The sequence below is a fragment of the Balaenoptera borealis genome (assembly GCF_965194805.1).
Source record: "Balaenoptera borealis genome assembly, chromosome: 8".
Classification (NCBI taxonomy): Eukaryota; Metazoa; Chordata; class Mammalia; order Artiodactyla; family Balaenopteridae; genus Balaenoptera; species Balaenoptera borealis.
In genome coordinates this window covers 97,453,324-97,597,502 of record NC_138865.1, presented here as the reverse complement: position 1 = coordinate 97,597,502, position 144,179 = coordinate 97,453,324, and the positions used below count along the sequence as shown (strand labels likewise).

The following is a 144,179-nucleotide window of genomic DNA, read 5'->3' as shown; positions in this document are numbered from 1 at the left end:
CTAAATCTGTTTTCAGGTATTTTTTTGTATTTCATAGACCAGGGAAATTTTTAAAAGAGGGGAACAATCATAACGTTATTAACTTTTTACTCTTCTAAGTAATACAATTAAAAATAATAAAAAACAAAAATAACAGTGTCCATCAATTTTTATAAACATTTCAAAAAGGATGAGAACTTTAACATTCACTCCCCTCAAAAAAAGAAAGATGTAATCTCATAAAACACCATATTTTCCAGGAAAAGACAGTTAACAATCTAACACCGTTGTTTTAAAGGAAGTTTCTGTGAATCTTAAAATAAAAATAGAATATAAAATTATACTTTATTATTTATGCTGTAGACAGTATTTTTCTTGGTAGTAGTCAATCAAGATAGTATAGATATGCAATATTGTTACAATACAAAGTGAACTTGAGTCTCCAAGTAGTTTTGTAATTTCATTATTAATACTGTCATCAAAAACAAAATCTTGAAGAGATTTATTGATGGAAATGGAAAGTATACACTCTCACTACTTCACTCAATTCACAGTATCCTGGGCAACTCAGAGAAGTGGGTGAGCAACTCAACCTCACCAAACCCCCAGCTTCTTCCTCCTTCCCTCAGAGCTGGGAAAAACACTCATCAAGGTAGCCCAAGGGTCTGGCTGGTGAAGGTGGCAGGAAAAGACCTGCCAGTGTTTTTTTCCGCGCGGCTTCCCTACAGCAAAGATCACTCTGTCTCCCTGGTAGCCCACCATGGAGCAGTTGGGAATTTATCTGAGTGGGATGTCATGGACTTGACTTCAACGTGGGCCAGTACCTTTCCACGCACATTGATTTATGAACCACTAATTTGATCTAACCCTCTCATGTCTCAGATGAGGAAACAGACCCAGAGGCCCGAAGATCAACCTTTCCTGAAACAAAGTAGATTAAGGACACCCCAGCCCAGAATTATGGAAATCAACCCCATGTGTCCCTGGCTGACAGTATAGTTTTTAACTTTTGACCCTAATTCAGATACTTTCTTGTACCTGAGGTCCCATGGCCATGGTGGGACACCATTTCGGTAAGTGAATTACCATCTCTCTCTCTCTCATCTGTTTAATGCCCCAGTGATTTGGGGTCTGAGTTCTTCCTCAGTCTTGAAATGTATCACACACACACACATACACACACATATAAAGGAAAGGCATAATTACAGAAAAAAATCATCCTTTCCTGAAACCCACCCAAAAACTGAAGACCTGACCCTAAAACCAAGTCCAAGGGACCTGGGATCCCACTGACTATTAATAGATGTCTCTGGATTTGCCTGGATACTAACAGTAAGCATCATTTTTCAATAGTAATTTCAGGCTAAGCTCTGTGTCCAGCATTCTACACACATAGTCTCATTCACTGCTCACAAAAACCTACGAGGTTGAATGAGTGGGCCCATTTTATGAGGACACTGAAGCCTAGCCAGCCTCCATGACTCTCCCAGAGTAACACAACTGGTAAGTGGGAGAATGCAAGGGCAAGTCCTTCTGCCAGGTCCCAGCACTTCCTAGGCTAATATTCTGTGTTGTCCAGGACCTGGCATAGGGTAAGCTCACAGGGAGTGTTGTCCAGATGAAGCAATGCATAAGTAACTTCCTCTTCCACCTGAAGATGCTGTCCCCCACCACCACGCCACCTCCCAAGGGATTCATAAAATGTCCCATTAAGTCATCTCTGAGGTAATTCATAAAATGTCCTATTAAATGTGAGCCACAGCTATAATTATAATCTTCACACAGACCATGGATGTGCTAGTTTGTTACACTTTTAACTTAAATACTTGGTAAGTTAGATTGAGGCCTGAGGAAGTCCCTGGATCTCTCCCTCACAGCTGGGGGCCAGGCTGGGCTCCCCTCTCCTATTCTAGCACAATTGACTGTTTGAAGGGAAATGCTGGCCCTCGCACGGACCCCTGCTGCACTTCATCTCACTGGATTTGGCTCATCGTTCCAGCCAACTGAGATCATTTAGAAGTTTGATTTTGTCATCAATCATTTCTTCTATCCCTCCCAGCTGTGTCAGCCACAGATGTGATAAGCGGACTTTATATGTCTTTGTCCAAATCACTGGTACCAAATATTAAACAGGGCTAAGGACAGTTCTCTGGGGCATAACTCTGCCCTGACCCCAGGGCATTTGCATGGGCCTGTACTCCTGCATTTGTCCCATGTTATTATCAATTTTTTAATGCCATATATAAGCGCTTCAAGAGCCAAGCCTTGACATTATAGTGCTTTTAATCCTCATTGGGCACAATGCTGATTGCTAAAGAAAAACTCTAGCACCAACAAGGGCACTAGACAGAGCCATTGATTTGGTGTCAGAAGACTCAGATTCAAGTCACAGGTAACCCCCTTCCAATGGCTGTGTCTAAGCTGTTTATCCTCCCAGGGTCTCAGTTTCTCTATCTGTAAGATGGGGATAATTGTCCCTGCAGACAACCTCATTCAATTGTGGAGCTCCATAAAGTAATGCCTGGTTTTGCTTTTCACTCACTGCTAGTCATGCTTTTACACACACATGTCTTCAAACTGAAATTCATTTCCCCTCTCTTCCCTATCAACACCATCCTTACCCTGCTCTCCTCCTGCTACTTCTCTGGGAATCCTTCATGCCCCCTAAGTAAACATCACGTCCTCCTCTGAGCTCCCACAGTGCTCTGCGGGTCTTTGCCGGGGCACTTAACTCCATGTGTCCCCAATGGTCTGGTTACTTGCCCATCTTCCCCTCCAGACAATGGTCTTGGAGGTCAAGAGCTACCTCTTAAGTATCTGTCCCTGGCACCAGCATAAGGACCTGGGACTCAGAGGACACTAAATGACAGATTTATGGAACAAACGTGGATGATTGCAAGCTGCAGTGTCAGCCCCGTTCTTGGCTTAGTGATGGCCGTAGGGAATGGTGCGGCTACATGGGTCTGTACTTGGGCCACTGGCAGGTGTCACCGTGAGCACAGCAGTACTGGGGCTGGATGTCCTTGGTTTATCCTTGGGGAGAAACAAAGGTGAGTCTAATGGACAAAGCCAGCCCCAAAGCTCTGTGAGAACAGGTATCATGTCTGTTTTGCTTATCACTGTTGCAGGGTGGGTTCCCCAGCAAGGAGACTCTGAGAGGGAAGTTTGCATCCAAGAAGTTTACTGGGGAGGCCATTGGGATGGGAGAGTAGGGGAAACAGGATTGGGCAGACAGAAGTTGAACTGCAATGCAGTGGCCACAAAGGACTCAGCTGGCCCTGTGGAGAACTCTGGAGCTGGGGATGGGCCCTCAGAGTTGTCCCAGATTGAGACAAGTGGGTTGGGCCTCAATGGACACCCTCCCATTGACCTGTCTTGGATGAAGGCTGCCTTGAGGAAGGAGGTGAAACCTTGGGCTCGGTGGTTCTCTTCAGCTGAGGACATTCCCAAAGAGAGAGTCAGTTGAGAGCTGCCAACACTTGGAACTGCTGGAAACATGAGCACCTCGATGCTGGAACGGGAGCGTCTGTTAACATCGCTGTGCCCAGTAACATCTCGCTTGTTGAAGCCCTTCAGTGAACGCTTGTTGAGTGAATGAAGGAATCTATGACCAATCACAAATGGAATCCTGTAGGTTCTCTGTGGACTAAGGTCCATTTAGTCCACGCACCTTTAGATGTGCCACCTCTGGCCAATGCTGTGCAGGTGTTTGGCTCAGGAATGAGTAAGACACGTTCCCTTCTTTCGAGAAGGGAGGCAGACATGTAAGCAGACAGTCCTATCCCCAGGGGAGGACTATAGGTGGAGAAAGCTCAGAGGGCTGTGGTAGCAAAGAAAAGATGAACAGCTTCTTGAATAAGTTGACATTGAAACTGAGGCCTGAAGGACAAGAAACAGGCAAGTTCTAGGCAAACGTGAAGTGTAGACAAACGATGCAATGCTGGTGTGAGAGACCATGGCATGGACCCCGTGGTAGAGGCAGTCCGGGCCGGGTTCTCAGGGCCTTGCGTGCCAGACTACAGAGCCTGGACCAGATCCTAAAAGCAGTGAGGGAACAAGGATGGGTTTTCGAGAGACGGCTAATAGCCCAAGTTTTCCTTCCCGAAAGAACATGGGGTTCAGTTCCTCATGTCATTTTCCATCTCAGCTTCGATAGGAACCACCACCTAAGCGCACACCATACCTGTGGCCTCCACGCAGAGCACGGCATGAACTGACCCTGATGCTGGGTCCTCCGACAGGGTGAGGGAGCTGCTGACCCTCAGGAGGAAGGGCGTGTTCTGGCCTTGACATGCAGGCCAGGACTCCTGAGGGTGTGACCCCAACGAAAGGAAGCCCCGTCAACGTGGAGAAGTCAGGGCGACCCTTCCCATGCCAAACAGGCAGTATCATACAGTGGGAAGAACACTGCCGGAGGAGTCCATTCTCAGACGCTTAACGAATCCGTGGTACAGGCAAGTCAGTAACCCTTATCCATGAAATGAGAAAAAGAATTCAACCACACACCTGATAAGTATGCTCAGATTAACCCAATAATGCGATGTCATTTTATGTGTATCAGACTGACAAAGATTTTTTAAAAGAATGATTAGCGCTGATGAAGGTGGATAACATAGGCTGGCTAATTCACTGTAGGTAAGTGTAGTGAATTGGAATAAACAATTCCAGGGAGCAATTTGACAACTAACATCATCTTTGAAATGCACATATCCTTTGACTGGGAGATTCCACTTTTAGGAATTTATTCTAAGGAAATAATTAGAAATGAAAGGGGAAAATGTACGTTAGAGGGTATTCAGCAAAACATATTCATGAGAGCAAAAATTCCCATCCATGGAAATAACCTAAATGTCCATCAACAACTATCAGCTGATAGTTGTATTAATAAATTCCAGCACACCAGTGTGTTAGAATACTATGCAGCAATGAAAAATTAGGCATGCGAATTTGATTTATCAACGTAGAAAAATGTTTGTAATTTAATGCTAAGAAAAGAAAAAAATTTTTGTTTATATTTTAATCCCAATTTTGTAACCACAACAAAATCTAAAAAGAAATCTCTTGTTGTTGTTATTGTTATAAAATTGGAATTGAAATATATTTTTTGTATTTTTTTTTCACTTAACATTGTATTATAAGCAACTGGTTTACCAACATGTTAACTAATTATCAATCTGGGTACTAGGACAATTCTAATTTTCTACTTCTTTTTTTAAGTATTTTAGGCATTCTATGATTATTATTTCTATAATTTTTTTATAATCAGAAAAACAAAAACATAATTTTAAATACTAATAATGTGTGCTTCTCAGGACTCCTGTAATGACAAATAAGATAATGCACATGAAGGAGCCCTGTAAACAGTAAACTCTGTGTGTGTGTGTGTGTGTGTGAGGATCTATTCCTTTCTGAAACTCTGCATTTCTCTTTACCAAAGCATCTCAGAGTAAGGGGAGTAGCCATCCTGAGGTCCTGGTACCCTGGCAAGGTCTTTGGTAGGCAATAAGTGACTTCTCTGCAGGATAACATCACAGCAATCTGTGAAGGATGCCTCTTAGCTATCTCCCCAATCCTTCCTGTCTCTTCAGTCCCATTGTTCTGTCCTGATTCAGACCCTCATCACCTCCTGCTTACACCACCACATCAGGCCCATTTCTGGTCTTTTTGTGTCCTGAATCCCCATCTCCTTCCCCTACCACGCTGTCGCCATGGCAATTGTTCCACAGAGCACCTCTGACCATGTCTCTCCCATGCTGTTGCCACAGGGGACAGTGTGAGCTTCTTGGTGTGGTGTATGAGGCCATTCGTAATCTCGCCTCCATATAATTCCCCAGGGACTTCTACTTCTCTACCATGTCCAAAAACAACCTTGGTCCTCACAAACTGTATTATGTTAATTCCCCAAACATTCCATTGTTTTTTAATGCCTCCATCTCTCTGGAATGTTCTTTTCCCACTTGTTCATCCTGCAAACTCCTGTTCAGCCTTTCTAGGCTATCTCTGTGAAGTTGCTTTCTCTCCAGTTCCCATCCTATGTCCAAAGATGTGTATTGTGACACAGGCAGTATATCTAATATAAGTAATTCTTTGCATGTCTGTCTTCTCCATGGGACTACAAGCTCCACAGAAGGCATCTTGTTCACCTTTGAAACATTGCCACCTAGCATGTGCCCAATGCAGTCCGGGTATTTGTTAACATGATCTTGAATGAATTTTGTCAGGATGGCACCCCGTGGTAAAAAGCAAATCATACCTACATTTTCCCTGGCTGCTCTGTAATGCTGACTTCACCAAGTCCCCAGCCACCCACGCAATCTCTCACAGTTGTCATCTGGAGGGCAGGGAAGCTTTAGGGGAAAAGCAGAGCCCCTCAATTACCAGTTCTGACAATCCTCATTTTAGTTCAGGTCTCCCCATGAAAACAGACAGTCAACATGTGATCGGAGAAGAAATAGAAGTATGTTTCTATTAAAACCATGTTCCTTAGGTTGTCACTCTGAATTTATATCCCTCTGGCCCTTGCCAAGTTGGCTCTTGGATATACTCTGTCCTGAAATGAGAGCATTCTTCTTATAGCCCCAGGAGATGCCTACAATGCCTGAAGATTGAAAACAGACCTTGCAACATGGATTTGGGAATTTGTAGAGGCCAAAGCACCACTATCCTATATAACCTGCTCCAGATAACCTAGCTTCCCTTCGCACCTCTGATTAGAGCTACGTTGGGTAAAAGAGTTCACTGCCTGGGTGGTGCTTCTGTTACCCAAGAGGATGGGCAAGGAATCTAGTTAGAGTGGAGAGAGTAATCAGCTCTGGGTACAGGAAAATCCCACCCATGGCCTGTGGGTTTTGGCTTTTAGGCAAAAACAATCATGGTGTATATGCACATCTAAGTGTTTAAATCAATAAAAACAAGCAATTATTGGGTACCAACTATTTCCACCCCCCTTCTGGGTCTGGTGAGGGATGAAGTGTTGAGCAAGAGGGTAATTGCCTTTAAACTGCTCATTTCTACTGGAGAGTAAAGGTTTGGCTCTAAATAGCCATGACTTACAGTAGAATAGGATAAAAATAGAATGGAATAGAAGAGAACAGAACAGAACAGAATAGAATAGAATAGAATAGAAAGTGCTATGTGTGTGCCAACAGGTAATGTAGAATGATGGAGAGAGCACAGGTTTAGCAGGCAACCAGATTCAGGCTCAAATGCTAGTTTAGCCAATTACCTTAGACAAAGTACTGCACTTCAGAGAGCCTCAGTTTTTTCAACTATAAGATGGGCTCCAACAGCCACTTCACAGAAAAGGAGTTAAATGGAGATTAAATGAGATGGAGCACATGAGCTCTTGACCTATGGTAGCCCCAGCCTCTCTCCCTTTCACAGCCAGTAAAAGCTGAGATCCAGTGACCCCACGAATAACTGTGAGCAAACACTTGTAGGTCCCAAGAGCGAGTGTCAGGAAGAGAGGCCAGAGGCTGCTGAGGTGAAAGCCTTTGCCCCATTCTTTCAGTTTTCAGAAGAATGTCTTCCTGTTCTGTGACCTTGAGTCTGCACGTCTTTGGACTTAGCAAATGCTCTGTCAGATAAGTTCAATGTTTTCAGTTCATTTAGATTACAATTTCTGTCAGCCTGAGAAACTGAGCTGGGCTTACTCGGACCAGGAACTGAGGAGGCTTGCCACTGTGGTGGCTTCACTGTTGAGGTACCCAGCTCCTTGCCAGACCACAGAGCACATGAGAAGAGGAAAATAAACAACAATCAGAGAAGATGTGGCCTTCTCCACGTAGGGGCTGCTACCCTGGCCTGTGGTCTCGAACGATGCAATCAAGCTCGGGGAGTCTCGCTTGGTTTACGATGTCTGATTGTTGGAATGCTAGACTTCTGACAGAGTGCATGGGACAGTGGGTTCATGTCTCTGAGCCTTGTTCATTTTATATACGAAGGAAAGAAAACATCAAAATCTATCTATAAATAGGGAGGATGGCCCACTTTTCTATTTGTGATTCTTCTTACCCAAAATCCAACTAAGTGGAAATACTGTTTTCCTCATTATAGTCAGGCTTGGAGAGTTTAAATGCAGGATAACCAATGAAAACACTGGATTAGTTAATAGAAGACTAGGGAGTCACTGTTGCCTTAGCTACCCATGGTCTGGAGGACTTTGAAACCACTATTTAAATCTCTCATGATTCAATGTTTTTGTCTTTCAAATGGGCACAATAATATCTATTCCACTTGGTTGGTTTGTGGATTAACTAAGTTAGTATGCAAAGAATCTGGCACATTATTAAATGTGAGTTTGTTTCATAACACCTAACCCATGAGATATTGGGTAAATCCTTTAATCAGTGTTAGAATTTCTCTTTTGCAAAACTAAGCCCATCTACCTCACCCTTTCTGCCTCTCAGAGCTGATTTGAGAGGTTAAGGTGATGGTAGAATGAACGTGCTTTGTAACTGGAAAGCATTAGGCAAAATAGTCTATCAGGATGGCTCTTTCAACCATGTGGGAATCACTCAGAACAGAGTGTGTTCTTTTAAAGGCCCACCTTTTCAGTCACCTCTTACATCTGAGGGACACTTTAGAATAGACCAGACTGATTGATCAATTATTATCAAAGAGCTAGAAAAAAGGTTCAGGCTCCAGTTGCTGTTGAAGTGAAACCACGTTGGCTATAGGGCCAGTGCCCAAACCCTTTGAATGCCATATAGCTTCAAAAAAATGAAGGCTGACTAAGCTAGACGCCAGCTACATGATTAACTGAACAAAACCTATACACTCTAAGCCGTGAGATCAAAGAGAACACTCTTTCCAACAAAGTAAACCCTCTTAGAGAATTGGGACATGATTCATCCTAACAAACTACTTAGAAGTCAGGTAAGCAGACCGTCCCTTGCCTGAGGAATTAGATGCAGACCTGTCCCAGATAGGAGAGAGATAGGGTCATCCCTAAGGACCTTCATATCCAGAAGCAAGATGTCCATAACCTGAAGCTGACCTCCTGAGAAAGTCTCCCCTGGATCTACAAAATGAGATCTTTGGGACAGGGGTGCATGAAATTCAGCTGACATCCCACATAGATTGTGTCCTCACATAGAGTGGGTCCTCAGGAACGTAGTTTTCCATGCTTGTGTCAGAAAAAGTCTTCACTATTTTTTTAAAAATTTTATTTAATTAATTAATTTATTTATTTATTTTATACAACAGGTTCTTATTAGTTATCTGTTTTATATATATTAGTGTATACATGTCAATACCAATCTCCCAATTCATCACACCACCACACCACCACCCCAACCCCCGCTTTCCCTGTTGGTGTCCATACGTTTGTTCTCTACATCTGTGTCTCTATTTCTGCCTTGCAAACCAGTTCATCTGTACCATTTTTCTAGATTCCACATATATGCATTAATATACGATATTTATTTTTCTCTTTCTGACTTACTTCACCCTGTATGACAGTCTCTAGATCCATCCACGTCTCTACAAATGACCCAGTTTTGTTCCTTTTTATGTCTGAGTAATATTCCATTGTATATATGTACCACATCTTCTTTATCCATTCATCTGTCGATGGGCATTTAGGTTGCTTCCGCATCCTGGCTATTGTAAATAGTGCTGCAATGAACGTTGGGGTGCATGTGTCTTTTTGAATTATGGTTTTCTCTGGGTAGATGCCCAGTAGTGAGATTGCTGGGTCATATGGTACTTCTATTTTTAGTTTTTTAAGGAACCTCCATACTGTTCTCCATAGTGGCTGTATCAATTTACATTCCCACCAACAGTGCAAGAGGGTTCCCTTTTCTCCACACCCTCCCCAGCATTTGTTGTTTGTAGATTTTCTGATGATGCCCATTCTGACCTGTGTGAGGTGACACCTCATTGTAGTTTTGATTTGCTTTTCTCTAATAATTAGTGATGTTGAGTAGCTTTTCATGTGCCTCTTGGCCATCTGTATGTCTTCTTTGAAGAAATGTCTATTTAGGTCTTCTGCCCATTTTTGGATTAAGTTGCTTGTTTTTTTGATATCGAGCTGCATGAGCTGTGTATATATTTTGGAGATTAATCCTTTGTCCGTTGATTTGTTTGCAAATATTTTCTCCCATTCTGTGAGTTCTCTTTTCATCTTGTTTATCATTTCCTTTGCTGTGCAAAAGCTTTTAAGTTTCATTAGATCCCATTTGTTTATTTTTCTTTTTATTTCCATTACTCTAGGAGGTGGGTCAAAAAAGATCTTGCTGTGATTTATGTCAAAGAGTGTTCTTCCTATGTTTTCCTCTAAGAGTTTTATAGTGTGTGGTCTTACATTTAGGTCTTTAATCCATTTGAGTTTATTTTTGTGTATGGTGTTAGGGAGTGTTCTAATTTCATTCTTTTACATGTAGCTCTCCAGTTTTCCCAACACCACTTATTGAAGAGACTGTCTTTTCTCCATTGTATATCTTTGCCTCCTTTGTCATAGATTAGTTGACCATAGGTGTGTGGGTTTATCTCTGGGCTTTTTTTCCTGTTCCATTGATCTATATTTCTGTTTTTGTGCCAGTACCATATTGTCTTGATTACTATAGCTCTGTAGTGTAGTCTGAAGTCAAGGAGGCTGATTCCTCCAGCTCCGTTTTTTTCCCCTTAATATTGTTTTGGCTATTCAGGGTCTTTTGTGTCTCCATACAAATTTTAAGATTTTTTGTTCTAGTTTTGTAAAAAATGCCATTGGTAATTTGATAGGGATTGCATTGAATCTGTAGATTGCTTTGGGTAGTATAGTCATTTTCACAATATTGATTCTTCCAATCCAAGAACATGGTGTATCTCTCCATCTGTTTGTGTCATCTTCGATTTCTTTCATCAGTGTCTTATAGTTTTCTGAGTACAGGTCTTTTACCCCCTTAGGTAGGTTTATTCCTAGGTATTTTATTCTTCTTGTTGCAATGGTGAATGGGATTGTGTCCTTAATTTCTCTTTCTGATCTTTCCTTGTTAGTGTATAGGAATGCAAGAGATTTCTGTGCATTAATTTTGTATCCTGCAACTTTACCAAATTCATTGATTAGCTCCAGTAGTTTTCTGGTGACATCTTTAGGATTATCTGTGTATAGTATCATGTCATCTGCAAACAGTGACAGTATTACTTCTTCTTTTCCAATTTGTATTCCTTTTATTTCTTTTTCTTCTCTGATTGCCATGGCTAGGACTTCCAAAACTATGTTGAATAATAGAGGCAAGAGTGGACATCCTTGTCTTGTTCCTGATCTTAGAGGAAATGCTTTCCATTTTTCATCATTGAGAATGATGTTTGCTGTGGGTTTTTCATATATGGCCTTTATTATGTTGAGGTAGTTTCCCTCATGCCCACTTTCTGGAGAGTTTTTATCATAAATGGGTGTTGAATTTTGTTAAAACCTTTTTCTGCATCTGAGATGATCATATGGTTTTTATTCTTCAATTTGTTAATACGGTGTATCACATTGTTTGATTTGTGTATATTGAAGAATCCTTGCATCCCTGGGATAAATCCCACTTAATCATGGTCTATGATCCTTTTAATGTGTTGTTGGATTCTGTTTGCTAGTATTTTGTTGAGGATTTTTGCATCTATATTCATCAGTGATATTGGTCTGTAATTTTCTTTTTTTGTAGTATCTTTGTCTGGTTTTGGTATCAGGGTGATGGTGGCCTCATAGCATGAGTTTGGGAGTGTTCCTTCCTCCGCAATTTTTTGGAAGAGTTTGTGAAGGATGGGTGTTAGCTCTTCTCTAAATGTTTGATAGAATTCACCTGTGAAGCCATCTGGTCCTGGACTTTTGTTTGTTGGAAGATTTGTAATCACAGTTTCAATTTCATTCCTTGTGATTGGTCTGTTCATATTTTCTATTTCTTCCTGATTCAGTCTTGGAAGGTTATACCTTTCTAAGAATTTGTCCCTTTCTTTCAGGTTGTCCATTTTATTGGCATAGAGTTGCTTATAGTAGTCTCTTAGGATGCTTTGTATTTCTGTAGTGTCCATTGTAACTTCTCCTTTTTCATTTCTAATTTTATTGATTTGAGTCCTCTCCCTCTTTCTTGATGAGTCTGGCTAAAGGTTTATCAATTTTGTTTATCTTCTCAAAGAACCAGCTTTTAGTTTTATTGATTTTTGCTATTGTTTTCTTTGTTTCTATTTTACTTATTTCTGCTCTGATCTTTATGATTTCTTTCCTTCTACTAACTTTGGGTCTTGTTTGTTCTTCTTTCTCTAGTTCCTTTAGGTGTAAGTTTAGATTGTTTATGTACAATTTTTCTTGTTTCTTGAGGTAGGATTGTATTGCTATAAACTTCCCTCTTAGAACTTTTTTGCTGCATCCCATACATTTTGGATTGTCGTGTGTTCATTTTCATTTGTCTCTAGGTATTTTTTGATTTCCTCTTTGATTTCTTCAGTGATCTCTTGGTTATTTAGTAATTTACTCTTTAGCCTCCATGTGTTTGTGTTTTTTACGTTTTTTTCCATGCAACTGATTTCTAATCTCACAGTGTTGTGGTTGGAAAAGATGCTTGATATGATTTCAATTTTCTTAAATTTACCAAGGCTTGATTTGTGACCCAAGATGTGATCTATCCTGGAGAATGTTTGGTGTGCACTTGTGAAGAAAGTGTAATCTGCTCTTTTTGGATGGAATGTCCTATAAATGTCAATTAAATCTATCTGGTCTATTTTAAAGCTTGTGATTCCTTATTAATTTTCTGTCTGGATGATCTGTCCATTGGTGTAAATGAGGTGTTAAAGTCCTCCAATATTATAATGTTACTGTTGGTTTCCTCTTTTATAGCTGTTAGCATTTGCCTTATGTATTGAGGTGCTCTTATGTTGTGTACATATATATTTATAAATGTTGTATCTTCTTGGATTGATCCCTTGATCATTATGTAGTGTCCTTCCTTGTCTCTTGTAACATTCTTTATTTTAAAGTCTATTTTATCTGATATGCGTATTGCTACTCCATCTTTCTTTTGATTTTCATTTGCATGGAATATCTTTTTCCGTTCCCTCACTTTCAGTCTGTATGTGTCCCTAGGTCCATAGTGGGTCTCTTGTAGACAGCATATATATGGGTCTTGTTTTTGTATCCATTCAGCAAGCCTGTGTCTTTTGGTTGGAGCATTTAATCCATTCACGTTTAAGGTAATTATCGATATGTATGTTCTTATTACCATTTTCTTAATTGTTTTGGGTTTGTTTTTTGTAGGTCCTTTTCTTCTCTTGTGTTTCCCACTTAGAGATGTTCCTTTAGCATTTGTTATAGAGCTGGCTTGGTGGTGCTGAATTCTCTTAGCTTATGCTTGTCTGTAAAGGTTTTGATTTCTCCATCAAATCCGAATGAGATCCTTGCTGGGTAGAGTAATCTTGGTTGTAGGTTCTTCCCTTTCATCACTTTAGATATATCATTCCACTCTCTTCTGGCTTGTAGAGTTTCAGCTGAGAAATCAGCTGTTAACCTTATGAGAGTTCCCTTGTATGTTATTTGTCATGTTTCCCTTGCTGCTTTTAATAATTTTTCTTTGTCTTTAATTTTTGTCAGTTTGATTACTCTGTGTCTCAGTGTGTTTCTCCTTGAGTTTATCCTGCCTGGGACTCTCTACACTTCCTGGACCTGAGTGGCTATTTCCTTTCCCATGTTAGGGAAGTTTTCGACTATAATCTCTTCAAATATTTTCTCAGGTCGTTTCTCTCTCTCTTCTCCTTCTGGGACCCCTATAATGCGAATATTGGTACATTTAATGTTGTCCCAGAAGCCTCTTAGGCTGTCTTCATTTCTTTTCATTCTTTTCTCTTTATTCTGTTCTGCAGCAGTGAATTCCACCATTCTGTCTTCCAGGTCACTTATCCGTTCTTCTGCCTCAGTTATTCTGCTATTGCTTTCTTCTAGTGTATTTTTCACTTCAGTTATCGTATTGTTCATCTCTGTTTGTTTGTTCTTTAATTCTTCTAGGTGTTTGTTCTTTAATTCTTCTAGGTCTTTGTTAAACATTTCTTGCATCTTCTCGATCTTTGCCTCCATTCTTTTTGTGAGGTCCTGGATCATCTTCACTATCAGTATTCTGAATTCTTTTTCTGGAAGGTTGCCTATCTCCACTTCATTTAGTTGTTTTTCTGGGGTTTTATCTTGTTCCTTCATCTGGTACATAGCCCTCTGCCTTTTCATCTTGTCTATCTTTCTGTGAATGTGGTTTTCATTCCACAGGCTGCAGGATTGTAGTTCTTCTTGCTTCTGCTGTCTGCCCTCTGGTGGATGAGGCTATCTCAAAGTCTTCACTATTAACTCACAGTTTAGCCCAAACTTTCCAACTGAGGCTCCTTTTCCACCACCTTCCCCCATGGATGGAAGGATAGATAAATGAATGTAAACAAATGTGCTTGCAAGCCTCCTCCTGAAATCATCAAAGAGGCTCAAATCAATTGGCACAAGGAGATGGCTGGAATATATGGCACCATTAGTCATCTCTTTTCAGTGGGGAGGTGTTATGGACTGACTTTATCCCCCCAAATTCATATGTTGAAGCCCTAACCCCAGTGTGATGGCGTTTGGAGACGTACCCTGTGGAAAGTAGTTTGGGTCATATGAGATCATGAGGGTGGGGCCCTGGTCTGGGGGGATTAGTGCCATATAAGGAAACATACCAGAGAGCTTGTTCTCACTCTCTCTCTCTGTAAGCACTCACTGAGGAAAGGCCACATAATGAGAAGGTGGCCATCTACAAACAAGGAAGAGCTCTCATCAGAAACCAACCATGCTGCCACCTTGACCTTGGACTTCCAGCTTCCAAAACCAAGAAAATAAATTTCAGTTGCTTAAGCCACGCAGTCCAGGGTATTTTGATATGGCAGCCCAAGCTGACTAAGACAGGAGGGAAAAAGATCTCTACTCTAGCAGTTGACACCATCATCTACCGACTTGTCCCAGCCAGAAACCTGGGAGTCATTCTTGACTTTTCCTACTCCTTTCTCTTTCTCACCTAATCAATCACAATGTCTTTAAAACAAAATTCTCCACTTTCTTTTTTCTGTACCATTGTTTCACCAGGGGACTCACTAGATTCTCTCCAAACCTTGTACTTGTGCACTAGTTCTGACCCCTAACATTTCTCTCTAGGACTGCTGTAGCAGCTCTTTGATGGTCTCCCTGCCTTTGGTCTTTCCCCTCCAATCCAGCCTCCATGTGACCATCAGAGCCACTTTACCTGGTGCTCCCCTGTGGAAATGACCTTCATTGGCTCCTGTTCACCCAGCCTTGGCCTGTTAGCTGGACATGCCCAAGCCTCTGGATAACCTACCCCTGATTATCTCACAGCCTCATCTCTCACCACCACGCATGCCCCTATCCCCTGACCCCACAGGCACTGCAGGCCATGCTGTCTCTTACTTTTGCACCTTCACATTCCCTAGTCTGGTTTCCTGCATTACACTCTCCCACTTCCCCCAGCAAACTCCTCCTTGTTCTCGAAAACACAACTTGTGTTTCTTCCCCAGTGGAGCCATCTCTGCCAGCCTCCCAACCCCTCCTCCAGGGTTGGGGACCTCCCCTGGGCTCTTATCGCAACCCCAGCTCATGATCATCCTGATGTTTATTACAGGGTATTTTAGTTGACTAATTCCTTACTTGTCTGTCTCCCTTTTAGAACCAGTGTATGAGTTTTCTCAGGCTGCCATAACAAAGTACCATAAACTGTGTGGTTTAAACACAGAAATTTATTTTCTCACAGTTCTGGAGGCTGGAAGCCTGAAATCAAAGAGGTGTCAGGGTTGGTTTCTTCTGAAGCCTCCTCCTTGTCGTGTAGATAGCCATCTTCTTCTCCCTGTGTCTTCACATGTACTTCCTTCTGTGTGTATCCGTGACCTAATCTCCTGTTCTAAAAAGACACCAGTCATATTGGATTAGGGCCCACCCTAATGACCTCATTTTAACTTAATTTTTTCTTTAAAGGCTCTATCTCCAAACACAGTCACATTCTGAAGCACTGGGGATTAAGGCTTCAACATACGAATTTGAGGGGGGCACAATTCAGCCCATAACAACCAGCCATGAACTCCTCAAGAGCAGGTGCTCTGTCTCATTCACACTGCATCATCAGGCTTAGCTCAGCTTGTGGGTCATGGCAGATGTCTCAGGAATTATCTGTGGAATGAAGATACTCCATGAAATTCCAAGCCCGGCAGAGAGGCCTACTCTCTCTGCTCTGTGGAGACCAACTCTGGGGAGCCCTCCTCAAGCCTCATTTATAGTTTAAAGCAGAAAAGCCAACCAGATGCCTAAAGGTTGCTGAGACAATGAGAGAGAACATAAAGTAATGGGAAGATTATTGTGCTAGACAACTAGCTTGGACTCCTATTCAGGCTCCATATTAGCTGATTGCCCTCCAGCAACTCAGTTAACCACTCTGAGCTTTGACCTTTTCAAATGAAAAGTGAACAAATGGAAAAGAAACAGTGGTTTTCATTTCTGGCTGTCCATTAGAAACTTCCACAGGAAGGCCTTGGCACTGATATTTTTTAAAGTTCTCCAGATGATTTAATAGAGTTTAGTGCTGCTAAAACAGAGGCAGAAAGGGTAACCTGTATGTATCAGTTGACGTGAGGAACACCCAGTCTTACTAATATTCAGTCAGCTAGTGTAAGGGGCAATATTTGTACCTGTTTAGGCAACAATAGAAGCATTTTAGAAGTTCCCCACCTCTGAGAAGTTTCAAGTACTTAGCAGATGAGTAGAAAGGAAGAAGCAAAAAAAAAGACAGATGTATTAACTCATTCACCGTACCAGGCACTGCCTTAGGTGTGTGATCTCATGGCATCACCGCAACAATCCTGTAAGTGTTCTCCCCATGTTACAAGTGAGGAGATGTGGACTCAGAGAAGGGAAATGACTTGCCTGGCGTTGCAGGCTGGTAAGAAGAGGAACTAGAGTGAAGGCTGGGTTCTGACTGCAGATTCCACACTTGCAGCATTATAAAGTGCAGAGTAATGACCATCTGGGACTGGGCCCAGGACAATGGCACATAGCAGGTGCTCAACAAAGAGTTGCTGAAGGAAGGCCATGAAGCAACACTTATTGAGCACCCATCTGTGCTGGGTGCTGTGTTGTTTGTACATTCTCACCTCAACTGTGTTTGAGAGAATTACCTGATTGTACAGAGTTGAAGAAGTTAATTAACTAGTCTTTTTGGATATATATATGCATCTGGAAAGAAAAAAAAAGGAGAAAAACTCATCTTTTGAATGATTAGTAGAAGGTAGACAGCTCATGGATGACAGATCTGGGATTCCAAACCCAGATTTCTCTGACTCCAAACCTGATGCTCCCCTCCCTACATCCCACCTCTTGACATACATTTAGGACTTTGGCAGGCATCTTCCTGGAGGGCACTGTACCCAAGCTAATCAAAACTTCCTCTTTTTTCATGTGGCTGGGATTCTGTTGGAAAGAGCTGCAGCTGATCTTCGTGCACTGTCCCCACCCTCGGCTGCCTGGAATCCGGGAATCCTGTGTCCAGAGCAGGGGCTTAGGAGAGAAGAGGTGCACGGTTGGATGTAACCTGCACCCTGCAGAGGCTGCCCTCCTAATGATTCTGTAACCACAAACCACGAATTTGGAGCTTGAGAAGTCACCCCTAGCTCAGTGTAATTTGCAAGGCCAGGCAAGACCCAGAGGGGAGAATTCCCTCTACAAGGCAGCTGAACTGAATGTGTTTGAGCACAGGGGGTAGCAGTGATGGTGGCGGTTGGGCTCAGGCTTTAGAACTCCAGAGATCAGGAACTTTCCCTCAGGGAAGCCAGCTAAGAGGACAGCCGTCCTCTGTGCTCCCCTTCCGCCAGCCAGATGCTCACAGGGTGACCAGGGCTTGAAGTGAAGCTGCTGGCACCAGAGGGGTTTCCCCTAGGAAGCCAGAATAACCCAGGCTTGCAAAGTTAAAAATAGAAGAGCCCAGATGCGGAAGGCACAACTCAACCCTCTGAGTGAATGATTCATAGCATGGAGGTAGGGTTGGCTCTGCCCTTTCATTTTCAACTTCCTTCAAGCAGTTCTTGAGGAGATCTGGCTTTTCTGAATTGAAAACAGGAGAAACATATCTAAATTACCTTATCCTGTTGTCCCGTGGTACTTCCTTCAACCCCTACCATAAGACAGAGATCTATTTTATAAGTGGCAACCCCCCTTTGCTCACAGAAGGAGCTGCTTTTTATTTCTAATCATGGCACTTGGGTTCACTGGGAAACACGTGAATGTCGTAGACACAGCACCAACTTTGGAGTTCATGTTTTCTGAATTCAACCGTGTCTCCATGCACTGCACTGTGCAATATCGGGCAAGCTCCTTTACCTCTTAGAGCCTCAGCTTCTTCGCCTGAAGAATGGGGATGATAACAATAGAAGCAAAAATGTACTGAGCGCTCTAACGTCACAAGTCACTTTGAAGGGATTTTAGTTGAGCCATGAGGCCTCATTGCCACACTATCCCTCACACAGTTCTAGTGTGTCAAGGCCGGTATTGACAGCTTAGATGGCTTAGCATTGCTGTATCTGAGATCTCATTTGATTTTCATTAATTACCCAGTGAGACAGACCCAGTAGGAATGATGCTTCCATTTTAAAGTGAAGAAATGATGCTTAGAGGATTTGAGCGGCTTTTCCAAGGTCATCCGGCCTGCAAGGGGAAGAGATGGGTCTGAACCCAGGTCATAACCACAGTGCTGTGTGCAAGCAGGTGCCTTACGAGTTTCTCATTTAATACAGAGCAGTGGTTCTCAACACGGGGTAATTTTGCTTCCTAGGAGACACTTGGTAATGTCTGGAGATGCGGGGGGTTATTGCTTCTAGTACGTAGCAACTAGAAAGCTGTTAAACATCCTACAGTGCACAGGAGAGTCCCCACATAAGGAATTATCTGCCCCCAAATGTCACTAGTGCCAGCGTTGAGATACCCTGAATCAGAGTAAAGCTGTAAAGCAAGATGTTTCCATTGACAGTGGTTTACTAGTTGGCTGAAAGGTGTGTGCTCGAAGAATGCCTGCATGTCTTACAAATTAGAGCTTCATCATTATTTTGAAACTTTGACATAAGTTCAATTGGATTTGAAATCCATTTGCATTATTATAAACAATCCATTATTACCAATAAAAGAGGAAGAGTTGTTAGGTTCTTTAAATACAATGTCAACTGTAGAAAAGTTTTAATTGTTACGCAAATGTCTTATAATTTGAACCACATCTATGTGAAAAGTTTCTGGTCAAGAATTTGAAGAGACAGTTATTAAAATTTCATGGTCAGGGATTGTGCAGTCATTTCAAGCATAAGGGATGAGATTTTTAAAAGTTATGCTAACGAACACAAGCTGAATTACTCACTGAAAAATTTAAAAACATTTATTTGGGAGTTTTATATAAATGTAATATTAAATATATTCTTTAAAACGTTGTTTCATCATAATTTATCATATAAAGAAAAAATTAGTGACTTTTTAAAAATCGAGCTCCATATAGACACCTCCAGTCCCCTTCAACCTTATTATATTCTTATTTCCTCTGTGTGATATGACATTAAACAGTTTGGGAAGCACTGCTCTAGAGCACAGACTGGGCCTGTGCCTTCATTTGCCAGCCATGTTTATGTGCTACCACAGCTAGATTATAAACTTATTCCCCTGGGGTGGGAAGTTGCTATTTAGGCTTATGATGTCTTATGATGCCTCACACAGGGCTTGAACTGAGTGCTTTAAATGCTTGTTTCAGATATTTCTTCTCATATGTAGACCCATGATTTTGAACTTGTAATAACTACAATGGTAACCACCATTTATTGAGTACCTGTTATATCCAGCACCACATCAAGCACCTCATAAACATTATTTATTTTCTCTTAAATAAAACATTTGATGTAGACAAAAGCATATATGTAATGCATCTGTAGTTTTCAAAGCTGATAATAATATAAATAATTATTTATTGTAAATGAAAAATAATCATTATTTGTAATCCTCACCACAAACCCATTGAAAGATGAATATTATTGTCCCTTCTTTACAGATGAAGAAGGTGAGGCATGGAGAGAATAAGTTACCATCTAAGACCAAACAACAAATGATGCCGTTTTCGGCTATTAATACATGACTGAATGGCTTAATGAGCATGTCTCAAAATCTATTGATATAAAACCAGTGTGCGATCAAAGACCTGAAGAATGTCTCCTACTAATAAAAGAGGAAATGCTTATACAGAACTGATAGATATCAGGAAAAACTATATTTAAAATCTGGGAAATAGTTCCCCCCCCATAACTTTTTTTTAGAAGAAGAAAGGGATAGGAGGTAGGAAGAAGAGGAGGAAGAAGAGAGCTCTTAGAGACCTGAGATGAACTCAATGATATACACTGAAATTCTACCCATCATATTTGCATATAGTCATGATTCAACAAAGTCAGATGAAAGTAATAAAGCTAAAGATATCTGATCACATGGGAATTTTTAAAATCTGAAATTATGCATGTATGAGTGAAGCAATCCAAGAACAAGAGCAGGATTTTTAATGACAAAAGACACAGACCACAATGGCCCTACTTCCTTTTGTTTGACAGCACCCTGACCCGCTTTGTGGTCATCAAAGACACACAACTGGCCATTATTTGGGGTGGGGCCTTCACTAGGAAGGAAGAAGAAGATAAAATTTCTCCCCCAAATCCTATTAGTTCCCTTTCCTCAAGTCCTATAGAAAGTAAGCCAGGACTGGGTGTACTCTTTGCCTGGGAGGCCCTCAAGAAAAGATAAGGAGGTGTCTAGAAGAAATAATTCTGGATTGAAACTTTGTGTTAGGGAAGGGCCAAAGAGATGTCAGAAAGTTTCACATGTTGATTTGATCAGTTCACTATGGTGGGAAGGAAGAAGGATTCTAGGTGTCAGACAAAGCTGGGTGTACTCAGTTCAAATACTGGCGTTTACACTGAAACTTCTAGGGAAATTTTAGCACGATCTTGGTGTCACAGAGGGTGGAGTTTGCCTAGCAGTGAGCCAGTAGGTCTAGATACATGACCAATAAGCATAGCATGCTGAAATTAATGGGGTGGTAAGAAGTAATGTCTCTAAATGTCACTAACAACCTAGCTCAGAGTGCAACGTGTAGTGTGTCTGCAAAAAAGTGACTTCCACCTTCCTCTCTCATGGATGAGAAAAATTATTACTTGAAATAGATTTAATAACAAGCAAAACAAAGAAAATGTGATTTAAATATATTCTTCAGTGATACAGAAAAGAAACAATAAACTAGATAGCATCTGGAATGAAAGAAGAAGCAAAATAAATAAGAAATCATTAGTATCAATAAAGTACATGAAAAATGGCACATTAGTCTGGGTTCTCCAGAGAAACAGAACCAACAGGAGATATATATATATATATATATATATATATATATATATGCACAAATATACACATACACACAGAGAGAGGGAGGGAGGGAGAGAGAGAGAGAGATTTATTTTAAGGAATTGGCTCATGTGATAATGGAGTCTTATTAAGTCTAAGATCTGCAGAGCAAGCCATCAGGTTGGAAACCTAGGGAAGAGTTGTAGTTCAAATTCAAAGGCCATCTGCTGGCAGGCTTCATTCTTTCTCAGGGTGGGTTCAGTCTTTGTTCAACTAAGGCCTTCAACTGACTGGATGAAGACCACCTATATTATGGGGGGCAATCTGCTTTACTCAAAGTCCAGCAATTTAAATGTTAATATCATCTAAAAAAACACCTTTACAGAAACATTCAGAATAACATTTGACCCAGTATCAGGACACCATGACCCAGCCAGATCAACACATAAAATGAACCATCACAACTGGTTTATGGAACTAATCTGCTTAGTGCTTTGTAGCTTTCAGTGCACATTTATAGCCATCATTTTCTTTAATCCACTCAATAGGTTTTTTTATGGTAGCAAACTCAGGCTGAAATGCTGAGTGATTCTCCATGCACACACAACCAGTAAGCCTCTGGACCAGGTCCCCTGACTCTCTCCACTGTGCCATCCTCATAGTGGTGCCAACCCAGGCTCTGACTCAGAGCTGTGCCCCTTCCCTGGGGTCAGGCTCCTCCTCGAAAATAATGATCCAAAAATAATAATCCAATGTGAACCTAACAGCAGAAAGAATGTACCGTTATGGGGGCTGAGGAGGAGGATGTATGTGAAGAATATCTTTCATATTCTTCTTTTGTAATATTACCTGTGAGCAATGGTTTTGCTAATGCCCTTACTTTCCTTATTAGAGAAGATCTTATCTGGCCCTGAAACTCTTTTCCTTATAATACAAGTTCTTTTAAAAATCAGATTCATACTTGGATCTTCTATACATTTATTTCAGTGAATATTTGTTCAGTGCCCCTCACGTGTCAAAAAAGAAGGTGAATTCCCAGTAGAAAAGCATTGGAAACCAGACTCAAAAGTGTACATGCTGTACAATTTCATTTATATGAATTTCAAGAACAGGTAAAATTAAGGTCAGAATAGTGATGGCTTTTGGTGGGGAAATATTGACAGGCAAGTGGCACACAGGAGGCTCCCAGGAGCTGGAAATGGTCTATGTCTTGATCAGAGTGGTTGTTACACAGGTGTATATATATATATATATATGCAAAAAATCACTGGACTGTACATCTGAGATTGGTGAGCTTTATTGCAGGTATATTACATCTCATTTTTTTTTAAGTTACAGTGGAAGAAAAAGGGAGGGGGGAAACATCCGGAAGTGTTTGTTTCCAGCATGGGACTGCTATGTGGAAGCATGAGCATAAAAAGAATATTCCTTGTGAGCTTTTGTTGTAGAGAAGAGAATAGTCAAGAAACGTGGGAGGCAAGACCATAGGATGAGGACCTTCTTCTGTTCAGTAAAAGTGTGCCAAGCAAAGCCCAACTCCAGGATGGGATGGAGGGAAGAAAGGAAATTAGGAAATTTTCCTTAACATAAGGAAACCACAAATATACAATTTCCTAAACATCCTGGGGAGGGGGAGGATGCAAAGCCCCCATAATTTCTTGGGAGAGTTACAAGTCAAAGAAGGAAGTGAAACATGACCTAATGTACTTACAAGTTTTAGAAAAGTTAAACCGCTTTTTACCCTAAAGCGTGATTTCCAGAATCTGGAGCATTCTTGTGTGGATAAGGAGATGGGGTCTGCTGCAGGATCCTTAAGGAAATGTTGTCGGGTCCAATGGGTGGGCCAAAGCCGTTACCTAACTTTTTTTTTTTTTTTTAACATCTTTATTACAGTATAATTGCTTTACAATGGTGTGTCAGTTTCTGCTTTATAACACAGTGAATCAGTTATACATATACATATGTGCCCATATCTCCTCCCTCTTGCATCTACCTCCCTCCCACCCTCCCCATCCCACCCCTCTAGGTGGTCACAAAGCACCGAGCTGATCCCCCTGTGCTATGCGGCTGCTTCCCACTAGCTATCTATTTTACGTTTGGTAGTGTATATATGTCCATGCCGTTACCTAACTTTTTGATAGAAAGTTTGGATATGGTGAAACCTCCTGTGTAAACACCCCATGTCCTAGACCTTGGAGCCCTTCCCAGATTAGCGTAGGTTTCTATTCACATCCAGGAATCAAAGAACAAAAGGAAGATGGTACTCTCTTCCTGGCCCCTGGCACCCCCAGAGATGGTTCTGAGACAAAGGAAATGTTGCTGCAGGTGTGGATCTCTGGGTGGTTTTTAAGAATTGTTTGGGATTTGGTGAAAAGAGAATTGTCCCAAATAGAATCATCTTGGAATTTATAATCACATGCTCTAATTGCGGCAGAGACCCAGGGCGCTAACCACTCTGCAGGCTGCATGCTAGGCTTGACTCACTGGAAGCAGAGCGAGCTGGCCAAGGACAGCATGGCCCACGGCCCAGCAGCTGCCCTGGATTTGTCCCTGCTGCTAGACCAAGTGTGGAGGGGCCTGGCCGTGACGCCAGAGGACTCTGAGAGGGAACAACCCTGACTAAGAATGACACGCTCGGTTTCTGGAGAAGCACGCTCTGGGCCATTGGGGCCACCAGCTCGTGGGGCTAACAGGGACCTCACTGCACTTCTTATGAGAAATGCTTATGGGGCTGGGTTTGTCCTGGTCACAGATTCCTGGATGCTAAACTTTCCTGATTTAGGTAAGAAATGTGCCAACCTCCAACCATCCTCCAGCCATCCCCACTCTAGCGACAATGAGCATATCTCCAAAATCCAAGACACATGAGTGTAGGAGGAGTATAGTGACCTGTGCTAGGTTAACCTAGCAATTGTCTTCCAGAATGTTCTCTGTCCCTTCCCATTTTCGTCGCTCCTCTCCTCCAGTCTCTCTCTCTCTGTCTCTCTTTTTCTTATAACACTTATTTCCCTTCCCCTCTAAACTAACTAAATCTGGACATTTTAGCTGAGGTCTTCCTTCTAAATGTGGAAATTAACTTCAAGGAAAAATCCTTGAGACTGTAAAATATTGGAACAGGGGAAATGAACACCCAAGCTTATGTGATGAACTGTGCATCATAACATCATTTCACTTCAGCAGTATCTCCTGCCTCTCTGCCAGGCACCACGTAGGATGCTTCAGAAGAGCAAGGAGGAAGGGAGAGAAATGACAGTGGGTGAAGCACTGATAACAGCCAACATTTATTGAGCATTCTCTTTGTGTCAAGTTAGCTGGAAAGTTTTTTCATATGTATTAGCTCATTTAATCCTCTCAAAAACCTTATGAGGAGGGTCCTGTTGGCCCTATGTTACAGAAGAGAAAACTGAGGCTTCATGGGTTAGGTAGCTTGACAGAGCTGATGAGCTGGATAGTGGGAGAGACTGTCTAATCCCACAGCACTCACTTGTACTGCCAAACCCTGTGTTTATGTGATCTTACTGCATCAACACAACTAACTTGCAAAGTAGGTGGTGTTATCCCTGTTTCAGAGATGATAAAGCCAATTCAGAAACTTTGGGTGACTTATCTAATGTCACACAGCTAATCAACAACAACCAAATAATCAACCCAAGGTTGTCTGTCTCCAGAGTGTATCTTCTTTCCACCAAACCATGTGGTCGCAGTCTTCAAATTTAAGGAGTTCTTAATTTACTAAGAGTGTTAAGACACACAAACAGCTATGGTAAGTGTCTTCAGAGAAACAAGGTGTGGAGGAAGAAAGGCCACCTCTGGTTGAGGAGCAAGGGGAGTCCTCCAGGGGAAGGAAGTGTTGAGCAGGGTTGAGATGGATTGACAACCACGGCCCCCCGATGGCTCCACATCTTGGGGTGACCATAGCCCTAATCTCCTTTAGCCTGACTGGTGTGTAGCCATCTTAGATTTAGTTTTGCTTGGTTCAGCTCTTTCTTCTGGTAGAAATCTTTGGCAGAAGGATATCCAAATAGAAAAAGTAGAAGGAATGAATATGGAACAGGAATTGTTTTCTAAGAATATTAAAATAGTGGTTTTCATACCATAAAAAAGCACAAAAAAAAATTTTTTTTTTGATTAGTAACGTAATAAGATAATAATGACTACTTTGAACTGTGATGGCATTTTTCATCCAAACACATAGTGCTACGTAGAGTCAACCTCATCATCAGTAATGAGACTGCAGCCTCTGTCCTAATTACTATCTTAGAATGGGGAAATGGCTTCCAGGGCAGCCAACGTGGGTTTCCGCAAGTAGGTCACTAAGTCTTTTAGAGAAGATGAGGGAAGGACTCCCAGGATCCTCTCCCCTTTGAGCTTCTTTTCTTGTCCCCCAGAAATAGCAAATCTGTGTTAAGTTCCTGCTTTGGACCAGGAGCTGCGCTGGGGCTGGGAGGTGTGATGCCTCAGTAGAAATGAGGCAGAGGTGCTATTATAACAGAAATAACCTCCAAATCTGTGCTCACAGTGAGGTCCTCCTGCCCATTGCACAATGTGTAGGTTACATAACTCACATTTGAGCAACCTAGAATCTTGCTTCCAATCAAAGGTTTCACAACTGCATAGTTGATTTCCAGCCTCTCGCATTGCACTTGGTCTAATTGTCAGAGACTGGAGAAGAAACCAGGTCAACTCCAAGAATTTGAGAAAACAATAATCACTTCCTGAGAACTCACTAAATGGGCCTGGTCCTGGGACTTGAAGCCAGGCCTGTTGGTGAAGTGGAGAGAGAGTGGGAATCAGGAACGTCTTCACAGAAGGATGCTTGAGCTAGGTTTTAAAGGATGAATAGGGAATGTACAGGCAAGCGGAAGAGGAGTTGTTCCCACAAGCAGAGTAAAACATGTGCAAAGGTACTGGGGTATGAAACTGTATGATGAATTCATGAAACTAAGGTAGTTGGCATAACTAAGCCCTAGTGAGTCCTTTCATATTGTCCTAACACAGAGGAATTCCTGCAAGCCTACCTTTAAAACTCTGGAACATCTGAGATACTCTCCAAGAGCCTATTTGCATGAGCTTTACATGGCCTCTTACAAGACATAGTGAAACCGATTCTTCAGACTGACTCGGGCATCCAGGACTATCAGGATTGAAATGCTACTTTGTGGACATTATGAAGGTTCCCCAAGTGCTTCAGTGGTGGTTCCTCAGGTGAGCCTGGAACTCATCTTGGGTCGTAAGAAGTAAAAGAAATTGGCCTCAGATTAGAATTCTGGTTGACTGCCGGTGAGGGGTGTTTCTAAGATTGATGTACAGTTGTGGTACTTAAATGCTCTCCACCCAATCCCTGATGTGGAGAGGGATCAAGTCAACTGGGGAAGAGACCAGGTAGGAGCCACAGGTTGCTCTTGAGAACTTGGGACAGGCTGTACCCAGGCCATCTCTCTGTGCCGTGGTCTCTGCTGCTGTTATTTGGAAGAAAGTCACAGTCCTTGGATCTGCTCCTAATGAGGTTGGGACTTATTTACAAATCTTTCCAGTAATTGGATGTCATCCTGGAGCCTATGAAATGTGTTAACGTTGCTGCTGCAATTCGTCAGCCCCAAAGACACCACATGGGGGCTGTTGTCATAGCTGGAGTTTAATCATTAATAACAATGAACATAATCAATAATAACTAACATGGGGATATCACTTTGCCATAAGACCAGCCCTTCTCACATATAATATTTCCTTTATCACCTGTAACATCAACCTTAGGTAGGTATCGCTAACAATAGCTCCAGTTTACAAATGAGGAAATTTAGCCTCAAAGAGATGATAGAATCTCTTTGCACAATATCATATAGGTAGTGAAGGACAAAGCAGAGATTTCAGGGCCAGCTCTTTATGACTCCAAAGTGCATTGGATTTTCAATGTATTTACTATTAAAGTATTTTGAAGCTCCATAAGCTAACACCCTTCAGTCCTAGGCCTGGTGCTGCTAAATTCCCTTAGTTCGACTGTCCTTTTACTCAAGTTCAACTGCTCATCTCGGGGTGGGAGAAAAGCACAGTAATATTGTGTACGCAGTGAACAGGCTCCAAGCCACAAGCAGGCCGAGTATCCTGAATCCCTGAATACTCACAGCAACCTCCCAGAAATGCACTTGTCTCTGAGTGGGGCAATTGTGTTTTCTTGTTCATGACTGTATCCCCAGAACAGTACCTGCCACTTGGAAGACATTGGATATGTATTCATTGAATTGAGATGAGCATCTCTATCCCCATTTCTTAAAAAAGGAACCTGAGACTCAGAGGAGCTAGGCAACATGCTTGGGATTACAGAGCCCGTGAGAGACAGAGCAGGAGCTCAGACACAGGCTGCCTGTGGCCACAGATCCCACCCTTTGCCTTTTGCCAAGTGCCAAAGCTGCAGCGTTTCCAGCTACCAACTTTTTCTTTCTCTGACCTAAAGAAAGCTGATGAAATTGCCCTTGCATTGCTCCGCTTAGAAGTCAAAGGTGTGTGCGCATGTGTGTACGTGTCCCCTTAAACACGCTTGCGTGTTTGGGGTGGGGTAGAAAGATTATAAAGGATATAGCAGTCTTTTCTAAACTTCATTTCCTTATAGCCAGGAGAGTTTACATTTCTGGGAATTTATTGCTAGGAACATTTCTAGGAGCCTTGTCATTTTGCCCACATCTAGATAATTCTACTCATCTTTTCATGCTCATTGGGATACTTATCTTAGCGTTAACTAAGACTATCCCCCCTTAAATTTCCAAGAAATGTCCTTTTCCTACAAACTAGACAATAAGCAAAGTTAATATCTTAGTGTATGTAAGACCCAGCTCTCTAGGATTGTCATGTGAAAAACACAGATTTTTACCATGGTGACGAGTCTTTCATCCTTGGGGGTAAGAGTTGGGGGGTGTACCTTCTCCATCCCAGAGGCTGCAGACAACTATGATTAACTACACAAAAGTGCCAGTTTGGTGATAAAAACTGTACTTAGCATAGACTCTTCTGCTGTAGCAAGAGTCTGGGAGGTGCAGCTCTTGAGGAATTTTTTTTTTTTTTAATGGAAGCTTTTGTTAACATCAGATATCTAATTAACTTAGGTTTTAAAACTACTGAGGTGCTATGCCTCAAGAAAGATGGCTATCAAAATAGTTTCAACTAAGATAATTACCCTGAACCTGCAATGGAAGAAAGAATTAAAATTTTCCCTTTTTTTTTTTTTTTAAAGAAAAGCCAATGTATCGAATAACGTGAAAGCATTTTGTTGTGGTATCCCTGTCTATGCAGTTGAGGCTAGATCAACTTACTCACCAATATAATTATCATATCCAGAGTTTATCTCGGGAAATTGCCTTCCAGAATAAGGAAAACACAGCATCTGTGCCCACAAGGCTGCTTTGGCTCCCCCCGAGGATGAAAGCTCCAGCCGCTCTGTACTTATAATCAAACTGGCTCTCCCCCGGCCTCCCCCGGCCCATCCATCACACAGTAATAACAGACTCACTGGCTACTGATCTCCAGAATGGTGTTTAGAATATCAAATGTTTCAACTCTCACCTGTGTGCATGATGACTCCCAAGTGTGTGTCTTCAACCCAGGTCTTCCTCTTCCACTCCCCTAGACTCCAAGTCAAGCTCTTCAGCTGCCTCTTGGGCACCTGGGCTTCCCGCCAGACTCTCCAAGGCAGTAGCTCCAAAACCAAACTCACCATCTTCCCCTCTTTACCTCCCACCATAAATGGACTCCTTTGCTCGGATTCCTTGCCTTCCTAGACTCATTATCCTGACAATCACTCACAACCTTTATTTTAAGGGTTAACATTATTATGTTTTAATAGACTTTATATTGTAGAACAGTTTTAGATTTCCAAAAAAAAAATGAGACGATAGTACAGAGAGTTCCCTTATAACCCATAGTCAGTTTCCATTATTAACATCTTTTATTAGCATGGTATATTTGTTAAAACTAATAAACTAATACTGGCACATAATTATTAACTAAAGTCCATGTTTTATTCAAATTTCCTTAGTTTTTATATAATATCCTTTTTCTGCCCCAGGACCCCAACCGAGATACCGCATCACCTTTAGTCATTATGTCTCCTTAGTTCCTCTTGACTGTGACAATCCCACAGGCTTTCCTTGTTTTTGATGACTTTGATAATTTAGAGGAGTACTGCTCAAGTATATTCTAGAATATCCTTCTTTTGGAATTTACTGATGTCTTCTCATGACTAAACTGGGAGTGTAAGTTATTAGGAGGAAGACTGCAGAAGTTAAATGCTGATATTAAGAAATTTAAGGCATTGTTTGGACATTGGAGAGGGTTGGTCACCACCTTCATCTGATAGAGAAAAGGCTAATACTAGTTCAGATACTGCACTTATTAAACTGAATCATAATTATTAATTTTCCTCTTTTCTCCTAGTCTCTAAACTCTTTGAGAGTAGAGACTGTGCTTGATTGATACCTATATCCCCAGAATCTAGCGCTGGGCATGAAACTGAGTCAGGGCTTGATGATATTTGAAGCTTTGATTTGTTTCCTCATCTGTAAAGTAAGATAATAGAACTTATTTCATAGGAATTTGATGATTAAATTAAAATATTAAGATACTGGGCACAGGGCCTTGCACAGAGAGTATTAAGCACTGAAATATGCACACGGTACTCACATATGTTAGCTACCATTTTGTCACCATTATTAGGACGTACATGTTATACAATATACACTGGGGACCCAAAGAACTGACTTTGATCCACTCTATATCTAAAGTAGTAAACTTAGTGGTTAGATGGAAACAAGAAGGGCCAAGCTCAGCTTTATACTTCAGAGAATTCTCTTCTGTAAAATTCATGTTGCACTTAGTTCACTTTGACAAGATTCCCTAAAAATGGTCCAGATCCAAAGATGCATAAGGCATGGCTCCTACTCTCAGGACCTTATAAATTGATTGTCAGATAGTAATACAGGGTAGCATTCGGCAAGGAGCCAAGCAGAAACCATGTGGGTATGGGAAGTTCTGAGTAGGGGCTCTGTGTATATGGGCTGTATTGTTGCTAAGGTCTAGGATGTGGGCATTAAATGATGGGTCAGGTTTGGATATTTAAAGAGAAAGGCGGCCAAGTCATGAGCAAGGATCTGGAAAGAATGAGTATACAGAAATTCAGTGCCTGAGAGGAGTCCAACCTGCCAGGCACTTGGATTTATGCGCACAAGAGTAGGAGAGGGCATTGGACAGGACATCAGATAGAGCAAGATAACAGGATGGGGACAGCTTGAAATCTGGCTTAAAGGATAATGGAGAGCCACTTATATTTTTGAGCAAGGGAGTTACAAGATAAAGATGGAATTTTCAGGAGACGGGATGCTTGCAGTGGGCCTGACTAGCCAGAAACAGAAAGACTAGTGGTGGAAAGGCTAGCATGCTAGTTTATTCAGTCATTTATCAATTCATTGGTCATATGTGCACTCAAAAAATATTTATGGAATTCCTATCAGACTTGGTATATGAAAGATATAATCCTCGGCCCCTGCCCTCAATGAACTCACGGACTAGAGGGAGAGAGATTAAAGAAGCTTCTGCTATAATCCAGCCTACATCATAGTAAAAATCAGAGAGAAAAGAATGGAATAATATGTGGGAGATGTCAGATAGATAGATAGATAAAGATATACATCTATTTTAAAAACAAATGAAAGAAGTCATGGATCAAGAAGTAGGAGGAGAACCTAATACAAGCAAGGTCTAAAAAGACAATAATCAATAATGTCAAACACTACTGGTACACGGCAGAGAACTTGCCCAGGAATAATAACTAACAACAACAATAACAACAACAGCAATACCACTTTTAAATGGTTACTATGTCCCAGACCTTGAAACAATTCTAAGGTATTAATATATTTTCTCATTTTTCTTTGTGCCTAACGTAGCATAAGGCAAGAGTAGTTCTCAATAAATGACTCATGTTATAGGCCGAACGAGTGCTCTTAGGAATCTGGATGTTTGGATAGTATAGCTGGTGCTGGAATGTTAGAAATGGGGTTTACAGGTTGATAGAGTAGTAGTTTCTTTTCTCAGGTCGCCCTCTCTGTGTTAAATCGTTAGTTTACTCCTAGTCAGTAAAATCCTATATGATAAGATGCCTTCCCTTTGTCCTATATGAGACTGCATTTCTTACTCATGTGGGGTTGGGTGGAGCCCAGAATGTTCTTCAATCCAACCTCTCTGGCAAATAGAACCTCTGGACCTTTGGGAGATTGGTCATTCCTTTCCTAAAGCACTCGTGTTCTAAAGTACATCACGGAGGAGAGGGCGTTTTCTGAGCATGGGCTGGATTCAGACAGGGAAATTTGGGGGTGGGGCGGAGATAGAAGTGGATTGTATTTCCAAGAAAAGTTGCCAGTGGAAATGTACTTGTTCTTACTTCTCTCTATGGCATCTCAGAACTGCTTCATATTCATCCAGAGACTGACCACAATTTAGAAAACCAGGAGACTTCTGCTGAGTGACTTGCAGTTTGGGGAACCAAGTCTCTCTCATATGCAAGGGGAAACATCATATTAGGAAAGATTGTTACCATTGGTGCTCCTTCAGTTCAGGCTAGGACTGCCTAACTTGCTCTGTAACTGCATGCAATGGCTTCCCACATATGTGTGAGTGTGTGAGTTGCCCACCCAACAAATGTCTCTAGAAAGAGTTTTCAGATGTACAATGGGGTATGTTCTAAAGTTTCAGAATACAGCTGAGAAAAACTAACAAACACATTTATTTAAACACAAATTTTTTTAAAGGAAGAGCAGGAATTCTGATGCTAAAATAAACCTTAGCAAACAACTCCTTTAAGCCAGCAAACCTACCTCCTGCTCAAAGCGTCTCCTCTAATAAAAAGACAGGCCTCCAGCCCCCTCTGAGTCACAGACTCAGTTCTAAACTCTTCTCTCTGCCCTAATGTTCATTCCACATCTGGAAAGCATGGAGCATAACACAGGTATTTATTAAAGTGGAAGATTTCATCCATAGTCACTCATGTAAGGGATCCAGGATTCAAACTTGGTTCTTTCTGCTCTCAATTTCTTCCAATCCGTCTGGTGGCCTTCTATAATCCAACATTGACCCCATGATCAATCAAAGGTCACAGGCAAAATCAGGTTCCTTCAGAAAGCATGGACCAGTCTGGAAGAAAGAAGTGAAACAGTGATTGTGGGAATAAAGGAGTAAGTGATGAGAATCAACATTAGTGGTAGCTTGTTTGGGATAAAGGAAAAAGATAAGTTACTTAGAGTTGTTTTCCTTGTCCTTCCAAAGGCCTTTTTGCTCATCACCCTGAGTTCCCTGTAAGTACATCCTCTTGTTCATGGTATTTTAAAATCATATGTCTACCAAGTGTATGATTTAAGTTTTGCTTTTCAAATATGTATCAGGACATGAGTTTATATAGGAAAGCTGGTCAGGGGCCACGTGTGTGGGGGTAGTAAGAGCAAGCTTGGAGGGATGTTCTGCTCCAGGTCTTGGAATATTTCACTCTCACAAGCAATAAAAGATTTCAATACTGACAGGGCAGGGGGCGGGGAGGATGTATGGATGGGCTGCTGTGGAAGAGATGGCATAGGGAAGGGAATGAAACCCGATGTGGTCAAGAAGAAGCCGGACAGCCCTCAAGCAGCTGCCTTCAGGGCACAGGGGCCCCCTAGAATTTAGCCACCTGGCTCCAGGGAGGATGCCTTGGGGTGAGGTAATGTGCCTTGTTCCGCCTGGGGCTGACTTAATTTACTTTTAATTACATAGCTTCACAAAAATATTGGGTGAATGAAATAGAGTCCCATCAGCAGCAGGTCCTTAAAAATGAGAATCCCGGGCTTCCCTGGTGGCGCAGTGGTTGAGAATCTGCCTGCCAATGCAGGGGACACGGGTTCGAGCCCTGGTCTGGGAAGATCCCACATGCCGTGGAGCACCTGGGCCCGTGAGCCACAACTACTGAGCCTGCGCGTCTGGAGCCTGTGCTCTGCAACAAGAGAGGCCGCGACAGTGAGAGGCCCGTGCACCACGGTGAAGACTGGCCCCCACTTGCCACAACTAGAGAAAGCCCTCGCACAGAAACGAAGACCCAACACAGCCAAAAATAAATAAATAAATAAATTTATAAAAAAAAAAAAATGAGAATCCCAAATCCTTTTAACCTGGTTGGTAGTAACTTGCGGATTGCTATAACTCCTCATATCATCACACACATATACATACACGCACATATACATACACACACGTTTTCCTGAACCTCACTCCTCTCTCTAAAATTTATCGTTCCTGAAATCTTAGCAGATTCCTCAGCAATTGACTTGGGATCGATGGGAAGGAAAATAGGGCCACAACACAGTAATTCAATTTGACAAAATTCAGTGTTTATTCAATTGAACTCAAATGTTTATTTAGTACCCTACTGGGCCCTGGGTTAGTGAACCTGACAGCGTTTCTTCCCTCAAAGAGTCACAGCCAGATGGACAGCTTTCCAGGCTTAGATTCACCCTTGGGAGCTTATGAAAATACAGATTCCTCAGCTTCATCCTGGCTTTCTGAATTAGAATATCTAGGGTGGTGGGACCCAGGAATCTATATTTTAAAAAGCCATCACAGGTGAAGGTGACTTTTATGCACTATAAACTTTGAGACCATCTGCCTTAGACTCTTAACTTACCATTTTGATTTCAGACCTCAAGCACAGAGAACACTCTGGTGGCCCACCTGGTGATGGTGAGGGACAGATTTCCTGAGCCTCTAACATGCAGGAAAATGCAGCTGACTTCACCTGGGACACCAGAACTAAAAGACACCCAGCCCAAAGTTCCTCTTGGCCCACATGTCACAGGAACAACCTACAAAGAAAAAGACACAACTGTGACTTGAGGAGCAAGATGGAACGTGTGCCCAGGATCCAAGTTCAGATGTACCCATTGGAGACTGACGCTACCTCTTCTAACCCCTACCTCAGAACTACCTTTTGAAGTGGGTATTTTAACTATCTGTATTTAACAGAATGAGGATGCCAGCTTAGCAATATTGAGTGTCCTGCTGGTGCTACAGGAATTTTAATTCACTTTCCCTAAATCCAATCCGAAGTTGTTAGATGCTTCCAACTTTGGAAGACCTTTTCTAAGAGGTTCATATCCAAGAGTACAATGTTTCAACAGGAACTTGGGCAGAAGTAAATGAAGCCCAGCCACTGGGAAGCAGCTACGATGTTATAGGACATTGATCTAAGCCTTAGATTATAGGCCTGGCTCTGCTGTTTACTAACTAGTGGCCTCAGACATGTTACCACTGTTCATGCAGTTCCCTAAGCCAGACTCCCAGGGGTCATCCACATCCCTCTCACTCACCCTCCACATGTAATCCATTCTTACTGGTTCTGCCTTCTAAGTATCTTCGAATTTGTATACCTATTTCCATCTTCACTGCTATCACTTTAGACCTGAACTATTGCAAGAACTCTTAACTGATCACTCCCCTTCCATTCATCCTCTCCCAATCCATTTTCTCCACAACAGCCTAAGTCATAGCACATCAATCCTTGACTTAAAAACCCTTTAAAAAAAAAACAAAACAAAAAACCCTTCAACCACTTCCATTTATCTTAGGATAAAACTAAATCTCCTATCATGGTCTAGGCCTCTGCAGACTCATCCTGACTCACTTTCTGCCTTGCTTTCTAGGCTCCAGGCACGCTGGTGTTTCTGTCTTTCAAGCACTCCATGCTCCCTTCCTCCCAGAAGCCTCCATGTACTTTGGTCCTTCCCAGGGGAGTACTTTTCACATCCTCATTCACCCACTTAACTCATTCTTCAGATCCCGGTTCATTATCATTGCACTCAGGAACCCTCCTCATTCCTCCTCCCCCCTCCTCCCACCACTAAATCAGTTCCTCATTCACCCACTTAACTCATTCTTCAGATCCCGATTCATTATCATTGCACTCAGGAACCCTCCTCATTCCTCCTCCCCCCTCCTCCCACCACTAAATCAGTTCCTCATTCACCCACTTAACTCATTCTTCAGATCCCGATTCATTATCATTGCACTCAGGAACCCTCCTCATTCCTCCTCCCCCCTCCTCCCACCACTAAATCAGTTCCTCCTGTTATATGTTCTCATGGCTCCCTGCACTCACCACAGTTTGCAATTATACATCCTTTGGTGATTTTCTGTCTCACCCACTAGAGTGTGAGCTACATTAGGGTGGAGACTATGTCTGTTTCTCCACCATCATCTTATTCCCAGCACCTCAGTACAGAGCCTGGAATGTAGTAAAAACAATAATAATGATGCTGATGCTAGTGGCTATATTACTGATGCCTAACATGTGCCGTCTTGCTCCTAAGTATCGATACTTGACTCGAGTTAGTTCTCTTAAACCTTGAAAAACCCTATGAATTTATAGGCACTCCACTGAGATCTTTTTTTTTTTTTTTTGGCTCAACCTTTTAATAGAAAAAATTCACTGATGTACAAGAATGCGAAAGTGTGACAATGACAACATATGGAATTCTGTGATTGAAAGTCCCCTCGAGTGCACGCTGTGGTGCACATACACCCGCCCACACGTACTCTGGCATGGAAACATAAACTTAATGCAAACCAGTGCTACCAAGAAGCGCCAACATGTGTTCTCCATTCCACCAACCACAGATCTATATCTACTCCAAACATTCAGGAACAAAAAGTACAGCATCTTCCAGGAACAGCAAGGCAGTCTTCTTACTCACAATGGACCAGCAAAAAGAGTACTGCACACTTAAATTTAGGATCGTCATTCATGAGGATCGTCACAATCCCAACGTAAGGAACAAATCCCCTCGCTCTCCTCACAACATCGTTCTTCTCTAGCCAGTGTTGTCCTTGTTTATACAGGCCTCGGTCATCAACCACACTGTTATCTCCTTTGGTCAGAAACTTCATACGTCCATTTTGCTTTTCATGAATCTTCAAGACTCGGTGAACTATAGGAACCTCTCTTCCTTCTATCCTAAAAACAACAATTTCTTCCACTCCTACGGGATGATCTTCAACTCGATTTGCTAGAAAGAGAAAATCTCCTCTATGGAATGCACGTTCCATGCTGCCACTGAGCACCGCCACAGCTGGACTTTCACTTCCAGTTCTAACCGTTAACCCCTTCCGGAGCATTAGTGCCGAGGAGACAATCTTTCCAAAATTTAAGACTAGATAATAGAGCTGCTGCTTGTTCATCCACTGCACATCGTCCAAAAAATCGAGAGATACCATGGCGGGGCCGGCGAGGGGACACGGGCAGAAGAGAGGGCGAGATGTGACCCGCGGGAGGAACGGCTGGCACACGGGCCAGGCTCACACTAGACAGGACCCCCTCCGCTGAGATCTTGATGAATGAATACAGTCATTTCTCTGCGCCTCATTTTTCTTATTGACAAAACGGAGAAAGTAGTATGTGAGTGAATCACAACCAAAGTTGCAATACTTTATATTTTCTCTAATTATTTACAAATGAAAGAATTGAGCCTTTAAAAAGTTTTCCATGGGTTTTATTTTTTTTCCCATGGGTTTTAAAAACATACGTGTGTGTAGGCACATTATGCTTATACCCTTCACCTTATACAATGTTTCTAATACAATGTTTCTCAACCTTTAAATTAAATTATTGCCACCACCCCATCCCCTGCAAAGAGAAAACATAACTTAAAATGTAAATTATCCCTAACGAGAGAAATTAATAAGATTTCTTTGGGTAGGGTGGAGCTTTGGAGGGCCACACACCATTGTAATTGCTAAGGGTTTTTTTCATATTCTAAGAATTAATTTTTATCCCCTTGGTAGTAATATCACTGCTCCTTTCTTTGAGAATGAATGTTCTAAAAGGAAGAAAGAAAGGAAGGGAGAGAAGGAAAGAAGGAGGGAAGGAAGAAGAGGGGGGAGAGGAGGAGTGAACTGGGGCAGCTGCAGTGACTTCATGATGGAAGATGGAAGTTCAGAAAGCAGATAAAGCTGAGCCGGCAGCTTTCAGCACTGTGGTCAGACCCCCTGTGCCCCTGCACGCTCCCCTCTGCCCCTCCTTGAGTGAATGCCCCCTTCCTTCCACATTCCTCCCAACTCTCCCTTCTTAATGGCCACTCTGAAACACGCCAGGTGAGGCTCGGTGTCGTGGGGATATGAGTGCAAGCAGCCAGGTGCAGCTGCTGTCCTCAGGGGAATACAACTTGGCGATGACGGCAGCCCATAGAGAGAAGAGTTGGGAAGAGTTAATGCCATTTGGGGGAATCAAGAAAGGCTTTAGAAAGTAAGATAGCCTTTGCGGTTGGGCTGGAAGGAGGGGCAGGATTTTGATAGACAGTGATAGGAGGGGTGAGGGTGAGGAAGAGAAAAATAAAGGCTTCAAGGGCAGAGGATACCGCCTGGGAGAAGACCAGGTGTAAGAAGTGTGGTGTGATGGTGTGGCATGAAGGGAGGGAGCGGGAACTAAGACTAGACCTATTTTGGAGAATCTTGAATGACAGGCTTAGAAGTTTGCTAGGAACCATTGAAGGTGTCAGCAGTGGAATGACATCAGAAGATATATGCTTTAGAAACGTTAAGGTGGCAGCTGCGTGGAAGATGAAGCAGAAGCAGAGAGGAGGAACCCAGTGAACAGGATTTTCCCATGGACCAGGCCAGGGTTTCTCAACCACAACACTTTTGACTTCGGGGGCTCAGTGTTGTAGGGGGCTGTCCTATACATTACAGGATGTTTAGCAGTGTCCCTGGTCTCTACCCACTAGGTGCCAGTTGTGACAAACAAAAGTGTCTCTGGACATTGCCAACTGTTCCCTTGGTGGGGGGGGTGGCAAAATTGCCCATCTGAGAACCACTGATCTAAGCAAGGACCAATAAGGGACTGACCTGGGGAAGCCACAAAGGAAAAGGAGGGTGGCAACTAGGCAGCTGATGTTTCCAACTCTACAAACGTCATAATGAAGGCAAACGTGGAGTCCAAGGGAATTTTCATGTTTCAAGCATGAATGATTGGAAAAAGAGCAGTAAAATTTTCTGAGAAGGAACATTTTAGAAGGGGTGAATAAGGAATTTCATTTTTAAGTGTTTTGTTAGATGTTTCTAGACACACATGGAGGTAGAGATATCCTGTAGGTTATTAATAGGTGCACAGTCAAGTTCTCTTGAACTAATGAATAAGCAAATCAATGGTATGTATCAAAAGAGAGGTTGGAAGCTAGAGATAGGACCATGTGAATGGAGGAAACCACTATAATAAAATTTAGAAAAATATTAGACAAGAACTGAGTTTAGAACTTTACATAATGTTTTCTGCAAGGGGGAGTAGCCAGGTATAAGCAAAGTTTCTTTTCCATGGTGTAACCCTAATGGTATACAGAACCATATAGAACAAACTGATATTCTTAGGAGTGTAGGAACTTGGCTCAAAGCTCCCTCAAAAAGCACCAGATTTCATTGCAGTTTCAGTTCCATCTTTAAAAATTCTTTTGAAAATATGTATTCCAGCCCATATTATGAGCTAGTTTGTTCTACCATGAGAATATTTTAAAATATCTACTTCCTCCCCATAATGTTTAGGTAGTGTGTAGTGTGGATGGTCTAGTAGATTCCCCATGACTGCTAACAGTTTTACATGTGCTCTCATCCAGGGGTACCCATACCCAAGTTTGAGATACAGGAGGACAGAAAGTGATACAAAATTGGGAGTTTGACAAATCCAAATGCAATTTCTTATCCTGCCACTTACTAGCTGTGTGACCTTAAGCAGGTATCTTGACCTCTCTGAGCCTTGGTTTCTCAACAGTAAAATGGGGCTACTGCTCCCAATCTCCATTATAAAGGTCAAATGAGATAAAATATATAAAGTGCATTGTAGATGTTTAATAGATAGCAGCTCATTTATTATTTGGATGAGGAAGAAAGAAAGGGGGTCGTATAGAGGCGGAGAAGTGGTGGTTGAGATACTAGGAATACAACTTTGGTATTTTAATATCCTGAAACCTTAAGTTGGCATTCCCAGAGTGAAATGATTTTGAAACAATTATCAACTGGCTCAAAAAAGGTAAAAGCATGTGAGAAAAATCTTTGCAATTGACATTTGAATTTCTTAATTATGGCCTGAGAAAGTGGTGTGAAGGGGACCTGCTGATGGTGTACTCCAATTAACTAGCAAGTGGAACGTGAACAAGAGGTAGAATAAAACCTAGAACATTCTTCCCACACCTGTGATACATGGTATGGGAGATCCGAGACTGGAAAAAGTCATGAAAGTGAACTTACAACCGACCACCCAAAGCTTGGAAAGATCTCTAAGAAAAGAGCTAATGTCAGTAGAACCTGAATGGAAAATCCATACCTAGGACAGAATATTGGTTGTGGTCATGTGCCTTGCATTTTTTAGAAACATTAGAAAATCCTTCATTACAAATTCCTTGCACTGTTTTACACACACACACACACACACACACACACCCCATGGTCTTTATAAGCATAAGCAAATGCTATGTTTAAACCAAATTGGACAAAACACATGCTATTCGTTTCTCACCTACACTAATGGAACAGCCTCTTAACTAGTCTCGTTGCCTCTTCTTATGCCTCTACTTCCCTCATAATCCATTATCTCTACAATAGACTTTTCTAAATGTGTAAATCAAACCATATCAAAGTTTGGCCAAACAAAATCAGAACTGTTGTAAGTGAAGCAGGGACTTCAAGAATTTATGTAGTCCCATCTCTGCCCTTGCAGTTGACACAAAGGCAGCTTTGGGGAACTTTAGGGCTCCTTGGAAAGAAGACCCAAAATTACTAGGCTGGAAGTTCTGTAAAGGGCTCTTTGACCAAGAGACTCCAAGTGCGAAGGTATGAGTAGCTCTCAGCCTGGTGAGCAACGGGCTATCCACTGGTTAGGAACCTCCTTACATGGTCATGAAGAATATAACATCCCTGGATTATAGGTAGGAATGCTTAGGATCTTCCATAATTACAGTTTGAACCCAATTCCTTCCAGGGTAGGCCATTGGCTGCTTAGGGGCGCACCCATTTGACTGATTTGCCCAGATCCTGGTTGTTTTACCTAAGGCGTGTCTGGGTTACTAAGTTTGGCCACATGCTTAGCTTGCCCCAAGCAGCTGCTCTTCCTCTCCTTCCACGTGTAGCATCAGACACACCTTGCTCACCTGCAGGAGATAGGGGCCACGATGCCCTGCAGTCCCTCTGCATCTCCCGTCTGGACCACTGCAAGTACTTCCTAAATAGTGTCTCTACTAATTTTTCCCCTTCTCCTGTCCACCCTTTGTTTCTTTGTAATATTCTGAATCTCCAAGACAAAAAAATACCCACCACATCCCAAAGTTAGTACATAATGGAATTTTTTCTCCTTAAAATGACTCCTATAACTTGCGTTTCACACACACTTTTTAAAAGTTCTGCCCTAAACAATCCTAACCACAATCCTTTTAACATATTTAATCTATGTGACAGTCCTTCAATGTACTGGAATCCTCCAACATCATAGCTCACATCCTTTCCTAATGTGGCAAAATCAGTGGAGTCCCCAGGCTGGTAAAATATCTCTAAGTCTAAAAACATTTGCGGCTATCTACAAGCATGTTTTATGTAGATAAAAATCACAATATACTGAAGCACAAAAACAACCAAGTCAATGACAGAGAGATTTTGCTATGATCACTGTATCAATAGCAGCTACTATATTTTTAGACATTGTGATCAAGAGTTGAAATAAAGCTAATATCCAGTCTTCCAGGTGCTTAGTAGAAAAAATATATAATTTCTTTAAAACCAGCAAGGGATACTGGGAGCAAATCACCTTCAGCCACTTTTCCTCTAAACTCTCCGATGTTGTCCTCAGATGTTTTACCATGAGGGCAATGGGGATGTAGATAAGGGTCTGTGAAATCCTCAGGTGAAGAGAGGTAAGGGAAGTTTATGAAAAGACAACTGATGAAATATCAGTTGATACTGATATTTGCTTCTCGGATCATTTCCATGCATCAGCTGTAGAGAGAGATAATGGTAATTCCCATGCTTGCGTGTCTAAATACCAAAAGAACTCATCCCCTCTAACCAATTACAGGAATGACAGAATGATAATAATCCACCAAACACGTTAACACATTCTCCTATGACCTCAGCATGTTTTTCAAACCTGTTGTGAAAGAACAGTGACAGACAGGCAGGAGAAAAATGCATTGACCTCACTCTGTGCCTGGGCTGAGGCACAGGCACTACCAAGAAGATAGCAGCCTTTTCCTAACAAGGCCTGAAGCCACAGCAGTGTCTAAGAGGCTCTGTCCCCAGAGCCCTTGCAACATCTGGTTGGAGTCAGAGGGTGGGGTAGCTGAGCCTTTGCTGACCACCCTGGTTGCTGGAGAAATGGCCCCAGACACGCCTTAGGCAAACACGCTTAGCTTGCCCCAAGCAGCTGCTCTTCCTCTCCTTCCACGTGTAGCATCAGACACACCTTGCTCACCTGCAGGAGATAGGGGCCACGATGCCCTGCAGTCCCTCTGCATCTCCCGTCTGGACCACTGCAAGTACTTCCTAAATAGTGTCTCTACTAATTTTTCCCCTTCTCCTGTCCACCCTTTGCATGAAGGATGTGGCATTTGTAAAGCAAGTTTAGAATGTGTAATTCACTGGCTTAAAAGTCTCCACTTGCTCTCATTGGGTGGAAAACTCATTCTCCTTAACCTTCAGTAGAAGAAACCTTGCATCCTGGCCCCCGCATCTCTCTCCAGTTTTACCTCCCATCCCTTCTCTGCTACTTGCAATGTGCCAGCCACACTGAATTTCACAGTTTCTGAGACAAAGAGGCCCTTTCACAACTCAGTGGCTTTGCACAGAGCTATTCTCTTTACCTTTCATGCTCCCACAACTTCTCCCTTGGGGGAATCCCCCTCTTCCTTCAAGATCCAAGCTCATATGTTATTTCCACAGTAAAGCCTTCACTGAATTTCCCTTCCTCCACCAAGGACAAAGGGAATAATTCCCTATGTTCCTATCACTTTCCACACAGCGCTATGAGGGAGGCAGTGTAGCATAGTGACTAACAGCGTGCACTCCATAGTAGATTAACCGGCTCTACACATGCTCATTCTCTGACCTTGGACAAATTACCTAATCTATGCCTCAATTTCTTCAGCTGCAAAACAAAGGGAATAATAGTAAGTACTACATAGGATTGCTGTGAGGAGTAAATGTGTTAAGCTCTTAAAACGTTCAGAAGAGTACCCCAATCACAATAAGTGCTCAGTAAGTATTAGCTATTAATTATTACGTCCACTAAAATTTTAATACTGTCATCATCTGTTTAGGTGTCTCTCTCTCCCTGTCTAGAGAACAGGATGGGGACTATTTCTTATTCATGCTTTTATTCTTCGTGCCTAAGAGTTCTAGGTACTAGCCTCTCAATAAATGTTTATTGAATAAGTTGATTATTTTCTAGGCGGTAAAATATCCTCATGACTCCAGAGATTATAACTCAAGGAACTTACTTTCTTTCTTTCTTTCATTCTATGGAAAGAAAACGTTATGTAAATCCATAAAACACTATCCTGAACAGAGATGCTTGAAGTTAATCTTATGAGTCCCTCTGTGAAGTAGGGGTCTAGAAGCCTGATCAGTCTTTTTTCTACTAGGGCTGTGTGTCTTTGGACAAGTCACCTTCATTCATTTACTCAGTATATTCTTGCTGAATATCAGTCATGTGCCAGGCACTATTCTAGGGGCTGGGGAGAAAGCACTGCACAAGATAGGCAAGGTTTCTATTCTCATAGACCTTGATTAGAGGGAGAAAGTGCATTCAACAATGAATAAGAGAAAGAAAAAAGAAAAGTTGGAGAGTTGTAAGTTCTATGATTGAAACGAAACAAGAAAACATGTTAGAAAGTGTCTGGGAAGGCTACAGTTGAAAAGTAAGTCAAGGAAGGCTTCTCCGAAGGTCAACAATAACATTTAGACTTGAGCTTGAGACTTAGGGGAAGAACATCCCAGGTATAAGGGGCAGCTACTATAAGGGTTCAATGTGAAACTGAGCTTGGAGTGCTCCAGGTATCAGAAGAAAGCCTTTGTGCCTGGAACTTGGGAAGTGAGGATAAGAGTTGTACCACCTGAGGTAATTGAGGAAGGCAGGGACCCTATAGGCCAGAGGAAAGAATGAGGACTTTATACTAAGTGCAGCCGGTGGTTATTGACAGGTATTGAGCAGGAGAGGAATATGGTTTGATTTACACTTTTAGAAAATTCTATTGTAGAGATAATGGATTATGAGGGAAGTAGAGGCATGAGAAGAGGCAATGAGACTAGTTAAATGGCTGTTCCATTAGTGTAGGTGAGAAACGAATAGCATAAGTTCAGATGGCGTCTGTGGAGAAGGATTTGATGAACCAGAGTCCTGATACTGATCAACTGAATGTAGGAGCAAGAGAAGGAGAAGAATCCAGGATGGCTACTAAGTTTTTGTCCAGAGTATTTGAGGCAATCCTGTTGGCCACACATTCCACAGCCAGGAATACTACTCTAGTCCATATACAAGGTGACATGGGAGGCTGCAGTTACTGGATAGGACAGATGGACAAGGTATACACTGGAGGTGAGAGATTCAAGAGGTCTTCAAAATGTTAAGTTTGAGATACCCAGCATATACCTGAGTGCAAAAGACCAAAAGTTGGATGTACAATGCTTGAGTCCAGTGGGAGAGGTCTGGACTGCAGATATGCAAGTAGGCATCAGTGGCATTCAGACAGCATTTAAAGCAACAGGAGTAGGTGTGATCACCCAGGAAGCACATGCAGTTGAAGAAGAGATATAGTCCCCGAGCAGAGCCCTGGAAAGAACAGCATTTGGAAATGAAGTATTGGAGGCCCACAAAAGAGACCAAGAGGTAGCAGCCAGTAACAAAGGACAAATTCTAGAAGAGTGTGTTGTCATGGAAGCCAAGAGAAAAAAGCATTTCGAAATGGAGGGAGTGGTAAACTGGGTCAAATGCTGCCAAGAGGTCAACTGGGAAGAGGATCGGATTTGGCAAAACGGAAGTCTTTGGTGACCTTGAAGCGATCAGTTTCACTGTTCATCTCTTGGACCCAGTTTGTCTATGTCAAAAAAAAAAGAAATTGTATTCAAGCATTTTTTAAGCAGAATTACTCCTTTTCTTAAAATAAATCATTAAAAGGATCCTAAGATATGAAAGAGAACAAAATCAGAACTGTTGTAGGTGAAGCAGGGACTTCAAGAATTTATGTAGTCCCATCTCTGCCTTCGCAGTTGACACAAAGGCAGCTTTGGGGAACTTTAGGGCTCCTTGGAAAGAAGACCCAAAATTACTAGGCTGGAAGTTCTGTAAAGGGCTCTTTGACCAAGAGACTCCAAGTGCGATGGTATGAGTAGCTCCCAGCTTGGTGAGCAACGGGCTATCCACTGGTTAGGAACCTCCTTACATGGTCATGAAGAATATAACATCCCTGGATTATAGGTAGGAATGCTTAGGATCTTCCATAATCACAGTTTGAACCCAATTCCTTCCAGGGTAGGCCATTGGCTGCTAAGGGGTGCACCCATTTGACTGGTTTGCCCAGATCCTGCCACTCGGCCACACCTCCAGAAAGCATCTAAAGCCCTTCCTTTGTTGCAAAATGATTCAGTGTCATTTCCATAAAATGTGGGGACCTGAGCATGTGTTCACACACGCAGTCTCTGTATTCTGGGAGTTTTAAAGGGAGACATCCTTTAAGGGAACAGGCCTGCCAGAATAAATTCTTGGTTGTCTTAAAGGAACCACCAAGCATAACATAGCTTGCATAGTCCGTGTTCTCTCAAAAGTGAGCTATAGTGTTGCTCTGTTGGGAAAAGGATGTTTAAGCAAGGTTAGTGGGAGTAGAGGAATATAAGATAATGTGAAGGATCTTTACAAAGTATCCTAAATAAACTGACAGAATGAGATAAATTCTTAATTCACAGGGTGCCCACTTTGCGTCAGGTGCTCTACTAGGCCTGGGAAAAGGGTGGGATAGATGTAAAAAGGGAATTTCTTGGGGATGTACCTTTTGCTTATCTGAACTGAGTCATCTTCCTTCAATTAGTTCCAAGACAGCTTACAATCAGGCTGTTCATTAGAATTTCAGGGTTTTCGCAAGCAGCGCATTCATTCAGATTGCCAAAACATGAGACCCAAAGTGCCTACATCACAATGGTAAAACAACCACCCCTGACATCTATCTGCACAGACAGACACTCAGTTTACAAAACTTTCTTATACGTTATGAGGTAGAACATTCCTTTAACCTTTGGTTTGCATAGCCTTTATGTTTTCCTCTCATTTTCTCGTTAAACTGTGTTGGCTGTTACCCCGTTAGCCGTTTTAGGGTTGTTCTGTTGTGGTGGTTTGTTTCTCAGCTTGCCTCAGAAACAAAGGCCAGACATAGGAAAACATCATTGTGGGGTAGGTACAAGGGTGACTATTCCAGAAGTCTTTGCAAAATCACTGATACCCACCAACTACTGGCTGATGTTTAGCCTAAAGGAAAGCTAGGGCAGTCAGGGAAGCTTTTAATGAGGAAGCAATAGAGGTGAACAAATACTTTGATCTAGATAGCAAATGTCAAGGAATCTACATTGGGAAAGACCCTTGGAGTGTTAACTATCTGACCTTCTCACATTATCACCCACCCTGAGGAGCCCAAAACTTAAGCCAGACCATATGCCCCAGGCTAGCCCATCAGCATGGTCACATCCTCAGAGCAAGTGAAGCTGGGTGATCGAATTTGGGGAGGAGGAAACCCTACTGAACCTTTCTGGGAGCCTGAAGAGTGGGCAGAGGTGACAGGCTTATAAGTGTGACGCATTTGCTCCCTTTATCTTTGCTTTGAGCTCACAGACAGCTCCCATCTGTGAGACACCTTCCTTACAATTTATACTTAATGGTTATAGAAATACTGTTATCTCACAACCACCCTACAGAGGGTGTATATATTAATATTCTTGTTTTACAGAGGTGGCACGGAGAAGTCAAGTTATGTGAACCAGGTCAGAGAGCACGTAACAGAAACTGGATATTTACCTGTTTCTAAATCCTGTGGTCCTAACTGCCCCACCATCTGGGCATACATGAAGCAGGAGCAAGACTAAGACTCGAACCCAGGTCTCTTTTCCTAAAGGACTAAAGCAATCACCTGACATCCTTTTGCCATGTGTTTAGATCTTGGGTTCATGCCTGGAGTTTTGATGTTTGAGTACCTCCCCCCTCTTCTTTCATCTTTTACAGATTTTGTTGTGGAGATGTTCCTCTTGGAAAGTATCTTGTTTGGCAAGTTCCCATGGCCACTGGGGTTTCAACTTGAAGGGAAGCACTAGGAAAATATTTTTGATGACTCTGGAATAGAGGGAAAGTATACCATTCTGGCTGGATTCCACCCAGAAAGCCCTCCCTAGGTTTTGTGGGAGCCAGGGCAACTGGGCAGGGGTGGTGCATAGAGTCCCCTCCCTGGGGTGGAAGGTGAAATGCCATGTGTTCGTCTGAGGTTACCTCTGCTCATTTGTAGCCTGAGATTAATGGACCACAGATCCTAACGCAGTGGTGATAGAGATCACACCCAAATTTGCATCTTAATCCTTGGAGTTGAGCAAACATCAAAAGGCTCAGCAGGTTGGTTCAGATGATTATGATAATGATTAATAGCAGGCTTGTTTATGGAGCTTCCATCTCCAGAGCTTGTCATTGCCTTTATGCAGGAGACACTGTTGCATGAGGATAAAAACAACCTTGAGAACTGAATGAGTTTCCCCCAATAAATCAAGCTCTCCCTAAGCTTTCATTCCAGCCGTCCTCCTGAACACCTCTGTAATGTAATCTCCTCTACTCCACTGATTCAAAAGCCATTTTGTCCATGTAAGTGGATATAATGGGAACATTTCATAGACTAATGGATTATATAAATTTCAAATCCATATTATGTCAACGCTAGCTGTATCTGCCTCTCCCTGTAGATCCAGAAAGCTCAGAAGATAAGACCATTTATGATGACTCATCTTTTTATTGGTGACACTTAGCCCGGTGTCCCAAACATAGTAGATGCTCAAGTAAATGTTGGCCATATTGTTAAACTTATAATGTCATAACTATGAGAGTTTTCTATCAGGCACAGCTCCTTTACTTTACAGAGTAGGAAACTGAAGTCCAGAGAGTGGACATGAATTATCCAGGGTCACTGAGTTAGTGACTGGAGCAGACCTGAATCTAGAAACATTGTCACTTGACTAACCTCCCACTTCTCTTTCCATACTATATATTAAAGCCCGGAAATGACAGGCCAATCTGAGATCCCAGCCTCTCAGAAAATCTGCTTTCAGAAAGGTCTGTATGATGTGACCCAGTGTAACCTTGTTGTCAAATCTCTAAGCCTCTCTGATAACCTCCCAAGGAAAAGCTCAACAGTACTGGAACATTCCTAGGATGGAATTATACTAGTCAGGTTTTTAAACTTGAGTCAGAAGGAACAAGAACATATTTTCCTCATATTCCAACTCACTTTGAATTGAAATAGAGAAAAATCAAATGAAAGTTCATAGTTTTTTTTAACATTGCCTAGGAATAGAAGTGGTTCTAAATAAGGACAGATATTAGCATTGCTTATGATGTTAGGAAGTAATGAAAGCACCAGTAATTATTGCCTTTGTTCATTTGGTAACAAAAGGAAAATCTCAAGTGAAAAAAAAAAAAAAAAAAAAGATTTCTGGGCAATTATTTACTCATTCGAAGAGCTTAAAGAAATGAACTCTTATCCTTCCAACCTGATCAAACCAAAAACATCTCCAATTGTTCCTAACATCAGAGACGCAAAAAACTACCAAGTTTTACTTTGGAAGTCCCAAGCCTTGAAAACTAGTCAGATGGTCCACATCTCTGTCTCAAATCATTAGGCCTGTGCTGGGGGCTAATATCTTGGTCATTGACCTCAAGCTCAGAATGATTATTCTTGTAGATAGATGGCTTTGTGCACAACAATATACTTTCTCTCCAGCCTCTCTCTTGCAATCTAGCAAAGGAACAACATGGTGAGGCTGACTGGATGAAGAGAAGATCAGGCTTATCATGTATTCGGCCTTCTTAGCCACAGAACCTCCCCAGCCAAGGATCCACAGCAGGTCTCCTTTCTAAACGTCGCTGTGTAGCGGTTAAGGTGGTAAGCAGAGTGGCTCAGGACCGGTGGTAAACATATTGGCTGGTTCAAACATGTCTCATTTGGGTTCTAGTGGAAGGAAGGCAATGACACGTACCTGCTATTCTGCAGTTCTTATGGGCCGTGTCTCCATCAGGCCCATGGTTGACTTATTTGATGAAAATAAATAAATTAGTGATTCGATGAGATACTGAATGATTTACTTAAATGATTTATTTGATTTTTAAAATGTAATTATATTGTTAATGGTCTTAAGGAACTCTAACCGGAGGTTCTGTTTTACCCGTGTTCAAATTCTACTGTGTCACTACACATGTTAGTGGTTAGGTGTCTCTCACCTTGGGAATTCTATGATTCTACACTGTTGCTCAAAGTGCTGGAGCTTGCAATTCTTTTGTTTACACACTGCTGAGATTCTTATATAATGTGCTTTGCCTGCCATGACTTCATGAAAGAGAGACCTTCAAGAAAAAAGAATTGCTGTCTAGCAGAGAACAGAGAGAAAGTTTTCAGTGTGTATTAGGGAAATGTGTGAATGAGAGAAGAAAGTGAGAAAAGAATCATTTCAAACAGAGAAAAAACAAGACATGTCATTTCCAAAGTTGTGTCGTTTCTCACTTGAGCACTCAAAATATTCAATGAACTGTTAATACGGTAGCTAACTATTTCCGATTTTTAGAGGCTCATTTATTTCACATAAATATCTGAAGGAAATAAATTAATAAATACTGTAATTATCTTCCTTCGTTCTCATCAGAAGAGAGAGCAGCATGTTACTGCAAGAGTCCAGGTGTAGGGGTCAGACTTGGGTTCCAGCCCTTGATCCACTCTCTGGGTGATCTTGGCTAATTCTTCAAGCTCTCTGATTAAAGGAGGCATGTCTCTCTGACATGGAGGCATGTCTTCATTTTTAAAATGGAACAGTAGTTTCTCCACTGTAAGTGTTATTTTGAAAATTAGCTTAAAAAATGTTAAGAGCATGGAACATCAGGAGTATGTAATGTCTCTTTCCACTCCTCCTGAAATCTTTGGTTTCATGTTCTTTTAAAAAAAACAAAAACCAAAAACACAGACGTCCTAAACTAAATGGGTTCAAATGTGTGCTGTCTTTGTTTTTAGCGTCTTTTTTTTTTTTTTTTTAGTGTCTTAGCCAAATTGAAGGATGATTCAATTGTTAATGAAAACAGGTGATTAAAAGCAGCACAGCACATTTATCTGCTAGGCAATCTATCAGATAGTATGATTGATCACTCCACTTACTGTATGGGAAAACTTCCCTTGCTGCTAATGAACCCCAGATCAGACTTGGTTGTGAGATGAAGGTGTGTCCCTGAGGGTACAAGGGTCATTTTCTATATGTGTAAAAGGGTACACTTCATTTGATTGCCGCCACACCCAGCAGGAAGACCTGCGTGCTTTGTGGGGCAAGGTGATTGTGTCTACGTGTGTGACATGTGTCAGGGTTTGGGTTTGTGGAATCTGCTTGATTGCCACCATATTTTTGTGTAGATTCCTCAAAATATACCACTTGGTTCCTGACCCTCTTTCTGGGGGGAGGGGGTTGGATAGTACTGATGTGACAGGCGTCCTATTACTAGCTTCCCTCTCCTATTACTAGCTTTCCCTCTCCTATTACTAGCTTCCCTCTTGTCACAGCCTCTGTCCAAGCACTTGTGTTATATGTACATGTATGTGTACATATTATTTTTAAAAATCACAGTGGACTATTTAAAATTTCTGAAATACTGTATGTAGTGCTCTTTCACTCTGTCACACCTTGGCTGTGCTAGCCCCTCTGCTTGGGACACTGGACAGTCTCTCACACTCACTCATCTTTTTAGAATTAGCTGGGGCGGTACCTCCTCTTGAAGCCTTACCTGACTTCTTCAAGTTAGATGGAGGCATTCCTTTTTCTATTCTTCCTGAACATTTTTTTGATTATAGCACTTTTACGTTGTAAGTTAATCACCTGTTTATGAGCCTAACTTCCCAAACCAATGGTCAGTTCCTTGAAGACCCAGAGCATGTCTTATTTGTTTATCTCAGCATCCACAGTGCCCAGCACAGGACCTGGCATACTGTGAATCTCAACATATATTGAATGAATGAATGAGTGAATAGATGGTTTGGGGTGCAGGGCCGGGTCTAAGTGTGGCTACAGCCCCAAAAGGGGCTGTAAGGCAGTGTGGGATCTTGTTCAGCAACCCCTAAAGTATTAGGACTTCAGAGAGGAAACAGGTCCCTAAGGCAGGTGCGCTGGCTTGTATAATATGTGATAGTTGAGTGGCTAATAGATCAAGTAATTTGTCCACTTTCCTGGGGTGAAGTTTTCAGCTTGGGCTCACCTCAGTTCAGAAAGCTGAGGGCATGATGCTGCATGCCTCCTTCAGTGCAGTTAAATTAAGCTTAATATCTTATGACTCAAGAGCTTGCACACCAAGGCTTGGTACTTAATATTGTAATTACCCCTTTTGATTAGAACTACCTTTCATAAGCAAATCGATGCAATGATTTGACAAGCTTGAGGAATTGTGTCTGGAGCTCACCCTACGAGTTCCACAGGGAACTGTAATCATAGTAATTACTATTGAAGCAAGATTCCAGTTCTCGATTTACCAGGAGGTAAGTGAGTAAGAATTACACGCTGAATCCTTTCCCATCTCAGGATAGGCTGTTGGGCTGAAAACAAGGGAAGTAAACACAGTAGGGTCACCAGTCGGCCCACAGGCTGTAGTGTTTCTCCTTTGACAGGGCTCAGCCTATGCGGATTCAGTACATTGACAAGGATGTTTAGCTGCCCTGTGTGTGTGTCTGTGTGTATGTGTGTGTGTGTCTGTGTGTGTGTCTGTGTGTGTTTTCCAACTCAACACATACTTGGTGGCACTTACTCTTCTGGTCCATGCTAGTAACTTTTATGAATACATAGATAAGGCAGACATGAATCCACACACTCTGTCCTTTGTGGAGCTCCCAAAGTAATATTAGGGTGAATGTGGAAAATGAAACCAGTTAGAAGCAGGGTCTGCAATGACCCACAAGGCTTGGCTCAGATTCATTGGAGTTCCAGTCAATTTAAAGATAAAGCTTTCCCTGAAGGAAGAGTTCAGAGCTTCACTGGAGGTGTTCAAAGCGTTCTGGGCTAGTTTTTGAAGGACAAATGCCCCGCCAAGGACAGAAGCCTTATTCCAAACCACAAGAGAGCCTTGCAGCCACAAAAACATTCGGCTTACAAATGAGCGATGCTGCCCTTCTGTTCCACGGCCCCGGTGCTGGCTTCCCTAGGAGGCTGCAACAAGTTCCAAATGCTAAAGAGGACCATTTCCCTATGGGACTCACAAGGGGGCTCCGAGAAATGGTTATTTCTTTTCTTTTCCTTGTAGAAATTGTTTATGTTAGGGGCCCCTTACTCTCTGGAAACACGATCTCTTATGCATGCACCCCACAATTATGGCTCCTTACTGTCCATACTTTATGGGTTCCCTCCCCACACCCTCTGCTTTTCCCTCCATCATCCACAGCCTGAAAATTCATTTAAAAATTAACAGCACAAGAAGGAAAATGCCACAAGACCCAGATTACTAGCAGATGCTCTGTGGGTGCTGGCAAGGGGAAAGGCAAGTGGAATAAGGCATTTGGAGGCTAGGGTTTCCTTCCCTGCCTTTTTAAAAGGCTACACAAATCAGATGAGGCAGAACACACCTCCATTCACTTACTCACTCATTCTTTCAACAGAAGTCCTTTGAGTAATAATAGAGTGTGCCAAGCCCACTGCTGGGTTCTGGAGCCACAATGGTGATAATAATTAACATTTGTTGAGTGCTTACTACATGCAAGGCACTGTTCTAAATATTTTATGTTTAATAACATGTTAACTCAGTTGTTTTATAACAGCCATATTTTTAATCTTCCAATGAGGAAACAGAGGCACAAAGAGGTTAAGAATTTTTCCCAGTGTCACACAAGCAGTAGGAAGAGGGGTCAGGATTGGATCCCAGGCAGTCTGATTCCACAGCCTAAGCCAAGAGTCGACAAACATTTTCTGTAAAGGGCTAGATAGTAAATATTTTCGCTTCATGGGCCATCTGGTCTCTGTCGCAACTACTCAACTCTGCTGTTGTAGCATAAAAGCAGCCATAGACAGTACGAAAACCAATAAGCATGGCTGTGTTCCAATAAAACTATCTTTATGGACACTGAAATTTGAATTTTATAGAATGTTTATGTGCATAAAATATTTTGTTGAGGTTTTTTTTCAACCATTAAAAAAAATGTAAAACCATTCCTACCTCACAAACCATACAAAAACAGGTGTTGGGCCATAGTTTGTTGATCCCTGGCCTAAGCTGTGCTGTCTCTCCATTAGTGAATAAGGAAGAATTGTTATCCTGTTGGGGGAGACATACAGACTTAAAAACCTTTCAAGAATCCTTCATCTACACATGTGCTGCCGGCTTTGTCTGATTCACTCTACTTCTCATCCTGTGTCCTCCTTCTGGCTAAATCCTATATGCCTTTCAGACTCCAGCTTAGTCTCCACCTCTTTCAGGGAGCTTTCCTTGATGCTCATCTTATGCCCAGCCCCTCTGTTTTTCCCCACATTCTGTCCTCTCCTCTGTCATAGCACTCTTACAGACACCTAGTTACACATCTGCTCCGGGAGGGCGGCGGGTCGCACCCATCCCTGCTTCCCTGGATTCTGACACGCAACGCATGTCGTAGAATTAACTTATAGGTGGAGGAATCTCTAGAAAGGTCAACAAAGAAGGGAACTTTTGAACTTCGGGTTGAGTAAAAGAGTTCTCCAAACCAATAAGATGAGGAAGTTTGCTCTGAGGAAAAGAATGAGCTGTACGTGAGAAGACAAGAGGCAGGGATGAGGAAAACATGCAAACATGCGTGTTCGAAGAATCACCAGGGATTGGCAGAAATGCCAAAGGCAAGCGATGAGGCAGAGAACATCCGTATTGCCAAAGCTCTGATCCCTGCAGGCAATGGGAGGACAATTGAAGGGCATTGAGCATGGAAGTGACATGCTCAGGCTTGTGCTTCAGAACAGGGGTCAGAAAACTAGAACCCATCAACCAATTCCAGCCCAACATTCCACAGTGAAAAAGAGAGGGAGCTGGAGAAGGAACTCAGGGGTGTGTGAGATCCAGTGTGTGTTCTTTCCCTCCAACACACTGCTCTTCCCCATCTGGGGATCTAGACTTGGGCTAGGACTGGCTAAATGTCTTTGGGGACCCTGCCAGCCTAGACCCAATCCCAGCTCCCACTGATGGAGTTGAGAAAGGAGTGAGGGACAGATGGTGTAGCCTCTCCAATCTCGCTCCTGAGTGCGTGGGCTGTGTGTAACTCAAGGCTCATGGCCTCTGATCCTGCCATGATATCCGGGCATGCACCTATTTCGCCTTGAGCCTTTTGTCCTGATCTAAGCATGGGCTACATGTTCTTGAAGGGCCCTTATCATGATAAGATTCTAAACATTAGAAGGAGTCCACGTGCCATATTAAAATACCTGTGGCTCAAGGATTTATAAGCGAAGAAAGTTGGAGAAAGCAGAAAAGACATGACTCTCACCCTCAAGATACAGAGATGAGCAGCTATCCAGGGCTTCAGGAGGGAAAGGAGGATCCACAGCAGATTAGCTCTGAGGGGAGGGAGCTTGTTAAGGGGATTTAAAGTCTACCGTCTTAATAACCCTTTGTAGTTCTTTGGCGCCTGGCTTTTCTTGAAGCTCAAGGTATTTTGCAAACATTAGCTCATTAATACCGCCAGGAGCCCTGTGAAGTGGGTAGTGTGAATGTCTTATCCCCACTTGGGAACCTTGAATTTGAAGGGAAAAGGGGCTCTGGCTGGTGACTAGTGCAGGGTTGAGGAGAGGCCCCAGGGGCTGGACTAAATTGAATAGTCATTTTTGTTTCTTATTCTACCAGAGGAACAGTGGATGGTGGGAAAAGCATGAGCTCTGGAACCAGCCAAATCTGGATACCAGATCTAGCTAGGCTTCTACAGCTTTGTGAATTTGGGCAAGTCCCTCAACTTTTGTGAAATTCAGTTTTCCCTTGGGAAAGGGGGCTGATGATAAGAAATATAAATGTCATGTGCATGTCAAAGTCATTTGATTATTGGAAGTTTCAATAACTAGATCTAAGAGATTTTTGTTAAAACTCACCAGACATTTGACACAATATGGGTTGTGTGTTCTGATGAGTGAGGCTCAGGTATGGACGGATGGGTTCTGAGGTGGGTGGGCAGGAGCAGGAAGGAGGTCCTGGAGACTGAACTGTCTCGGGCTTGTGCAGAGAAACCAACCAACTAGCCTGAGCAGAGTTGTCTTGAGCGAAAACCGAAGAAGGGGCTACGAGGGAAAGGAGTGCAATAGATGATTAGAAGTTCATTTCACCTCGGAAGGGAGCCTCGGAAGGTTTGAAGAGGGAACCAACCTAGACAGATCTGCAGTGTGAAGATTGCTCTGTCACCAGCATGGAGAACCAGTAAGAGCAACGGTCTTGGCAGCTGATGGGCAAGATTATCCACTGTGGCACGGGAAGAAAATGTTTATAACATCTCCTTGCTATTTTCTAAATCTCATCCTTGTAAAAAGTATTTTTGTGTATATGTTTTAAAGGCAAATATATTTTTAATGTATTATATTTATGTTCTCTCTGTCTGTGTGTCTCTCTCTGTCTCATATAGAGAGAGAGACAGAGCAAGAGAGACAGAAAGATATCAAAATTTTTACTGATAGGGGCACATGATCTAAAGTTTGGAGTCCACTCACTGCATTAGAAAGAGAGAAACTAGATGCAGAATCCCATTTGAAAATTCTTTTAAGGCATCTGCGGTGAGCTAATGGAAGCCTGGATATAACAGTGGTTTAAATGGGAACAAAAAGGAAAGAATATAAGGAACCTATCACACAGGAAGAAAGGGCAGGACTTGGTAATTTGGGGACATAAAGAGCAAATTACTAGAGAAAAAGGAAGAGGCAAAGCTGACTGTGAGATTTCAATCCTTGGCCAAGAGAATGCTGGCACCACCAAAGAAAATGAAGAGGGCAGAAAGGAAACTGTATGGAGGGAAAGGTGAAGAGTTCTGCCTTGGCCAAGTGGGATTTGAAGTAAGGCGAGAGAGACTGAGGAGTTGGAGATATGAGGCTGGGGCTTGGAAGAGAGCCCTGGCTAAAGGTAGAGGAGCTAGGTGTGGAGATGAGTGGGAACTGGGATCTCCTAGGGAAGAAGGTAGGCAGCAAGGAGTCAGCACAAAGGGAGGAGAAGTTCTTGTCCTAACCAAATTCAGTCTTAAGAGAGCCTGCTCTCAGAGGCCAGCTACCATTTCATGTGGTCTCAAGTTTATAGACTCATAGAACACCAGAGCTTGAATGGCCCTTAGAGACTATATAGTTTATGGTTGGCTTGGTCTAAGTAACTTTTAAATCACAATCTTAATAGACCCCAAATGTGTCAGTGAGGGTTCTTAGTTGCAAACAACAGAATCCACCCTGGCTAATTTAAGCAGAAAATGGATTTATTAAAAGATATTTAAAAGGATGTCAAAGAATCCTTAGAAAAGCTAGAGAAACAGATTCGTGGCTGTACTTCCAGGAACAGTGTTCAAAACCACAATACAATGGATTATTGTTTGGCAGCAAAAAGAAATGAAGTACTGATCCTGGCTACAACATCAACGAACCTTGAAAACTTTATGCCAAGTGAAAGAAGCCAGTCACAAAGGACCACATATTGTATGATTCCATTTATATGAAATGTCCAGAATAGGCAAATAGAAAGAAAGTTGATTCACAGTTGTTTAGGGCTGGGGGGATGGGAAAGTGGGAGGTGACAGCTAAGAGATGTGAAGTTTTTTGGGGGGCTAATAAAAATGTTCTAAAACTTATAATGATGGATATATAACTCTACGCATATACTAAAAAAAAAAACATGGAATTGTACATTTTAAATGAGTGAATTGTATGGTATGTGAATATAGCTCAATAAAGCTGTAACACACACACACACACTCTCTCTCCATAGAAAGGCTGATGGGTAGATGATCTTTACTGTCACCACTGCCAATGCCAAAGAGGAAACGCCAAGAACTTAGCTTTATCGCAACCTCCACTCTCAGCCTTCCTGACGCCCACTCAGCCGAGCAATCACTGGCTCCCCTGAAAATTTTGCACCTCTGCCACCACTCACATGAGTACAAGGGATGCCTGGGAAGATTCCATTTCCTCAAAATACTCACTTCCAATTTGAAGTCCTGTATGGATGTATCCAGCTGATGAAACCAAGAACACACTGTGACCTAGCTGCCAGGGGCCCTGAAAATTTGATTTCTGATCACTACACTGGGAATCAGGAGAATGCCGCCAGAGAAAGGCTAGTCAAAAGATGATGTGGAGGGAGGGATGAATAGGCAGAGCACAGTATGCTTTTAGGGCAGTGAAACTACGCTGTGTACCATCATGATGGCTACATGTCATTATACATTTGTCCAAACCCACAGAATGTACGACACCAAGACTGAACCCTGATGTAAATTCTGGACTTTGGATGACAATGATGTGTCAGTGCAGGTCCACCAGTTGTAACCAATGTACCACTCTGGCGGGGAATGCTGATAATGGAGTAGGCTGTGCATGTGTTGGGGCAGGAGGGATGTGGGAAATCTCTGTATCTTCTGCTCGGTTTTGCTGTGAACTTAAAACTGCTCTAAAAATTAAAGTCTATTTTTAAAAAAAGATGAGGGACAGCCACAAATATAGTAAACATCCACTATTAAAATATATTATAGAATTTCAGAATAAAACTTAACGGAACTTGATGATTTTAAAAGTCCCCCTAAGAGGAATTTTTTTTTTTAACTCTAGAAGTAAAAAGCAGCCACATAGTGTATAAAGAGTGGCAGGGGGCTTCCCTGGTGGCGCAGTGGTTGAGAATCTGCCTGCTAATGCAGGGGACACGGGTTCGAGCCCTGGTCTGGGAAGATCCCACATGCCGCGGAGCAACTGGGCCTGTGAGCCACAACTACTGAGCCTGCGCGTCTGGAGCCTGTGCTCCGCAACAAGAGAGGCCACGATAGTGAGAGGCCCGCGCACCGCGATGAAGTGTGGCCCCCGCTTGCCACAACTAGAGAAAGCCCTCGCACAGAAACGAAGACCCAACACAGCCAAATAAATAAATAAATAAATAAATAATAAATAAATTAAAAAAAAAAAAAAAAAGAGTGGCAGGAGTGGTGAGGTGGAATGCACAGGCTTTGGAGTCCACCAGACCTGGGTTTGAATCCAGGTCTGCCCCTTATCAGCTGTTTGATCTCTGTAAGTCACTTCATTTCACTGAGCCTCACCTGAAAAGTGACAACGCAATGCCTACTTCCCAGGGTTTTATTTCTAGGACTAAGGCAATGCATACTAAATAAACTTAGCTTCTGCCAATAAAAAAGGGAAAACAAATGTAATTGTTTCTATTGATTTTTATTAGATTAGACTCAACTGTTATCTTGATTCCTATATTTTCATAATTTTTTAAAAGATATGCTATTACTGTATTTTATGCTTATATTGAACTTGTTCTTTCTAGGTGTCCTCTTACAGCATATGGGAGTTTTATAAGCTCAACTACAGGAAAATTGTATAGGAAAAGTGCAAGAAGAAAATACTACAAAATGTCAGCAGTGCTTGTCTCTGGTATGAAGGTAAAAATATTTGTCCTTTTTCTTTCTACTTTTATTACTTTCCATTTTGTTGTGCTCTTTTTAAATAGTGAGAGTGAACTACTTTCAAAAGTAGATACAAATAAATAATCAAACAAAACAGAAAGAGGAGATGAAAGCTCCATGAGCCTAGCATATAAAAGACCAAATAGTTCTTTCTCCATTAAGTATCCATATTACCTGATGTGCAGAAGTGAGCTCTAAATTAGTAGCCAAAATATCATCTCATGGACCACCAGCTCCAGGGGTGGCACTGGACACCTCATGATCTACTCATCCTGTTGTGGCATTCCAGTTCCCAACTCTGGGGAAAAAAAGAGGAGAACTTACACATTTTCCAAAAACTTCTGGATTCAGTAAACTTCCCAGGATGTTGTCTCTCAATGCATGGGGCCCAAGTCCCATGTTACTCTTGGGTTATTTGTATTAGGATAACTCGAGTTTTCTGATTCCCTAGCTAGTATCCTTAGCATTCTCCTGCCACCTTGTCAAATCTGACCCTCACAAAATTCATTTGCCACAGGGTATAAATAACCAATAAAAATGCTAAACCTTTCAGGGGCCCCCAGGAGTGGTATTACGTCTCTCCTGATTGATGTGTTCTGAAAGTTTCTGAGGCTCAGTCCTTTCTTAGTTTCTGATGGCCTCATTGGTAGGCCTTCTTATACTAAGTCATGACCACCCTACTATTTTGGTAGTATTTGAGGGTGGCAAGGACCAAGGAATGAAATTCTAAAGTGTTAGGAGTCAAACTTATTCAAATAGCCATAAAGATAAAAACATTGTACCACAACAGAACAGAAAAATAATTTGATATGTCTCTATCTGACTCATACTTAGCTTCTCAGAAATACATGCTTGATGTATTTGACCATGTCATTGACTTTCTCACTGTCTTCTCTTGGTGACAGTGATCTTCTTTGCTCTAAAATTCACATTCCTTAGCTTGTCAATTAAGGCCTTTTATAGCAGGACCTTACCTACTTCTCTAACTCTCTCTCCTGCTTCCTCTCAGTCTCATTCACACAGTGATCCAACCACGTCAAACTTCTGGTTTTTTCCAGACACTCGTACTCCTTCTTATCTCCTTACCCAGGGGCACAGCCCCCTCTGCAGAAAATTTCCTTTCTTTCGTCTTTGCCCTAAGACCCTCTCCATCCTAACTATTCTGGAAGACCTCCTGACTCCTCCAGGGAAAGGCAAAGGCTCTCTCCTGTTTGTTTCTGAAGCACAGAGGCTTCATTCAGTAGTCAGTTCACAAACATTTGCTGAGGGCCTAGTGTAAACTCTGCACTGTGCTACCACAATCCCTACACTTACCTCTATTACAGCAAGTGTCACACTGGGTATCATTATTTTTTTTCCTGTCTGGAAGGTACAGCCTGGCGACAGACAGCCGTGTGCATTGTTTGGTTAAGACAATGGCACTATTTCCTCTTTCTCCAGACCCACCCAGCTACAGTGACCTCTGCCGTCTTTCTCTGAGCCCAGCCCAGAACACCCGAGAGCCTTGGATCCAGCCTCAGGGAACCCTAGGGAAGGTGACATACTCTTGTGTCCCGTGCCTGCCCGTCCTGTGCCTCAGCCCTTGTGCATTAGTCTGGTCCACGTGACTGGGTTTCTATCTCAGTCTCCCTGCCAAGCATGCTATTTCACTGTTACCATGGAGTCTATGTGTCTGGATTTTTCCAATTTACCTGGCTCAGGCCAGAGGTAAAGACTTGTTACAGAGAGCCCCAGGGGTGGATGGGGTTCTGCTTGCCAAATGTTTGTGACCAAGAACCTTCCAGCTGATACTGTAATTGCCTGATCCAAGGGCTCTTGTGACTGAGCACTCAATAAAGCATCACACCTGAGCATCCTTAGCCCTCCTTCCCCACATGTTGACTTGAACTTCCCTCCTGGACTAGTCTGCCCCTTTGGACTGTAGACTACACCCTTAGATGTTTCCTCCGACTAAGAAGGTAGGCTGCCCCCTGGCCTCTGCCTTGCCCAGGAAGCCTCTTCCTCCACGACAAGCTTTACCCAATAAGGACAAATAGAAATTTTGAGCTGAAGATTTCCCATGCCCCAGGGAGAAGCCAAGATAACAGGAAAAAGGGGCGATTAAAATAGCCACAGAGAAAGACTTCAGTGGAGTTCCATTGAAAGGATAGGGGAAACATAAGAAAAGAGAAACCTGTAATTGGGTATGAGAACTCTAAGAGAGCCAAAATATCAAGGTCTTTCAATGTTTGAATCTAAAAAAAAAAAGGATTGCTGGCCCTATTAAAGCATTTTGTGGAAAATAATAATATTAGCTAATATTTATTAAATACTTAGAATGTGCCAAGAATTCTGCTAAGTGTTTTACATGGATTTTCTTATTTAATCCTTAGGCTCTATTAGTAACCCCACTTTGGGGGGGCTTTAACAATGGGTTTATTATTCATTAAACAATGTAAGTTTCTTTTCCTTTTTTGTCCCTCTCCCCTCTCCCACTCCCTCTTCCTTTTGGTAACCATAAGGTTGTTTTCTGTGTCTGTGAGTCTGTTTCTGTTTTGTATATACATTTGCATTATTTGCATTATTTTTTAGATTCCACATATAAGTGATATCATATAGTATTTGTCTTTCTCTGTCTGCCATTTCACTAAGCATAATATTCTCTAGGTCCATCCACAGTGCTGCAGATGGTGATATTCTTTTTATGGCTGAGTAATAGTCCATCTTATATATATATATCTATCTCACATCTTAAGCCAATCATCTGTTGATGGGCACTTGGATTGCTTTCATGTCTTGGCTGTTGTAAATAGTGCTGCTATGAACATTGGAGTACATGCATCCTTTCAAATTAGAGGTTTTTTTTTTCCAGGTATATACCCAGGAGTGGAATTGATAAATCATATGGTATTTCTAATTTTTAGTTTTTTTAAGGAACCAGCATACTGTTTTCCATAGTGGCTGCACCAATTTACATTCCTACCAACAGCGTTTGAGGGTTCTCTTTTCTCCACACCCTCTCCAACATTTGTAGACTTTTTGATGATAGCCATTCTGACAGGTATGAGGTGATACCTCACTGTGGTTTTGATTAGCATTTCTCTAGTAATTAATGATGTTGAACATCGTTTCATATGCCTGTTAGCCATCTGTATGTCTCCTTTGGAAAATGTCTATTCAGGTCTTCTGCCCATTTTTTGATTGGGTTGTTTGTTTTTTTGATATTTAGTTTTATGAGCTGTGTGTATATTTTGGATATTAACCCCTTGCTGGTTGCATCATTTGCAGATATTTTCTCCCATTCCATAGGCTGTCTTTTCATTTTGTTGATGGTTTCCTTTGCTGTGCAAAAGCTTTTAAGCTGGATTAGGTAGAAGAAATGGCATAAAGAAACGAAGTAACTTGCCTCGCAACTAGAAACTAAAAGAATACCCATCAGTAGGGAAATGGTTGAGCAAATTATGGTTTCTCTCAGCCATAAACTAACAGTCATTGCAAAGAGTAAATTCAAACTATACCAGTTGAGTTAGGAAGGGATTTTTCTAGAGGTCTTGTTGAGTGAGGAAAGCCAGATACAGGTAAGTGTGTATAATATGATCCCACATTTGTTTACCAATGAAATAAACCTCTTATCTGTATATGTGCATATATATTCATGTATACACTAACAAGCATAGTATGATTCTATTTCAGGAAAAAAATAGAGCCCTATATGTGTGTCTTTATATTTGTGTGTGAATGAGAAAAGAGAAAATAATGGAAGGATTCACCTTGGTCTGTTGACCTTGGCTGTCTGGCAGGGAAAAGAGAGAGTAGGGTGGGCAAAGAGAGCTTTTGTGCATTGGTCTTGTTATGGCAAGCATGTATCTCTTTCATACTAGGAGACAATCAAATGAAGAAAATGATTTATAATAAATAAATATTTCCCACAGTTATGTGTTGCCCACATAGCTTCACCTCAGTGTTAAACAGTGAAAAGGGGAAGAGTGGTTTTTGCTTCAGTGGTCCCCCTCAACCACGCATACACACTGGTTTGGATCCATAAAGGCCTTTCATAGACCATTCGCTTCTGGGATATTCTCAGCTTCACTGTGATGTAGGATCATTTATATATATTTTTTTCCTTTTATTTTATTTTTATTTATTTATTTTACTTTTGGCTGTGTTGGGTCTTCGTTTCTGTGCAAGGGCTTTCTCTAGTTGCAGCAAGTGGGGGCCACTCTTCATCGCGGTGCGCGGGCCTCTCACTATCGCGGCCTCTCTTGTTGCGGAGCACAAGCTCCAGACGCGCAGGCTCAGTAGCTGTGGCTCACGGGCCCAGTTGCTCCGCGGCATGTGGGATCCTCCCAGACCAGGGCTCGAACCCGTGTCCCCTGCATTGGCAGGCAGACTCTCAAACACTGCGCCACCAGTGAAGCCTGGATCATTTATATTTTAATTATTTTTCCAGACACTATAAGTCACATGTTAAAGCCACACAGCGGGCACCAAGAGAGAAGCCTCAGTGGCAGCCCAGAGTTTTGGACTCCAAATTCAGTGCTCTCACGTTGAGGGTCTAAAATTGTGTAATGTAGAAACATATTTAAAAAAACCAATTTTTTAAAAACTGTAAGAATCAATCTAATGAATACATTGAAAACTTCTAGGGGTACAAAGTATCATTATTCTAATTATCCCTTAGCTTCCCTTTTGCCTATCATTAGGGTAAGATGCCATCAGTTACGTGAGTAGTGGGTCCTTGATTATAGCCTGACACATTGATTCAACAAACAGTTATTGAGCACCTAATATGTGCCCAGCACTCAGTTAGGTGCTGGGTCAGACTTATAATCTGAACAAACAAGCTTCCCACAGGCATTTGGCCAGGAGTGATTAGTACACACCTCCAACATTCGTCCTTTTAAAATTAGAGGGACTATTTTATCGAACATGAAAGTTTAGTAAACATTAAAGACTTTTTATTTCAGAAGGACTCTGAATCAGAAAATACTTAAAAGAAATAAGCACCACTTAGAGAAATATAGACTCTAAGTAAGTTCAGCATGAATGAGCATGAGGGATGGCAAATAGAACTAGCATTTTGAGTGCATACTATTGCCAGACACTTTATATGTGTCATTATAATGAGTGCTCACAATAACCCTACATGGAGGGGACTTTTATTATTCAGTTTGCCAGAGAGGAGACTGTAGCTCAAGAAGATGTGAAAGAATTTTCCCAAGGTCATAGAGAAAGTTTTTGAGCCAGGATTCTAGTATAGACTTGTCTAACTACAGATATCATGGATTTATTTTATTACTTTGCCCACTGGCAAAGGAGACTGTTCTTCTAAAGAGCACATCAGGTTTCCATGGCCAAGGTGAACCAGTGGTTGAGTGTATTCGTCACCTGGATGGAGACCAGGTACACCAGGTAGTGGTCTCTTATTAACAATAGAATAGTAACGTGGTCTGTTATCAACAGTAGAATAGTCACACTAACATTTACTGATACCGCATCACCTGCCAGGCTCCATTCTCAGCACTGTACCATATTCTCTACACAGATCATTTCCAACCCTCGCTGGCTAAGTGGCCTCCTTGCTACTTCACTTGTCAGCCTACAGCCTCCTTCACTGCAGCAATCAGAGGAGTCTTCTTAAATCTCAAGTCAGATCAGTTCTCTCTTCTGACCAAAATGCTCAAATGACTTGCAGGTCTTATGCATTCTGTCCCCCACCTCCTGGACCTCATGTCTCACTTCTCTCCCTTTACTACCTTGCCTCTGGCCCTTTTATTGCATGAACTTGGGTATCCTAATTGATCTGAGTTTTAAAATTGAACTTTAAAAATATCTTTAAAATTTTGGGGGTTAGGTAATTGTACGTTCATATGCAGTTGTAAGCCTCCTTGCAGTTCCACAAACACTCAGGGACACTCCAGTCCCAAGGCTTCTGCACTTGCTATTCCCTCTGCCTGGAACGCTCTCCAGCAGGTATCCGAATGGCTCACCTCCTTACCAACTTCAAGTCTTTGCTGCAATGCCATCTCAGTGAGCCCTGTGCCTCACTGACCACTTTATTTAATACTGCATACCCCCTCTTCCCAGTACTCATATCCCTGCTGCCGTAATTTTCTCCAGCATCACCTATCACTTTCTAATATACTATATAATTTACTTATTGTGTTGTTCCCTGCCTGTCTCCCCCTTCTAGAATGTAAGAACCATGAGGGCAGACATTTTTGTTTAATGTGTTCCCTGACGTATTCCCATCACTTACAGCAGTGCCTGGCACACAGCAGGCACGTAGCAGTGTCAATAGACACTGCAGAGCTGATAGATAAACCCTCTCCCCAACCCTATAAGGATGACTGTTATTATCCCCATTTTAAGGCTTCAGAAACTCACAGTCAGACTTTTCTGCACAAAGTCAATAACTGGAGAGTGACCAAGCTGGGATTCAAAACCACAGTGTCTCCTCAGCGGGGAAGAGAGGAAAGAGGAAGAGGTAAAGCATGCCTCTCCCATACTGGACTCTCCCAGATCCACACTCCCCACCAGCAACCGCAACCGGCATGGCCTCTGTCTCCTACCAAGACATCGGAAAATTGTGGAAGTAACTGAGTGAAGACCTCCTCTGCCACTGCTGTTGGTCCTGCCAACAGTTTAGGAGTTCAAGCTGAGAAGCAGGCTGTGATTCTGCTTCTAGGAAGGAAATAAAAAATAGATGCTAACAACACAAGAGAATGTTACAGAGGTGAGCCCAGGTGTCAGGGCACTTTGAGTCTCATGTGAAAAGTTCTTTATACATACTCAATGCCAAATATGCAAATTAACCGGTGTGATAAGATTACATCGGCTCTGCTGGAAAGGTTCCTGTTTGCCCAACACAAAATTTCTGCAGTTGGGGCCAACCCACATCCCCATTCTCCCTCTGACATCAAACACCACCAGGGCAGTGAATACCAACATTAATCACTCTAAAGCAGCGGTCCCCAACCTTTTTGGCACCAGGGACTGGTTTCATGGAAGACAATTTTTCTATGGACCGGGGTCGGGGGTTGGTTCAGGTGGTAATGCGAGCGATGGGGAGCGATGGGCAGCGGCAGATGAAGCTTCATTTGCTTGCCTGCTACTCACCTCCTTCTGTGCGGCCAGGTTCCTAACAGGCCACGGACCAGTACCAGTCCACAGCCAGCACAGCCTCCGGAAGATCATACGTATGCTTGTCATTTGTCAATTTCCTTTAAACATGCATTTCCTGCCTTCGCTTTTCTAGGCCCTGTGCTTGGCCTAAAACCACAACACTGAAGCCAACAACGGCTTTCAGGGCCTTGGCATCCTTATAGGGGGGCAGACACACAATGAATGCCATGTGAGCTTGGCTTGAGAGAGAGAGGAGCAAACAGCTGAGGGATCCCAGCTCTGGAAGGCTTCTGGAGAAGATAACATTTAGGTCAGTGAGGTTCCCTTTGGAGCACATGGATTGGCAGAACCTAAGAGAACTACGTTAGGCTCTGAGGCTGCAACCTCCAAAGAGGAAATGTGGAGGCTCCTACCCCGTGTGTTCCTGGAACAGATCCCTGAGAAGCAGGTGGCCTAGAGGTACCTGTTGCAAGCTAGGGGTTAATGATTAGCTAGAGCCAGAGTGTCTGCCCTGCCCCGTCCTAAGCTCAAGGAATTCCTAACAGCAACTGCAATATCCATCATGTATTAAACTAGGGGCCAAGCCCTATACTATACTTTTCATTTGTTACCTAATTTAGTTGTTGCAATAAGTATTTCACAAACGAAGAAACTGAGGCTCACAGAAGTGAAGGGCTTTATGTAAAAGCCTCAGAGCTGAAGGCAGTACAAGAATCTGAGATTTAGATCTCAAAATCCAGTGCTCTTTTCACAATACAAAGCGCTTCCTTTCTATTTAATGCTGACGGTGCTCATAGACCTGCTGTTATTCTCAGCTCTGAGACCAATGTCTTAGAGAAGTTGGAGCAACACCTGCTACCACGGAGCAAAAAAATGACCAATAGAATTTTGTGGTGAGAACGACTTAGGATCAAAATTCAGCTCTCATTAACTCCACTTGCAACCTCAGGGAAGTCGCTTTACTTTCCTGGAGCCTTGGATTTTCCTTCTGGAAAATGGATGTCATAATGGGGCTGTGAGGCTTCAGTGGAATGAAGTCTGTGACATACTCTGAACCCAGCAGGCAGTCAACCAAGCAGTGCCTCTCTTCTGGAGAACTCTGTGCTAAGGATTCCTGCCGAAGTTCCGCTTTGGGAGACAAGTGAAGATGGGCAATGACCATATGCAAATGAGTTATCATCATGTCCTCCTTGAGCTATTTTTTTTTGCCATAAATAGGGAAATTAAGCACTATCTGGGATCTATCATTCTTGAAAACAAACTACACACTTATTGTTAGAACACTCTTTGCACTTCCCCCAGCTATTTTAGTTGACATATAAGGAGTGTGGACCACTGCCCAACCCTGCCTCCAAATTAAGCTGAGTTTTTGATTTCTTGACAGTTTGTCAGCCATCAATTGTTGCAAACCCTTCACTGCCAAAGGTGTTTGACCCTGAGTCATTACTCAGGGAATATGGTGATTTCTGGCATGGGAAATATAGTGTGAGTCCCACTGTAATTACGATGGAACCCATGAAGTATATATAATTACCAAACAGGCTGCACAAATGACATCTGTTGGCACTGTCAGATCGATCCATGTACTTGTTGTCAAGCAGCAGCTGGCAAGTCCTTTTGTCACATGAAGTTGGGTATCCTAATTGATCTAATTTTTTTTAAAACTTTTTTTTCTTTTCAAAGGATTGTAGATTCATAGGCAATTGTAAGAAATAACACAGGGAGATCACTAATGCACTTTTTACGCTATTTCCCTCAATGGTAACATCTTGAAAAACTATAGTACGGTATCACAACTAGGATATTGACCTTGATAGAATCAAGACACAGAACATTTCCACCACCACAAGGATCCCTCATGTGGCCCCTCTCTAGCCACACTCACCTCCTTCTTGCCCCTACCCCTTTTATCATCCCTGCCAACCGCTAATCTATTCTCCAGTTCTATAATTTTGTCATCTCAAGAATGTTAGATAAATGGAATCAAACAGTATACAACCTTTGGAACTGGCTTTTTCACTCAGTGTGATACTCTGGGGGATTCATCCGCATTGTTGCATGTATAGGTAGTTTGTTCCTTTTGATTGCTGGGTAGTCCATGGTATAGTTGTACCATAGGTTATTTAACAGCTCACCTGTCGATGGACAATTGAGTTATTCCCAGTTTGGAGCCATTATGAATAAAGCCGCTATGAACATTTGTCTACAGGTTTTTGGGTGAACATAAGTCTTCATTTCCCTGAGAAAAGTGCCCAGGAGTGCTGAGGTACATAGTATTGGCATATTAGATTTTTTTAAATTGCCAAAATGTTTGTCAGTGTGTCTGTACCATTTTATACTCTCACCAGCAAAATATGAGAGATCGGTATCTCCATGTATTCTATGTGTATGCCCTTTATTTCCTTTTTTTTTTTTTCTTTCTTTACTGTGCTGGCTAGAATTCCAGCACTATGCATATTTTATAAAATGAATTGAGAAGTATTTCTTCCTCTTCTATTTTCTGGAAGACGTTGTGTACAACTGGTGTTAATTCTTTAAATGTTTGGTAAAATTCTCCAGTGAAACCATTTGGGCCTGGAGATTTTTTTTTTTTTTTTTTTTTAGTTTCTAAATTACAAATTAAATTTCCTTAATAGTTGTAAAGCTACTAAAATTATCTATTTCCTATTGAGTGAGTTGTGGTGCTTTGTATTTTTGAAGGAATTGGTCCATTTCATCCACGTTGTCCGATGTATGTGTATAGTTTGTAGTATTTCCTTATTATTCATTGGTTATTTGCAAGGTCTGTAATGTTACCCCCTGTTTCATTCCTGATATTGATCGTTTGAATCTTCTCCTTTCTCTCTCTTTCTCTCTCTCTTTCTTTCTCTCTCTCTCCCTCTGCCAGTTTTGCTAGAATTTTGTCAATTTTATTGATCTTTCCAAAGAACCAGCTCTTTGTTTCATTGATTTTCTCTATCATTTTTCTGTTTTCAATTTCTTTGATTTCTGCCATTGTCTTTGTTATCTACTTCCTTCTGCTTGCTTTGGAGTTATTTTGCTTTTTTCCCCCTAGGTCTTTGAGATGGAAGCTTAGATTATTGATCTGAGCCTCTTCTTCTTTTCTAATTTGTACATCAGTGTTATAAGTTTTCATTTCAGTACTGTTTTAGCTATGTCCCACAAATTTTGATATGTTGCATTTCCATTTGCATTCAGTTCAATGTATTTTTTAAGATATCTGTTGAGAGTTCTTCTTGGACCCATGGATTATTTAGAAGTGTGTAGTTTAGTTTCAAAGTATTTGGAGATTTTCCTCTACTCTTCCTGTCATTGATTTCTGCTTTGAGTCCATTGTGGTAAAAGCATGCATTCTATATGATTTCTGTTCTTTTAAATTTTTTAAGGTTTGTATTATGTCTTAGGATATATATTGCATATGTTGTGTGGGCCCTTGAAAGGAATGTGTATCATTCTATAAGTGTCAATTGCAACATGTTGATTGATGGATATTTTTGCAGAGTATAGGATTCTGTGTTGACACTTCTTACAAGACTCCAATTAGGTCTTTTGTTATCATCCCAGAGCTTCTGTTCATTTTCTTTTTCAGTCTATTTTTCTTCTGTTGTTTAGAACAGAGTTGATTTTATGTCTTCCTTTTCAATGTGAATGCCTTTTATTCTTTTCTTTTCTTTTCTTTCTTGTCTTTTCTTTCTTTCTTTTTTTCTTTCTCTCTCTCTCTTTCTTTCTTTCTTTTTCTTTCTTTCTTTCTTTCTTTCTTCCTTTCTTTCTTTCTTTCTTCCGTCTTCCTTCCTTCCTTCCTTTCTTCCTTCCTTCCTTCCTTCCTTCCTTTCTTTCTTTCTTTCTTTCTTTCTCTTCTTTCTTTCTTTTCTTTCTTTTTGCCTAATTGCTCTGGCTAGGACATCCAGTAAATGAGCTGTTAAGAAATAAAGGGATATTCATATGAGAGATTGAATAAAGGTGAAAACTCAGAAAGACCAGTAGAGCCCTGGAACCAGCTTTCACTTCAAAGGCATTTGCCAAGCCTGATGAATATGAGCATCATTTTGCTGCCTCATGGTAAGTGAATGAAAGAAGATTAAGCCTAGGATTCTAAGGAGTCTATTAGAAATCCATGAAGTTGGGCTTCCAGATGTTTACACCCTCATTGTAATGGTGAGCTAGACATCCACTTGGCTTCCATTCCATCAACTTGGCTGCAAAGAAAACTGCACATCTCATATTCTGGTAGAAAGTAGAGGGGAGGATCTCCCTTAAGAATTCATAATCACAACCCTCCCATGGGTTGTATCCTTACATGGACCAATTCCTACATGGAATTGTATTCAGTAACAGCTTTAAACTCTAAAAGCCTTAAGAATTAATGCAGATCTGCACTCTAGGTTTTCTCAAAGGAATCAATACAAAGATTTGGAAGAATACAACAACAAAAAAGCAAAATCTTCTTTAGACATGATTTCCTTTCCTCCGTCTCTCTCATTTTTTCCCTTCATTCCCAACCTGTGTATCTCAATGCCATGCTGTTTTAACCCCTTCATCATTATGTTGACCATTGGGCTATCCCATCTTGACACTTGACCAACAGTGACCACCAGAATTTCTTTCACCATGCACAAGATATGCTGAGCTGATTCAGGATAACTAGAGAACCCCAAGGCTCCAAGTTCCTGGTCCTCTCTCCTTCCACTTAAAGGGAAGAACACAGAGCCCTTAGTAAAATGAATTTCTTCTCTATGATTCTTAAATTTTTATACTGAATACAATTTTCATTTTGTTCTACCACAAAATCTACACTATCACGTTAATTAAATAACCCACACAAATCATTAGCCATACAGACAGAACCATGCTTTCTGCTAACTGTACAGACAGAACCATGCTTTCTGCTAACTGTACAGACAGAACCACACTGCTGCCAACATTCAAGATAATTCATGTGCATCCTTGAGCAGTCTGTTGAGGGAAAATAAGGTCTACCATGAAGAGAGGGGTCATTTCACCAGGGTTCTTTGTGTGGGAGGGAGAAGCACATACCATTGTGAAATGCTTTGCTATGTAAAACTATCTCATGAAATGCAACTATCCCAACCTCTGCCACTTTGTGAGAATTCCAGAGTATCAGGAAATGTCCTGTCCAGGAACACCTGCAATTATAAGACATAGTAATCATCCCTGAAATAGTCACCGGATGTTTCATCCTTAGGATTACAAAAATTCTCATTGCTGTAATCAATTAGCTTCACGGTGACACGGAGGCACTCCCTCATGTGTTTCCTTTCTCTGGGGTCACTGGTGCACTAAGATGTCCAAACACAAAAGTGTAATTTTGTCACAAAAACATCACACAGAACATGACTTAACTATCAGATTCAAATTGGACCACCTCTATTGAAAGTCTACTCATATACAATCCTTGCAACAGCATACGAACTGGCTGCTTTTTAGACATTTTACATATAAGCAAGTTAAGGCTTCAACAGGCTAAGTAACTTGTCCAAAACTAGATATCCAGTAAATGTCATATCAGATGTCAGACCCTGTTTCTCTGACTCTAAGTACTGTGCTCTTTCCACTGACTAACCTGGGAATTAAAGCAGGAGAAATTCGGTTCCTTACAAATGAGGAAATTGTGCAGCGCCAAGGTTGTGGACCTGGTTTGGGGAAATTAGATATTCTCTGTCCTAGTGGCCTAAACTCTAAATCCTGCCAGAGTTTAGCCAAATTGGCTACAGTAGCAACTGAGTGAAAATTTGTTGATGGCTAGCAAAATTAATAATGAGTAAGAACATCTATATGATATTTCTGCATTTAAAATTTTCCTTTCATGTTTATTATCTACTTTCCATCTCCAAAATAAAATAGGATGAGTTTTACCTTTCTCACTCTACAAAGAAGGACACTTAGGTTCAGAGAGGGAGTGTGCCATGACTACCTACGACCACACAACTAGTAAGTGAAGGAGACCAGAGCTGGAACCCAGGGTCTCTGACTTCAAGCTCAGTGTTCTTCCTGCTGCCTCGAAATAAACCCAGACTCTTCCTAATGTTAAATACATTGTCTTAAATCCCTTAAGCTCTCGAGGGGCAGTGGGGACACACTGTGGGGAAGACCATGCATTCATTTCTTCCCAGCTGAGTCTATGTTGTCATCTATCACCCTGTTGCTCATCTGGCTTCTCATTCATTTCCTTCCCTAAAATAAATGCCAAATGAGCGATGCCAAATGCCTGATCTCTCCACTCCATTTCCTCAGTCATTTACCTATGTAAGATGTAAAGGCTGTAGCCCCACTCATGGAGCATTTGTAAACATTTGTTGGTTGTCCCCATCATCCATCCCTCTTCCCCTCTTCTTAACTCTACCCTGAATTCCCTAGTAAAGTATTTTGAGTGGAATTAATCCTGAATGCTGACTCCCTGGAAATATCACCAAAATAAACAGTGGATAAGACAAAGCTGAGTATATTCTTATCAAGGTAAGGGAGAATACCACCATGAGAGAGTCTTACTAACATCACAGGGGCAAAGTTGGGATGTTTATAAGATTCTGACGTCTGGTTTAAGATAGGCTTTCAATGCAGGGAGGGCTTGATTAGGATTAGATAAGGATCATGATATAAGAGTTTGGGATTGGTAGACAATCAAGTATTTTGAGGCAGAGTTTCGAAGAGTCTTAGAGAATTGACAGTCATTTGATGCTATTTATTGAAAATTCAAAGTTTGATGTTTATTTAAATTGTGTTTGTTTTGCTTGTTTGTTTATAAAGACTAGGCAGGAATTTCCTGAAATGAACAATAAACTGCAACTTTTATCTTCATCACTACATTGATGAAGACAGTGGAACAGTAGTCACACTAGTGAAGACGGCCAAATAGTAGTCAGGTTAAAAAGGACAGTAAGCTGTGTGGATGTAGATGGATTTGGCTCTGAATCCATTCCCAGGAGGGTGCCCGATTGACTTAAATAAATCAACAAATCCCATCCCGCTGGTCACAGTGACTGGTTCAGCAATGGGCACAAAAAACAAATCAGGCCAGTGGGACCAATGGAGACTTATCATGGAGCTACATGCAAAGCACACATTCTACTATCTACTGAATTTGAACCCTGGAGTCTATAGCCCCACAAGTTGCTGTCAGTGATTCTGCAAGCATAAGGGAAAAGGTCTTCCTGGAAGAGAGCCAATGCTAAGGAAGGAGGGCTGAGAAAGAAGAGAGAGAAGCCAAGTTCCACTCTAATTACTCATTTGAGCCACTGAATCAAACCTTGAAGCCAGCCCTACTGGGACCATACGTAAATGTGTTTCCTTTATAAACAAAGCCACTTGAAGGTGGATCTTCTATTACTTGCAATGCAAAGTGCCCAGTGCCTGGCACACAGTTCTTATTAATGTTAACACTAGCGAAGACAACTCTAGCTTGATTTTGCAACTAACCAGCCACGTGACCCAAGTAAGTCATTAATCCTCTCTGGGCATCTTATTCTTCATCTGTTATATTTTGGGACCATTAACTGGTTTTTAAACCCACAGTCAACTCCTAGATTTCATTATTTTGTAAATTATCGTTCTACGAACTAGAATGAATTAAACTGGAAACCTCCCTTCAGGCCTTGCCACATGACTCAACAAGCCAGTCCTGGAGGGATGATATATTGGTATTTCATACCAGCCTGGGTTCTTGGCTGTGATAAGAAACAGGGCTCTGAGATAACCAATTGGTCACTACTGAGCAGATTCCAAATAGCAGGTCAGATTTGGGAAGCTGGTTGGATAAATATTAGCCTTTATCACAACTCAAACAATCCCAACTGCCAAACCAAAGAGTTCTTGGGGAGGAATTGTGTTCCCTCTTCCTCTTTGGAGAACCAGAAATCACAATGCAATTTTGTCACACTGCCCAGCAGATAACTCTCTTTTCTAGCTAGTAAATAAAGGTGTGCACCACCCTATGTGTTTAAAGGTATTGCGTGCCTATGCTCATTTCTCCTTCAGGTAAAGAGGAACAGGGTTGGTTAACAAGCCCTGGGTTTTACTTCTAACCAACCTGAGAACTCTGGTCATAGGAAAGCCAGTCTGAGGAGTCTGAAGGATTATTAAAAGATACTGCAAAAACTCACATCCAGGAAAAAGAAGTTTCCAACTTTATGTTTGTGGCAGAATTCCTTTCCAAATTTCAAAAGCTGTGTCAATACAAACAATGGTTGTTGGAGAACTCAAGTAATCATCTGGGCGATTCAAGTCAAAATGTTTTTCCTTAAATTATTCAATTGAGACAAGAGAATTTCCCTTCTGAATTACCTAGATAATTATCTTAACCTTAAGAGCTCATATTTGTACAGTTCTTCATGGTTTTCAAAGTACAGCCCAGAATGACTCTTGTTCAGGGGATCAGGACACGCATAATGATAGTCTTTTTAAGTGACAGTGAGATGAATTCTAATGCCACAGTGGTATCATGGACCCTGGCAAGTCTGCAGCCTAGTAAGGGAGCTTGTGTCTAGGTTTTATTGGGAGAAAGAGAGAAAGAGAAGGAGAGAGAGAGAGAGAGAGAGGAAGAATGTGTATCTGTGTATATGTATGTATGACACGAACTTACTTTTTAGGCCCAGAGTGTCTAATAATCCTTTTGGATGGCAGTCAGCTTTGGGCCATAAATCACCAGGACCATCATTTCTTTAGGGAGATATTTGCAACAAGCCTTGGGTTAGAAGGAATATAAATTTTCTGAAGCCTGAGCATTTCTTTTCTGGTTATTCATGCAGGGTGAATTGCCCCTCTCCCTCCTGAAATAAAACAGGAGTGTCAACCTCACATGCTTCACTCTAGATGCCTGGAAAGGATAACATGTCAGGGCCCAGGAGACAGGCACCTCCACTGCCTCTCCCTGTGGGATTGGTAACAGGCAGCCATCCTGGAGTGGAGATCGTCAGGCGCAGAGGAGCAAGTCTGAGCCAAATGAGAAGCCAGGTAGCGCCCAGCGTGGCAAGAGAAAGAACCACTTCTAGCCATTCACCTCTCCAGCTGGGACCCCTGAGGCTGAGAGCGTGAGCGGGAAGGCAGGGAGAGGGTTCCGACCGCGAGAGGCCGTGTGTGTCCTCAAAACAGGCGCTGCACTAGGGGCTCCAGACCAGCTCTGCTAATGCTGGCTCCGAGACTTCAAGCAAATTACCTCTCCTCTCTATAAGTCATCACACATAAGATAACAAAGTGGCCTGGTTCAGCTTAGAGATCTAGTCCCTTGGGAAATCTCTACAGCTCAATTCGATTCAATGCACAGTGAATACTTTCTGAGTGCCTGGCCCTGGGCTAGGTGCCAGAGTTATGCATGAGCAGTGCACCCACTGCCTAAAACAGACCAAAAATTGGCCTACCGTTGATAAAAGGGATAACAGATATATGGAAAAGGGAAGAGATGGGAAAAGTGATTAACATCTGAAAAGTAGGGAGGGGGGGAGCTCTGGGGAAACTTTTGGGGGGAGGAAAGGTAATGAACAGGACTTTTGAAGGACCAAGCAGAATGGCCAGCAGGAATAAAGCCTGTGGGGAGAAAAGCGCTGAGTGTGTAAAATAAAGGAGAAAATCCTGCTGTGTCTGGAGCATCCGAGGAGGTTCCCCATGTCCAGGGCTGTGTCTTCCTTCCCTGTCCTGTGTGTACTCACATTGACCTTGCCCCTTCCATGCCATTCAGCTGGGGTGAGAGCAAGGAAGTGGAGCCCATTGAGCTTCCTATTCTGGGCTTAGGGAAAGGCGGGGCAAAAAGGAGTGAGTGAGAGAAAGGCTCCTTATAGCGCCACTGCTGGAGAGAAGGGGTAGGGACAGGGGAGTGCTTCCTTTTTTATTATTTTATTTAACTTCATTCTATATGTCCCCATGATTTACATGAACTACTTGACTCCATAAGTGTGTTTTTTCTCTTGTTCTTTCTGGCGTGACTTCCCCATCTCTCTCTCCTCTCCCCTCCATCACTGTCTCTCATGTCTACAATCCCTTCCCCCAGATACCCCATGTTAACAAGATAAGTCAGGGCCCTTGCAAGGAACAGATGGCCCACTCATACAGACTATTCAAGGAGATTTTATTAAAGGGACAATTTTAAAGGTGTGAGCTGGGTCAAGAAAAACTAGCAAAAGATGGTGAAGCAAGAGCAGATAGGCCTCTAGGCTTGAAGGGCCAAAAATAAAGATTATAAAACAAAGAGAATGGTCATCTGGAGGCCCCCCGCCAGGCACGATGGTCATCAATAAAGGGTGGGCACCTACCTGCAGCCACCGCCACTGGCAGAAACGAAGCCAGGGGCATATACCCTGAGCTCACATTCCTCCCTCTTTCTCATCTTTTGCTGGTCCTTCCCATACCAAACCAACCAGAAGCCAAAGGGTACGCTGGTCCATAGATACAGCCCATCAAGGTCAGGGTCCAGGGCACAGAGCTGGTTGGGGAAGGTAGGGAATGGATTTGGGAGACAAACAGAAAAACCCAGCACAACCTAATATACATTCTCCCAAAGACTTCTCTGCAGACATAGAATTCTCTAGATATCCATATATTACCATACATGAGATTTTTATCATTTTTTACCGAAAAGGCAGCATATTGCACACACTTTTGCTTATCTTGCTTTTTACATTCAACAGTGGCTCGTAGACTAACCCTCCAAGTCGTTTTGTAGAGCTGCATTCATTCTTTATTCTTCTTTTTATTCTTTATTCTTCTCTTTAAATAGCTGCAAAATATCCCATGAGATGAATGTATGATTAGTTACTCAGTAATTCTCTTATTTTCCAGTTATTTTGTCAGTTTAAGCAGTGCTGCAAAAAAATCTGTATATTCATGCCATTATGTATTAGTGTTTTTTCTATGTTGTAAATTCCCAGAATGGAGACGGCTTGGTTTAATAGTATATCTGAGAATCTCTGTCCCCTCTTCTCAATTTTGTTGTAAATCTAAAACTGCTCTTAAAAAATTGTCTTTAAGGAAAGAGTATATTTGAGTATGTATGTGTATTTTAAATAGAAGTTGTCAGAATGCAATCATGCCATAACTTTTTCAAGTGTTCAAGAAGAACAGGCAAGGAAGGGAAATAAATCTAGTGTCTCCATTAGTGTGTCACCTGCTCCAGAAGGCCGTCCCTGATCTCCCTACTCTGTCCCCTTTATTGTCACTGCTCATGGTTTACCCCTCCTCTTCCATACCCCCCGTGCATCCCCAAAACCGTAAACTTTCTGAGGTTAGAAACTGTGTCTGAGACACCTCTGAACCCCCACCATCTAGCATGGAGCCTGCAATGTGTTAGACTTGCCATGCTTATTAAATGAAAGAATGAATGAACCAAACAAAGGTGACAAGAACTTTCCAGTATCTTCTCTGCCATCCCAGGGTGGGGAAAGGAGCATGGACTCAGGGACTGAGCTTCTGCTTCAGTGCAGAGCTTGCCATTGAGTGGAACATTCTCTGTGGTCTACTTCTTGGGCCCTGAGCTTGACAGATAAGGTGCCAGTGGTGAGGAACAGACCTCAGATGTGGAAGAGAACTATGAGATGACCACAGAGTGTAGATTAGACCTTTCCCTGGTACACAGTGCTTGTCGCCCTCTCAAGAAGGGAAAATAAAAACAAGACTGCAGCTCATTAAAAACCTTTGGGAAGGGACTTCCCTGGTGGCGCAATGGTTAAGAATCCGCCTGCCAATGCAGGGGACACGGGTTCGAGGCCTGGTCCGGGAAGATCCCACATGCCGTGGACCAATTAAGCCCGTGCACCACAACTACTGAGCCTGCGCTCTAGAGCCCGCAAGCCACAACTATTGAGCCCATGCGCCACAACTACTGAAGCCCGCGCGCCTAGAGCCCGAGCTCCACAACAAGAGAAGCCACTGCAATGAGAAGCCCGTGCACCACAATGAAGAGTAGCTCCCGCTCACCGCAACTAGAGAAAGCCCACGTGCAGCAACGAAGACCCAATGCAGCCAAAAATAAATTAAAAAAAAAAAACAAAAAACTGTGGGATGATGTCTCATAACAAAGCATAGATCCCAGTAACAATAAGGAGAGCCTTCTTTCGGCATCTTCCGTTTGGGTTCATTAACTCCCTTCCTGCCCTCAGGTTACTCACTAGAGACCCATTGTCTCAGTCCACCGACTGGTGTGGGTGTCGGCAGAAGTCATTCTTCTCAGAGTTGATGCTTTCAGAAGAAATAAAAGGGAATGGCAAAGTTAACAATGAACTTTCTGCTTTTAACAAACAGAAAAGGTTGTTTTGTATGTTTCTTTTTTATTTTTTTCTTTTGCATTTTAATGTTTGTCTTTCTGGTTTCTCCAGAAAGCCTGGCTACATTGTGTTCTCCTGGAAAATGCTTTGTCCTTGCCGGAAACTATCAGCACAGTTCTCAGTGGGTCTGAATTGAGGCCGCCGTGTGGGGGGCTAACTGAAAACAGACCTTCCCTAAAGGGGCTGACTTTGGGTGGACTGACTCATGGGGCTGAGCCCTCCACCACCCTGTGTTCCTCAGGTTCCCGGAGAGGTGATGTTTGGGAGAAGCAGAGAGAGGAGACCGAACGTGCTTCCATCGGTAATGGGTGCTGTTGGAGAACACTGGTAGGAGAAGATGTTCTCCTGGGGCCAGGCTGAGTGGGGACGATACACGTGCTTGGGGCTGGCAGTGGGGTAGCATGTATTGGTTGGGACGGATGCTTCACCAAAAGTGGCTAAAGGTAGAAAAGTCAGAGGGAGAATCTGGAATCTGGTCAACCAGGGAAACCAAGGTCATAGCCAGGGAAGAAAGATGAAGTTCCAGCCCAGGGTTTCTCAGTGTCAGCACATTTCACATTTTGGACTGTACCCTCATTTCAGCAGTGGCATCCCATCAGGTTTACCACATTCTATTTGTTAGAAGCAAGTCCCTAAGTCTAGGGAAGGGTTTCATACAGGCGTGAATACCAGGAGGCGGGGATCATGGAGAGCCATTGCAGAAGCTGCCCACCACAAGGCATTAGCAGAGCACCTTGATCTTCAGAACCATTGCCACCAGGAAAAATGTACTCCTGTCTCCAGGTGTAGACTGTGGGCAACTAGAGCAGATTGACTGCACAAAGAGGAGTTGTGAGTTTTGGTTCCTCCCATTTGATCTACCCCAAGTTCTAGGTTTAGCCATGTGCCTTCACTCTCTCTGGCTTACAGCCATCATAGCATTCGTGTAATGCACTGTCTCTCCTACTTGACAGTATTTCCTGGGACAGAGCTGGTCCTCAGAGCCTGTCATAAGTGAAACTGAAACCACACTTGCCATCTATTGGTCTAGCAAGGTGACAGTGATACCACTTTTCCCACTGAACTCAGCTTTCTTTGATAAGAAAATTTCCTACTGGGTTGAAGTGGTATTAGATGCCATCTAGGTAGAGCTTAAGCAGGGAAAGGCACTGGGCCCTGGGTTGGGCACGGATGGCTTGGCCTTTCCTGAATAGAACAAAGAGAACATAAATACTGAACAGGAGTGACTCCATTATTGGGATAACTTCTACTCTCAAAGGAGTAAACGTTGAATGTCTTAGTGGTTTCATTTTGCTTTGCTTTGCTTTTTTTTTGGAGGAAGTTCTTTTATACTTGGAGTTTTGTGTAGTGCTGAAAAAGGATCTATTTAGAGAATTACCTTCCCCCATCATAGTAGATACTTGCAAACTTCATGTTACCCTTCTTATATTTAAAAAGGTTGGAAAGCCAATTAGATGCACTCATATGATTTGAAAGAAAGAAGTGAGTAGGGGTCATTTCTTCAGCTCCTGGTTGCCACTACTGTTAGGAAAGTTGTAATTTTCTTGCAGTAGGTCGCAGTGTTTATTCTCCAGGTTTCTGGGTATTGACAAACAGTGGTGGTAGTGCTGGCTTCTTGATCTGACTTCCTGGTCCCTGGGCTGCAGCTTTGGGCAGCCGTTCTCCTGTTTCCTGCTATGGTGGTGGCCCCCACTCAAGGTCTACCTAGCACCAGTGGCACCTTCAGAAATACTAGCTCCTCTGGAGGATCAGTTCTGTATTACCTAGCTTAGAGGCTGCTCCTTCAGCCCTTACAACTATTTTGTAAGCACACAATTGTTTATATTAAATCCTATTCTGCTTAAAATACCTAGAGTGATTTCTGATTCCTGTATTTAAACCAATTGATATATATTTTGTCATCTGAAATCCACCATTTTAAAGCCTTCTCTTTGGAACTCAAAACCATTAACTTGTCAACATCTCCTACATAAACACAAATAGAGTTCTAGGAAGTGCAGTGCTTCGGGTGACAGCCCAGCCCCCAAACTAACTTCCTTGGGACTTACCCTTATGACTTGCGAAATGATTCTCACAAGGCAGAGTGGAGATTGTGATAGACCCCAAACTTCAGGTGCCGCCCCAACCACTCCCTTCCCCAGGTGTAAAATCATCTTGGAGAGTCTGAGCCCATGCCCTAGGGTGCCCGCCAGCTACTCCCTTTGCCCATTCACGGGACTGTGTGCAGCTCCATTTTCAGGTATGGGAAGGAATCTGCCCTGGTAGGAGAAAGCAGCAAAATCAATCAGAGAGAGCAACTCAATCTCCATTTTTACCTGAAGACGGAGGTGTGTCCCAAGTTTCTTAGAACACTTGAAAATACTAAGAATGGACATGAAAGTTTAGTTGTCTTAGGGAGTCAGTGAGCCTCAGTGAAATGACCAGTGAAATCTGAGTTCTAACCCAGTGCTACCTCTTAGAAGAAATGTAACCTTGCAAATACCATTCAACTTCTCTGGGCCTCAGTCCCTCATCTGTAAAATGGAGCTAGCACTTTGCAGAGCTAGTACAAAGGGCAAAGAAAATCATCTTTCTGATTTCTAGGAAATGTTAAATAATTGTTGTCCCTTTAAGAACAACAGCCTATAAGAATGTAACAATCACAGGACCAGAGTTCTCATAACATGCAAGAGTTGGAAAGGACCGGTATGGTTACTGGCGGGGAGTTGGCAGGCAATAAATGTTTGTTGAACTAATGAATTAATTGCTGAAGGATGTAATTTAATAATTTTACAACCCCCTATGAAAGTCAGAAACTTGGGGCAACTTGCCAGAGTCACATAACTAATTGGTGACAGGACCAAGGATCAACATACAACCCTCAATCCCCAATCAGTCTTCTCTGCCCAGACTCATATTTTTATAAAGCCATATACAGTTCTCAAAATGATTTGTAGGCAAAATAGCACTGATTTATGGAAAGCAAACCATAAATTTTTCTCAAATACTCATTTCTCAGCATCTGAGACCCATTTTACATGGAGCAGGAATTCAGATTTCCTATTGAAAGTCACTTCAGGGACCAAGGATTACAGAGCCTACTTCCCAAAAGCTAATGTTCCCCAAGTCTCCGCATCACAATCTAAATAGGATGCTGAGAGCGAGGCAAAGAGGAAAGCTCTGGATGCTGGAACGTGGAGGTCAGGGAGAGGAGCCTCCTGTGCTGTGTGCTCTAACAATCGCTCAGAAACTTTCTCCTTCCGGGAAGTAAGAGGAGTGAATCTGAGGTCTGGACAAGGACATCCTTAGTGATACAAAAGTCTTATGAGTCAACATCCTGAACTACCATGATTCGTAGCAGAAAGTCCCATTAAGCAAATGAAATCACTGAGAGAGAAAGAAGAGACAGCTGAACATGAGAAGCAGCTCAGCAAACACTCTAACGGGAGGAATCACGAGGTTCAGAGAATGGGCAACTCTAGAGAAAATTGCTATTGATTTAAGTGAAAACAGTCCAGAAGTTTAGGAATAATATGATCGTTGGACTGGCTTATTTCTCTGGTCTGTAACTCCACATATCTCTTCTCCCTGCAACTCCCAAGGCAGATTCTTCTCGTGGATGAATTAGGCCGGGTGAAAACAGGATTCTTGCCCATAATTTTTTCAGCATATCTAGTTGATTTATCTGTTGATACCACTGTGTTATGGCAGTTAAAACACTGCAACATTAGAACAAGCTGGAACAGACTTCGGGCATTCATAAAAGCCATATGAAAACCACATGGAGGAGACGTGGGAGAACCGGTCCAGATAAGAAAGTGGATGCAAACATTTGCAATCCTTTGCTTAAAGCTGAAGTAAGCCGAGTGTTTGGCTGCAGAATTGTAAACACCGCAGTGGAATTTGGGAATCGTCACCATGTAGAAGGCTGGAGACGGAGATGGCTCTGCTCTGGGACAGGTGAATGGCTAAAGCTAGTGGGATAAACCTTCTTTCATTCTCCTACTAGGAGGACCCTACTGACTCACAGGAAGGTTTTAACATTCCTCATTTGCAATCCCTCCCACTTTGAATCTGTGCCCCTCTAGATCTTTTAGGAAGAAATTGGGGACTTTTAATTATCCTTTGACTAGAAAACTGGATTTTTTCATTTTCCTAGGAGGTAGCGTGGATGGATTTGGTGTCAGAGATTGGAGATAGAATTTGTTAGTTCCTGGGTATGTGACCTTGGGTACAAATATAAACCTCTCTTCTGATTTCTAATCTTCAAAATGATTGTGGTAATCACTCACATACTTCAAGAAGAGAATGTTGAAATGTTTCTACAACTCAACAGGGAAGCTGGGACTCACAGTTCAGAGTTCCTGAAACTTGTATAATATATAAACTCCTTCATATGGGAAAAAAAAACCCACCTCCTCATAGAACCCTAAGAAAATGACTTCAGGCGTGGGACGCAGTCTCTAAGAGTCTCAAACTGAAGCAATGAATGTCTTATTTTGTATATTAAAAAAAAAATTCTTACATTTCAGATGATCATTAACATTGTTTAAAGTAGTTTTTAATGTATAATGGGTAAAATTATTTTCAAGAACATCATCAAAACAAAAATGCAGAATGTTTAAAGCTGTGTAACCATGGGGTCTCCAAGAAGGAGCCACAAATCAGTCCTTTTTTAAGAAACACTGGCAAGGCAGTTAAGAAGTCAGAAGTCAGATTTTAATCCTGGCTTTGCCATTTACTAGCTGTGTGATTTGGGGCAGGGAACGTAATCTCTTCTAAAGCCTCAATTTCCTCATTTTAGATTACTGGAACCAAAAGTACTGATTAAAGGTGAGAAAACCTCCTGGAATCCTACTCTGAAAACATAATCATAAGGGAAGGGAATTCTAGTCAAGGGTCAGGGCCAACTATGCAAGGTCTGGCACACCCTTTACCCTCGCTGAGCCTCGGTTTCTTTTTGGAGGAAAGAGGGCAATAACCTCTGAGGAGTTTGTCTACCTTACAGAGCTGCCAGGAGGGTCAAAGTGTTGATGTGAAGGAGCCTGTCCTGCAAACAGGGAAGCACCACGCGGCACAGAACTTCTCCTGGAAACGGGACCCTGCGACATGGCTCAAGGCTTAGAAACCGCCATCCCTATCTGGACAATCGAATCCATCTTGAGGTTAGAATTCTGGTTTATGATCCTCTGCATTTCGTGCCAGAAATGAGCTCAGCCGAAAGTGCCATTAACTACCCGCTGCTGGGGTGGGTTCACTGTGAAGACCCTTTTTATCCGTCAGCTGGCTGTGAAAAGCCGGGTAGTTCTTAGATACAGCCATTACCCAGAAAACCCAGCAGTTCTCCTCCCAGGGCTCTGGCAAAGCCCGCCCCTCTCAGGACCACGGTAAAACCCTCACACGGTCATGAATGAATTCTATTCTCCCTCCCCAGTTGCCCTGCAAACCAACGTACCCAGAGGAGTAAATGAGAAGCAAGGGGCATCCCTGAGTGGCTAATCTACTCCCTTTTTATCCTTTCTCCCCTCATTGTTTCCTCCCCTACCCCTACCCGGGGGCTCATATGATGATGAGTTAGGCTTTATAGAGAAAAGCCCAAAGCAGTCTCTTTCCAGCCTTCTAAAAATCATCTGGGAATAGTCAGCTAATATTCAGCCCATGTTAATGCAGCCATCTCCTCTGTGCCGGGAGCTGAGCCAGGGGCTTTCTCAATGACATTGTCTCTGGTTCATCTTCACAATCAGCCTGACACATTAGAATTATTATTCCCATTTCACAGCCAAGAGGTAGAGGGGAAACTGATACTCTCTGCACAGACTCTTCCAAGTATCAATTTGCTGGTCTATAGCATCTGTCCTGGCTTTTATTATTATGACTGTGGCTACTCAAAGAGGGGACCCTAGATGGTAGGAAGATGGTTCTAGTCCGAGCACCACCCCAGACAACGGTGTGCCCTTGGACGTTCGCCTTAACCTGCTCTGAGCCATAGTTTCCTCCTGTTTAACTTCTGCCTGTGTGTAATGTGTTTTTGCGGTTTAACTGAGATAATACATGTGTATTCTCTTACATCATGAGGCACTCAACACCTGGGAAGGCTGTTATTGCAGTCAGGGAGGACACCGTAAGCTCGTCACTCAGGCTCCAAGTCATCTTCTGAAAGAGGCAGACGTCACGCTGCTATTCAGTGAAGAACTGAGGAGGGTGCCCAGAGTGTGACCTAGTTACTGAAGTCCAGCCTGACCAGATCCACTTGCCTAATACAGAACAACATAAGGTCGGGAATTGGATGGTCCACTATGAACACAAGAACTACGATAGCGAGTTCCTGTCTCGATCTGGCTGCTGTGCCTTCTAGCTGTGTGATTGGGTGCACCAGCTCTACGAACCTCGGTCCCTTCTCTAAAATAGAGCTGGTAATTGCTACCTTACCTTACAGGGCTGTTGTAAAGATTAAGTAAGAGAAAATGTGTGAACACATTGGCACGGTGCCCAGAACATCACAGAAGTTCAATTCCTTCATGTGTTAGTCTTGAAAACTTGGTTTGGTTTGTGCACAGTGTGCTGTTGCTTTTCACAAGGAAAGATCCCACCGGGGCATAGAACAAGAAGGGCTTCACTTCCCATGTGTAAATCTATGGGAAAACCTTCATCAAAAATGCTGCTGAAGAAGAATGTCCGTCCCTAGGAAAAGTATTGAGAGATCACCAGTAGGTATTCTGCATCTGACCCCAAAAGTATAAGAAGTCCAAGAACACTGCCATTTTTAGCAAACTAGTTGGACGCCAGCTCTTGCTATGATTAATAACCAAGTTTCATTTGGATGGTAAAGCAATGGCACTTTCCAAAGGAAATTTCGTGATTGCCAGGAACTGCTGTCTTGATGCTGAGCTGGGTCTCACTATTTGGCTCACCTGATTAGTAGTAGCTGGCTGCCAGTTGTCACCCATCCTAGGTATGGAGCAGACATCAGCCAGATGAGTTGACTGACCTGAGTGATACAATCTTAAGTCAAGGAAGAGCTTCTTCAGGGAAGCTATACTTGCTTCTCTGCTCATTCTTTTTTCGATTTCCAGCCAAATTGTGACTTTAAAAGGCAGGCAGAATCTTACCCATGTAAAGAACACAATTATACTTCCTGATCTACAGACTTGTTTTGATTGTAATTCCAAGTTCCACACGTTCCTTTTCAGTACTCTGTTTTGGTTCATTCAAATGTTTGAACAAAAAATTAGAGAGTGAAAACAAATGGGTCAGAGGATCTCAAGAGAAGCATAATATGCTGTAGGAGAATAGATGAAAAAATGAAACACAAGAGGAGATGAGGAATGAGGAGGTGACAATTAAGATGGAACTTTGAAAAATGGGTAGAATTTGAAAGTGTAGAAATGGAAGGGAAGTGTTTTCTTGGGCCAATGGAACAACATAAACAAAGACATGGAAGCAGAACACTCAAAGGATTTTAAAGAGTAAGGAGTTTGATGCATATGGACTATGTAGTACACCCTATATACACACAACTTTCTTGTGCCCTTGTTCATGGAAGACAGTCATTTTATAGTGGAGTTTGGGTAGAGAACAAGAATGTGACAGATCTTTCTTTTTCTTCTAGACACAAGAGAAGATTCTACTTTTCCACCAACCTTGTAATTAGGTAGGGCCATCTGACTAGTTCTGGTCAATGCATTGTGTATAGAAGTGGTAAGTGTCAATTCCTGGGCAGAGAAATCGCCAGTGCAATAATATCCAGCACCTTTTCCCCTGCCATGTCAACTGAAAAGGTTGTGTTTTCCGAATAGTATAGGTACAACACAGTGGAGGCTGCTGACATATGGATTACTGAATTGTTAATGTGGAGTGGAAGTGGCTTAGAAAGTCTCCTAGATCTTACGTGCACTTTTCATAAACAAGAAATAAATCTCTGGTGTTAAGCTATTGAGATTTGGGAAATGTTTGTTATGGCAGCATAACCTAGTTTATCCTGACTAATACAAAGAATTTTTGAAAAGATACCATGAGTCTTCTGAAGACACACCCTGACCTAATACGTTTACTTGCTTTTCTGAGGATACCAATCCTAAGCATTCTTATGGTCAGAGAAAGAGATAGCTATTCTGTTTGTATGATGCTTCTGGCACATATAGTTGCCTTCCACATTCCAAACAGGAGCTGTTCAAGACAGCAACGCAGAGAGGGCTTTGTGGCTTTATTCTGAAACAACAATAAAGGAAAATATCCTTGACAATCCCTAAAGCTACACTGAGAATTGGATAACTTAAACAGTAACCTCATAGCAGCTTTTCATAGTAATTACTACCATTTAGTAAATTACTCAGATTTCAGCGTGTTAGTTGACACCTTACAGCCTTGGCCAATTTCACCCTTACACTAATCCTGCAACATATATATTATTATCCCCAATTTACAGACAAGAAAACAGCCTCAGAGAAGGAACATGACTTGCCCAAGTTCACCTAAGTCAGTTAGAGGAGAGCTAAGACCCAAACCCAGACACGTCTGACTCTAAACCATTTCAGGGAGCTATCTTGTCTATGAAAGCTCACAGGAAGGATAGATAAAAATAGAGTCTTACCCAGAATTGTTCATCTTTACTCTAACAAGGGGAAAAACATGAAATGTGGCAGAGACAGATAGTACTCTCTAAATATTCCTTTCCTCCTCTACATTTCCCAGTCTCTCCAGCAATTAGTCTGGGGCCGTGTGACTAGTTTTGGCCAATGAACTATGAGCAAACATATGTGTTATTTGCAGGCTGAGATTAAAAAGCCAGCGTGTTTCTTTTATCCTTCTCTGCCCCTACTTACCTGGGAGGTCATATAGTCCAGTTGGTGTGACTACACAATGGAGGAGAGCCTCTAGACTTCATGAGATTTTATGCACAGGAGAAGTAAGCCCTATTATGCAAAGCCAGGGAAACTGCCTTTTGGAGACTTGTTTTGTTCTTAGGGGACCACAGGTAAATACAAACTGAATTAATCCTAATGGTTCATGACATATTTTGATCATTGATCTTTGTACAGCCCGCTTTTATTTCATCCACTATTTAATTAGCTATTTTAAACAGTGTATGTATTCATGAAACCACCTCTCAGAACTGGAACCTTGACAGTAACATTCATCTAACTACATTGTCCTTCTATCAATTCTTTCCCCTCCCTTCCCTCACATATAATAACCATCACCCTAAGTCCTGTATTCTTCAGTCCCTTGCTTTCCTGAATATATGGTTTTATTGTATATATGTGTTTTCCTAAAAACTGTGTATATGTGTGTGTACAGTCCCTGTTTTCCCATCTAGGAAACAGTTGTTATGAAAATTAAATCAGATGATGTAAGTTGAGGCCTAAGAGCAGGCCCTGAAGTAACGTAGATGCTCATTTAAATGCTAGTTTTCTTTTTATTTGCCTTTTCTTGGTAGTTTTCTCAGAGGCATTTTGGTAAAGGAGCAGTGTCACAGTATGATGTGAAATACCTAAAAACAATTATGTAACTTACCAAAGCAACTGATAAAGTGGCAGAATTCACATCAGAAGGAAAAAACACTTCAGGCCTGAGACAGCTTTTGGCTTTCTAGATGTTTGTCTTGGCAAAAGCAGAAACTCTAATTTCTTGCCTGGTTAGAGAGCAGGAGCTCACGGGGAACTGACACTGCACCTCCTTCTGGATGATAGGGCAGCTGGTCAGTTGCATCAAGTGGTATCCTCAGGTACCATCAAGTTAGCCCTCATGATAGTCCTGGAAGAGACATCAGCTTGACACTGAAAGGAGACACATTTTTAAATGTGGGAGAGGAGATGCTGCAGGAGAAAGTAGCTCAGAAGGGAGGGAAGATTCCCTGAGACTTACTTCAGATGATAGTAAATAGTAAGTTATTCCAAGGAGGAACATAAATATTGGGAGAAGCTAAGGACGCCAACTACCTGCCCTGTGGATTATCCAGTGAGCTTACTCTTTAAAAGCAAGGCAGACAAGAGCTGCCAAGTATGAGAGAACAGATCGGATCTGAGGGACCCACCCAAGGAATACTGCTGTGGCAAGGAGTGAGCTCTCCATTGGATGTAAGCAGAGTCTGGCCAACCATCTAGTAAGGATGTTGCAGAGAAGAAGCCAAGTACCAAAGGAAGCTGGGGAAGGGGTGGGATGGGGTATCCAAAGGACTTTAAGATCCCTTTCAATCTGAGCATCTAACTTGATGAATGACCTAAAATGATTTTCATAAAAGTCCAAAAACTTTTGGCCCAATCCTAACCATAAATTTGCTCCCTGCTCAATATAGGGCACTGAAAGGTGTGATTCTCACAAGTTGCCTTGTAATAACCCTTCACATTTGCACTGGGCTTTGCAGTTGACAAAACTCTTCACTTGCTGTATTTATTACGATCCTCTCAATTGTCCCATGAACGACATACTTCACAAAGACCCAAGAGGCAACTCGAATTACCCCAGGTGACGCAGCTGGTAAGTACTATATCCTTCTGGCGTCAAGCATGGTATTCTTTCCACTGCATCTCAGCCGCCTCCCTGCGACTGAGGGAGTTGCGCTGAGTCCAGGGGTTGCGCTAGTACCCAAAATCCAAAGCCCAGCTCTGACATCTACTTACTCCTCCTCGTGTGGCTTACGTGTAATGAGGCTGTTTATCCAGCTCAGCTCCTGCCAAGGTACCCAGTGCGATGTTCCTGCTCACGTAGAGGAGTCTCTTACCCCCAGTCCCACTCCCTCCCCTGAAAATTCCTTCCTGGGGAAACACTGGACTCTTGAGAAGCCTGAACTGTTCAGCTCTCCCGGGCATGCTAATGAGTTGTTTTAAGCTGTGTGTGAATTTAAAGGAAACCCGGGAGCTCAGCAATCACAGCCCAGGAGTGCAGGCACGAGGCGCCACCCATCTCTGTGCAGCCTGCCTTATGCTCGGATGTTACCACCTCTTTTGAGTGGCACTTCCACCCGCCTTCAGTCTTCCTTTGTTGGGCAAGGATCCCATCAGATTTACAAGCCGGGCAGGGTCAGGCCTGGTGAAAACGTGAATGCGAATGCCCAGAACAACAAAGGCAGCAAGTGGTTTCCCTTAGGACGGAAGGGGGAATGTTGAGCCAAGTCACGGGCTGGCAGTCATGGGGAAACAATGAGCAGGACAGTAGCAGCAGACCCCAGGGGAGGGGTCCCTCCTGGGGGCAGACCTATCGGAATTAGCCCGGGGCCTACAAGGACAATTCTTGTAGAAAGATTTTAGTTTTGATGATTTTCAAACAGCTGGATTAGCAGGATGCAGGCTTGTGAGTTGTAACTATTTCTAGAGCAGGGGTGGGCAAACTTTCTCTGTAAAGGGCCAACAGCAAATATTTTAGGCTTTGTGGGCCCAAAGGTCTTTGTTGCAACTACTCAACCTGCTCTTGTAGTGTGAAAGCAGGAATACACAATACGTAAATAAATGAGCATCGCTGTGTCCCAATGAAATTTTATTTATGGACACTGAGATATGAATTTCGTATAATTTTCACATGTCATGGAATATTCTTTTTTGATTTTTTAAAACCATTTTAAAATGTAAAAACCATTCTTATCTCATAGACTGTAGAAAACAGATGGGCTGAATTTGGGCTGCGGGCTATATTTTCTCAACCTCTGTTCTGTGGCAATGCTTCTCGAGCTATATATGGTAAAGGACGAATTTTTCTTTTAATTTCCAAGTTTTCTAAGTTAGATACTTTTGTAATTTTATATCAAAATTGGCTGCTAGAAAAAGGAAAAGGGAAACAAAAGAGCTCTAAAATACAAGTCTACTGACAATTGACACCACTGTTTCTAATGCATACTCTCAATGTCTGAACTTAACTTACCAAGGACTGGACCATCTGAGTGTGTGACCCACACTTTGGGGGGCCCTGTAAATCTTAAGTAACTGTTTTGTTGATCTAAAAATCAGTTAGCACATCAGTTATTTAAAGTATCATCTAGTGTTTTTGAACTGCTTAAAGTTTGCGGTTTTCAAAGGCAAACAGTCCTCCTTTCAGTCTTGTTTGCCTGTTCTCAAGGAATCTTCTGTTGCCCCATGATGGGTTGGCAAAGGCACACTCACCTAGGAGCTATAATTCTATATAATAAATATATTGTAAAAGATAAACATTGCTATCAGTATTTCTCAGGCTCTGCTCCTTAACCTCTCAGTCCCCTTCAAATTCCCACCGGCCATCTGGGAGGCCCTGTGTTGAGTCTGTCCGGTGCCCTGTGGTCTGCTGTTCACTTCCTTGTCTGCTCTGAGGTCTGGGTTCAGACATCTGCACAGCTTCTACCATTATCATACCTGTGACAGCATGATGGCTGTTCTTCCCTCCTCTCTGGAGATGACCATTTGGTTCTTCTCTTCAGCTGCCATGTCTACCTTACTTTGGACCATGCTAATGTGCTCCTGCAGCCTTCCCAAGCAGAGAAAGCCATAAACACCAATGCCCTATGGCTCATTTTCACACAGGAATCACAAAAACCAGTCTTGTACGATGTCACCCAGTTGTACTTCAGCCTCATCTCTCTAGACTGCACAAGAGGAGGTCTGAGTGGCAGCATCTAAGCTGTGTTCAGAACCCCCTTCTCTCCAGCCTCAGATTACTCAATTTGTACCAAACCATGGGCACCAATTCTCTCCTTCCCGAGGCATCCATTTTAACTGTGCAGTTTAATGAGTTTTGACAAGACGTACATACCCATGTAGCCATAACCCTAAGATAAAGATACATTTTCATCAACCCCAAAAGTTCCCTTGTGCCCCTTTGCCATCAGTTTCCGTTTCTACTTCTGGCCCCAAACAACTATTGATCTGCTTCCTGTTGATATATATGATTTTTTTTAACAACTTTATTGGCATATAATTGCTTTACAATGTTGTGTTAGTTTCTGCTGTATAACAAAGTAAATAAGCTCTATGTATACATATATCCCCATATACCCTCCCTCTTGTGTCTCCCCTCTCACCCTCCCTATCCCACCCCTCTAGGAGGTCACAAAGTATGGCGCTAATCTCCCTGTGCTATGTAGCTGCTTCCCACTAGCTATCTATTTTACATTTGGTAGTGTGTATATGTTAATGCCACTCTCTCACTTCGTCCCAGCTTACCCTTCCCCCTCCCCGCATCTTCAGGTCCATTCTCTACGTCTGCATCTTTATTCCTGTCCTGCACCTAGGTTCTTCAGAAACTTTTTTTTTTTAGATTCCATATACATGTGTTAGCATACGGTATTTGTTTTTCTCTTTCTGACTTACTTCACTCTGTGTGACAGACTCTAGGTCCCTCCACCTCACTACAAATAACTCAATTTCATTTCTTTTTTTGGCTGTGTAATATTCCATTGTATGTATGTGCCACATCTTCTTTATCCATTCATCTGTCGATAGACACATGTTGCTTTCATGTCCTGGCTATTGTAAATAGTGCTGCAATGAACATTGTGGTACGTGACTTTTTGAATTATGGTTTTCTCAGGGTATATGCCCAGTAGTGGGATTGCTGGGTCTTATGGTAGTTCTAGTTTTAGTTTGTTAAGGAACCTCCATAATGTTCTTCATAGTGGCTGTATCAATTTACATTCCCACCAACAGTGCAAGAGGGTTCCCTTTTCTCCACACCCTCTCCAGCATTTATTGTTTGTAGAATTTTTGATGATGGCCCTTCTGACTGGTGTGAGGTGATACCTCATTGTAGTTTTGACTTGCATTTCTCTAATGATTAGTGACGTTGAGCATCCTTACATGCGTTTGTTGGCAATCTGTATATCTTCTTTGGAAAAATGTCAATTTAGGTCTTCTGCCCATTTTTGGATTGGGTTGTTTGTTTTTTTTGATATCAAGCTGCGTGAGTTGCTTGTATATTTTGGAGATGAATCCTTTGTCAGTTGCTTCATTTGCAAATATTTTCTCCCATTCTGAGAGTTGTGTTTTCGTCTTGTTTATGGTTTCCTTTGCTGTGCAAAAGCTTTTAAGTTTCATTGGGTCCCAATGGTTTATTTTTGTTTTTGTTTCCATTTCTCTAGGAAGTGGGTCAAAAAGGATCTTGCTGTGACTTATGTCATAGAGTGTTCTGCCTATGTTTTCCTCTAAGAGTTCTATAGTGTCTGGCCTTACATTTAGGTCTTTAATCCCTTTTGAATTTATTTCTGTGTATGGTGTTAGGGAGTGTTCTAATTTCATTCTTTTGTACCTGTCCAGTTTTCCCAGCACCACTTATTGAAGAGGCTGTCTTTTCTCCAATGTATATTCTTGCCTCCTTTATCAAAGATAAGGTGACCATATGTGCTTGGGTTTTTCTCTGGGCTTACTATCCTGTTCCATTGATCTATATTTCTGTTTTTGTGCCAGTACCATACTACCTTGATTACTGTAGCTTTGTACTATAGTCTGAAGTCAGGAAGCCTGATTCCTCCAGCTCTGTTTTTCTTTCTCAAGATTGCTTTGGCTATTCGGGGTCTTTTGTGTTTCCATACAAATTGTGAAATATTTTGTTATAGTTCTGTGAAAAATGCCAGTGGTAGTTTGATAGGGATTGCATTGAATGTATAGATTGCTTTGGGTAGTATAGTCATTTTCACAATGTTGATTCTTCCAATCCAAGAACATGGTATATCTCTCCATCTGTTTGTATCATCTTTAATTTCTTTCATCAGTGTCTTATAGTTTCTGCATACAGGTCTTTTGTCTCCTTAGGTAGGTTTATTCCTAGGTATTTTATTCTTTTTGTTGCAATGGTAAATGGGAGTGTTTCCTTAATTTCTCTTTCAGATTTTTCATCATTAGTGTATAGGAATGCAAGAGATTTCTGTGCATTAATTTTGTATCCTGCTACTTTACCAAATTCATTGATTAGCTCGAGTAGTTTTCTGGTAGCATCTTTAGGATTCTCTATGTATAGTATCATGTCATCTGCAAACAGTGACAGTTTTACTTCTTCTTTTCCAATTTGGATTCCTTTTATTTCTTCTTCTTCTCTGATTGCTGTGGCTAAAACTTCCAAAATTATGTTGAATAATAGTGGTGAGAGTGGGCAACCTTGTCTTATTCCTGATCTTAGAGGAAATCATTTCAGTTTTTCACCATTGAGAATGATGTTGGCTGTGGGTTTGTCACATATGGCCTTTATTATGTTGAGGTAAGTTCCCTCTATGCCTACTTTCTGGAGGGTTTTATCATAAATGGGTGTAGAATTTTGTTGAAAGCTCTTTCTGCATCTATTGAGATTATCGTATGGTTTTTATCCTTCAATTTGTTAATATGGTGTATCACATTGATTGATTTGCGTATATTGAAGAATCCTTGCATTCCTGGGATAAACCCCACTTGATCATGGTGTATGATCCTTTTAATGTGTTGTTGGATTCTGTTTGCTAGTATTTTGTTGAGGATTTTTGCACCTATGTTCATTAGTGATATTGGCCTGTAGTTTTCTTTTTCTGTGACATCTTTGTTTGCTTTTGGTATCAGGGTGATGGTGGCCTTGTAGAATGAGTTTGGGAGTGTTCCTCCCTCTGCTATATTTTGGAAGAGTTTGAGAAGGATAGGTGTTAGCTCTTCTCTAAATGTTTGATAGAATTCGCCTGTGAAGCCATCTGGTCATGGGCTTTTGTTTGCTGGAAGATTTTTAATCACAGTTTCAATTTCATTCCTTGTGATTGGTCTGTTTATATTTTCTATTTCTTCCTGATTCAGTCTCGGAAGGTTGTGCTTTTCTGAGGATTTGTCCATTTCTTCCAGGTTGTCCATTTTATTGGCATATAGTTGCTTGTAGTAATCTCTCATGATGCTTTGTATTTCTGCAGTGTCAGTTGTTACTTCTCCTTTTTCATTTCTAATTCTGTTGATTTGAGTCTTTTCCCTTTTTTCTTGATGAGTCTGGCTAATGGTTTATCAATTTTGTTTATCTTCTCAAAGAACCAGCTTTTAGGTTTACTGATCTTTGCTATCGTTTCCTTCATTTCTTTTCCATTTATTTCTGACCTGATCTTTGATTTCTTTCCTTCTGCTAACTTTGGGTTATTTTGTTCTTTCTCTAATTGCTCTAGGTGTAAGGTTAGATTGTTTATTCGAGATTTTTCTTGTTTCTTAAAGTAGGATTGTATTGCTATAAACTTCCCTCTTAGAACTGCTTTTGCTGCATCCCATAGGTTTTGGGTTGTCATGTTTTCATTGTCATTTGTTTCTAGGTACTTTTTGATTTCCTCTTTGATTTCTTCAGTGATCTCTTGGTTACTTAGTAGTGTACTGTTTAGCCTCCATGTGTTTGTATTTTTTACAGTTTTTTCCTGTAATTGATATCTAGTCTCATAGTGTTGTGGTCAGAAAATATACTTGCTATGATTTCAATTTTCTTAAATTTACCAAGGCTTGATTTGTGATCCAACTTATGATCTATCCTGGAGAATGAGCACTTGAGAAGAAAGTGTATTCTGTTGTTTTTGGATGGAATGCCCTATAAATATCAATTAAGTCCATCTTGTTTAATGTGTCATTTAAAGTTTGTGTTTCCTTATTTATTTTCATTTTGGATGATCTGTCCATTGGTGAAAGTGCGGTGTTAAAGTCCCCTACTATTATTGTGTTTACTGTCGATTTCCCCTTTTATGGCTGTTAGCATTTGCCTTATGTATTGAGGTGCTCCTATGTTGGGTGCATAAATATTTACAATTGTTATATCTTCTTCTTGGATTGTTCCCTTGATTATTTTATAGTGTCCTTCTTTGTCTCTTGTAATAGTCTTTATTTTAAAGTCTATTTTGTCTGATATGAGAATTGCTATTCCAGCTTTCTTTTGATTTTCATTTGCATGGAATATCTTTTTTCATCCCTTCACTTTCAGTCTGTATGTGTCCCTAGATCTGAAGTGGGTCTCTTGCAGACAGCATATATACGGGTCTTGTTTTTATATCCATTCAGCCAGTCTTTTGGTTGGAGCATTTAATCCATTTACATTTAAGGTAATTATTAATATGTATGTTCCTATTACCATTTTCTTAATTGTTTTGGGTTTGTTATTGTAGGTCGTTTCCTTCTCTTGTGTTTCCTGCCTAGAGAAGTTCCTTTAGCATTTGTTGTAAAGCTGGTTTGGTGGTGCTGAATTCTCTTAGCTTTTGCTTGTCTGTAAAGATTTTAATTTCTCTGTCGAATCTGAATGAGATCCTTGCTGTGTAGAGTAATCTTGGTTGTCGGTTTTTCCCTTTTATCACTTTAAATATGTCCTGCCACACCCTTTTGGCTTGCAGAGTTTCTGCTGAAAGATCAGCTGTTAACCTTATGAGGATTCCCTTGTACGTTATTTGTTGCTTTTCCCTTGCTGCTTTTAATATTTTTTCTTTGTATTTAATTTTTGATAGCTTGATTAATATGTGTCTTGGTGTGTTTCTCCTTGGATTTATCCTGTATGGGACTCTCTGCACTTCCTGGACTTGATTGACTATTTCCTTTCCCATATTAGGGAAGTTTTCAACTATAATCTCTTGAAATATTTTCTCAGTCCCTTTCTTTTTCTCTTCTTATTCTGGGACCCCCATAATTCGAATGTTGGTGTGTTTAATGTTGTCCCAGAGGTCTCTGACCCTGTCCTCAATTCTTTTCATTCTTTTTTCTTTATTCTGCTCTGCAGTAGTTATTTCCACTGTTTTATCTTCCAGGTCACTTCCGTTCTTCTGCCTCAGTTATTCTGCTATTGATTCCTTCTAGAGAATTTTTAATTTCATTTATTGTGTTGTTCATCATTGTTTGTTTGCTCTTTAGTTCTTCTAGGTCCTTGTTAAACATTTCTTGTTTTTTCTCCATTCTATTTCCAAGATTTTGGATCATCTTTACTATCATTACTCTGAATTCTTTTTCAGGTAGACTGCCTATTTCCTCTTCATTTGTTTGGTCTGGTGGGTTTTTACTTTGCTCCTTCATCTGCTACGTGTTTCTCTGTCTCCTCATTTTGCTTAACTTACTGTGTTTGGGGTCTCCTTTTCACAGGCTGCAGGTTCATAGTTCCCGTTGTTTTTGGTGTCTGCCCCCAGTGGGTAAGGTTGGTTCAGTGGGTTGTGTAGGCTTCCTTGTGGAGGGGACTGGTGCCTGTGTCCTGGTGGATGAGGATGGATCTTGTCTTTCTGGTCGGCAGGACTGCATCTGGTGGTGTGTTTTGGGGTGTCTGTGAACTTATTATGATTTTAGGCAGCCTCTCTGCTAATGGATGGGGTTGTGTTCCTGTCTTGCTAGTTGTTTGGCATGGGGTGTTCAGCACTGGCGCTAGCTGTTTGTTGACTGGAGCTGGGTCTTAACCTTGAGATGGAGATCTCTGGGAGAACTCTTTCCGATTGATATTACATGGGGCCGGGAGGTCTCTGGTGGTCCAGTGTCCTGAACTCGGCTCTCCCACCTCAGATGCTCAGGCCTGACACCTAGCTGGAGCACCAAGACCCTGTCAGCCACACAGCTTTTGGGAAGTCTAAGGTCTTCTGCCAGTGTTCAGTAGGTGTTCTGTAGGAGTTGTTCCACATGTACATGTATTTTTGATGTATTTGTGGGGAGGAAGGTGATCTCCACGTCCTACTCCTCCACCATCTTGAAGGTCCTCCTCAAGATATTTTAGACATGTGCATCTTTTGGGGCCACCAACGTAGGTGAAAATAAAGGTGGAGTCTGAGTATCTGAAATCAAGCAGGGTGCAGTCATCGATATACATGCTTTTTACCAGCCCTAGAGTTTAAGGTGAATGGAATCATATAATATATATTCTGTTGTGTAAGGTTTCTTTTACTCAGAATAATGTTTTTGAGATTCATCCATGATTTTGCTTCCATCAGTAGTTTGTTTCTTTTTATTACAAAGTAGAATTCCATTATATGAATATGTGACCATTTGTTTATTTATTCACCAATTAACATCTGTATAGTTTCCAATTTTGAGGTCTTGTGAATATGCTATGAACATGCATTTACAAGCCTGAGGTATAAGTAATATTTTTATTTCTTTTGAGAGTGAAATTGCTGAGTTGTATAGTAAATGTATGTTTAACTTTGTACAAAACTACCAAAGAGTTTTCCAATATTGTTTAATCATTATGTTTTCACCAGCACCATAAGAGAATTCCTATTTTCTCCAAAACTCACCAGCACTTACTATTGTTTGTCTTTTTAATTTTAGTATACTTGTAGTGGTCTCTTATTGAAGTTTTAATTTGCATTTTTCTGATGGTTAATGTTGTTTTATGCTTATTGGTCATTCTTATATCTTATTTTGTGAAGTCTGTTAAAAGCTTTTGCACTTTTTGAATTGGGGCTATTTGTCTTATTATTGACTTATGAGATTAATAGATAGATAGATAGATAGACAAATATCCTAGCTATAAGTCTTTTGTCAGATATATGTTGTACAAAAAATTTTTTTCCCAGTATGTGGCTTGCCTTTTCATTTTCTAAAGGGTGTCTTGTGACAAAAAGAAGATTTTACTTTTGATGTAATACAAGTTTTTATGTTTTCCTTTATGGTTAATGCTTTTTTCTATCCTGTCGAAGAAATTTTTACCTACACCAAGATTAAAAAGGTTTTATCTCATGTTTTCTTCCGGGGAGATTTCAAGTTTTAGCTCATGTTTAGGTCTATGATCCATCTCAGATTAATTTTTAATTGTTGTATGAGGTAAGGATCAAAGTTTACTTTTTAAGTGTGGCTATCCAATTATTCCAGTGCTGTTTATTGAGAAGATTATCCTCTCCCCATTGAATTTCCTTGTTGAAAATCAGTCAACCATATATGTTCTTTTTCACAATTGTCCTGGCTGGTCTAGATTTTTGCATTTTCAAATAAATCTTAGAGTTGAATAAAATTAAAGTGTGGCAGTTTTATTGATTATGTTGAAGCAATAGATCAGTTTTGAGAGAAATGAAATACTATATTGATTCTTCCAATTAATGAGCATGGTATATCTCTTGATTTTTTGGTCTTCTTTAATTTCTATCAGCAATGCTTGCTAGTTTTCAATGCAGAAGTCATGCACATATTTTGTTATATTTACTGTTGTATTTATTGTTATAGTTATCTGTTATATATTTATAAAAGACTGTCAGTACAAGTTTGAAGATAGTGGTGATATCCTTTCCTTGTTCCCAGTCTGAGGAGAGAATGCATCTAATCTTTCACAATTGATTATGATGTAAGTGTTAGGTTTTTATACATGGTCATTGTCAGACTGAGAATGTTACCTTCTATTCCTAATTTGCCAAGAATTTTTCAAATCATAAATGAGTGTTCAATTTTATCAAATATTTTTTCTGCATCTACTGAGAAAATCATATTATTTTTCCCACTTATTCCTTATATGTTAAATACCATTTGTTGATTTTTTTATTGTTAAACCAATCTTACATTCCTGAAATAATTCCTAGTGGGACATATTGCTGAATTTAGTACCCTACTACTCTGCTAAGGAATTTTGTGTCTGTTGAGGGGTTTCCTGGGACATGTGATTTTTTTTTTTTTTAACATTTGAAATGTTCCCAGTTTATTGCTGTCAAGAAAAATGCCTCTTATGAACATTTATATACATTTATATGAACAGTTACACAAATACAAGAATTTCTCTGGAATATATACCTAGGAGTAGAATTACTGCTGTAAATATGAGCATTTTCAGTTTAACTATCAAAGTAGTTATCAAGCTGCTTTCCAAAGTACAAACCATGTAGAGATTAAATAGATAAACCATAAAATAAAAGGTTAGTAAATACACTAATTTAAGTTAAGAACTTTTTCATTAAAGACAACATAATGAAAGGAAAAGACAAGCAACAAACTGGAAAAAGGCATCTGCCTACATTTAATTAACAAAGAATTAGTATACTTAACACATAAAGAATTATGAATCGATGGGGAAAAAGATAAACAACTTATTAGGAAAAAATATAAACAAACATATCACAGAAGGAAAAAATAAAATGGGACGTGATTTTTAGCAATAAAACTGGGAACAGCCCGAGGCAAACCTCATGGTTAGTTACCCCAGATATTACTCTCTAAATATGAGTCTCTTTTCTCTTAATATCTTGTCTGGTTAATATCTTTGTCTTAATATCAAGGCAATACTGGAGTCATAAAAATAAGAAGTCTCTCTACTCCTCCTTTCTGAAACATTTTGTAGAATTGGTATTTCTTCCTTAACTGTTTGATGAAATTCCCTAGACAAACCATTTATGCCCAGACTTCTTTTGTGGACAAGTTTTTAGTTACTAATTCATTTTTTTAGTAAATGTAGGGCTATTGTATTTTCTATTTCTTCTTATTCCATTTCTTCTCATTCTATTCCACATGTGAATTGTAGACAGAATGATGGCCTCCCACAGCTGTTAACATCATAATCCCAGTACCTGTGAATATGTTGTGTTACACAGCAAAGGGCAATAAAGTTGCAGATGAAATTAAGGTTGCTAATAAACTGACCCTGAGGTGGCAAGATGACCCTGGATTAGTCGGGTGGACCCAATCCAATCACAGGAGTCCTTATAAATGGAAGAGTGAGGCAGAAAAGAGAGAACCAGAGAGATGGCAACATGAAAAGGAAGTGGTTCAATGTTGCTGGCTTTGAAGATGGGAGAGTTGGGCCATGAGCCAAGGAATGTAGGTGGCCTATAGAAGCTGGAAAAGAGAAATATATGGATTGTCCTCTAGATCCTCCAGAAGGAACGCAATCCTGCTGATACCTTGAATTTAGCCTAGTGGGACACATTTCAGCCTTCTTACCTCCAGAACTCTAAGGTAATAAATTCGTGTGTTGTCAAGCCATTAAGTTTAGAGTAATTTGTCACAGCAGCAATAAAAAAGTAATAGAGCATATTATAAATTTGCCCATTTTATCTGAGGTATCAAATTAGTTCCATAAAATTGTTTATAACATAAACTTATTAGCACTTGAATGTTCATAGGATCTGTACAGACAGCCTCTCTTTTATTGCTGATTTGATAATTTCTGTCTTCTTTCTTTATATCTTGATCATTTGAGTTTGAAGCTTATTAATTTTACTGATCTTTTCAGAGAATAAGCTTTTAATTTAGTTTTTGTTACTTTTAGTCTGTTTCTATTTTATTTACTTCTATTCTGACCTTTATTATTTCCTTCCTTCAACTTGTTTTGGATTAAATATGTTCTTTTTTCATTTCTTAAATGTAAGTGTAGATAATTGGTTTAGACCCTTTTAAAGACAATTCTCCATGGATATCTCATGTTTCTGCACATTTTACGAGCAGAAGCACTACCTGTCCTGGTCTGGACCATCTTTTCCAGGATATTTGTATGGTAAACAGTTGTGGAGAATATAGTGTCTCCTGCCAAAACAAAAGACAGGTGTGTTTACTGTTCAATATTATAAATATAATGTCTCCCTCTGGGGCATAGGCTACTATCCATTATAAAAGATCCAGGTTTCCTAAGCTTGGGTTTCTTCTCCTGTAATGTAACTCACTGCATGTTCAGATGTCATCTGGCCCTTTCTTCATCACCCTGTGGGAATTGGGACTCAGGGAATCATCACAAATGCTGATATTCTGGCTACTGCTATTGCTATATACTATCAAGTTCTTTGCCTCTGACTCAGGAGTGTTGTGTCTTTCACCAGCCTTCATGAAACCATGGGAGCTTATTTGTTAGCTTGCAAGGAGGGAAAAATCTCAGACCACTCACAGCACTTATGGTTGGTCCTTTCTTCTTTTAATATAAACATTTAAAGCTATTACTTTTCTTAGAAGTACTGCTTTAACTGCATCCCACAAATACTGGGTTTTTGAAATTGTATTTCAGTTCAATATATTTTCTCATTTTTCTTGTGATTTCTATATTAATCCATGAGTTATCTAGAAGTGTGTTTAATTTTTCTAAATATTGGAAGATTTTTTAGATATCTTCTTGTTGCTGGTTGCTAATTTAATTTTGTTGAGGTCAGAGAATATTCTGTAGGATTGAAATCTTTATATTTATTGAGACTTGCTTCGTGGTCCATAATACAGCATATATCAGTGAATGTCCTATGTGTACTTAAAAGGAAAGTGTATTCTTCCATTATTTGACATAATGTTCTCTGAGTTTCAATTATGAAGTTGGCTGATAGTATTGCTCAGAATTTTAAAACTGATTTCTTTCCATATATCCTACCAATTATTTAGATAGAAATGTTCAATACTACAATAATTATAGATTTGTCAATTTCTTTTTTCAATTCTGTATATTTTTGTTTCATAAAGTTCTGTAATCAGGTGTATATAGATTTGCAAATGTCAGGTCTTCCTGACAAATCCACCCTTTTATCATTATGAAACATTCCTCTTTATTTCTGTTAATAATCCTTGTGTTAATATAGTAAATCCAGCTGTTTATACTTAGTGTTCCGGGTACATTTTATCCATCCTCTTACTTTTTTAACTTTATGTGTTTTTATATTTAAAGTGTGTTTCTTGAAGATAACATATTGTATCTTGTTTTTTTACACATTGTGACGATCTTTGCTTTTTAACTGGAGTGTTCAGACCATTTACATGTAATATAATTACTGATATGCTTGGGTTTAAATCTACCATCTTGCTCATTGTTGTTGCTGTTGTTTGTTCCATCTGGTCTCTGGGTTTTTTTCCACTCTTTTCCTGCCTTCGTTTGGGTTAACTTAGTACTTTTTTTTTTTTTTTTTAAAGTTTGCTACAGAACTTCTTTTTTTTTTTTTTTTAATGTTTATTTATTTATTTATTTATTTATTTATTTTTGGCTGTGTTGGGTCTTCGTTTCTGTGCGAGGGCTTTCTCTAGTTGTGGCAAGCGGGGGCCACTCTTCATCACGGTGCACGGGCCTCTCACCATCGCGGCCTCTCTTGTTGCAGAGCACAGGCTCCAAACGCGCAGGCTCAGTAGTTGTGGCTCACGGACCCAGTTGCTCTGCGGCATGTGGGATCTTCCCAGACCAGGGCTCGAACCCGTGTCCCCTGCATTAGCAGGCAGATTCTCAACCACTGTGCCACCAGGGAAGCCCAAACTTAGTATTTTTTAGTATTACATTTTATCCCCTCCCTTTGCTTAATTTTTAGTGGTTGTTCTAGGGTTCAGACTATAATTTTATCTTAACCTATCACAGTCTATATTTGAAAAATACTGAATCATTTCATGTTTAATGTAATAACTTTATAATAGCATATTTCCATTTCTTCATTCTTGTCCATGGTTCCCTACTGCTAAGAAGTGACCCTTCTGGGGCCTCTACTGAATGTCCCAGGTGTGCAGTGAGGTCTCTCCACTGTGACTGGTTGGAACTACAATGTCTCCCATCCTTGTGTGAGCTCTGGGATTGTTTAGTTTATGCTCCTGCATAGTTTTTCTTTGCTTGGTCTCATGCAGTTTCACCCTTTATATATGTAGACTTATATTTAGTCAAATATTTGAGGAAACATCTATGCATTTTCAGGATGGAGACATGATCACTCGATAACCCAAATTACACCTGCAGTGGATTTGAGTGTCTTTGGGATGAAAGATACATCAAATAATAATCTGCTGCTGGAACAGCCATTCGGGATCTCGGAGGCATCTTTTGTTGGAATTTGTGTTGAGTCTTGGGACACAAAATGCAATGGAAATTCATAAGCATCTGCTTTTAGTTGGGGGCTCAGGTTTGGCCACCCAGGGATAAATCTAGACACTTAAACCATATCAACCAAAAATCGTTGAGCTCCTGATATGATCCAGTCTCTGTACTAAGCATCATAGGTAGTGAGTTGAATAAAACATAGTCCCTGCCCTAACTAGAGGGAGAAAAACACCTAAAATGAATAAACATACAAATGAAATTCTGTGATCATCACTACTGGATGGGGTATTAATAAAGCTTTAGGAAAGTATAAGTATCTGAATCTTTTGTTTTGATCGAACAGGGGAGCCAAGAATAGCTTTAGAAAACAGGAAGCATTTGAGGAGAGCTTTGGTGAATGAACAAAAGTTCTCAAAGGACAAGGCAAGAGGCATTTCCAAAAGAAAGAAACAACATGAAAAGGGGCACATAGACATCATGCTCATGGCCACAGTGCCCATGAAGGCCCTGACCTTCCCAGTGACTTCCCAGAGAGGCTGAGTAACACAACCCAGAAAAGTGGAGGAGTTAATGCTGCTGGGATAGATTTTGCCTGTCATTAGAGTCAGGAGACAAGAAAGGATGGGCCAAGTCACAGTGGTTCCATAAGCCTTTCTGAGATTTCCCACGTCGTCAAGCAGCCTACTATGTTGTCTTGAGAAGCTATAGCCAGCTCAATAAAGTATCATATTTGCTATTCTTCTTTCTCTGTCTCATTTCCTTTTTTTCCCCTCACTTTGCTTCCCTGGATTATGCTTGTCAATGAAACATCGCCAGGTGAGCTTTGCCTCTGACTCAACACTGTGGGAAATCCAAGTTATATCAATGTGACCTATGTTGGATACATAGTAGGCACTTAATTAATATCCTCTTTCTTCCCTCTTAGCCACATATCTTGTTCTTCCTGTACCTCATATGTTTTATGAGGCTCAATTGAGATAATACATGAGGAAGTATTTTGTGAATTCTTTTTGTGAAAAGCAGTTATGCTGCACAAGTATAAAGCATCATTACAAAGTAGCTGACACAGTGAGGATAACCAGTTCAGTGAATTTGCTTTCATGTGAGGGACAGGCTTACGTGCTCTTACTCACCACCACGTCTTTTTCCTAGCTGGGCTACCTTGGGAAAGTGGCTTCTCTTCTCTGAGCTCCAGTTTCCTCATCTCTAAACTGGGGATAACCATATCTAATTCACTCATTGTTATGAGGTTTTTTTTTTCTTTGTTATGAGGTTTTAATAAAATCATACATATGAACATGCTTTGTAAACTCTGAAGTGCTATGGAAATGAAGGAAGTCATTGTTATTACCGGAAAGGTAGCAGCTCAGTAAATACTTGTTGAATGAATAACTAACTGTTTGTGAAATATAGAAAATTCTAGTAGTGCCCAGGTCTTGATGTAAATTAGCCATGCAACCTTGTTCTCAACTTACAGTTCTCCTTGAGAATTTGGAGCAAGAGAATGGGAATCAGAGGCCTTATTCTTGGTGAATGCATTAACCATTGCTTCTCTGGGTGCTGTGAATGCAGTTCAAATGTAAGGTAGGAATAACAGTGTTTTGGGAATGGTAAAATATAATAGAGCCACTTATTCAGTTGACATGGGAGTTGAGTTGGCAATCACTTCAAGGATTTACACTTATAATTTATATTTGTTGTTTGTATAGTTTTTATATTACTTATATCAATATATTATTTAATTTCCCCAAACATCCCGTGAGGGAGTTGTGAATTTCCCCATTTTCAGGTAAAGAAACTGAGATTTAGAGAAGTTTGACAACTTGCCTCAAATGCAAAAACTAATAGTTTTGTGGAACCAATGTTTGAAACAAGATCTGGCTCATTCCCAAATCTGTACTTGTTCCTCTGTGCCAGACTGCTGTCTCAAAGTATTGTCCTCCCTCTCACAACTTTCTTATTCCTTTTCAAATTGTGCCCTCCAAAATCTATATGACACCAAAATTGAATTCCTAGAACCCCAGGGACAACTACAAAACCAAAAAATACATTGATTACCCATCAGTAGCTCTCAAGAAAAAAAAAATTGCTTTGTAGTGTATGCCAGTTTCCATGGTGTAAATATTTCTAGCATGTAAATAAATCAGCATGGCTGATTGAAGCTACCAATTTACATCACTGAATGCAAAGTTAGAAAGAGATGTACACAACCAGCTGTCACAAGCTAGCACATGCTAGATCCAGCACACCACCACCTTCAGCCAGGATCTCAGCATTCCACAAAGCACTTTGGGGCAAGAGATGATTACAGTCCCTGTTTTCAAATTTGTTTGTTCATTGTTTACAGTTTATTTGGAAGACAAAAATGCCTACTTAGTAGAACACTCAGTAACCTTTTTTTACAGTTTGTGCTAAAACTCAGCTAGAGAAAACGTAGAGGTAAACAGATTAAATCTAAAGCCAGTAGTAATATAATCAGGTGCAACCCTTTAGGGAGGTAATAGAGTAATAAATACCAGGCTGTAAAGTTGTCCATAATTTGGACCAGTAATCCCACCGTAGGTCTTTACCTAAGCAACTATTCCTATTGAAGCAAAAACCAAGTGTCAGGAGTATTCATTGCAGTGTTATCTACAAAAGTAAACAAAGAAATAAATAAAACACCTACTGACTGTCTCAATATCCAGCAAAAGGTAATGGTTAAGTGTTAAAGCTGAAGTGTTTGCAGTAAACGGAATAATGGCCTCCCAAAGATGTCCATGCCCTGTTACATGACATGCAAAAGGGACTTACTTTGCAGATATAATTAAGGTTAGGAACCTTAAAAGAGAGAGATTATCCTGAATTATCTAGTTGGGCTCAAGACTATTATATGAGCCCTTAAAAGCAGAGAATTTTCTCTGACTGAAGCAGACAAACGTGGGCGAGGGGAAGTCGGAGAAATTCCAAGTACGAGAAGGATTTGATGCACCTTTGCTGGCTCTTGAGATATAGGAGCCTGCAGGCAAGAACCCAAGGAGGCCTCTAGGAGTTAAGGGCTGGCCCCAGCTGAAAAACAGCCAGGATACGGTACCTCAGCCCTACAATGGTAAACAACTGAATTCTGCTAATAACCTGAATAAACTTGGGACCAAATTCTCCCCCAGAGCCTCTAGATAAGAGCCCAGACCACTGACATTGATTCCAGCCTGTGAGGCCCAGACTTCTAACCTTGGATCTGTGAGATAATATATTTATATTATTTTAAGCTTCTAAATTTGCAGCAGCAACAGAAAGAAACCTAATACAATGCTATTCATCTAAGTGAGATAATTATATTCAAATTTTAAAATGATCATTGTAAAGATCTTGTAGTAACACAGAGAGCGCTTTGTGAGATAATGATAAATGATAAAACAAAGATTGTTCCATGAATTCTTCATAACCTCTCACAGTAAAAATATATGCACATGAAGTCCAGAACAAAAAGACAATATGCAAAGATAGGACTTGGAGAGGGGAACTTCCTTCTTTAAGGGTCTAAGCATCACTTCTTAGAAGAACTTGCATGGATCTCCTTGATGAGAAGGTACTCACTTTTTCCAGCGAACTGGCATTCCTCAAGGGACCAAGGTACTCGAGAGCTGCAGCTGAATCTCTGACACCTTTTCTCCAACTACAGAGACAATGAAGCCAATGATAGAGTCTTCTCAATGCTAAATTTTTCTGTGATCTTTTCTTTCTTAAACCCCTGGCACATGCTACCACCTGGCAAACACTCACAGGTGCTAAAAAAAGTGTACAAGCACAAATGAATATGAAAGGAGAGCTTGGAAAAGGATAATTGTGTTACCTTTGGCAGTTATTTTTTTCATTTGTGGTTGTGATTTGTCTATTGTCTACTGATCATATTTTCAAGTCTGGAATTTGTCCTCTGTTTGAGTTAATAGAATTAAGCACCCTTTGCCTTCCCAGGAGAAGAGCATGAACCAGCAGCTTGTCTGCAATCCTGGTTGCCATATAAACACTGGTGATCTCCCCACCCCACCCGAGCTGCTTCAAGAAGGAAGAAGGGAATGGTGGGTGCAAACTGTGTTGGAATATTATGTTCTGAGGTGAACAGAACTGTGTAACCGAAAGAGAAATTTCAATTTACACAAAATGATCCAAAGATCACGTATACTCCCCACCCAGCTGGGGGCTGGGAGAGGGTGTCCTATGTTGCCGCAAACCAGTACTGCCTCGAGTGCTTGTTATTGGAGTAATATCTCCAAAATGACAGAGGCAAGTGGCGTCCACTACTGGATCTAACGTAGGCTCCCTGGAAGCGGCCGCTTTCACTTCCAAGTCACGCTTTGAGAGTGATGTGGGCAAATCATCCGTGTCCGGAAGAGCATGATCAGGAAAGCAATGATTACTAATGTCTTGTGGGCCCAGCGCTGTGCTCAGCCCTTGGCTTATCTCATTGATATGCCCATTGGACAGATGAAAAAACTGAGACACAAAGGCAGAGAAGTGACTTAGCCAGAGTCATACACGCAGCTCTGTCTATGCCTGATACTTCCTTTGCATCACGTTACCTTTCAGACCCTAAGAAAGCGAGGGGTCAGGAAATCGAGTCATTTAAGATGTGACTCAGCACACTGGGTATGTCTCCTCTGGAGAAGGGACAACAAAAGTCACATAAAGTGGCCTCGAATTTCAGAAGGGCTGCCACAAGGACAAACAAACAGAATTCTTCTATGTGGGTCTAGAAAACTAAAAAGGTTTGGTGGTGGGGCTGGGGGAGAAGTGATGAGACAGAAAAATACCTTCTAGCAATGACAGCTGATTAGTGCAATGGGAGTGAGGGCCTGAGTCCCCATCAGTGGAGGGTCAAGCAGTGTCTGCTCCTGTAGCTCTCAGGCTCACACCACTGGAGGTGGGTTTCTGCCTTAGCTGGGCAGTCCCCCCACCTCAAAGATGCCGTGAGCTTGACGGTTGTGATTCCTCATCATGTCTACAAGTTAAGGGAAAGGAAACTAGCATTTCTGAAGCTCTCCGCTATGCCAGGTAATACGCCAGGCCTTCCTCATATGTCATCACATTTAATCCTCAAGCACCTGACTTCACCTGCTAGACAGGCAGCGAGGCAGACCTCACTAGCTCTATATCTACACTTACAGATTCAAGTGCATTGCCAGCAAAATTTGCGATGCCAGTTTCTATGGCAGGTGCCAGGCAAAGAGGACTGGAGACTGAAGTAATAACCCTGGCCACCAGCTCTCCTGAATAACCTGCCTCCTAGCTCATGCTCAGCAAAGGGCCATTCTCACTTCCAAGAGAACATCAACTGAGCCCAGTGGGCAGAAAAAGAGAAGGACGGAGAGAAGTCCAAATGTGAGGGTAGCTTTTCCTAGCCAGGGGATGGAGGTGTTGAATCTCTGTTTTGGTTTTGGTTTTTAGGATTAGTATTGTGTGTGTGTGTGTGTGTGTGTGTGTGTGTGTGTGTGTGTGTGTAACTGATTCACTGTCTGTGTCCAAGATAAAATTTATCTTCTCTAATAGGCAGGTTCTGCTCTGGTTAAAATGACACAGAGAGATACAGACAATTCTCAAGACAATTTCTGTCTCTCTCCAGTGGGCTGGCAGACATGTCTCTCCTTCTTGTCTTCATTCCTGCCTCTCCCACTGGCAGCTGGCCTGGTGGCACGCTGGAGATGCAGCCAAATGGCCAAGGAGAGTGGAGGGAAAGTGTCGGTGCAGAAAGCATCTCTGTATGAATGTGCAGAGTCACATGAAAGCAGAGATGGGGAGAGACAGGGGAGGACCTGCGTAGAAAGAGAGGGAGAGAAAGCAGCAGGGAGAGGGATGGATAAGACAGCGATGGGGAGGGAGGAGGGGGGAGGGAGCAGCAGGAGAGGAGAAACAGGGAGACCTGCTCCCAGAGTGGACACCTGTGGTGGCAGAGGGGCACAGTTGGCTTCTCATGCTGTTCTAGCTGTTCTGAGCAAGGGGGTCTCAGTCATCGCATTTCTACACCAGTGGAAATCAAGTACCAGCCTCACGTTCTAGCGGACACACATTGAGCCCTCCGTTCCCTTGAGCCCTTGTAGGATGGCACCTGGATTTAAGATCTGGAGGTACTTGGTGCTCACCCAAAGACCCAACACAGAGACTAAAATATCCTGCTTTCACCAGGCATTGGCAGTGTTCATTTTAGCACTTTCCAGAGATAAGGGCATTCTAGCCAATGGATCTCAAGGGTTATGGTCCCACTCTCAGGGTTAGCCACATCAGGGGTGGGGGTCTGGGGGCTGCATCAAGCCATCTTAGCCGAAGGAGCCCTCTTCAAATCACCCATCCAACCACCCTTGCTCAGATGTCATGCTCAACAAGTAGATTTCTGATTATTCACTTCTGCATCACCTCATTCCAAAACAGCAGTCACCAATGTGGCTGACAGAAAAATCTTACAAGAGCGCAGTGGTGTGCTTCACTCTGCTGTGCCAACTCAGGTCAGCTGGAACTAGGTTTCCCAGAATCTCCTTCACTGTTTGGTTCCAGGAGAAAGGGCCAAAAGAACTTGCATGGGATGCGGCAGACCAAGGTGAAGCAGCAGCTGTCACTCTCAGAAATCAGTCGTGATCAGAGAGGCACAGAGGTGCCCTGTGGGTCCCCACCCCTCCTCAGCTCTCCCTGGCTCCACATCCACCTGTTCCTCTGCAGGCTTACCACAGGTAGCGGGCTGCAGACCCACAGACGCTGTGGCTGCGCAGAGGTGACCGCGACATCATTCGCACCACCGCCGCAGCACGTGCGCGGCAGACGTGGAGTGTGGTGACTGGAGAAGAACATACACTGACAAGGTTATGAAAACACAGAGGAAAGTATTTATTAGCATGTAGTAGATTTTTTGCATATTGCTTTTTCTTTAAATTGAAGTATAGCTGATTTACAATATAATATTATTTCAGGTGCACAGCATAGTGATTCAGTATTTTTACAGAAGACATACAGATGGCTAACAGGCACATGAAAAGATGCTCAACATCGCTAAGTGTTAGAGAAATGCAAATCAAAGCAACAAAGAGGTATCACCTCACACCTGTCTGAATGGCTTTCATCAAAAAACCTACACGTAACAAATGTTGGTGAGGGTGTAGAGAAAAGGGAACCCTTTTACACAATTGGTAGGAATGTAAATTGGTGCAGCCACTATGGAAACCAGTAGGCAGGTTCCTTAAAAAACTAAAAATAGAGCTACCATATGATCCAGCAGTCCCACTCCTGGGTATACATCTGGATAAAAACAAAAACACTAATTCAAAAAGATTCATGTACCCCAATGTTCACAGCAGCACTATTTACAATAGCCAAGATATGGAAGCAACCTAAGTATCCATCAGCAGACGAATGGATAAAAAAATGTGGTATATATATATACAACAGAATATTATTCAGCCATAAAAGAGAATGAAATTCTGCCTTTTGCAGCAATGTGGATGGACCTAGAGAATATTATGCTCAGTGAAACAAGTCAGACAGAGAAAGGCAAATGCTACATGGTATCACTTATTTGTAGTAGATATTTTTCAGAGTAATTGGAGAAAACAAATCTTAGGAATACTATTGATAACTGATCTAGTATTTAGAGTGATCTGTGAGCAGATTAACAAATTGCCAAGTTTCAAAAGCTAATAATAACTATCCTAACACAAAAGGACTGTAGACTCCAGGTGTAATGGTGAGGTCCACAGAGAAGGGTCAACCAACTTTGTACAACAAAGAAGGAAAACTCGCACACAACCTGTGTAAATGCTAAACACCTGGGCTTACCTGGCTAAGACTTTTTATCAATCCCTAACTGGGGAGGAATTTGGAAGAAAATATCTAAACCCCATTTTTGAAATGTATTGAATACTATGCACACATGTATATTGTGGAAATGAGGAAGCATGCTGCAGTGCCTAACTGCACGGAGGCTGGCGCAGACTTCCTGGGCTCAAATCCTGCCTCTGCCACTTACAAGCTGGGTGACCTCAAACTCTCTGGTCCTCAGTTTCCTCATCTGTAAGATGAGGGCACTGATAGTATATATCTCACAGAGATGTTTTGAATATTAAATGAGCCAAGATTCATAAAACGCTAAGAAGAGTTCTTGGCACATAGCAAATGCGATATAGTTGTTTGTCATAAAGGAACAGATTTCATTTTCATTCCATAATGTGAATTCAACCTTCCTAGTAAACTTCCTGCCCTCTTCCTAATTCTAGTTAGAGACTCTCTCTCCATACCTGCACCTAAGCATTGTTACAAATAGGTGGCGCTCCCCCGGTAATTGTGCGCAGGGGCATGGCGCTGAGGGCGAGCAAACGCTGGAGAGCCACTTCCCTACAGAGTTCTGCTTTGCAAAGACTGGTTCCTGGCCTCCTTGGTTGGAGTTAAGTTCTCAAGTGGAACCACTGAGTCTCTCCAAATAATTTCTCTGGGTATTCTGCCAAGGCCTGGTTTGAAAGACCTCTTCTCTCACCCCTACCCAGTGGGTTCTGATTCTGAGTCCAGCATAACTGGCAGGAATTGCAGGCTCATGGCTCTCGCTTACTGTCAAATTCCAACCAGTTCTCTTGGGAATCTAAGCAAATCAATCAACACCCCCTTTCCTGCCATTGGGGCAAGGGCAGGTCTTTCCTCTTGGCTCAAAGCTCTATGTTTTCACCTTACGATCCCCCTCCTTGTTGTTTTAACATCCTTTCTCAGTCACCTGTCAAGGCTGGGAGATGGCCTTCCCAAACAGCACCGATGCCCGCTGACCCGCTTCATCTGCTTGTTCTGTATTAGGTCCTGAGCCAAGTGCAGAGGTAGTTAAGCAGTAATAAACGTGAAATCAGAGAGGCCCTGCCTGCCCTGGGCCCTCTGCCTCCTGGGTAAGCCACCTCCTGTGGGCCTGTATGCCCCAGAGGCATTTGGAAAGAAGCGAGATGGAGGGAGAGGATGCAGTCCATGTTTTGTGAGCTTCCTTGTCACAGACAGGCAGCTGGAAGTTGTCAGTGTTCACATGTGACAACTTCAATTTCACAAATTTCCTTAAGTTCATACACGGGCATGTATCGCTTGCAAACATGAGATCCCTCCCCATGGCACTGTCTTCTTTGCGGAATCCTAATCAGTGAAGATGCTTTGCCTCAGAAGAGTTCACTCAGCGCCTTCGTGGTCAAGCCTTAAGAAGGCAGAAATAGATCAGACATGGCACCTTCCCCCAGGTGCTCGCCGTCACGTGGAGACATGCGCAAACAGATGAACCACAGGACAATGCATGTACATTGCGGATACAAGGCGGATGCAGGAAGGGGGAGACCCAGTAAGATGGGAAGTGGAGGAGCCTCCATCGCTCTCCTGGGGGTCAGAGGAGGCTTCCTGATGGAGGTAAACTGCCTGACGGGCTTCCAAGCAGAGATTTCCAGGAGGCTGGTGGATGCACCAGCCTGCCGCTCCAACAGGAGATCTCGGCTGGAGATAAAGATGAAGGAGACCACTGCATGAGAGTGGTCACTGGAATTAGGGGATTGAAGGCCTGACCTGGGGCCAGTTGGAATAAGAAGAGAAGGCAGCCCGTGTGAGGCCTTTAGTCCAAACACAGAATAGTGCTCAAGAGATATCTGTGGACTGATTACGGGTGTACTTGAGAATGGATGGGAGGTGAGGTCACAGAGGAGCCCTGCTGGGCCTTTCATTGCTTTCCAAGAGACCAGCCCTAGGGCAGGAAGAGGCCTGATCCCCCAGGGCTGCTCCTTCTGCCAGCCAGCCCCCTTCCCTGGGCGGGGAAGACGGCTCTGGGCCGGCCAGCCCCTCAGGTCAGCTCAGCACCCTTGCAGATTTGCCAGCATTTACAAATGCACTGTCAAGTACCTGGGGAGTTTGGTCTCAGGTTCCCCCGTGGTGGGAACCTCTGTGCCTTGGTCCCTGGGCCTCAGTGGAGCTCAGAGCTCAGCTGTCTCCAGAGTTTCAGGAATGAGAACTATTTCTCCATTCCAAGCAGCCCCCTGAGACCTAATTCCTTGTCATAGGAAAGAGGAAGAGCAGGGTCTGTCCTCCCACTGGGTCTGTCCTCTCTCTGTCCCTGCCAGGCTATGTGTCCCTCGGGGTGGGAAATGTTCCTGTTCATCCTTGGATGCCCAGAGTTCCACCAGGAGACGCTCAGTGGATGTCGGGGTCTTTGCTAGTGACGCCAAGAGTAACAGTAATGGTCTGGATTCTGTACTGCACAGACATGAGGACGTGGAGAGTTGAGAATTACACTCCCCTCCCTAACAGGAAGGTTTTTTTCCTGGGGTGACTTTGGAGATACAACATTTGCAAGTGTTTGATGCTTAAAACAGAACACTCAAAAGAGTACGAATATAAACACCCACCTGCTTTTCCAAGGACATAAAATAGCTTTTAGCATGACACAAAGCCTTCTTTCCGAGCATATTTTGCTCCACAGGGCACTTCCTAAATGAGTTGATGAATCTGGGTCCAGAAATTCTATCATGTGACTTAACCTGCTTTTTTTTTTTTTTTTTCCCATCCACCCTGATTGAAGCTAAAACATTCCAGGGAAACGCACTTTCCAAAACTTACACTTCTCCAGAGAGGTAGAAAATAGCTTGCTTTCAAATCCACTGTAAAGGTTTCATTTAAAAAATAAAATAAAATAAAATGGAACCCAACGCTCCTGGCATCTAATCTGACTACAAATTGAAAACTATACTGGTGTTTACATGGTTTGGGGTTTTTCTAGGAAAGAGTTGCCCAGAATTAATAATATGATGTTTAGCTGGAATGGAATTCCAGCTCTCCAGCTCTCCAGACTCTGGGGGAGTGAGAACACCCTGTCCATGCTCTGGGCCTCCGTGGACTCATTCAAGGAGGAGATGCTCGGTTTAGGATGCACACGAGTATCACAGCCACCGTGGATCTGACATCATGGATTTACATAGATAAGACTTTTCCCACACCCCTGGTACATGGATACCATTGATCCCACTGTACAAATGGGGAAACTGAGGCTCAGATGGAGTAAGTTCCTTGCCTAGGAGGACCACACAAGCAGTAAGGAAGGAAACAAGAATTTGCATCTGAGTTTGCCTTCATTCATTTGTCAGATGCTTTGATTCATCCAGCTAACTTGGTGGTTTTCCGTGGGGGGGTGTGTGTGTATGTGTGTGAAAGAGAGAGAGAGAGAAAGAGATTTTGCTTCCTCGGGGCCATTTGGCCATGTTTGTTTGTTACAACTGGGGCAGGGGGCGGGGGGGGGGGGGCAGAGGGAAGGGTGCCACTGGCATCTAATAGGTAGAGGCTGAGGAGGCAGCTACAAAGCACAGAACAGCCCCCACCCCCACAGCAAAAGAATTATCTGACCTCAATGTCAATAGTCCTGAGATTAGAAATCCTGAGCTGACTGGAAGTGCTGGGTGAATACTCAGCGTGTGATGTTTTTGAAGGACACATACAGATGTTGTCCCCACGGTCACACCAGGAGGATGAGAATTCCCTGATAATGGATAAGTGCTGTCATCAGTAGAAAAGAATACCTACGTTTTTCATGAAAATTATTTAAGGGAGAGGTGGCTAATTGCAACTGAAATATTTGGGGAAGAAATAATTGGGCAATTTCCTTTTCCTTTCTTTGAATCACAATGGATCCTTACAATTCTGGGGACACTTGAAACTTTCCTAGGGAGACCCCTGAGAGCAGTGGGATGTGGGGAGCACCAGCCCACAGTGCAGCACGGAGGCCTCTGCATTTGGGTGAGAGGTGGAGTTTTGAGCTGCTTCTTTCTGGAATCATCCTTTGGAAGTCCCGGTAAAACAGAGCTTGGAGAGTTGGGGTATTTATCAGGAGTGGGCTTGACGGATTAAAAAAAGAGAGAGAGAGAGCACAACTCTGGAATCATTGGAACCACACCCAAGAAGTTTCCAGAAATAGGAGATGCAAAGATGTCAGGAGTCAATAAATCATGGAACTGGATAGAAAGGAGGAAACAGGCAAGAATGAACAAGAGCTTGTTGTGAACATAGCCAGGGCTTGTCATCTGGGGGTCCATCTGTTTATTTTAGAGGCTCCAGGTGAGATAAGAATCAGATGAATGCATTTATACTCCCGCTTTGACTCTGCAGAAGTCTCTAGGTCTCCTCGCTAAAGCCCTGGCCTTCTCCATAATCTGAAAGAAAGAAAACCTCCACAGCTTGAGGCAGAAACCATAGCACTGTCTGTCCTACGCCACGCTGGCCAGGCGAGACCAGCATGGGTAGGGAGAAAGGCACCCACGTGCTCACGCTCAGCCAACCCCAGCCCTCAGGAGCACTTAAGCTCGGCAAAGGCCAGTCCTTAGCTTCATGCCTTCATGTGTGGAGACCCCAGACTGGAAGCAAGACCTAAAGGACACCATGTACCTGAGGCCACATCTGCACAAAGACTCAAGGAGGCTGCATTCCAAGCCACACCGGGCCTGCAGACACTGGGCAGAAGCCTGTCTGTGCCATACTGTACTTAGCCCGGGCTCTCCAATTTCATCATTTCTGGCTCAAAATGGGCCTGCAATTTTCATTTCTTTATGGGCTTAAGTAATCTATTGCAAATGTCACCGGCAGGCTGTAATGCATTCTTGCCGAGGAAACTGTTCTTTTTCTTCAGTAACTTTCTGGTTAAAGATTTGCCTGGTTGGGTAACTGTTTTACATTAGCTATAATGGTGTTTACGTTGGATGCACCGATGTTTAAATCACTGGACATATTTGTTATTAGTAGGGAGGCAGTGGCATTGTTTTGTCCGAGTATCGGGGTGGTGGGAGGTGCTTCTATTAGTATTGATAATATTTTACAAGAGACCTTGCAGGGATGTTTATAATAATAGCAGTGCTGTTTATCTTACCAGGATTATGTTGAAGCAACTTTAATTGTATTCATATTAAACATATCAATGTTAGAGCTGATGTAATATGTTTAGCATTAATATGAAGGTCGCTAAGTTGGGGGCTTTTGAGATAGAATTAAAGAGGCAGGAAGACAATGGGACATATGGAAAGCATTTGGGGGGTTTCTGTTCTTGTCTAACAAGAAGGATTAGTGCGTTTGCTGAAATACAGTATAAGATGTACAGTGGGTTGTAATGCTAGCATCTGTTTCCCTTACGATCGAGTTCTCTTGGCTTGTGTGTATGTGCGCGATTGCTCTGGAGTCCTCGCTTTTCACAAGCTCCACCAAAGCCCAAATGTCAGGGATACTTCAGATGCTTTGCAGCTGGCTGTCGCACCCAGAGATGTTTCAAAATGGATTTTGTAATGGCTTATAAAAGTCCCACATTGTGCACGGGCGGTTATTGAGTGTGATATAGTGTGCACAAGAATGTTCCAAATTCCCTCCGCGCTGTATCCATCAATCTGGCTCTATTAAGGTTGGCAGGATAATGGCTGGAGAGAGGCTCTGGACTTTATCTTCAGCTGAAAGAAGTGTCCTAATTATCTACTCATCAGAGCTACCCCACTCCTGGCTCGGGGAGACCACTGCCAGCTCAGGCCCAGAAATTCCAAATCCTCACAGTCACCAAGCCAGGCCCGCGAAGGCCAAGATGCAAGACAGTGTCCAGGCAAGCTGGGGAATCGTGGTCCCAATAAATCCTGGAAATCCATCCCACTCCCCAGCTGGAGGCACTGTCCAGTTAACCCATCACTACTCAGTTTCCCACTCCTCCTCCTTCCAATCCAGTTCAGTCCAAGGCTCGGACCCAGCCCAGGCAAGTCAGGAGCCCTGGTTTTCTGTAACGAGGGGACAATATCTGCACCTCCCTCCAAAGGCTGTTGGGAAGATTAAATGGGGGAACATGTGAGAGCACTTAGCAGAGCAACTGAGCACATCATGCACTTATTATGGGTCAAAATAGAAAACCTAGTGGAGCATTAGGTCTTTACAGGAGATGAATGGTTTTCTTGATAGCGACGTCCGTTTTCTGGTAGAATACGCAAATAACATTTATCAAGAAATTTCTTCTTTACCCATTACTCTTCACAAATATTATCCTTTAAGCTTGTATTATTATCATTATTTTTATATGCTTTTTTGTATCTTTTTTTTTTAATTGGGGTATAGTTGTTTTAGAATGTTGTGTTAGTTTCTACTATATGGCAAAGTGAAGTAGATTTCATTCCTATTTAATTGATGAGGAAACTAAGACTCAGAGAAATGAGATGATTTGCCCGTTTGCTCCCTGATTATTTCCTGAACTCCTATGTGCTGGCCACTCAGGCTACAGAGATGAGGGTCCCTACCCCACTGTGGTTACCAAGTGGCTGAGAGAGGGGTAAATACACAGGTTCACCAGCTCCACGTGCTTTTCCCTTCCTAAACCACCATGCTGCCTCCCTTCCAGAAAGTTCCAAGGAGGTCTGCTGTGGGAAGGGGTTGGGTGGAGCACATGCATAAATAACTATAATGTAAGGTGCAAAGGACTTAGGAGCCGTGAGAGTGCGGTGGGATTTAAGAAAGAGAGAGACACCGATTTGTAGGATGCAAAGGCTCTGTGGAAGAGGTGGAATTTGAGCTGTGCTTGGGAAATCAATAGGACTTAAACATGCAAAAGCAGAAAAGGGCATGCTAGGCAGAGGGGACAGGGTGAGCAAAGATATAGGGTCAGGAAAGCAGGAGGAACAAGCAGGGAACAGCCGGTCGTTTCCCTTGGATTCCAGTGATGGGTATGGAAAGAGATGTAGTGGCAGATCGCACTAAGTGCTGATGTGTAGTAAATCAGGGCAAGCTGAGGATCTAGGCTTTTCCCTTCAAGAAATGGGGAGCCACGGAAGGTTTTAGAGCAGGAACATGACCTACATGGTCAGATACGTGTTTTCAGAGATTTAACTGAAAGCTTTGGATGAAGTAGATGGGAGGAAGAGGGGCAGGCTGACCAATGGTACAGCAATCCAAGCTAAGGGAAGGGAAGCTTTTGATGGTAGAGGTGGAAGTGGCAGAGAATATGCATTACAGAGAGCCCAGAAGGTAAAACTATGACCGCATGTGACTCTTTCCTCCTCGAAGGAGAAGTAGCAGCTCAAATGAGAGAGGTTGTGGGGCAAGCCACGTGTCAGCAAGGTGCGGCCCAGATTGTGTTTCCCAAGCACTGGTGGGTGACGTCTCTGTGTCTCACCTTAGATACATACTTTGGAGGATGTAGTAGTTTGCTCGAGCTGCCACAGACTGGGTGGCTTAAACAATAGAAATGTGTTTTCCCACAATTCTGGAGGCTAGAATACCAAGATCAAGGTGTCAGCAGGATTGGTTTCTTCTGAGGCATCTCTCCTTGGCTTGTGGATATCCATCTTCTCTTGTCTTCACATGGTCTTCTCTCTGTACCTATCTGTGTCCAAAATTCCTCCTTTATAAGGACACCAGTCATACTGGATTAGGACCCACCTGAATGGCCTCATTTTAACTTAATCACCTCTTTAAAGACCACATCTCCAAATACAGTCAGATTCTGAGATACTGGGGTTAAGACCTCAACAAATAAATTTTGGGGGCACACAAGTCAGCCCATAACAGTGGAACTTATAGATTCCCCCCACACACACATGCTTAGTGTCATGCGAACCCACCCCAAGCCAGAGTAAAATCAGGCAATTTCCCGGGCCTCCTCAATGGTCCAAGAAGAACTCATCTCCCACCAGCAACAGGCAAAGCCAGGAACGGGGAGTGGGTGAGCTCTGCAGTCAGGTTGCCAGTGTTCAAATCACAGCTCTGCCACTTACTAGCTGCGTGACCTGGCAACGATTACTTATTCTCTCTGTACCTGACTTTTCTCATTTATGAAGTGGAGTCAATAGTAATCTCCACCGGGTAGGCTTGTTATGAGGGTTTACTGAGTGAACGTATGTAAAGATCTTCAATGGTGCCTGGTACATAAGAAATGCTCAACATGTGTTGATTGTGACACCCATTAACACACTGGGTCCCGGCTGGGATGAGGTGGTAGACAATAGAAAGCAATAGGTCAAGATGGGGTTTACCAAGGAGAAATAAGGGCTAGAAGCTTTTATCAGCATTTTACAAAGTCCACAGGCGTGTGTGCATTTTTTCTCCAAAAGGCTGTACAGACTAAAAAGTTCAAGCCCTCGCCTTGAGTTCATTATTCAGCATAACTTGAGTGTCTAGTAGCACAGACCAGGTGCTGGGCAAGAGGAGAGAGCTCGGTCCTGATCAGGGCTAGCAGAGGAGGCGGAGCCTGTGCAAATTACTGGAGCACAGAGAGCCTGAGACCTGACCACGTGGTTTATTAATACAAATCCACACTGGCCTGGGTGGAGGGAGCGGGGAGGGGACCGGGGATCCGCAGGTAGTAAGTGACTGTGTAACATAGCCAGTCAAATCCTGCCTTGTAGGGGCACTTCCACAGGTCTGGGACTAGGGTAAGGGGAGTGAGGCACTGACCTCAGGCACAAAATTTAAGGGAGTGCCGAAAGTCAGTAATAAACATAAAAATAACACTTTAACTGAGTCCCTTTAAAAAAATCAAAGTTAATGCAAAAAAATAAATCCATGATGAACAAAATATCAAAATTTTCAATAAAGACAAGATCTGACCCTGCACTTGCAGGATGACCTTGCTCACCTAACCCTGAGCCTGGACCCAGATCCCCAAGTTTCTTCCTGAATCCAGCCTTACTCTCTGGGACTCTGGTCTAAGTCCTTGCCTTAAGCTCTCCTCATCTAGGGATAGAGAGAGTCTCGCTATTTTTGAGATAGGAAACTTGGGAAATTTGTTTCACCTCATCTGTAAAATGGGTGTGAGGCTTAATATGAAAGAGCCTGAGTGTGTTGTGGCCCCTAGTTCAGTGCCTGGAGCATAGTCAGCACTCGAGAAGTGTTTACTGGAGCTAGAGAAATCATTTTACGTCAGTTTTAATCATTGTGTGTGGACACTGAATGGGGAAATTGATGTCCACATTCGGCAGAACATCTTCACAAACGGTACAGTGTAACGGAAATGCAGGCGTTACACTTGGACCTTAAGAGGAGAAAAGATGTGCATCTAAAACAGGTCTAAATGGCCCCTTCAGACCCACCAAACCTCTGTAAGATCGGAGTACCATTTTATGGAGGAGACAGATGAGGATCTGAGAAGCTTTGTGCCCTGCACCGCATTGCACACAGTATCAGGCAGAGCCAGGGATAGGGGCCAAGGCAGAAGGCTGGCCGTGACATCTGAGCATCAGAGCCAAGCCTGGGTCCTCACTGGAGTGGCGTGGTGCTCTGTGCGGGGCTGGTGCTGACTCTAGGAGCGGGTATGGGGGGGAGCATGGTACATACAGGGGGGCTGCAGAAGCACAACGTGCCAAGTGGGGTCTAGCGCCAGGTCGTTGAGAGCGATTGCTGCCAACCCACACTGCCGCCCCCGGCATAGTGTGGCCAGCACGGCCATGCCTCCTGGTTGCCCAGGAGAGTCCCACTTCACACCTGCTGTCCTGGCGCGACTGTTAGTCACCCACGATTTTACTATCACATGGGTCCTGGTCCGGATGTAAACCTAAACAATCGCCCTAATTACAGCAGCTCTCAGGGAGAAGACATTGATCTCTGGATTTTCCTTCTCCACCAGAAAATCCTTTCCACCTGTAGGAAAGCTTCCCAAGTACCAGCTCCGCGTCCTCTCTGCTTCCCCAGTGGCTGGCCCAGGGCCCACCTCGGAGGAGACATGCTGAAAATATTTGCTAACTGGAACCAAATTGAGTAAGCCAGGCAACTTATCTCCTCTGCTGCAGAGTCTGCCTTCCCCGAACTCCCCATAAAGGCAGCCATTCCCCAGCTCTGACTCTTCCAGGGAAAGGGACAACTGTCTCCAGAGCCCCTGTGCTGGGCGTGAATCAGAGAGGAAAGCAGAAGTGAAGCTGGCCAGAAGCAGAGGCCCTCCCTACCCTGCACTCGGCGGGGGAACGGTGCAAAAGGCACACCCTGCCGACTAGGAGCGGGGTCCGGCTCGCTCCACTACGAGGGGAAGCCCCAGCCTCGTTCCTCGGGCCTCTGCAGCAGCCCCAAGCCCCTGCACGAAAGGGAGAGGCGCCCCCGTGTCACACCCCCCCGGCAGCCGCTCAGCTGAGAAAACTGCACCGTGTGAAGAACGTGGGACCGAGAGGCAATGGCAGGTCCCTCAGCTGGGAAGAGGACCTGTTGGGCATCACTCTGTGCCGAAGTCTGGACTTTCCGGGTCTTTCCTTCATTTCCCTCAGATGCTCCCCTCGTACGTGAAGTCCCTCCTTAGAGAAAGTCCTCCCAGGTTGCTGTCTTTGCCCCTCCCCTTGGCTCTGAAGGGAACCTGCCTTTACTCTCTCGGTTCACCATTACACGCTTTCCTCCCCAGCCCCTCTTCAAGGCCACCTTTCCTTACATCGGTGGTTCTCGGACTTAGTGCACCAGAATCACCTGGAGGGCCCGACCAATACAGATCACTGGGTCTGCCCACCCCCAGGGATTGTGATCCAGTAGGTCTGGGGTGGAGCCCAAGGATTTGCATTTCTAACAAGTTCTCAGGTGACACTGCTGCTGCTTGCCTAGGGAACACCCTTTGAGAACCACGGCTCTTGACCTTCTCTGGGAAAAGGCCTGCCCCCAGCGAATGGACGGTTCTCTAAAGCAGCAACCCTCCATCTGGCCGCACCTTATAATCACCTGAGGAGCTTATAAAAGGTCCCACACTTCAGTCCACACCCTGGACCAATTACATTTGGATCTGGCCGTGGGACCCAGGCCATCAACATTTTCAAGTCTGCTCAGGGGATTCTAAGGTTAAGAACACTACTTTCAAACCTATTTTCCATGAACCTGAGTTTGCTCGGCCCTTCTGCCAATCGCAGCTGTCTTTCTAACCTGAATCAAGCGCGTCCCCTTCCTCCTCCCATGTTCTCAGCATGATGTTTTCCTCACTGCAAAGTTTGCTCACATTGAATCCATCTTCACGGGATGGTGGGTGGGGACTGACAGGATCTTCATTTGTGACACCTTCAAACAGTACTCTTTAAATACTTAGCATTTATTTAAAGGGAACGATAAGAAATTTACTTTCTCTTCATACAAGTTATATTCAGAAACAGCTTCTTCTGATCATTCGCTCCCATGGTCAAAGGATAGTGAAGGTTCTTAAAAAAAAAAAAAAAAAAAGGAAATCTCATGTTTCTGTGGTTCTGGCCCTCCCTTTAGTTGTCTTTTGTGATTTTCTGAATGAAACTAACTTCTTGGGAGGACTGATAAAGGGTTTAAATTTAAATAGTAAAATGAGTCATTAACATAAAGATGCCACATTAACATACTCAGTCATTTGCAGAATCTCAGCTGACAGCTCTTGCCGAGCACGTTACAGAAATATGCAGCTGAACTAGGCAATTGCTGGCAAGGCATTTTTTTTTTTTAACTCCCACTCAGACATTTTGTACTTGGGTGTGAGAGGGCCCGATTTACATTTTGCCAGTTACGTAAAGTGTTACACAGAATTTCTAAATAAACTGACTCCGTGTTTCCAATTCATTCCTGGGCGATTTGGCCTGCAAAGGAGTGGTGCCCTGGGAGGCGGTCCAGCCGGCCTTTCCTTCAGTTGCTTTGGTTTCCAAGTTATTCTTTGCATCACAAGCATTCACAGAGGCGGATACAGTAACCGTGTCTGCTCACCAGAGAGACGGCTCTTATGAAACTCAAGGAAGAAAAAGTCTCAGCTCAAGGAAGTTGTCACCAATGTCCAATGCAACTGAGAGGCCAAATAAGATGAGACTTCAAAGATAAGGAGGGAAAAGGATCCATTGATCTGAGGAATGAATGTCGGTGGGGGTGGGAGTGGGTGGGATGAACTGGGAGATTGGGATTGACATATATACACTAATATGTATAAAATAGATAATAAGAACCTGCTGTATAAAAACAAAATAAAATAAACTTCAAAAAAAATAATAATAAAGCCTAATGCGAACGTTCAAAAAATAAAAAATAAAAAAAGAATAAATGTCATGTGAGACAGTTAGTTTGGAAAAAGCTCTTTTGAAAGAGAGGAAGAGGGAGATGAGACAGAAAGCTGGAAAAAACACAGAGCCCAAGGGAGATTTTATTTGTTTTTTGTTTTTTTAAGCTGAAAAGAGACTTGAATTCATCCTTACTGGTGCAGGAAAACTGGTACAGACTAAGTGATGAATATATAGTAAAGAGGATGCCAGGAACCCATGGGGTTTTTTCACTCAAGAGGTGACCAGAGTGAGGTTCTGAATGAAATTTACCAAGTTTGCTTCACTTTGCTGCTTTTGCATTCACTTGCTGCCTTTTTTGTTCTCACCTGCTAAGGAGTACTACGTCTCTGACAAACTCCCATAGAAGGCACACATTACCTGGTAACGGGAGGGCTGGTCACAGGGAAAGGGACTTGTTGGTAGAGGATTGGGTCATAATGGAAAATATTGGGTTGGCTAAAAAGTTCGTACGGGTCTGGAAAAACCCGAACAAACTTTTTGGCCAACCCTATATTACAACCAGATTTCTAAAATTCTATTTAGAGTAGCTTTTAAATTTTTTGTTAGTTTTGTTTTGTTTTACTTTTTTATTGAATTAAAACATTCAGTAAAGTATACTAATCTCACAGTAGAGCCAGTTGAATTTTTACATACATATACACCCACATTAACTGCCAGCAGTACAAAATACAGAACACTCCCAAGCTCCCCAAAAGGCTCTCTTATGCCCTCTCCCATCAATACCCACCCCCATCACCACTGTTTGGACTTCAGGCACTACAGATTAAGGCTCCTGTTCTTGGGCTTCATATAAATGAAATTACACATAAATGGCTTCTTTTGTTCCCCATAATGTCTGTGAGATTCATCCATGTCTGGTGAGTATCGTTATTTTGTTCACTTTTTATTGTTCACTCCTATTTATTGCTGTCATGTATTCTATTATATGAAAATATGGCAATCTATGTAGCCATTATCCTATTGGTAGACGTTTGATTGCTTCTGGTTTGGGGCTTTTACGAATAACGGTGCTGTTGAATATTCTAGAACGTCTTTGGTGGTCATATGCACTTTCTTCTCTTGGTAGTAATTCTGGGAGTGAGGTGGATAGGTTGATGTATGTTTAGCTGTAGGAAGGAAGGACAGGGTGCTTTGGGGTTGTGGGGCTTCCCATGACCCACAGGACGAGGCCAGGGCTTTATAAGCCATGGTGCCTTCCATTCTATTGCCCTTGTCTTCTTCTCTGAACTTATCTCTCACCACAGCCCTCCTGCACTCTGCCCAGAAGCCATCTGAACATTGTACATTTCTCCCAACATTCTTAATTATCTGGTGTCTCCATGCCTGTGCTCTGGCCGTCTCCTCAACCTGTGATGCCTTCTTCCCCTTTTCTATCGGACAACTCCTATTTACCCCTAAAGACTCTAGGCAAAAATTACTCCATCAACGGATCTTTCCCCTGCCTTTTCCCTTCTCTCCTGTCAATAACATTTTCATATGCGCCCGCAAGCTTTCTGCGCTCATGTTTATTAGCTCCAATCACTCTGTGTTGAGATTACTTGGTTGTGAGGTAGCGACCTCCTGCATCCTGGTCATTGCTGTGTCCTCAACTCCCGCACAAGACCTCAAACTAAGAAGGGTCTTAATAAATATTTTTCAGATTTAATAAATGAACTGGATTTTTTTTAAAGGAGATGACCTACTTTTTCCTCCCCCAAGATATAACAGTAAGAGATGAATCAACCAGTTCTATAACATTTCAAGTGGAATTGCTTGTCATACCTGCGACAAACAGGGAAGATGAAAGTGGACAAGAGACAAGCTCTAAAAGACATGCTGGTGATTCAGACTTTGTTTACGTCCCATAATACCAAACACTCTCAGATACAAAGTATTATTTATTTATTTATTTTTTGGGTGAAGTGTCCAGATGTTTCCAAATATCCAGATGTTCTCCCCGATATAACCCAAACAACTCTGTGTCACATTTTATTAAGCTCTTTGGTACCACGGAGACAGAGTTTTCCCATCAGTTTTCCCATCTGAAAAGCAGCAATGTCTTTCAACCTGTTGTAAGAGGATAGCTGTTAAGGCAGAGTTAAATGTGGTCGCGGTGCCCAATGACGTTAACATTCCTCTTTCTTATTCAGGGTTAGGGATGAGTGAGTATTGGGAGATGCACTTTCTCTGTTCAGGGAAAGACACCTTCATTGTACAAATTTGACAGAGAAGAAGGACACAGCAGAACTGATTGTGCCTTTGTGTGGAGGCCTGGGATTCAGGCTGACTTATTTCTGTATCCACAGTGCCCTTCCTGGCCTGGCATGTGAAGGCCTTAGGTCAATGTTTGGTGAATGAATGAAGGTCTTTATCCAGCTGAGACTCAGAGGAAAGCCAAGGATATTGTTCCCAGAATTGCGGACGGGGAAGGAGGCTGACCTTTTAGAACTGAAGCATTGGATCGGGGAATATCTATCAGCTGGACTGAAAAGCTGAGTCCCCGGAGAATTAGACTTGGGCTTCGTAAATCATGCTCTGGCTCCGGTGAGGATCCCTCCTTGAGCCCGGGGTACAGCTGAGCCTCTCACTGGGAGTCATATGTCTCCAGCTGTTAGGAAAGGAGGACTGGGCCATTCAGGAGCCTGACAGCAACTGTCTGAATCTCTCTTGAGGACAAGTCAGCTACATGTTTCATGCGGGCCCTTTGAGCTCTCCGTCTTCCCTGGTCCTCCGCCTGTCTGCTGAGCGGGGCTTCCTGCCCTCTCTCCCTTCATCCATCCTCTCTCTCTCTCTTTCTCCTTTACCTCCTTGATCATGCAATGGCGGGTTACACAAAAGCCGCAAATTCCAAGCTATATGTAGCATAGAGCGGCTGTTTGTCCCAAAATACCACGTCGCTGACTACAGCAAACACAAATTACAAGCTTTATCTAATCACAGTTATGGGACCGGTCATTTTTGGTTTCCAAAAATGGCTGTGAGTGGCATGCTTCTGCAGCTGGTGGTGGCACCGGCTTGGGTTTCAGATCTCAAGTGCACACAGATGCACAGGGAGATGGGCATCCCAAGTGACCGATTCAGAAAGGGAAATAGGAGAGGGAAGAGAGGAAGTACAACTCACCAGATAAACAAACTCCGCTGGTTGCGACCTCAAAAATAAATTATTTAAAATCATCAAGTTGCATCACCACTGCACTGAAGGTTATCAGCACTGATCTCCCTGGCACACAGTTTCCTAACGTGAAGGGCGACACCAAAGTCATTCTCGAGTGGCTGCACTGGGAACTGGAGAAAATGAAGCCTGCTTGGAAATCACTGATGTAGTTTTGGGGTAGAGTTTGTTTGTTTTCTTCACTTATCTTTTCACCAGGAGTAGATGGAGGTGGCATCGAGGAAAGAATGAGGGGCTTGGAGTCTGGACCCTGGGTTGGCTTGTGACCATGACCTAGGTCACTTCTCTGAGTGACCTTCTGAGTCAAGTGAGGCTGATACCACCACCCAGCTCACCGGGCTGATGGGAGGGTAAGATGAGGGTGCATGTGGAAGTGCCAGCCACGTATTCGGCACATATCAGCCTGGATGAAAGCGATTTGGCTGCTGGCTGGGAGCTGGATTCTCTTTCTGCATCAGTTCATCATAACCATTATGACTACTTCTTACTCCCATGCGTGTGGGCTTCACTTGTGAGCCACAGGCAGGAGGGGGCCCAGCTCCTCTCGTCTCACGCGTAATGAACTCAACGTGTGGTTCAGTGTCAAACACGGCCACTCAAATTCAACCAGTGTTCCACTGAGATTCCGGGGCACATGTGTGCACACTCGGAAGGAGAGCATTCTCTGTGAGCTTTAAATAGCCCAAAGACGTGCTTGAGCGATACTCTCTGTTGAAGCATAAAAGCACTGAGGAAAGCACAGCCCTATAAATATCTACATTCCTCCACACCAGATAGAAATCGCACAAGGCCACCGTTTCCAGAAGACGTGAGCTCTCACAGCGAGCCTCTTTGGCAGCTGAAGCCTGACTTTCCAGGGCCGGCAGAGGGAAGAAGAAGGATGGACCATTCCACCCGTGGCTGAAAGTAGTAACAATGAAACGGTCGGAACTCAAACTGACTCTCACTTCCCTAAACTATACATAAATCACCATTTTCTTTTTCCTTGACTTCAATTCCACGTTAGTCCTTCTCATGAAAGGGTCCTTCAAGAGAAAGAACTGGAATTTGAGCATCAAATTCTAGCTGGGTAATGCTGGAAAATTCAGCGGTCCCCCTCACTCTGAAAAGAGAGGGTGTTGGATGAGCCTTCAAGGCCCCTTTAAGCTCTAGCATTCTATTCTACGGCGGCCAATTCGTCTTGGGAAATGGGTTGGCATAAGGCTCTTTCACAAAGGAACATGGTTATTTTTACCTGCCATCATACCTGTTGCAAGCAGATTAATTTCCCCACATCCCCCAATAGATGAGTAACGTAGTTTACTGGAGATCATCGTTTCTCAGCCTCTACCATGTTGGAAAAGGGATAAAACTCTGTAGCTGAGTCAATTGAAGCACCAGCCACAGTGCTGAAGGTAGGTGATTTCTGACTTCAAAGCAGAAACCCTAGAAGAAATCAGAGTAACAATAAAAGCTAGCATTTGCAGAGTCTCTCCTATGTGTTACACAATATACTTGAGGGTTTCATACCCCTTATTTCATTTCACCCTCAGAACAATCCTATGATGTAGGTGTTTTTATTACCATTTTATCAACGATGAAACTGAGATTTAGAGATAAAATAACTTGCTCAGAGTATTTCCCTCTGTCTTCTGACTACTAGGAATTTCAAGGTTAACTTTGGTCAAATACAAGTGCACAGGGGTTTGTACTTGTGGTTTTGTCATTCCCAACTCTGTTTTTTTCTCCAGCCCCTATTTTCCTGTTTTCTTTCTCCCTCCTCCCACTTGTAACTTACTTTTGAGTTTTTCCTATAGTATAAAGCAAACTTACATCCTTTTTGGAAAAGAGAGCGATGTATACAAATGGAAGAGCAACAGCCAGGCATCGGCAGAGCCAAGACGAGACCTCAGGTCCCAGGCGCCTGAGCGGCTGCCATCTCACATGTTCTCTGCTCCTGAAGGGGCTGTTTGCCTATAAACCTGCATATGTGAAGGTGAAAAGTCCACAGGAGGTCAAAAAAAGACTCCCAATCAGAAACTACCACCACAGGCTGCTTAGGTTCTAGCTGAGGATGGGGTGGGAAGTACCGAGGTGGAACTCCAATCTTCCTGTGGAAGAACTCACCTCTTTTGGTGAGAGATTCAGAGGGTGGAGACCCAAGAATAAGGTCCTTGAAGGAGGAAACCAAGAGTAACTCCTGACTATTGGTAGAAGGCAACCCTCCACATGGCTCAGGGAACTGAAATGCTCTGGCATCTCTTTAAGGAACACAACTATGGCTTTCAGAAACCGCAAGCCTGTGTCTACCCGAAAAATCTGTAAGAACCTGAAAAGAACCATCCACAGTGACACAAGAGAGCTTCACAAAAGGGTGGAGTGCAAGATAAAAGGGCAATGATCTGTAACATCGTTGTGTGTCTGCAAGACACAGTTGTGGAAGTGTAAAGGGGCTAAGGAATCCATTTATAGTACATAAAAATTGGGGGCAAGCTTAAGTAGGTCAAATGAAGCTACAAATTGTGGCTGGGAGAAAATAAAAAGGAAATGAAAATTAAGTGCCCAAATTGTGTTAGGCGTTGTGCTGAGTGTTTCATATCCCTTCCCTCGCTAGTAATAATAATGACATCCCTCTGAGCTGGGTCTTACTGTCTCCGTGTGGGTAAGGGGGAGTAAGATTCAGGGTGGTTAAATAACCTGGACAAGCTAGCAGGTGGCAGGACCAGGTTCATATCCAGGTATGGTCTCATTGTAAAGCCCGGTACTTTATGCCCAACTACACCACTTAGACGCGATGACTCAAGTTCAAGTTCAGTGATCACCCAATAATGGTTGTATATCTTAAACGGACACTAACCCAAATATCAAATGGCTTCCTTTTAGAACTTGCCAAATTGATTTAAAGCTCATAGGAAATATAAATACATGAGAACCCATACACAAAAGAAAATACTGTAAAAATAATCAATAATAGAAGAAGGAGACATACTAGGAGTTAAACCAAATCACAAAGCAGGAATAATAAAAATTTACAATACTCAAAAAGTAAAGAACGTGGATTTTTATAACAGAGAAAAGTACATAGGATTATTTAGTATATAATCAAGTAAGCATCAGTGGCGATAATTAACTCTTATTTAATCAGTTATTTTATGTAACTGGATCATAATTTGGAGATAAATTAATTTAGATTACACCTTATATGATATGAAAAAACAAACTCCAAATGGATTAAAAAGTGGACTATTGAATTGAGCCATAGAAATAACTGAAGTAAAATAGAATATTTAATCACAAGTTTGGAAGAATGTTTATTTGGTAAATAGCAAATAAAAGTACAACTTCCAAAGGAATAAAAAATTCAACTCTATAACCACAACTTCTCCTCAAAAAAATGTAACTCTCTTCAATAAAAACAAATGCCATTAAAGTGAAAGGAAATCTATTTATTTCTAAAAATATGGCACAGATGCTTTAATTTAATACCTCTGATGTATATAGATAGCCAGTACAATCAGGACCCAAAAGAGTAATGGGTAAATATCAATTAACACAAGGACAATTCTACAGAGAAAATAAATATATTTTCAACCTCAGAAAATAAAAACATAGTAAAGCACTATTTGATACATATTTTCTGATGGCACTGTATCTTGGTTTTCTTTTAGAAAACAATACAATAATATATAACAAAATCTCTAACACTATTTGTACACTTTGAGCCAGTAAATCTATCATAGAAATTTATCCAAAGGAAATAATCCAAAAGAATCAAAATTTGTTAACACATTTCTTTTCATTGTATCTAGATGAGAAGATGAATGCCAGCTGAACCTATTGTGATCATCATTTCACAATATATGCAAATCAAACCATCATGCTCTACACCTTAAACTTATACCGTGATATATGTCAATTATTTCTCAATAAAACTGGAAAATAAATTGTAAACATAAAGGTGTTCTTTGTAACAATACCTGAGTAAAAAAGAAAAAATAATTAAAATTAATGACCAAAAAGAGTGAAGTGGTGAAATGCTTGTGGTATAACGACCAGATGGAATATTAGGCCGACAATATAAGATGACGTAACAACAATATTGGTGGGAGAAGGGCAGTTCCCAAGCACAAGTGTGGACTGAGGCTGCGAACACATCCAAGGGTATGCAAATGCAAGACTGCTGGCAGGGGCCATGGAAAAAGGGAAGGGATGTGATGAATATTTTCCATATTTTGAATTCCCCTCAATGTTGTTCTATGAGGCTTTAACCATTATTTAAAATCTGGTTTAAACAAGGCATTACTGAGGACCCATGGGACACCTAGCAACGTGCTGCAGATACTTCAGAAGAACGTCCCTGGACCTTGCTGCCAGGAGACGCAGTCCACCTCTATCTACTACTGCAAGAGCGTTGCTCCTGGAACAGGAAGATAGGATGGAAAGAACCCTAGTCCCTTTCAGCAGTTTGTGTCTGTGTTAGTGACCTGGGGCTGCTATAACAGAGAGCCACAAACTGGGTGGCTTTAACAATGGAAATTTGTTCTCTGGCAGTTCTGGAGGCTAGAAGGCTAACATCAAGGTGTCAGCAGGGCCAGGACCATCTGGACTCTGGGTGGAATCCTTCCTGGCCTCTTCCTGGCACCTGGTGGGGGCCCACAATCCTTGGTGATCCTTGGCTTGCAGCTGCAGCACTCCAGTCTCTGCCTCTGTCGCCACGTGGCATTGTCTCTGTGTCTTCAAATTGTCTTATAAGGACACCCGTCATATTGGGTTAAGGGCCCACCCTAATGCAGTATGACTTTGTCTAAACTTGACTAATTGCACCTGCAATGTCTATTCCTAAATAAAGTCACATTCTGTAAGGCACTGGGAGTAAGAACTTTCAACACATCTTTTTGGGGAACATAATTCAACAGTGTCTAAGCCCATGAGCTTTCAAATCTGACCCGCCTCATCTCCAAAAACCCCAGATGCTTATGCATCTTCTTCCTGCAATTCTCTCAATTTTCCCATCGATATGATATAGGCAGGAAGTAGGGCAATAAAAAGTAAATTTCGTGGTAGCCGTTTGGGGGGGGTTGTCATTTTGCACCCAGCCACAGACACTTCTTGCTGGAATTGCCTTGGATGGGCGATCTGAGGATAGACAAGTAATGACCTCAAGGAGGGTTTTCAGAGGAGCCCTCTGACTTGGGGGTGGAGGACTACTGAGTTCCATGGTGTTCTGTTAGTCTCTCGTTGCTCTGGCTCAGCAAGAGTTAAATAAAGTGATAAATAAAATGATCATCACTAATCATTACAGAAACGCAAATCAAAACTACAATGAGGTATCACCTCACACCAGTCAGAATGGCCATCACCAAAAAATCTACAAACAATAAATGCTGGAGAGGGTGTGGAGAAAAGGGAACCCTCTTGCACTGTTGGTGGGAATGTAAATTGATACAACCACTATGGAGAACAGTATGGAGGTTCCTTAAAAAACTAAAAGTAAAACTACCATACGACCCAGCAACCCCACTACTGGGCATATACCCTGAGAAAACCATAACTCAAAAAGAGTCATGTACCACAATGTTCATTGCAGCTTTATTTACAATAACCAGGACATGGAAGCAACCTAAGTGTTCATCAACAGATGAATGGATAAAGAAGATGTGGCACATACATACAATGGAATATTACTCAGCCATAAAAAGAAATGAAATTGAGTTATTTGTAGTGAGTGGATGGACCTAGAGTCTGTCATACAGAGTGAAGTAAGTCAAAGAGAAAAACAAATACCGTATGCTAACACATATATATGGAATCTAAAAAAAAAAAAAAAAAAAAAAAAGGTCATGAAGAACCTAGGGGCAAGACGGGAATAAAGACACAGACCTACTAGAGAATAAACTTCAGGACACGGGGAGGGGGAAGGGTAAGCTGGGACAAAGTGAGAGAGTGGCATGGACATATATACACTACCAAATGTAAAATAGATAGCTAGTGGGAAGCAGCCGCATAGCACAGGGAGATCAGCTCGGTGCTTTGTGACCACCTAGAGGGGTGGGATAGGGAGGGTGGGAGGGAGACTCAAGAGGGAGGGGATATGGGGATATATGTATATGTATAGCTGATTCACTTTGTTATAAAGCAGAAACTAACACACCATTGTAAAGCAATTATACTCCAATAAAGATGTTAAAAAAAAAAAATTGGGCAGGAATTCACCCAAGATTTATGGCAACCATGACTGGTTTCTGTCACCCTTAGCTTTGGGGACTTTGGAGGCCACAGTGTGGAACAAAAGGCAGCAAAGAGTCATCACAACGAGGCCTGGTATCAGCAGAGACAGAAGCAAAGTGGGGGGCGCACCCAGCTTCAGAAAGCCTAGAAGTATTCAGCAGAAATTCAGAATTGTTTAGGGATGACTTAAATAACTATTAGAGGCAATCCAAAATGTTCTAGATAAACTTTAAACGGCTTCTAGAAGGAGATTCTTGAGCTCCGATGGAAATAAAGTTCTTGCACTATAATCTGTGTAGTTTCCCTTTACTGATAAGGTCAAGTCCAAACACTGTTGCATGCCCTCATGATTTGTCCTCAGCCAACCTCCCTTGCCTCGTATTTTGCTTAAACCTAAGTGCTAGCCTGATGTTTCCTAAACTGATCTTCTGGACTTTAGCGTACTTTGCACAAGTGCTCCTTCCTCCCAGGATGCTTCTCTGGCTTCTGTGCCTGGAGAAGGGAGCAGGAGATGCTGAGATTCTAAGGTTCCAGCTCAAATGCAGCTCAAAGAGCCCTCCACTACACTTGCCTGCGATCATTTTCGACATTTTCTCCACTCAGTCATTAAGTCCATTCAATATTTAGTCAGCCATTGAATATGTATGTATTTATTTATTCATTCATTCATTCATTCATTTTTGCCAGGCTGCCTCTGAAGAATTCTTCCTGCCTCTTCCTAGCTCCTGGTGGTTACAGGCAATCCTTGGCGTTCTTTGGCCTGCAGCTGTGTCACCCCAATCTCACCTCTGACGTTGAATGTCATTCTCTTCTTCCCCTTCTCTGTGTCTCCGTTTCTCTGTGTCTCGGCTTTCAATCTCCCTCTCCTTTCTCTTATAAAGATACCAGTCCCTGGGCTAGGGGCCACCCTAATCAGCACTACTTCATCTTCACTTTTTTTTTCAGTTGACATGTAATTGTCATTCTCTTGAATATTTATTGACAGCTGACAATGTGCTGGGAACTGTGCGTCACAGGTGGATGGGTGGACGGATTATGGAGTTTGGGCTTGTGGATAGAGGAGGAGTTTCGACTGGAGAGCTCTGTGGGGTTGAAACAAGGGACAATTACAGACCCCATGCACGTTCCGCAACAGCGGGCCTTTGGAAGCCCTGTGTCAGGACAGCAGTCTGGCCCTTTATTCCAAGGGCAGCCTGTCCTCTCATCATGGACTGCTGCAGCCTACATATGAGAGGTGCCCTTTGGGATGGGAGTTCTCACACCTCAGTGAGGAGTCCGGGAACACAAGGCCTTCATGGGCCCAGACTGTCCCCATCTGCGGCAGTGGCCAAACCAGGTGGCCTGAAGAGGAACACAAAACCTCTGAGAGCGGCCTCCCCATCCTCCCATGGGAAGCCCCGAGTCCCTTCCCCAGGGATACGGGAGCCCCCAGTGCTTTGCCTTTGATATCCAGCAAGCGTCACTTCTTGACCCAGAAGCCACATTCCTTTCCCTGAGCCCAGTTCTAATTGGAGAAATATTCCAACTTCAAAAGCACCAGGGAAAGTTACTAACACATCCCTGGTCCTTGTCAGGCCACTCTGTGCTTCTGTTAGATTAGAACTTTTATTTCCTCCTCGCTCCTCTATTTTTGATTGCATATACTTCCTCTATTTGCTGCCCCAATGGTCCAAGCCACCCCCAACATGTCACTTCCACAAGAGAAATAAGCAGAGGTAAATGAACCACTTCTTCCTCGGTTCTCCCGCAGGGCTCTGCCCTTCCCTTCACCACTGCAAAAAACACAGCTCGGGGGGACTGCTGGTTTCCCTGTCTCTCTGCCCCCTTGACCTGTGAGCTTCCCAGGGCAAGGACCCTGCCTGCTTCTTCTCTGTCCCCCAAGCAGAGCCTGGTGCATATAAGGCACATATAAGTACTGACTGCAAGGATAGAATAAAATGAAAGTTGGTTATGCCTGTGTGTTCTGATGCTTACCTTGATATCTCAGAGTGCCACTGGGGGAATACAAATGGAAAAAAATTATGTTCTTTTCAGTGTCTTGCTGTTCTCCCCAGGTTGCACAATTTTCTATTTCCGGACCTGTGTTCAGAGGAACAAGCTGTTGCACAATGAATGAATGAATGAATGAATGAGAAAGGCAGGACTGGAACATCTCTTAGAGATCAGCTCAACCAATCCCCAGTGGCTGGATGGACCATGAGACTCAAGGTCTGACAATGAGTCCCTGGCAGGCGCAGGAGGAAAATGCCAAGTCTCTGGATTCGCAGACACAGTGCCTCCTTCCACACACCACCTCCTCATTCAAATCCGTGCAAAGATGTCCAGAACGTCGAGGGTCAGGGTAGAGGGTCATCCTGCAGCTGGATGCTTAGCTAGTCCCTCCCTCCCTCCCCACCTATGAGCTTGGCAGTGCCCATGTGTACCATCGATTCTATCCAGGATGCAAGTGATTTCCCAACAGAACCGAATAATGTTTGCAAAGGACATCTGAAAAAAATGTCAGGAGCACAGTAAGAATGAACGCAGGGAGCTCGGTCTTGCAGTCTCTTTGCTTCCCTGGCCCAGGGCCACCCCATGTTGGTGCTTTCTCCTGCCCAAGGAGACAGAGGGAAACCTGAAGCTCCTGCAGGGAGTTGGGCCACAAATGCAGGAGGAACACTTTCCTCACTGATATTTCAAGACGATTTCACAATCGCCAAACCACCAGCCACATGCAATCACTGGCTTAAAAGCAAAAAATGCAAGTTTGGATTGTGTGTGTGTATGTATTAAAACACAAATAATAAGGTCTGAAGGAAACTCAGACAGCCAACAGAATTCCTTGTAATGGCAGGGTGAGTTTTGGCCAAAAGGACATGTTTAAGGCAGGAATAAGAGAGGCTCACTCCAGTCAAGAGCCATTTGCTGGATCACCAGATATGGGGGGAAAAAGATCTCCCCAAGGCAAACACAGAATGTGATAACGAGCACGGAATTGTGTTTCTTAAACACAAATAAATAAATAAATGTTAAATTAAAGGAAAAACTGGAACTAGTATCGTTTTTACCTTTTGCATTTAATATTTTGGGTGCCCTGATGTCACAAGTTGAAAGATCAAAAAGGAAGATTTCACCAAGATAACAAGAACAAAATGTAACAAGGTTTTTGTGTTGTTGCTGTTCATTAGCTTGTTCATTTGTTTCAATTTTTTGCTAAAGGAACAGAGAGGACAATATACCTCTGAGGTAGGGTTGCCAAATAAAATACCAGACACTCAGATAAATTTGAATTTCAGATATACAGCAAATACTTTTTTGAGTATAATTATATCCCAAATATTGCATGGAATATACTTACACTAAAAAAAAAAAAAAAAATTGTTATCTATGCAAAATTCAAATTGAACTGAGTGGCCTGTATTTTTACTTGCTAAATCTGGCAACCCTACTGTCAGATTGCCAGCCAGTAAGCACGGGTACTTTATTTTGGAAGACTGCAACATTCTCCATGCCACCCACAAGCTTTCTTGCAATGTCAGGCCTGGAAGCTGATCTAGTTCAACGTCCTCATTTTACAGATAAGGAAACTGAGGTCAGAGAGAGGAAGTGACTTGCTCAAGGTCACACAAAGATTCAATGTTACAACCAGGGCACAAATCCAGTCTTACCGCCCCAGGTTGGTTTGCCACGATTAAAAGAGGCTCCGGTTACTAAAGGGACATTTACAAAGATGGATCCAAGGTTCCAACCACTCCAGGATCAAGTGGATATAAAAATAATTTATCTAAGGTCCTCAGGCTTATTCACTTGGAAATGTTAGATTAAAAGCTGGAGAATCATGAACTTCAGTACCTTCATATGCCCAGAACCTTTGACTCGAACGAAATTGTACATGAAATCCAGTGTATAAAATAAAGTGAAACTAAAACCACTACGCTTGAAACCTCTATGCTTGAAGCGTCCCAAAATGACACCTGTGGATTCTCTCAAGTCCCATCGAGTGCCATGGGATGACCACTGGTGTGATGGAAAAAGCATAGGCTTTGGATTCAAAGTCTTCACCACCCCCGTGCTTGGGTCAAACACTAACTTCACTGAGTCTCGTCACTCAAATAGAGAAAATAACAGTTACTGATACCAAGATGGTATAGCATGCACTAACGTCTATGTAAGTGCATCGGATGCTGGAGGGTGGTGTACCAGGAAGAGTTCGTCCGGGTGTTTGCTCTTATGTAAATGGAAGAAGAATTAGTAGAAAACTGGGTGGACTGTTCATTAGCTCTATTTTTGCTCTACTTGCCAATCCATTCTTTCACAATGTTTTATTATTACGTCTCTTGAGATCTTAGGGAAGGATTCTGGCTGGTCTACTGTGGCTCTTGGTAGTAGATTCTCAAGGGCCGAGCAGACTATGACCACAGTGTCTGTGAACGCTGGCCAGGGAAACAAAAGCTATGGCAAATCATTGGCCTTTCCAAGCAGCCAGGACCACACTCCCTGACCAGAAACCTCAGCTGCTACAACCCCTTGACCCTCCAGTATCTCAGGTGAGTTTGTCCAAGGTTCTTGGTTTCTGGGAAGACACTTGGATGTCCTAAGAACATCTGGTACATACATAACACAGGCTGGGTCCACATAGAAGGCTACCCTCTGACTGGTCTGCAAAGGGGGGACTTGCCCAGAGCCGTGTCCGGTGGTGCTGTGCTTGCTGCCATACTTTCCCTCCCCAGGCCACTGTCTGGCCATGCGCTTTTCACACCATCCCAGGTTGAGATCTCTTGGACTTTATCCTTCTTCATTTCCACTCACCATTTGTCATCCCCAGGCATTCTAAATTCTAGGCCCTTTTTTCCTAGAACACAACCCAGGACCTTAGGGAAATTCTGAGAAGCAAGAACCCAAGGTCGTTGCCTTGGACTAGGGTGGTAAACAACCTGTATATTCTCAGGCAAGTCTAGTCTTCTCTTTGTGCTTTCGTTTCTACAAAAGAGCACAGACTTGCCTGCCTCACTAGGAGGCTGGGAGAACATGAAAATCCTGGGCATATGCAGAATGGTCTATAAAACACTATTCAGATATCAGGTTTTGTATTTCTACTGGGGGTTTGGGTCTTTAATCAACTCTATATTCTCCCATCCTAACGCCTAATAGAAAGTAATTGATCTGGAAATACTTGGTCTCATTAAAGTGAATTCTTGATACTGGTCAGATTAAAATATTTTTTGAAATACACAAAAATATTGCTATTTTAAATCGTCTGCCTCTTCTATGCTCTGAGTAATGAGATCTGCCATTTCTGCAGTACCCTAGTGGGCATGTTCTTCTACGTGGAAGGTTTATGTGGCCAGAGTTCCTTCTCTGGTGATGGATTTCTAAGACAAATGAGAAAAACATGAAGGGCTATATTTCATTTGGTGGCAGAAGTGGTGGGGCTGGGTTAGCCCGGGCCCCAGCGGGACTGGGAGGGGGTATCAGTGTGTGTGAATTTGTTTCTCCTCAATAGATCAGTTAGCCAGGACTTGGTCAGACTGAGAATGAAAAGAGATGAATCTAGAAGCCTCTACTGAAAGTCCTCTGCCCTGATTTCTGCATGTTAAATCTCTTACAAAGCCATGCCGTACATATGAGGAGTCCCTGAGTGGGTCTCAGGGCACATTTACATTTGAGGGTAAGAACGAATATGACTCCAATGGCATCAGAATTTTCCAGTGCACCACACAGATTTGCTCTTCTAGAAATACTTGTAGACGTGGGATGGGAGAGTTCACAAGGAGACTTGGAGACAGGGCCACGTGAGACTGTTTGCAAATTCCTCGAATTTTGAGGTTGAGGAACTGGGTTCATTGAAATCTCACTCCGTTAGCAGAGGGTAAAGGGGCATTCATGAGAAAACACTGTCAAAGGAAAGGAGAAATAGAGAACATGGAGAAATCTTAGTCTTGTGAAATCATTTCCATTTCAGATTCTTACACTGTACTAATAGGGGGTCTGTATCCCAGGACCTCACTCCATCCCACAGTCCTGTCTGGGTGTCACCCCATTCTTCCATCAAGTGTCAGAGGGCACTTGACCTCCCAGAGCTGCAAGCCTGTCCAGGACTGCCATGGCCATGGTGCCTCCCCGCATTCACGTTCTGGAGTTTAGAAAGGGTTCTCCCATCCATGAACGCATTTGCTCCTCTCTGTCACCCTGGAAATAAACATATTGTCACACCCACACTCCAAATAAGACCAGCCATAACCTGCCTGCACAAGAAGGAAAAAGCCCATTTGCAATTATGAAATAATATTTAAGCTACATAGGGATAAACGGAGTGAAGAAATTTCCTGTCACATTTATGCTTTTGGAAAGCAGCATTTCCAGAGAGTAAGCAGAACCAAAACCAAAGTATTAATTGCCTAATAACCACAGTTTTAACTGGATGGAATTTTATGAGATGCGCAAATTGGGGATGCCATGTTTCTAGGCGAAAGGACTGAAAATTGTCATTTTTGATTGTTTTTCTCAATAGATTCTAGTCTTTTCATTAATCTTTATTAATGGGATGGGTAGGAAATGTAAAGCAAGGCCAAAAGGATGCTTAAATTCCTCAGAATTAGAGAAATGTGACATATAAATAGAAGTTCCCTCACCACCCACCCCAACTCCTACCAAAGTCTCTCTTGTTTAGGGAATAGTCATTTTTCTCCATTAAGCTGGCTTTATCAAAAATGTCAGCATGGGGGCTTCCCTGGTGGCGCAGTGGTTGAGAATCTGCCTGTCAATGCAGGGAACACGGGTTCGAGCCCTGGTCTGGGAGGATCCCACATGCCGCGGAGCGGCTGGGCCCGTGAGCCACAACTGCTGAGCCTGCGCGTCTGGAGCCTGTGCTCCGCAACGGGAGGGGCCGCGATAGTGAGAGGCCCGCGCACCGCGATGAAGAGTGGCCCCCGCTTGCCACAACTAGAGAAAGCCCTCGCACAGAAACGAAGACCCAACACAGCCAAAAAATAAATTAAAAAATAAAAAATAAATAATAAAAAAAAGCTTTCATCATAAAAAAAAAAAAAAAAAACAAACCTTTAAAAATGTCAGCATGGAATTGGAGCCTCTGTAGGCAAGCCTGCATTGTAAGTGCCTGCAAATAAATTGTTCTGACCTGAGGCACTTCTTCTTGGAACAGAATGGAGAGGCTGTGTGGTTGCTTGGCACCCACGTGGGTACAAGCTCGCGGCATGGACTTCCCCAGAACTCTAGAACAGCCAAAGTGCTTATCCACCCTCTCGTTTTACAGATGAGGAAATGGGGATTGAGAGGGTGAAAGGCCTTAACTGGCCATATCAGCTCCGACTGTGGTGTGGAGTGTGTGTGTGTGTGTGTGTGTGTGTTGAGGTGAGAGGCCGGGGCCAGAAAAGGATTCTTTGGGAGGTGAAACCTAGATGGGTCTCAAATGGCCAGCAGATGTTACATGGGTAGAACAGAGTGAGGGATAGTACACTTACTGAAAGAGAGTAGTTACAAAGTGCAAGACGTCTGGGTGTTGAAGGGATTGCAAGGAGTTCAGTTTGTCTGTGGAAGAGTGTAGAGATTGGGACAGAGCAGAGCAGGAGCCGGATCAAGGACCCTCACGTTCATTCTAACTGCCTCTACCTGCTCCGTGCCAGCTGCTGAATCCTGGAGAATGTGGACAAATCCCACCAGCCGTCTGTCCTCACGCAGGGGGGCTCACCCGCTCTCTGGGTGTCAGCTGCCTCCTGTACATCAATACCCCTCAGGTGTCTATCTATCTCCAGCTAGACCAGATCTCCCCCTTGAGGGCCTCACCCATCTTACTCCATCTGATTTCCCATAGGAATAGAAGGACATGCTACCAGACATCTAGGGCAAAGGGAAGGGAGGCACTGGGGAGACAGGTGGTGAGAGAGTGGGCATTCCCACCCCTCTGAAAGAGTCACAGCAGTCACTGGGCCCCCCTTCTTCCCTTCAACGTTTCTTTTTATCCGTAGTCCCAGAAGAGTGGAAGCCAAGGGGACCCCATGAGCTCCAGGCCTGCATGGCGGACCTATGGAGCGAGGCTGAGGCTTCCTTTCCAGGGACTGTCTCCGGCTCCTACCCAGCCCTGCAATATTGCCCCCCACCTCGACCCCTACCTGAGCAGGATGGTCATGCCACGCTGAGGCATCAGCATTCAACGCCTGTGTCATTGCGGTTGGGCTACCGGTGAAAGATACAAGGAGTTCTCTGGAGCTGAGGGCTGCTCGCCACTCCAGAATGGTCCCCCTTCATAGAAGAGGTCCTCAGAAATAGGCCCGCCCTCCTGACTTCAGGGGCAGTGGCATTGTTTTTCTCTCTGTCTTCGATAACTTGAAATGTTTGAGTGGAAGCTGTTTTGATTGCTTTGGGAAAAACAAAGAGGTACAAAAAGCCTGTAACTGCGCTAGTTCCACCCATGGCTGGAGTTAGCTAGTCCTGGCTCAGGAGAACAGAAGGTGCATGTCACTTCTCAATGCCACGGTCAGTGTCGTCAACTTGGTGGCTTGAAGTCAGTCCTGCGGGGAGTACTTGCACATAGATAGCAGCAAATATTTCTAACTACCTCTGGTTTCATCTCACATCCACACAAAGCCAACACTCAGACCAGAAAACTCACTTCTTTGTACAAATGAAGTGCAGAAATCTAGTACTTAGGAATGGTCTGAAAAAGTGAGAAACGCCACACCTTTAACAAGCACTTGCCTGACAACCTTCGAACAAAGAGACATCATGTAAAATTATTTTATTTTATTTTACTGTATTTATTTTTTATTTTATTTATTTTATTTTTTGCTCCAGAACAGGGATTCTTTTCAGAGTACAATAACAGGAGACCTGAATTTGGAACCAGACGGTTTAAGTCAGAGCCTCACCATTAATTAGATACATGTGCTCTGGGTTAGTCTTTGAGCCTCAGTTTCTGCATCTCTAAAATGAGGCTGGCAGACTACTTCTGAGCCCTGATCATGAGGATTGAACAAAATAATAGACATTAAACAGGATTCTGGGCAAGTAGCAGATAGTAAAGGAATAACAGGGGCTAAAATATGTGGGGACTATCTTGCCAACCGAATGAAGAGTTCCTCACTTCCTTTACGGGAAATTCCATCCGTCCAGGTGGATTTAACATTGCTCCAGTGTTCGGCATTTTCATCTGCACGAGCCACTGTGATCCGTGCTCGCTCAGCCGAAGGGCTGTGAGGGCAGGTGAGGGAGGCTTCACCGCCTTCCTCTGCCCTCTCTGCCAGCAGAGCTGGCAATGACTCCCTCGTGTTGGCAAGCATGTGATGGAGAGCAGAAAGTGTCACCCCAAAGTAGGCTGCTCTGGCATATAGATTATTTTGAATTAAATCTACTTAAGAAACAGCAAGGACACTCTGGCCCTTCTTTGTCCCCCTGAAAGCAGGGAATAAATCTCCCATGTAAAATGTGCCCTCCCTGTACAGGGAGGTAGAGAGACATCCTTATCACCAGAGGTAGGGAACTTAGGGTGGAGAAGCCTGTATAAACAAACCTTGTTACTTCTCCACTAATTTACTGTCCAAAGCCCAAACTCCTGTCTTGTCAATTCTTCACAGATGTATCGTTTCTTTGTCTAAAAGGTATAAAAGCTGCCTGCTTTGGTCACTTCTTTGGGTCATATTTTTATGGACTCCCGTACATATGAAATTAAATTTTTCTCCTGTTACTCTGTTTTATATTGGTTTAATTATTAGACCAGCCAAAGAACCTAGAAGGGAAGAAGGGAACAGTTTTTCTTCCCTACACATGCCAGCTCTAGAAACTTCTAGCTGTAACATCTTTGATCCCTGGGAATCTAGACTCATGAAGAAAAAAATCTTATTAACTGTGCCATGCACACGCTTTCTTCCCCTAAGATCTCTGGAGAAAGAGTTGTCTGTGGCTGAGAATCTTAAAAGAATGAGTCCTAGCAGAAGGTCTGAGGGCAGTATTCTTATTACTACTGCTGCATAACAAATTATTCCAACGCTTAGTGGCTTGAAATAGCCATTTTAGTTTATGCACAGATCCTGTGGATTGGGAATTTGGAAAGGGAACAGGCTTGACTCTGTTACCCACTCTCTAAAGACTCAGTTGGAAAAACTCAGAGGCTGGGGGTGACTTAGCAGCTAGGGGCTAGCATCATCTGGAAGCATCTTCACTCACGTGTCTGGCTGTCGGCAAGGACCTCAGCTGGCGGTGTCAGCCAGAGAAGCTGCACGTGTCCTCTCCTTGTGACCTGGGCTTCCCCACAGCATGGCAGCCTCAGGTTTCTTAAATGTCTGCTCAGGACTCCAAAGGCAAATTTCCCAGCTTCAGAGGTCGGAGCCTACCTCACTTCCCAGCCCCACCCTTCTTCGAGCTGGCCTCAAAAGTCACTCAGCATCATTTCTGCAGCATTCCATTCCTTCTGAGCAAGTTGGGAGCCCTGCCCAGATGTAAGAGGAGGGGAATCAGACTCCACCTCTTGATGGGGAAGTGGCAAGGCTCTAGAAAAGCACATGGAATGGGAGATATAGTTGCCACCACTGTTGGAAAACACAGTTGGTCCCAGATAGCAGTAGATGTTTCTCATGTGGGACCTTCACCTTCCCATCTGTATAATGTAGACAGCTACAGCTTGGATCGTCTGCCCTTGGCCTTTATAGGGGTCTGCTCCTCTCCAAGCCCAAGGCTGGGTCAGGTCCATCAGTTCTTCATGATGTTCCCATTAAAAGGATTTTGCAAGCAGCTTGGGGGCCAAATCCATGACTAGTTCATCTGGAATCCCATCCACATGCTGCTCCTGGCACAGAACAAAGCCTGAAAATGTTTATTGAATTGGGATTATTAGGTTATTCAGATCTTATAGAATATAATAATTTTAATAAATGTTTATGTAGTGCTTCTTATGTGCCAAGTATTGCTCTAAGTGTTTAGAGATATTATTTCATTTAACCCTCCAAGGAGCTAGGGAGGTAGGGACTAGTGTTATCCCCATTTTACAGAGAAGGAAGCTGAGGCACAGGCAGGTTTAATGACTTGCCCAAGATCACTCATCTAAGAAGTGGCAAAGCCAGGATTTGAGCCCAGCAGCCTGGTTCCTAGAGCCTGCATTCCTAACCACTATCCCACACTGCCTCCTGGGGTATGGAGAGCCCTGGTCAAATAAACGGGCTGTTAAGGGTCCGATGGTGATTCTGCCACCTCCTTGAGCTTATGCAAGCTTTTGCCCCTCTCCTGTGTCCGTGCCTTCACCAGTAAGCCAAAGGGGCTGGACTAGATTTCTCAGGGCCTCCCAGGCCTGCTGTGTAGGCTACGTCTTCAGAGGTGGACTAAGCCAAAAGCTGAACCTTTTATGACACAAGCTTTTATGATCCTCTAGAAAGAGCTGAATGAGGACTTTCAAAGGTTACTGAGGACCCAAAGTCCTGGCACTAAAAGCTTAAACCAGAATACAACATTCATTTCAAGTCATCTGTCCTAGGAACGCACGCTGAGCACCTTCCGGTGCCAGATGCCGTGTCAGCGGGGGCTGTCCCAGTGAGCGGGAGATGCTAGAGGGGAAGGTGAGCGGGAGCCCGCTGCCCACAGCACAGAAACGGGAATTGCGAGGGAGCAAGGGAGGTGAGCCCGATGCCCTGGGTGCCATGAGCCGGCATAGCCCTGGGATCTGGCTTTGAGAGGTAGATCTGAAAATGCACCATTCTCATTTTGTGATCCTGGCAGGCTCTGAGACTTTGTTTTCTGGGACTGCTCAGAGCTCTGCAAGGGAATCCCCTGGGACACAATGTTCCGTCCAAGCTGTCTCTTCTTGACACCAAATGCTCGCCCAGCCTCCTCCTTGCTAGCAGAGAGCATGAGGGCAGATGACCCCAGAGTGACATTTTGAACCCCTTCTCATTTCAAGAGTGCAAAACCAGTGCGGCAACGAGGAACCTGGAGGGATGGATGGTTGCGTTTCTCCCCTCCAAAGGGCCATCGCCAGGTGGCTTCCATTTAAAAAGGGACCGAAGGGGAATTCCCTGGTGGTCCAGTGGTTAGGATTCCGTGCTTCCACTGCAGGGAGCCCAGATTCCATCCCTGGTCGGGGAACTAAGATCCTGCAAGTCGTATGGTGCGGCCAAAAAAATAAACAAACAAAAAATATATATACTTTAAAAATTAAAAAATAAAAGGGACCAAAGGAGGGCTGCGAAGCCCTGGCGAGCTGGGCCTGCAATAGAGAAGCAACAGGCCAGGAAGAGGCTACAAATTGGATCCTTCCAGCCTGAATGCCTCCAGTTGGCTCCGGTGCCTGAACTGACTGCCCATCAAAAGCCAGCGCGGGGGAGAGCTGGTGAGCGGTAAATGCTTTCCATTTGTTCTGCTCCGTGGTGCTATTAGTAGCACACGGAAAGAATTTGGGTGTCAGATTTTTACCCCAAAAGCCTCACTCAGATAACGGGGCATTTTGCTTACATAGCAATCCGCTTCTGATAGGATTTCCCTCATGTTTTTAAAGCTCTCCTGCTTCAAGCCTCAGCTAAGCACAGCTTCGATTTCTTTTTCTTCGTCCCTTCTCTCTCCCACCTTGGCCACCAAGACAGCAGCTGTTTTCTGAGCTCCTACTAGGCGGAGGCCCCTCCCCACACTCAG

At 42.6% G+C, this 144,179-nt stretch overlaps 2 long non-coding RNA genes and 1 pseudogene across 3 annotated transcripts; 1 reads left to right on the top strand and 2 right to left on the bottom strand.

Moving 5' to 3' along the window:
• Positions 1 to 35,390: 35,390 nt before the first annotated feature.
• Positions 35,391 to 38,160, bottom strand: LOC309633198 (signal peptidase complex catalytic subunit SEC11A pseudogene; annotated as a pseudogene). Its single transcript has one exon. The product of its transcript is annotated as a signal peptidase complex catalytic subunit SEC11A pseudogene (transcript).
• Positions 38,161 to 38,219: 59 nt separating this feature from the next.
• On the top strand, positions 38,220 to 129,255 carry LOC309634312. Its single transcript, XR_014247969.1, has 3 exons — positions 38,220 to 58,269; positions 103,696 to 103,802; positions 129,152 to 129,255. It is a non-coding gene; the product is annotated as an uncharacterized lncRNA (long non-coding RNA).
• A 4,718-nt stretch (positions 129,256 to 133,973) lies between these two features.
• On the bottom strand, positions 133,974 to 141,842 carry LOC309634310. The gene is made up of 3 exons (XR_014247967.1): positions 141,729 to 141,842; positions 139,679 to 139,924; positions 133,974 to 137,443 (listed from the first exon to the last, which is right to left on the bottom strand). It is a non-coding gene; the product is annotated as an uncharacterized lncRNA (long non-coding RNA).
• Between the last annotated feature and the right edge of the window lie 2,337 nt (positions 141,843 to 144,179).